The sequence below is a fragment of the Centroberyx gerrardi genome, chromosome 10 (assembly GCF_048128805.1).
Source record: "Centroberyx gerrardi isolate f3 chromosome 10, fCenGer3.hap1.cur.20231027, whole genome shotgun sequence".
Lineage (NCBI taxonomy): Eukaryota > Metazoa > Chordata > Actinopteri > Beryciformes > Berycidae > Centroberyx > Centroberyx gerrardi.
Genome location: NC_136006.1, coordinates 30,444,272 through 30,588,450, shown reverse-complemented (window position 1 = coordinate 30,588,450; position 144,179 = coordinate 30,444,272). Strand labels below are relative to the sequence as shown.

The following is a 144,179-nucleotide window of genomic DNA, read 5'->3' as shown; positions in this document are numbered from 1 at the left end:
GAAAAAAACACATACTCAGGACAGTGAAATAAAAGAGCAGAGCTCTGCCTCCGTTAAGGATGACCTCCCCTGACCACTGTGAGCCCTCGACACACAGTGTGTTGAACCTGAAAGGAAAATAAATGTGTCCCTCTAGTGCCGCCGGGGCGCCAACCCCGGCTTTCACATGAGAAAAAGCTCAGGAATGTCCAGGAAAAAAAAACGTTCCCTGTTACAACGGCACATCCTTCTCTCATTACACTCCAATAACATACCTTTGATTCGGGGCTATTTTTAGCCCCACTTCCTGCCCCGTCTGTGGGGCAGTGGAGTATGGAGTAGTCCCGTTCGGATCAGGAGGGAGTGCAGGACTTTTCACATGTCAAAACACCACTGAAGTTGACACTTAGTTCACAATGGAATAGAGCAGTTTGTGTGGGGTCTACATTCTAGAAAGCTTAAGATAAGATGAGATAGAAGAGTAATGATGATCCCTGTGGGGAAATTTGGTCATTGCATCAGCAAATGTGAAAACCCACATGTGAATTCAAAGCACATGTGCTTTTTGGACACATGTTGGTGTGAAATTAAGTCTTCACATGTGAAACAAATACTGACATATGTAATGGCAGGTGAAAATGTGCAACAACAAAAAAATAACACGTGGAAAAAAACACTGAATTGAAGTAAAAACTGTCACGTGACGTCAGAATACAGTGTGAGAAAATGTTTGTAGTTTTGTTTCACATGTGCAAAACCCACATGTGAAACAAAACCAACATGTGTCCAGAAAGCACATGTGCATGTGGGTTTTCACAAATGAACAATTTTTCTCACGTTGTATTCTGACGTCATGTGACAGATGTAAAACAAAAAAATTTTTTTTTCCACGTGAATTTATTTTTTCACATTTTCACCTGCCATTAGATATGTCAATATTCGTTTCACGTGTGAAAACTTAATTTCACATGACTTTTTTGTGAGTGAACGGTAATAGCATACATCAACAAACAATATATCAACAAAGAATATACTGTAGAATAGAAAGGTGAAGTCCAGTTTGTGGCCTGCAGAGCATTTCCCATGCCTTGCCCGCTGCACTGCTACACAAGGTGACATCAGAGACCATTGCCTGCACAAAAGGCTGTTAGCTTTGAGAGGGGAAGAGAGAAGGAGTATTTGCATGAAAGAGACTGCGAGGGACGAGAGACAAAAAGAGCGAGAGAGAGAAAGAGAGAGAGACAAGGAGAAAAGAAAGAGGGGCGAGGGAGAGCGAGAGGAGGGGAGTGTCTGTGTTTAAAACGGAATGGCTGAGTTATGTTCGTCTTGGCAGCGGCAGGCACGTCGGCTGGGCGCGAGGCGTCACGGCGCCACCTCAGGCTCTCAGCAGCGGCCGGGGCCTTCTCCCAGCACATGGCATTCATTTTGGGGGCTGCCGAGGAGCGAGATGGGGCTCCTTTTCCAAAGCCGAGCGGTGCCTGAGCAATTAGGGGGCTGCAATTACACAGGGTGGATCTCCTCTTGAAACATGCCAAGAGTAATGCAGTTGCTGCCAAGGATCTAATGGAAGTGACAGAGAGGAGAGCGGTAATGGCCGTCGTATACTTGATTTACACCAGGAAAGGCGCAGTGTTTTGCTGTTGTTTTTACACACAGCCCCGGCGCGTCCGCCAATCAGCTTCACAACAGAACACATCTGAGAGCCGTCCCCACGCTGATGATGAGGGATTGAATATGTGACTTAACCACATCCTCGGCTCGGCCAATCACCGAGCCCAGAAGAGTCCCCCTCCCAGCCGTTTTTCATGATGAAGGTATTTTCCATAAGTGGTAATAGAGTATGTGGCACCACTCTGTGAGGGAAGCGTTGCCTTGTTAACATTTCAGCAAGTTCCACTTTGGAAACCTGGACTACAGTGAAGGATAGCCAAGCATCACAGAGAATGGGAGTAAGGATCAGAAGAATAAATTAACAATGAACATTATTTAATTCAGTAATGCTAGCAAACCTGGCTCTGAGATCACACATGGAAACCTAAGGCCAACTGTCTCTATGCTTTAGTAGGGCTGGAGAGTGACTCAGTACATTACCTCAAGTACTGCGCCTATGTACATTTTTTATTATTTTGATTGTGCATTTCAACATTTTTTGTGAAATTGTTCACTTTTCCTTGTATTTTACTTGAATATTTCCATTTTGTGGGACTTGATACTTTTATTATTATTACTTTTATTGATACTTACTTTGCACTCCACTACAGTTTCCTGACTCGAGCTGTTACTCCACTTTGAAGAGGAACTGTACTTTTACTTTGGATACGTATACATTTAATAGCACATAATTCAATACTTGAGAAGAATGTTGAATAGAGAAGACTATTATGTACTTGTACTTTCTTAAAGTATTTGTACTTTACATGCCTACCACCACTGGCTTTAGCTTAATATGTCAAGCTAGTGTTTAAGGGGGCATCTTCATGTCTCAGTGGACTAAATGCATGACTTTTCATGACTTTTTGTCGAACATCATCCTCTCTTACTCCAATGGTTCTCAACGTGGGGTCCGGAGACCACCAGGGGTCCTTGAGGGGGTTCCACTGGGTCCCTAGCAAATTGATGAATTGTCAAACTTCATCATTACTTAATTTACAAGAAGTTAACACAATTAGAGAATGTAGAAGAATGACTGTTTTGATCATAGTTTCACTGTTATCTCTCTACCTACAATACAGATAGTCATGGAATTCTGGACAAAATCATATCTAACAATAAAAATATTTGGGTCCGAGAGACTAAATCTCAGGTCTGTGGTCCTAATGTGGACTAAATAAGGGTCCTTGATATGAAAAAGATTGAGAATCACTGTCTTACTCTACTATCTCTCCTGCCGCTCCTCGCTGCATACTGTCTAGTAAAACAGAAATGCCTTAGAAACACTCTTTAATAAAAGTTAGTGTTAGTGCAAAACCTTCAAACCCTTTAAGTTCAAGTCGGTATTTGTATTTATTTATTTATTTCTGTAAATATAAAACCAATTACCATAATAGCAATGCGAGATGCACTTTAACTTAGAGAGCACTTATGATTCCGCCCCCTCTCCCGCCAACTCAAATTGTATACGTCTTGGTCTTGGATGCTACATGTAATACTTTCAGCTTTCTTTTTTGAACTTTATACATTTTTTTGTGTGATATATGAGCAGCGATTATTGGATCCCTGAACTATGTAAACATGAGGGCAAAAAACGAGCAATGATTTAGACTTTAATTGATGTTGTGATTCATGGGATTGGCAAGGCTGATCATTTTCTTTTTCAATACATTCATAAAATGCTCTGCAGGAGACCTAATATGTTTTTTTCCTCCGTTCAGTCCTTCTAAGTAAATAACTGAGAGGAGTTCTGACTGGTAAGTCACAATAAAGCTTTGAAGACATGAATGTGTTCTTACAGAATGGGAAAAAGATTCCAGGAGTAAAATTACATCTTTAATACATCAAATACATCTTTTTTTTTCTTTGACTTTTTCTGAGAGCCAAAGAACAATCTTTTAACTCTGTCAATAATCATTGGGAGAGTGGCTGTGTCTGACAGGGCTGCAAGGTAGCTCTTGAGCAACTAAATGAAGTTATCAATACCCTCTGCACAATGATGTTGCTCTACCAGAACATCTTCTGTCCATCAACTCGACACCTTAAGGGAATACACCAGGTTTTTAGCTCACCGTGATGAGAACATAGACACCAAAATCATGTGCATGTGTCCCTGGTAGATCGCTGGCTCTGGTGCTCCATGCTAACACTTTAGCATACACTATGTTGAGTGATAGGCTCCATGCTAACACTTTAGCATACACTATGTTGAGTGATAGGCTCCATGCTAACACTTTACAATTTACAATTTCCCATTTGGCATACACTATGTTGAGTGATAGTAGACGCCATGCTAACACTTTAGCATACACTATGTTGAGTGATAGGCTCCATGCTAACACTTTAGCATACACTATGTTGAGTGATAGGCTCCATGCTAACACTTTACAATTTACAATTTCCCATTTGGCATACACTATGTTGAGTGATAGTAGACGCCATGCTAACACTTTAGCATACACTATGTTGAGTGATTGTAGCCTACTGGCATTAGCCAAAGTAAGAAGACTGACATTTTAGTAATGAAAAGTTGTTGGTGGTTTTTGTTTTTCAGCTGATGTAGCCAGGTTTATTTTTGGAACTATTTCAGGTGAACAACCACATATTCATCCACTACGCAATGATTTTTAGCTGTACACAGTCTCCCATCACCCACCATCTTCATTTCCTATGTAAACAGGGAAAGTAGTCCCTGCTAATATTTTGTGTAAATCTTACCAATCTCCTACACAAAACTATCATACTAAACAACATATCATTTAAGATAACTTACCATTTAGCTTTGGAGCCGCTATAAGTTCTCATTCTCTCACTTAGTGTCTACTATGACTGAATATGGTCTATCCTAAAGTATTAGCATGGAGCCTGGTATCACTCAACATAGTGTATGCTAAAGTGTTAGCATGGAGGCTACTATCACTCAACATAATGTATGCTAATAATAATAATAATAATAATAAACTTTATTTGTATAGCACCTTTCATACAAGAAATGCAGCTCAAAGTGCTTTACAACAGAGAAATTACATGCACCAAGTGCTTCACATAAAACTTGATAATGATAGTGAGAATAAGATAAATGTGATAAATGTGTGCATGCTAATGTGTTAGCATGCACCCTACAATTGCTCAACATGCCAAAATGTTAGCATGGAGCCTGCTAATACCCAACATAGTGTATGCTAAAGTGTTAGCATGGAGCATTGGAGACAACAATCTACCGGGGACACATGGATGATTTTGGTGTCTCTCTCGGCTAAATTGACACCGGACAATCTCCCAAAAAACTGGTGTATTCCTTAAAACTAACTTCCCATGGCATAACCGCATGGTCATGAGTATGCTGCTGAACTCCTGGTAATCATGGTTTAAATTTAGGTCACCTGACTGTGTGGAAGAATATTAATTTCACATAGCATTATTACTTATTAACCTAAATTCTTCCTTCCAGAGAGATATGTGCTCCATCAATACAAATTAATTATGAGCGATTTGATTCTGTTTGCTGGAAACATACTGTTAATATCTATTAGAGGTTTTGCGAGGACAATGTGTATTAGCACAGCAACCAGAGGTTAAAGGGATAGAGGGGGGATCTAATCGCCTTTGCCACAGTTACGTCTGAAACTAACTCAAATGGTTAAAAATGAAGTGTAAAGAAGCCCACACATGTTGACATTTTTGTCCGTGTAATCCCTGTGTTTTCATCCAGATTTTTGAAGCATAATCCCCATAAAAGCCACAGGGGCTTGAGAGAAAGGAGGGGTGAGGCAGCCTTCTTCTTGCGAGCACTTACAATGACAGATTAAAATGTGCAATAAAATAAACAGATCAGGGGGTTTGCGGGAGTTCACGGGAGTCTTGTTTTCTTGCTTTTTTTTTTGCCTGCATTCTCTAGTCTAGTCGCAGGAAGTCTGACACTAAATCGTCCGCCACACTGAAGCCGTCCAATCGCAGGCTGGAAACAGGTAATGACACGTTCAAAATAAGCCTGTGTTGTGCATTTTTTAAATGAGGAAAGCAATGATAAGTTATTTCTATGCTCACCCAAATTGATTTTCACGCTTCTGGAAATAGTTTCCATTTTCTGCACCATCTGCACCATCCTTCAGGTTGCAGTATGTGTCAATGATCTCATTTGATAATGTTTGATCTGCCAACGTTTAGGTGCATCAAAGGCCTTATTCTGAACACAGCAGCTCTCCAAAACAAACAGCCGAGAAGTGACGGCTCCCTGTGCACCGGCCACAGGTCTCGTCTGATGCAATTACAGACGCACCGTATGTAGAAGTTATCAATCAAGGGTGATCAAGCATCATAATCTAAATTGGATTATGAAAAATGCTTGTTTATCTGCTGATCTTATTTTAGTACAGAGGCCCCAGTGTGTCACGGCAGAAAGTGTGTAATCTTCTTTTGATGGCAAACAGCATGGGTGCGTGTGTGTGTGTTTGTGGATTGGTGTGTGATGGAGTCTCGCTCTGTGGAAACCTTTGACACGCACACAAGCACACTCTCTCTCTCACATGCACACATAGCCACAGTGTTTCTGGTGCTGGGACACACTGAGCACGTTGTTTGTGGAATTAACAGTGGGCCATAAATATGTCTTTGTGATAATCTCTCATTATAGAATAGGAAACAGAAATGCCAGTGATGAGCAGCCATACAGTTGAAAAAATGGTTGCCTATGGTCAAACATACATTCTATTTACCCATTAGATTAGATTAAGATATAATCCTATCATGGATATTTTCATATTGGTGTTATGATGGGCAATCACAAGTTAGCTTTCTTCTCATGCATCTATACTCTGGATCCAGGGTTTTACATTGCAGTCACAAGGAAATGACAATTCAAAATGATTCAATTCAGCCAGTGGGACACAACCATGGTGTCTTAGGAAAAGGAAACATGGTTTTCACCACTGTACCATGCTGCCACTCACTTTGAAAGTTGTGAAGTTGCAGGTTTTTCAAGATGGGAGGGGCGGAGGAGGCGGCATTAAGTTTTCCAGGAGGTAAAAGTAATGGGATTTTGATATAAAAATACAACCAAATAGACATTTTGTAAAAAAAAATTGGCATTTATTCCCTTACAAAAAAGTCTCATGTGAAAACACACATGGACACATGTTGATTTTATCATATGTGAACACGTGGATTTTTTCCATTTCCCATGTGCATTATCTCTTTACATGTGAAATGATGTGGGAAAACAAATCATTCACATGTGGAAAAAAACACTTCACCTATGAATAGAAATTTTACAAACATTAAGTACAAACTGTCACATGATGACAGAATACAACTTGAAAAAAAGTGTACACATGAAAACCATATCTCCCTCAACCTGTGTCCAAAAAGCCCATGTGCTTTGGGTTTTCACATGTGACTTTTTGGTAAGGGATTGTTAAATAGGTGTATATGGAGAATATACAGTATATGGAGAATTAGCTAACAATGTGAAAAAAGCCCTTTCATTGTCACTTTAAACAGAGTAAAGAATGTATTCTTTACACATGCTGTACTGAACACTAATGCGGGAAATAACCTGAATTACAGGACGACTGGGAAAGACGAGAATCCGACCGGTGATGTCCGAGCAAATGTAGAATACCTGTTGTATCATGGAGGGAAATCACATGTTGGCTTTGTCATCGTGATAGATAGTCCCACGGCGTAATGATATTACAGTAATCAGGATGTGAATGAGACGAGGCAAAACTTGACGTTGAGTGGAGGGGAGAGTGGGAGTGAGCGCAATGAAGATGGATGGAATTAGAAAGAGGTGGAAACAGAGAAAAGGAGGAAATGGAGTGTAACAGAAAGGTCCTGTACAGACAGCGCGACGCCGCCCGGCTCCTCCCAGACTGTATCAAACCGGGGGCCCGCACGCCACTCTTTACCGCGGGTGACACAGCACATGCATAAAGCACAGTCGCCTACCAGGAAATGCGGACGGTGATGCGATTAAGTGAAACAGCTAGGTACAGTGTATTGTTAATGGCTGCCAAATACTGCTCCCATCCCATGTTTGATGCTGCATGTAGAATCGGGAATGCTGTCTGCAAATAAGACAGAAAATCTCTTCTGTTGCTATTCAATTTAGCAATAATCAAATATAGGCTTTGCTGCTTGGCTCTGAGGAAAAAAACAGTATCTTTCATTGTTCGAACCTCAGCATTTTTAATGGGAACTAATAAACGCTCATCAATTTTATTCAGTGAAACCGTGGCCTGTACAGTTTGAGTGTGTTTAGTCCGATGAGTGGATAGATATCAGCTTGTCAAAGACTTCTTTTATTCCCCCCCCCTTCGGATGCCTGTCCGCACGCTGCCACTGGTAAAACAAATGCGGGCTCCTGCGGTAGAGCCCCATTGATCAAATACACAGCGAGACCACCAGTACTTAGTGCCTGGCCCGGCTTCCCCAAACACCCCTTGCATTTGTGTGTATCTAGTGGTCGGCTTGTTTTCACAGTCTGAGGAACAAGAGTTTCCAACGTGTTTACTTTCACCGTGAGCATCAACAGGCTTCGAGTGGGAAAAAGTTGCTTTGTTTCTGTCTGTCTCTCTGTCTGTCTACCTCTCTAAACCTTGGCCGCAACAGCTGACTATTCTTCCCGCCGGTCCTTAGTCCTCCTTTTGTGTGTTCTTCTTTCATTATCGCCCGGGGGAAAGCCGGCGATATTGCCTTTGCGGAGCTGGAGCAAATAATCTGGAATTAAAAAATGGATTCTTCAGGCCCTGATCCTTAGCAACAGGCCCATCACCATCTGTCCCGGCGACATGGGCGGCCTCCGTCACAGGCCGCGGCCGCGGGGCATGCTCTGTCACCTGTTCCCTTATTAAGTGTGTGCGTGTGTGTGTGTGTGTGTGTGTGTGTGTGAGGTAGAGCAGCATAGTGTCGTATGACAGGGGGGAACACAGGGGTCAAGAGTCATAACTTGCTTTGTCCTTCTGTTCGTCGCAAATGTGCTGCAACTCAGTCGTTTCAACACATACAGCTTTAATGTTCATACTTTCAGTGGTTAAATCTGACTTCAAACAGTCTTGACCTCTATTTTATTTCCTTTTCTCAGTCATTACATAATTCATTGTCACAGCAGGAGGGAGAAAGAGAGAGAGAGAAAGACAGAGAGAGAGAGAGAGAGAGAGAGAGAGAGAGGGGGAGAGCATGACATACTTAAGGCTATTCTCCGGTGTCCTGACAAAATGCAACATCTATATACATCTGGATAATTATAATAATAAATAATCTTATTTACTGAGCCTAGAAGTGTCCACAGGAGAATATAGTTCAAGGCCACGACTTCGTACCCAAGATATATATTATTGCCTCCTTTTGGTTAATCCGTACCCTCATTTTCATTATTTGTGTGCACAATTTATAATTTGTTCAAACAACAAGTTAATAAAAATATGTGGAAAGTATGTGTTTGATTTTAGTTCCTGCTGCACTTTTCAAACTGATTTCACTCACATGCTAGAATTAGTTGAATTTACTTTATTAGTTTAAATAGCCTTATATTTAAAAAAAATAAATAAGATATAGCTGAATGAAGCTTTTGATAAGGTATAATGGACTGATTTGCTGATAAAACTACACTTAAAAAAACCCTCAGAGGATGAGTTATCAAGGCGTTAATGATGCTGCCATGCAAGGTATTATTATTAGTAAAATATTATTAGAAACAACTGACATACTGAGAGCTGATGGGCTCTGCTATCATCAATGTGCAGAAGAACTTGGTGCTGTTGCTCTGGAGTAATAATCCACAACTTTTTCATATAAACAACCATTTTGCTACTCTCTATCGCCAATTGATACAGCAGTGATTTAGCCTATAGCCAGTTCATGAAAGCTTTGACATTTGCTGTTCTAAACAGTATACAAGAAGGTAAAATAAATATACGAAGCTGCAGTCTACACTGAGTGTCTTTATCATTACATTATGTTGAGTCAGTGCCTACATTGAATGCAAAACACCCAAGCAACGACTGCCTATCACCAAAGGTGTCGCCAAAATCAAGAAAGTATCCCTTTAACTTATTACATGCGCACATCTATTTGCACACAATTTTTTCTTTCCCTACTGCCGGGCTCCAGGTGAATATCTCAGAATGCTGTCTTGGGATTTAATCATTAACCACTCTTGGATAAGTCCTGCCATCACAGGGGAGCAGCTCAGAAGACAAGGCAGGCCTTCATCAAAGCAAATGGAGGCCATCTCAGACAGTATTTAGCCACAGGGAGCCCTCATCAGCCCCACAGGAGCCCACGTTCGCCATGGGCATTGACAGCTGCTAAATACCCCCCCTGTCCCGCCCCCATAACCCCACCTATATAAAACTATTACAGGGATTCTGAAATTAATCCCTCAGTGCGTCAGGCAAAAAAAAAGTCTGCGCCGTTATTGAATTCAAAGCCAAAGTGTCGGATTTTGCTTCAAATGCCAGAGATAAAGAGGTGTGCTTGTCAATTTTATTCATCAGATAATTATGAAAATGTATTATAACAAAAATCTAAAGAAAGAAGCTGCATAGCCAGACTGGCGTTCATATCTGGGTGGTCTTCATCATGAGAGTAAACAAGTTGTTTTATGATTCATTTTGCAGATCCTTGGAACAGGTCCTTACAATGAAATTAGCTCGGAAAAATAGAATATGCAGCACAATAGCAGCTTGTGTGTCCGGCTCATCTTATGTCCATGATTAAATCAATACTAACAAGCGCTGATTAAATTGATATGATCGGCTCCGCATTGGCGTGCCTCCTCCCCTCCTTCCGTCTCCAGTCTCTCCCACTGAGTGAAAGTCCCTCGCAAACTGGGATTTTCCGGCTCAAATTTTGTGGCATTCTGTGTCAAAACAAGCTATTGCATGAGATTTAATTTATTAATTTATTTTTATTTTTTTTATTATTTCATATTTTCAGTCATTGAATGAGCTGTCCCTGGTTTAATGTGAGGGTTACAGTATGAGAGAATTATAACTGAAGTGCATTAAAGTGCTTTAAAGTGCAAATTCAATTCCTGGAGTTGGAATTGGAATGTCACCCAGCTCTAAGGAAACAGAATTAGAATCGAATTAGAATGACGGGAAACAGAATTGAATTTCCATGAAATTCCACTTCTAAGAGAGTTTGTCTTGACATTATAAATCGAACTTTATGAATCAAATAAAAGACAGTTGAACAAACCAAATACATTCAATCATAATTTATGCATTCCGGTTACATGTTCTACATCAAATACCAGCTGAACGGTCCGTTTAACATTTTATAATATTCAGTATTGATAATATGTAACACTACGTGTAATCTCAGATATGTGGTAAGAAAAAATTTAAAATAAATTCAGGGGGCAGAACAATATTCCATTTTGTGTTTGATATCTTACATGGTTTGGCTGATATTAGCCAATTAATTTTTTAGCATGTGTGGCATATCGCAAAATTGGCCATAACTTGACTGTGTGTCCAATCTTCATAGAACTTGCTACATATGTTGAGTACAGATACAGAAACATGTCGGCAAAAGCATTTTAAAATTGACCAATAGAGGGGGCTACAACTGCCAAACGTGTTGAAAAGGTTGCATCTCTCACAGTTTGTCATATTGTCATGAAACTTGTATCTCATCTACAAATTTGCCTCTTGGGCAATCAAAGTATATCTGAGTAGATTTTCTGCTATTTTTTATTTTTTGGAACATACATTTTTAACGTCTCCTCCTACACCGTTTGACCACTATAATACCTCAGTAGCAAGCTCTTTAAAAGTTGTTTACAGATTTTTCATGTTCTTTCATTTTGCTGATATTAACTCTTAAAGTTTTGAGGATGCGTGGCCTGCAAGCTAAATTGTTATAACTTCATGATAGATTGTCCAATCGTTGTTAAAATATATATTAAAAAAGCCTGGATAACCATGTGTGCAAAGCCGTTTTCAGATGTACCTTTAGGGGGCGCCACAAATGCCAAGAAATGCATATCTCTGAATCGGGTTGACAAAATGTAATGAAATTTGGTATGCATCATCAGTGTATTAGACAAGAAAGATTTGCGCATGTGGACATTATGGCTTACAAGTCAAAGAGAATTTCACCTATGAGACTTGGTAATCATGTTTGAACCTCCATTTGGAACTTGCTTCCTTGTAATCCCCTGAAATGTTTTAAAAATGTTTTACCATTTGAAAAGCCACCGAGAGGAGAACGATAGAAAAAAAAAAAGATTTTGTTATTTTATTCCTTGGTATGAAATCAAGGGGAAGAAATCAAGGGGAAAACAAATTTTGTCACAGCACTGACAAACAGCAACCCGACTTCGATCAGCAAGTACAAAAGCTTTCATGAACTGGCTATAGGTTGAATCACTATTGTGTTGCATCAATCAGTGATAGAGAGTAGCAAAACGGACATTTATTTATATGAAAATGTTGCAGATTATTACCGAAGGTTTGACAATTGTCAACCTTCAGGGCTAAGGATCATGTGTGTGTGTTTATGTGTGTGTGTGTTAGGCCCTGTGGGGTTTTGTGCTCCATCTGAAAGCTTAGCAAACTCAATACACTTATTGAATGAGACACCTATCGGCTGAGTGGACACTGGTGTCTCTCTCTCTGGGATCTAATGAGCTGTGACCAAAGGGTCTTTTGGCTCCTTATCCACTTAAGTGAGGTGGGTAAATGAGTGCTTCATGACCTGCAGAAGACATCAGAAGGCCGCGAAGCCCTTGTGATGCACACAGAGGAGTGTGTAGCCGGGGGGAGCCGCATCAATCCGCAAATCCTGAACGAGACCCGAGGCCATAGATCAGGGAGACGACGCGGGAACGAGACAAGCCGGTCCCTTCAGTCCATTCTCCGAAAATATCGGGGGAATCAATCACCTGACAAAGTGGCAGCACTTCTAAAGCAGGAAACGCCGCACTCGGAGTCAGCGGGAGAACAATGTTCGCACAGAGCTCCTCGCGGTGAGAAACTCCAGCTCTACCGTGAGCTGACAAGCCCGGGTGTGTGGACATCGCTGATTACATTCCACCCCGCGCCACGATAAGGCATCGCTGCCCATTCACACGGAATATCTGGGGTCAAACGTGGCAAGGGAAGGTTAACCATCTTACTATGGCGAGCCGTCCTCCAAGGAGAGCTCTGTTCTACTCATTATTTATTGCTTAATTCATTCTTTTTTACCAGAGGCTGTCCAGAATTAGCAGAGCTATGCGTGTCTGTCATGTCCAGTCGCCAAAAACCAGACGCCATCTGAATAACAGATCCCTGGGGCGAAGCTGTGTTGGAGTCTTGGAGGAGACAAAAGGCCCGTCTGTTTATCGTGTCACCCCATTGATATTTTGGCCGGGGGGTCTCTTAGTAGTACTCCTCCCCATTAGCATATCAACTTGAATTTGGGGTTTTCGCGAATCCGTAAACAAAGTTGCCAACGTGACTGATCCACGCTCAAAAGCAGCAAGGGGCCATAATAATGCCACCACTGTACGAGGAGCATGGAACAACGTGGAATTGCGCATAGGAATTTATGACAAACCTCCATCCACAAAAGGCTTCTCTTTCAGAGATAGGAGGTCATGGCGTATTTTTAGAATTGTGTCCATCCATCCAGAGATAGACCCATTTTTGTCACTTTAGGTATGAATTCATCTGTCCAAATCCTCTCTAACATGCTTACATGGTACATAATTCAAAATGATCCATCCTAAATATAGAATATTTGTCAACTGTCTTTATTAACTCCAGTATGTCTTACAAAATCAGATTTTTGTATATAAAATATGATGACTACTATTAATACAACATCCACAATTACCACAACTACGTCTAAACTTGTGATTTACAACAATAACTGTTGTCCCATATATAAGAGGGACACTTCCCCCCACCATGTTGCGCAAAAATTAAAACCGCTCCATATTGATTTGCAAATAAAATCATATGTCATATGAGTGATCCTATGACTGCATCATTGTGTGGTGAATATATCTGCTGTGACTATCAGAGGACATTCAGAAGGACTGCATGCTAATTTGTGGTTCTGCTGAAACGCACTATATCCCCAAGGCTCAAAAGTGAGAACTTCTTTGTTATTGTTGTTATTGCCAGAAATTGTGTTCTCACTTTCCTAGAATTCAGTAAAAAAATAAAAAGATAACAACAATAATAATAAAGTATAATAATAATATCTAGATGATTATTATTAGTAGTGGTAATATGTTTTATCAAACTGATGTTCTGATGTTATTTTGAAATTAATGTAATTTTTGAAATATGTCAGTTTATTATTATTATTATTATTATTATTAGTAGTAGTAGTAGTAGGCCTATGTAATTTAAGTAATTATTTTCTTTTTTTCTTTTTTCTTTTTTTTCCTTCTTATTTTTAATTAGTTTCACTTTTTTTTAAACCTGAAAAACAGGTTAAACTTGCTGTGTGCTCCAGCTGGATGTCCTAGCAGTCCAGAACCAGAACCAGCAGAGAGCTCCAGCTTGTACAACAACATGTACTCTAGGTGACACAGGGCTGCCCCTCATGCACCGCCCCCGGTGCTAGCCTTGTGGCTGTGAATGCCCCCTCTCAGGGGATTGGTTAATGATTGCCCTTATCCACGGCCAGTGATGGAGCCCCAGGCATATCATTGGACAGAAAAAAAAGCAAGTGGCCAGGATGCCGTTGTCGGGGAGGGCAGCGTAGGGGTCTAAATGGCACAGAATTCCACCCCGAGCCCTGGACGCATGAAGCGCAACATTGTGCGTCCGCCACAATAGCCACACTGTCGACACGATCCTGTCTAATTCAATTAGCTCGGGAGATGGTGCATAAATTCCCCAAGAATTCCTCTGATGCGCAGGGGTTGCCCCCAATGCGGAGGGCCAGTGTGAGTGCGCCTGTGTTCCGAGGTTGCGGACTAACCTGTCGGACACAATGACGCGCCTATGAGAAGAATGGGCCTTTAACACTGGGGCCAGACCTGAACTTAATTCTGCAGGGGCCAAGGTTATGAGTCATACCGGACACATGAAGTGGCTGACTGAGCCGCTCCCCTGGGGTCGCAGAGCTGCATGACACGCAATGCTAAAGGTTGACATATTGGGTCATTTCGGTCCTTGACGGAACTTTAGTTTGCATGTATGTGGTGAGAATTTTTTGCACTTAAATACAGCAATTGCACACGTTGACTTATGCTGATTTGTCTTTACTCCTGCACCCATTTATAATAATTTTGTATCGAAAAACTTCTCCTTTTGTGTTATTTCTCACCTCGAACTAAAGCATACGCACTAACCAAAATGTAACGATAGGAGCAAATACCTTTTCACTGATCGTGGGGAGCGAAGAGTCAAAGATGCGAGGATACATCTGGGTCTAACCCTATATCATTTGCTCAGACAGCACTGTGTGCTCATGAAAAAAAAAAAAAAAGAAATACACTCTCTCCCACCCATTGTGGTTCTTGGGCTGTGACCAGAAATCCCAAGCGAGTTGCAAGTTGTGAGATACCAAGGGGTCTCTCTAAACTCCTGCCAACAACCCGGCACGCATCTTTCCCAGAGGCCAGGAAAAACACCATTTACATCAATGCAGAGGGATGGTGTAACTATTTGGCGATCTGGATGCCACCCTGTATGACTCATCCTATATGGGGGATTTTATTGGAAAAAATAAGCAGGACGTTTCCAAATAATGAGCGAGATTCCTCCACTTCGTGTCATAGTAGGCTTTTTGGGGAGAAAGTGGGAAGGCAAAAAAAAAAAAAAAAAAAAAAATTCCTCTGCTGAATAAAAGCGATGTCCTTTGGCACGTCTGCATAATTCTGCACACCATTTTGAATCAAAAGGATTACATTCACTGTGAAACTTGCATAACATGTTTTAATACTTTTTTTTACAATCTGGCAATATCTTTGTGTTGAGCGATGTTATATTGTGACAATACCAGACTGAGTCAAACAGTTCTACAACTGAAAAGTTTAATTCCTAAATGAGCCACCATTGAGAAACATCTGACAAAATGATTGCTGACATTATTTAAAACTTTAACAATATGTATACTGAATATTATCAAGTTATTAACTATCTTGAGTCTATTACTTAACATTGTTGTTATTTGTTATATATGTATATGTATGTATATGTGTGTATATGTGTATATGTATATATGTATATAATGCACTGAACATCAGGGAACATCAGGAACTCCCAAAATGTTTAAATAGCATTTATTTATTTAACCAATTATCAGTTATTCTTCATTCCTTAGCATGCATGTTCTGAAATGATTTAATTCCATGATGCACTGATTTTAATGCAGCAAAAACACCACCACCTCTTATTCAAATGTTTGAAATGCCTTTTCACGTGCGCTCCGAAGATCTGCGTTCGCCCGTCCTCAGTGCCGAGGCTGACTCATTTGGTTCTTGGCTGGGCTTCAGAGGAGTGGTGCGCTAAAACACACTGACCACATGGAGCATTTACAGTTGTGTCATCGAGCCCCGTACAATGATTCTCATGACATGCGGCTACAAGGGTGTGCCTGCATGGCTGCACTTTCAACATCCACATACTCCGGCTCCGAAGGTCTCTACGGTTTAAAAACACGGTCAAAAGTACACTGGAACTATACTTTCCATGAGGTGAATCCAGGTAAAAACCATTATCCCTTATAGATATCCCTCTACTAATCACAAAGAAGGAGATATAGATAGTTTTGAATGTGCATAATATACTGTACCTTAATACAGTGGTTCTCAACGTGGGGTGCGGGGACCACCAGGGGTCCTTGAGAGGGTTCCAGGGGGTCCAGAAAATTGATGAATTATTAAACTTCACCATTATTTCATTTACAAGAAGTGAACACAATTAGAGAATATAGAAGAATGATTATTTTGGTCATAGTTTCACTGTTATCTCTCTACCTACAATACAGACAGTCATGGAATTCTGGACAAAATCATATCTAACACTAAAAATACTCATTATTCCAACTGGCAAGTGTAAAGGTTATAAGGCATAAGTTAATGTGATAGGGTTTTCATATCACATAACTCCTCATTATAAACAAACGACACACAGTAATGGAGAAGGAGAAGACACTCTTAAAGGTCCCATAGTTCTCATGATTTTTTTGTTTTTTGTTTTTTTCTGGTCTGATTGGAAGGATTTGTCATTCTTTAGCGAGGGAGCCAATCAGGACCAAGTCCAGTTGTGATGCGTTTTCCATGGACTTTTAAATTTAACCACTCAAACAAAAATCTAATTTTAGCAATGCCTTCACTTCTCCAAACATCTTCGATCATACATGTATATAAACAGATGAAAACATTAATTCCTATTATATGAGTATATGGGACTTTTAAAGTTTGCAAACATCTTGAGGTTCCTCCTCTATCAGTCTTCATGCCTCATTGCATCTAAGAATTACCACACGCGTTGCTAACAAAGCATCACATTGCAAACAGCAATGATTCCCTGTTGGCTGCTTTGGAGGAAAAAAAAACACAGAGAGACACATTCATACAGTTGCATGAGGACACACAAAGAGATGCACACACACGCACACACACACACACACACACACACAGACTCTCACCCACACCAGAGCCAAATTTGCCCTTTTCCTATTTTATTCTGACAGGCTGGAGGTGAAGCGGCTCGTTGGCAGACGGTTAGCGTTAGCGCGGCTCTGACCCCGCTGTACTACCTGCCGGGGTCTGGGAACGCCGCCAGCTCTCTTCCCCTCTTTTCCTCCTTACTCTCCGCAGCGCTCGGGCCCATAAAGCTGTCAGTACGCATGTAGGCCGAGTCACCTTTGCCACGATTTAACTCAGCAAATTCCCCCCCTCCCCTCTCAAATACACACATGTGTGTATGCGAGAGATGTTTCCACGCCACAGTAACCTGTTTAATATGGGAGCGAGCCAGACATCTTAACCACGTTTCTCATCATCGGAGGATGAGCGTACTGCGTTATTCTAACCCAGTTGTTGACCCAAAACTAGGTGAATAAGGGGAATACTTCATGCATGTGTGTTGAATTCTTTTTAGGTTGTATGCTTTATTAAAAGGAAAATATAGCATCCATGAAATTGTCATCATAGACTATTCAGAAATTGCACCACTTTGATTTTAAGGCCACGTCTCGCATTTATGTGGCCATAGATTCTTGTGGAGAATTCAGTTGACAAGAAAATCCAAATTCTCAAGCATACATTATAACCATAATAATAATAGGAAATAGATGAGGAATGTTTATAATTCTGAAACTGATCCTCTAATAGATGCTGTTGAGAAAATCATACAAACAGTTTATGCCAATATCTTTTTTCTTTATAGGCTCTGATACAGCATGTGAGCATTTGAGACAATCATCACATTTGTGCCTGTAAGCATACAGAATGAGAGCATTATGTTATAATTCAGCAGCCATGATATAATTCATTTTACATTCTGATCACCTATTCCAAAATTGCACAACTTTATTTTAAAGGCCACATCAGGCATTTACTGTATTTGGCCGTATGAAGTTTGGAGTAGATTCTTGACAGCTGCGATTGAACAATTATTACAAAATTTCAGTTATAATAATCCATTTGATACTTTTTGGCATTGCTCACACACTTCCTTGTTTACTCTGCTGGCTGCCAGTTTTAAATAACTACATTTTGAACACAATCAATTGTCATGATGGCAAAAAATTGAAAAATAAGGCCCATATAGCTTCTTTTTGCAACTCTCTGAACCTGTCAAATGTGTGAAAAAAAATCCAATCCGAGCCGGTCCGGTCCAATGTTTGCTTTTCAGCGGGCGCAGACTACACTTATGTTTACACTTGGAGTTTGGATCGCTTCTTAAAGTTACCTTGCAAATCCCTCCCTGCAGAGAGGTGCTTACAGCGATATGTGACATCAGTGCAGAGGGGGGGGGGGATCCTCTGCCAACTGACGGTACAACTGCTGGGGAAACCTGAGAGGGGGAGAGATGAAGGCCTATAAGCCATCTCTCTGCCTGGGGAGGAGGAGGAGGAGGAGGAGGAGGAGGAGGAGTGAGCCCAGAATGAAACCAATCCCTCCACCAAATCCGTTCTTAAAAGACAGAGAGATAGAGGGGGACCACTGCTTTTCCTCCATTTACAGTTTACTTACAGGTTGATCCTGTTACTCACATCTTCTACTTGTACTAGAAACATTTTGCTTTTGTTGTAATGCTATTGCTCTTTTCAGGTTATTTAACTGCTACAAGACTGAAATTCTAATTTGGCTTGGGCAATGACAAAGTCTCATGTAATGTGATAGAAGTTTGAAACAGAATCCAAATATTTGAACATACATGATAGCCATTTCACTGCATAACAGCAAATAGATTAGGAATGTTTCCAAAATGGATCCTTTAATAGAATAAAATCATACCAATTGTTTCTAACAATTTATGTCAGTGTCTTATTCCTGTGTATGAATGTCTGGGAGAAACCATCACAATTGGGCCGGTGAACATATAGAACAGAACGAGAGTGTTGTGCTGAGCAGATATCACAGGGCAGGGCGGGTCGGACTGTCACTAATGCTGTTAGCAAAGCTATCAGCTGAGTCATATGGCTAATTGCTAACATCGGAAACTGTTTATTTCATTTGCATCCTGTATACTCCAGAGCCCGCGCCGTAACAACGCGAAATCCCTCATCCCCCTTTTTTTTCCTCCACAATTAGGGCTTCGCCTTGCGCCTGCGTCAGCACATCTAAAACGCTTTGCATCAGCAAGTAAAGGGACTGTATGGTATTGCAATTCACAGATGCATTTTGGAGGGGGTGGTGGGGGGGGGGCAATAATAGCATTTTTGTTTTTTAAGAAATATATTACTTTTTTGTGCCTGGGATATTCCGAGGGAAGGAAAAATGCTAAATTGGTTAAATTCAGTGGTGAATAATTGGATTGTTTAGCCATGCCCAGTGTTTAAATAAGTCATGATGATCTCCTAAGGGTCAGGGCCTAACTTCAGACAACACACAAATGTGCAAATATAAACAGTCTCTCCATATTGCCTCAATAGACAATTTCACCTCGGGAGGCTTCTCTTTCTCCGTCTTTTCACTCGAACAGAATATTAAGATTAACTCTGCTGCGATTATGAAGGGGGGGTGCATTTGATTACGCCGCAAACTTTAAATATTAAATTGTAAGCTTATTAAACCTTAAAAAGGGGGTCTTAAAACTTCAATTATGCTACCTCTGAAAGGGAGGGCGTAGTCGGTGAGGCTCACAATGGCTCATGTGGGGTTCTTAGCATTGTGTTTCCTTGGTTGTTGTCATTATAAAGGCAGAGCCTCGTCAAACTTCCTGGTTCTGATAAGGCACAAGGCGCTCCATTCAGCCTGAGTGAGGTCATCTCTCGGTGGTGAGTTGACTGTGTGGGGAAAAGGGTCATTTTGGTATAATCTGTGTTGTCATGGGTACTGCCATCACACACGGCGTCTATATTTATCTCACGCTGTCCCCCGCAAATTCCGTTCATTACCCGTTTCCTACTCAAACCTAAAACCGTACTTGAAAGGGCTGCGTGATTTTGAAATTTTCACAAGATCCCCCCGTATGATTCTGTAAGTGCGGCAGCAGCGAAGTAATTAGACAAGATTTGATTACAGGACCTGTGGTCGCGTTGGCTCGCATTTTCCAAGCACACTTGGAAATTATTTTTGGAGCGCCCCAGAAGTTTTGTGCCTCGGTAACATATAATCCGCCGGCTGCTGTGTGTGTGTATGTGTGTGTGTGTGTGTGTGTGTTTAACAACAGAAAATGAGTTTTTCAACAAAAGCCTACACATGTTTTAGTGGGCTGTATTATGATGTCTGCACTGTCTGACTGTCTTTTAATGTCTTCCTGCTGCTTCTACACATATCCACACCACTGAACCCTATGGCACTGGACTTACTTTTTTTCTTGTTTTCTACCGTTTACTCTAGTGAAGTTTGGTTCCAGAGTGGCAACATTAGATGTTGTGTTCTGAGGGAGCTGCGCTATAATTTGCAGGATTTGTGCAATATGTTTACAAGGGCCAGCTCACTGTCAGCCTCAGACTGCTCATAATGCCGTGCTCACAGTTATTGGTAAACCATTGATTAAGCAGTAAGCGCTGTATAAAGATGCTGTATGGCATTTGTAAGCATAGACAATGATATTAGGGAAATAGTATTTGGATATTTGGTCTTGTTGATATTGGATTAGATATTGGTGTGTGTGTGTGTGTGTGTGTGTTTGTCCAAATTTGGTGTTTCAGTTTTTGTAAAATAAAAGAAAGGAGCTTAGCCAAAACCATTTTTAAAGCTGCAATATGAAACTTTTTGGACATTAACAATAAATAAACAAGATGTATTATATAGCATCATATATGTATCTTTAAGGTATCATGTATTATGGTTGTGTAGGATGCTAACCAGTTTGCTAACAATATACATTACTGCAAGGCACATTGAAGGCACATTGCAGCTTCAAACAGGCTGGTGACTTATGATGCTCCCATTAAAACCATACCTGTCTGTCACTTTATCAATTACATTAAAGTCTAGCTTAGGGACCCCAAAAAATAAGTAGTGGCCTTGATGTCTATTTAGACTTTTAATACAGATTTACACAAATGACATCTGAGCATAGACCTACTTGGCATAGACCAGCAAAATTCACAAGAAGGCTAGAATTAGGACACCTTGTGGCAAAACCCCACTTGATAAACTTCCTCATTTCACAAAACCTCACCTGGAGAAGCATGACTGTAACTCTGACCGGTGAACTTGTGAAAGAGAATCTCACTTGTGAAACGGCATCCTGCCATTTTAAGGTACTGGGTTGAATAACCACACACACACACACACACACACACAAAATACCTCTGAAGAGCCAAAAACATGACTTCTTTGATGGTAAGGTACGCTCCTGGTTCCAAGCAGGTTATTGGAGAGCGAGCTAATCTTTAGTCAATAAAAACAAACTTTTTGTGTTGGTGGAGGGGTGAATTTGGCGACAGATGGTCGAGTCGAACTTCTAATTCAAGTGTCTTCAAAGGTTGCGTGTTCTGCCTCACCATATGTGGCATCGCCGACTACAGAGCCTCTAGATTTTGGAACAGGCCAAGAGGGCTGCTGCAACACGGCTGCACCACCTGCTGCTCTGATGTAGCTCTGTTTAAAAAGCTTCACAGGAACTCAAAGTGCGAGGCTGGTTTGTGTGTGTGTGTGTGTGTGTGTGTGTGTGTGTGTGTGTGTGTGTGTGTGGGTATCGCTGCTGTCGCATGAAAACCTCGTAACTCCATTGTTGGTGATTTTCATGTTTTATCTTCAATTAAAGTGGATAGAGAAAATTCTACCACCCACGGTCCTATGAAGCCCTTTCAAAACCCCCACTGGATAAACTCTAAAATACATGGTGGTCAAGCTGAAAACAAGGCTGCGTTTTGGAGATGTGAGGTTTTTATATGTATGTTGTGTTTTGAGTGTGTGTGTGTTCCCCATATGGATGTGTTTGACCCACCTGTTCCATGTGGCATTTCACAAAAGCCGGCAGGCAGGAGGCCGTCTCATCAGAATACCTTGGAAGGCACATGAAACACACATTTTGAACCCCCATTTTGATGCATTTTAACACAGCCACTCTCTGTCTGTAGACGGTTTGCATCACCACACACCACACTTAGATTTCTAAGCGCTGATCTGATCATCAGATCTGTCGTCAGTTCCATCCCACAGCCCTGAAACACATTTTTGGATGAATGAACATAATAAGCGAATGCTGTTTTTTGAAAAGCAACAAAGGTTTTTAAGAGGAAGCATTGTGACATATCGTCTGGTTGAGCTACTCAGTGCCTCTCTGTTGTGATGACCTTCATTACACTGTCCCAGCAACACATTTAGACTTTGAATAGATGTTGATATGATGGCCTGTACCTACGTTGGAAATACAGCTCAAAATGAAAGTTGAGATGGTGTCCGTATAGTCGTCCATAGCTGCTACCTGTATCATTTTGTGAAATCAGGACCTAAATGTCTTTCTGATAACAGTTTCCAAAGCTGTTTTAAAGCAATATTCCACTTAGTTTTAACATGGGGGTTATTTGGCACTTAACAACCATGAAAACCAGAATATAAACTAATCACCAAGATGAGATGCAGCTGGATGAGTTTGTAGTGTTTGGATTTTTACTTCCCATTCATTTGAATGAGGCCATGGAAATAGACTGAAAACTGACATTTAACATGTTAAATGTAAACAGATTCAACAACAGATCCTGCTTTTAAGACAATAAAGCTGTCTTGGGTCCTTCCTCATTTTACATTTCTATTCTTAGTTTACACTAAAATTAGTATTTAAAAATAAGAGTAGCCTAGATCTAGTCTCCCAAACAGGAACTATCTCTCCTACATGATATCCCTCCGCTATGTTCTCTTCTATCAATAAAAATGATATTTGGGTAAATTATGTTCTAAAACGTTGGACCCACAGTCAGTAAATCACAGCAGCAGGATCTGTTGTTGAATCTGTTCACCAACGTGTTAAATGTCAGTTTTCAGTCTATTTTCGTGGCCTCATTCAAATGAATGGGAAGTAAAAATCGGAATGTTACAAACTCATCCAGCTGCATCTGATCTTGGTGATTTGTTTATATTCTGGTTTTCATGGCGGTCAAGTGCCAAATAACCCCCATGTTGTGGAATATTGTTTTAATATGAATGCTTATTGTGCTATAATATCATACTGTGAAAATGCTGTGCTTGTTTGGGTTGTAAACCTAAGGGGTTGGACTTGACCTCCTCCTGCACGTCGTCAGTCTGGGTTATCATAAAAAACAAAAGGGCACACTTTAAACTTCTGGGAGTTATACTGACCTTACAGAACTGTCCCATCTTAAAAATAACTCAGCGGTTTTGTCCCATGCGGTTTCGAAATACAATATCTCCAAGCTAAATGCTTTGCGACCTCTGGGAATTGTGCAACAAAACGGCTGATTTCTCCACTCGGCGTTACCTTTCCCTCTTAAGAATGGTATGTCTATTTAATTATGGATTTCCAGGCTAACTCTCGATGCTGTCCCTCTTCAGTACACATTCCATAAAGAGCGCTTTGATGCAGAGGCGTAGTGGCATAAACAACATCCTGTTGGCTTGTTTATTTTTTCACTTCAATACTAAATTATTCCGCTTGACTATCCTCCAGAGATAGGAGTAAGATCCTAAGTTTCTCAGTCTTGCTCAGGAAACTAATTAGACTGCTGCACTTACTGTGTGCATTTTTCACAATTAAAATGCACAAGGAATAAGGTTTCCCCTCCACAAAGCGTAATATTCATGCAACGTCAGATACTGAAACAATACACCGTATTCCTGGTAAACTGCAGGATTTTGAATGGTCATTACTTGATTTGATTTGCAGAGGCGGACCTGCCTAAACCTTGAGAGGAGTGTGTGTGATATATTCTTGCTGTGTTTATTCCAACACTTTCCCCAGGGCTATCTGTTAGTTTAAGATTCTTTGTGTTCTTTCACCCACTCACTACCTAGAGTGGAGGCCTCGAGCGGGGCGGGGAGACCTACAAAATAGTTTTCTCCCTTTTGAAGATTAAAAGGAAGCGCCCCAGAAGAAGTGCAATACAAACACCTATGAAGCGAGGAATTTATGATGACTTGCTTCTTGTAGCCGCTTTAATCTTGCTAAAGAAAACAACACTAATAGTTTCCTTTTCCGACCACTTGGTGACTACGCAGCCTGGCTCGTAGCCTGATGTGGACTTTCCAGACACAAAGAGGGCTTGGCTCTCTGTCAGCGCTCCTCCTTCCATGTCAAGTTTTCACAACCATAATTGTTACTTAAAATATGTCCTCTATGAGTGAAGGAAAATCACTTTGTTATTATTGTCGCTCTCACTCGCTGCTCTCAGGGCCTTTTGCTTTAGTTTGTCTCAATCTGCTTTACCCTCATGTATATTCTTCATGTCAAACTGTTTTTCAATGCGAAAGAGCCTGCCTGGTCAGCACATTTAAAAGAGTGACAGTTCCTTCCACTGATATAAGTTGAATTTCCTCCTGCCTGCCAGACCCGCTGCCTCGCACACAAGAATTAAAAAACGGACTGAGCCCTCTTTCCTGTCGTCTCTGCGATCTGCTGCTGCACTTCCACTTTTGCTGAAAGTGTTTCTCCGTTGCCTGCGACGTGAACGAATTGTTTTGAATAAGCCTTCCTCGGGATTTCCTCCACTGCAATCTCGCTCTAATGTGCATTAGTCATAAACAGTGGCTGGCACCAGATACAGACGAGTCCCAGCCCACGCATATGATAGCACAGAAGACGTCTCATATCATCGCCGCCCGCCCTAGTCTGACTGGTGCCTTTTACAAATCAAACAGGCTATTCTATGACTGCACTTGCTGTGCATGACTTCATTAGTAACCTCCGTGGCTTTAGGGTGACGGTGTCTCCCGTGATGAGGGAAATAAAAGAAGGAATCGGTGGAACCTTTGCACAGACCCACATTCTGCACTAAATCCAGCAAAACACAGATCTCTCCAAGCATAACACATTTGGTCATCGCTTAAGGACGTTACCTTGCAGACACATTATATGCCATTTCAGAGCAGCAGGGGATTGTGAGTCAACAATATCTATTATAGCATGGAGAGAAAGTGTCAGGTAAGGGTTTGGCGTTTGAGGGCTTGAGCAGTTCTCACCACTGAGATGTTTGTCCAACAAGAAATATAAAGCCCGAAGTCTAAGTCCCTCTGGTTTTGAGTTGTGTCAGTGACCTGGCACCCAGCTACCCCCTACCTACTTTGTCTGCATTCTTGTTTTTGCCTGCCAACACAAACTCAACCAATCTCCCTCCAACACACTACCTACACCTCCCTCCCTGCTTGTACGCCTTCTGAGTTCAAGCTGGGGAAATGTCTCTTTTTTTTTTTTCTTTTCTTTTCTCGCTCACCATCCGACTGTTTTTTCTCTGTTTCTTTTTTAATTTTCTTTCCCTTAAGACACCATGCAGGAGTAATGTCTCCGCAGAATACTGAAGGAACAAAAACATATGACCGGCAACAGGATGACTGCAGTCCCTCCCACACAAGGCTTAAAAAAGGGATCCTGCCCATCTGACAGCATTTAGCAGAAGGGAGTGTACCTTTTCAAAAGAACACTTCCCAATAAGTTATAAGAATGCGAGAATGCTTTCAGCCTCTATAGTGGCTTGTTTTCAGAGTTGTCAATCTCAGCCCTCTCTTATTCTTTCATCCAAATGGCTGACAGGCTCAGGCTACGTAGGATGTTAGCCATTGTTTCAGAGCAGCCTACCGCCAATGCTAACAGACTCTGTTTTCATATGACCGTGTGGGTGGACATGTTTTATGTAGCTAGAACAGTACCATAGACATTTCATGAAACTTTCATGACCAAGAAAAAAGCTTTAACATTATATAACTTCAATGCTCTCCATGCCACGGCCGAGAGTCCTTTATCATTTGTATCAAATACCTCAACCACTGTCTATAAAAGGTATACTGTACATATCATGCTTCACTTGGCAAGGTACCGTAACGACCCAATTTCGCACGGTGAGCTTGATCTAGTTTAGTCCTCTTGGATGGTCGGAGGAGCAGAGACAGATATACCCCCAGATTGTTGCTGGGGAGCCTCCAAAAACAACAGGGGGACGCTGAACACGACCCTGCCAGGACGTCCTGACCCGACTCCCATTCCTGGGTAAACACAGAGAGGCTAAAAAACGTCCAGACGTCAGCCTGGAATATAAACAAAGCGCTTCTGCATGGCTGCTGAGAATAGGAAGTTTGGACCGGGTTCTTGAGTGTTATCGTCACATTGGGAGTACCGCATTTGAAGCGTGACACCGTGCTATGTGCCATCAATTAACATATAAGTAATTGCAAGGCAGGCAGCTCGCTCTGCGTCCGCAGACCTAAATACATGACACCATCTCCGACGGTGGACAATAAATGTATGGAGTCCTGCCGAGTGGTAAAACAATAACTATGACACTTTGACTGGAATTTCTATGAGGCCCCTGTGGAACGTTTGCTCTTTCAAGGTAAGTAATACGGATCAAGAAAAACAACCATAAAGGGAGTCCCCAGGCAGCCTTATTGCCTCCCACTCAAACCTCCCCCGTTACAGCACACGTTTACATTGGCTCCGACTCCACTGGCCTCAGAGTTAAGAAGGAACACCTGAACTGTGATAGCTGGTAATCTTACTCTCTGAACCCCTGCACCACCTACAGACCCCGACGAGCCCCGGTGATATCATGCGCTAACCGATGCTGTGTGGGTCTGAGTGTTTTTCCAGAGGGTTCGTCTTAGACGCGATGGTATTTATCCATGCCAAAGAGATTCCTAGTCACCTCAAAAACTGAGCACATACCTGCAGCAGCTGTTCCTCCTGAACACAAACTTGCGATATGAAAATGTGAATCCATATTCAGAGAAGTGGGTTATCTACCTGAAAGCACTGTTTGCTGGGAATTGCTTTGATTATGAAAATGAGTGTATGTAATTTGGGGATTAAGGACAAAATATAGGACTTGGGCCAGCATGGTAGCTTCTAAAAGGTGTAGGGTGCTTTAATAGGCATGGTTTTTGTCCACTCATGTCAAAGTCAATGCTTGTCACTCCTAACATAATGGTTTTGAAAGATCATCTAGGCAAATTGAGAAGTCCTTAGCATATGGCTAACATCACTGTCATGCTCGTCAAACTATTCACTGTCTACAGCCTGTCAGTAGGGCTTTGTTATCCTGGAAGATGTCACTCCTATAGAGAAAGCAATGCATTGTGGACTGATGCTGGTCACGAAGAACTGTTGTTTTTAAAGCTGCAACATTTATCATTTTAACATTAATAAATTATTACCACATTGATTATACTAATTGAGACATCAGTATAATTACTGTAAACAAACAAGACCATCACCAATAAGCCTCTACTGGCCTCTAAACTGCGTTTTACATGTCTGCATTTTACAAATCTGGAGGGAAATCTGCTGGATTGCTTTACAACACAAAGGGAGATTGCTTTAGAACACAAAACAGGAACTGAGAAACACAAAATGTTTAAAGGAATAGTTCACCCAAAAATGAAAATTCAGCCATTATCTACTGACCCTCATGCCAGCTGAAACACAGGTGAAGTTTGTTAGTCCATATAACACACAGGGAGGTTGCAGCACACAACTTTGTAGCAGTGTTCACCAAAAAACTGAAGTCTTTGGGGGCCGATCTTTAGAGAAAAGAGCATAAAAAGAACAAAAAATATCCATAAAATTACTCTATACAGCTCTGCAGCATAATCCAAGTCTCCTGAAGCCAATGATCACCACAGTGAGTGGAAAAGGCTGATATTTACACCATTATTTAGCGCAAATCTTCACTACAGTCAGTTGTTTTCGAAAAAAAAAAAAGGGTGCACATGCGCAGTCCGGGTGTGTTTTATGGACTAACAAACTTCACCTGGCTTCAACTAGCATGAGGGTGAGTAGATAATGACTGAATTTTCATTTTTGGGTGAACTATTCCTTTAATGATTGAGTAAAATTGACGTCTTGCTGTATTCTGATGCCAGGAGATGCACCCTCTGCCAGTCTAAATCAGATCGCTTTACTATGGTGTGGGTTCGTGTCAGTGTTCCCTCTATTTTCAACATACTCCGTACATCACTCCATGTCAGATAGTACGTGCTGTCCTGCAGGACTTAGGTGGCAATATGTCCCACAAGCCACATGGTAAGAGCTTTCAGCGCATGGAGACACTGAGCAGGAACAGGCTCTTTACTGCAGCCTTGTAAAATACTGCAAACTGCTGTTTTCAATTAGCGCTGCACTGAATGAGGGGGGCCTACCCTGAACACCTAAAACAGTCAAGGATTCGCAGTAATCCAGCAAGTCAAGCTTTAACAACTTCTTGACGGGTCATTTCTCAGACATTATGGGGAAGAAATAGATTTTACAGCCAGGGGTCAAGACCAAGAAGCTAACTAGAGGAGATATGGCTTTACCCCACACTTCACATGTTATTAGTATCAGATACGACTAACCAGTACCTGCAGGGTTGACAAAAGACCTCTTTTAAAATGTCATCAAAGACAAAAAACAGTTACGTTATAACCTTAATGCAATCATTCAAACTGGGTCTTAAAGATCCACAAGGAGTGGCAGTTTGAACACAGAGCTCATGACATGACATGCTGGAAAGGGGCTTGTGTCGGACTAAGTTTACGGATGGTGCGGAGGGCGGAGGCTGCCAGGAAGAAAGCCGTAAACATTTGGAGTTGTGACAGCGGTGTTGACATGAACAGGACCTGCTGAATCCTCCCAATCGCCCAGTCGGTTGATGACTACTCCAACTCAGTCTTCACTTTCATTCTGCCTCCCTCTCTTATTTTCTCAGTCTTTGTCTTTCCCTCTCCCTCTCTCTTCTCACTCCAGTTGCTCTGCACTAGTTTTTCTTTGTAAAGAGATGCAATGTCAAAAGTAGCACAAACACACTGGTGCATCTTGTGCATGATCTCACACCACCATCATGATTGCCCTTCTGATGGGTCCTATCTGTCTGTGAGTCTTGAGATGGCTGAAGAGGCTAATCCTGGATCCACAGACTTTATTGCAATGTGGCCATGGATGCTTAGTATTTGTGGTGGTAGGTGGATGGGCCTTCTTAATGGAAAGACTCTCCTTTCTTTGCTGCCGCTTGTCTTTTGCGGCCTGTTGGAGGTCTTGCACGCATGCACGCACGCACACACACAGACACACACATTCTTCTGCATGTGTGCAGTCATCTTTGGATTAGAGAGGCGGTATAAGACTACTCCTGCACTCCTCTCGTCTATCCCCCCACTCTCCTCCCACTCATCCTCCTCTCATCAAGGCTTCCTGCGAATCTACCTGACAGGCCTTTCACAGGTACAGCTAATCCCCCCCTTAGGCTGCACTTCATGGTTGCACCGAGCAGCTCACAGAAATGGAAAGTCAACCCTTTTTCTTTAGCTAAAAAAAGCCAACACCGTTTTTTGAAAAGGAGAAACCGACGGGCCAACTCAAATCCCTTCTCCCCTCAATGGTGATGAAAGGTCAAGGTGTGGACATAGATGCTGCAGTATCCAATTCCTGGCTCTGAAAAGGTGCCTTGTAAAACCTTTTCGTCTCCTGATTTGTTGTGGGCTTAGGGGAGAGAGCAGAACGTTTTCCCTTCATGTCTCAGGTAGGAGTATATATATTGGCGTCTTAACAGTGGCTTTGACATCTTCCAGGATTGGTGTATTTGTGCGGCAGGTTTAAGGCTTATAAATTCTCCTTTGGGATGTCGAGAAACGCACACGTGTGCTCATTCCTACATGCCTCACCTCCAATCTGGCGGGTCCTGTGAGAGGCCGGAGGGCGAGCCGCTTAGCTCTCTCCCTCACATTCCAACCTAGTCATTCACACTCCTGATAGGGCCCACTTTGTATGACTATCATGCCTAGCATTCACTTCCTCCTTGAGCAAGCCTGGCAGATAACACCCTTCACCTCCTTCCACACAAAGAAACACCACGCACACATGCGTGCACACACACGCACACTGTTGACAGGGCTGACAGTTCAGTGTACAGTAATCACAAGCCAGTCACATCCTCCTGGTTTCCTATTCAGGTATCACCCCACCACTTCCTCCCAATGATTAGCTCTCCATGTCCATTTCCTCTGCCGGGCCAAATAGGGTTCACATAGCGGATGGGGACTTGCTGGACGGGGCTGCAGTGGCAGCGGCAGTGATCTGGGAATCGGTTTGAGCAGGACAGTATATTCTCTGACGATCGGGGATGAGTAACTTAAAGAGGCAATGAGTGAGATTTTTACTGTCCCATAGCACAAAATGACCATAATACATCTGTGGGGGCGGAGGTAGGGTTGTTGATCAATCCCAATGACTTTCTTGGCCAGGTGCTGAGGTGCTTTCAAAACTCACTTTCCGGCTTGTACTGTTTTGGAACAAGAACTCCCCACCTATTGGAGTTTCAAGACACTCCCAATCACCCGCAACACATTGCAGCAATGAAGGCTTAAACGCCTTGTTCTCAAGCCAAAAAAGCAAATGCCAGCAGTATTATCATTCTAGTACTGCGCATGGTGAATATTGCCTCTCACTAGCTGTTTCTGTTGCATCTCTGCTGTCATTAGCTAGCTTATTCCTCTCTATTGTGAAAATGTGACTATTATTTTTGTCCATTACAGGCCACCGTAAGCTGTGAGACCAGAGACCTGTTGATGTTGTTGTCATTTCTACTGGTCGCCGATAGATAAAAATTACTTCATACACCTTTAAAGGAAAATGTCATTTAGAAGTCTCTGCACAGACATGCACACCATGTGAATCAACACATGGAACATGCATGCACACATGTACGCATTGAGGCACACACACACACCCCTGCCCACCCACACCCAGCCTCTTCTGTCAGAGTTGTCATGTCACCACAGGATCCCGTTCTCTTTATCTGAACTCCTGAGGGCATCAGAACAGCCACAAGGAAGTGCCAACGACCGCCCCGCGGGTAAATTTAGCTCTAACCTGACAGCCCATCACTCTAACTATGGAGCTGACGGGACTGCATCTCCCTGCCTTGTATGATTACAACGTCCGCGCTCTCATGGGCCAACTTTCGCCAACAGTTTAAGTCAGATATAACTGTTTCTTATCCATAATCATCCTGTTTCTTATACATAAATGTAACATCTGTATTTGTAGAAATCCATACTTTCTCCCCATGTTTCCCACCCATACAGTCTATTTAATGTGTTGATCACTAACATGTTTATATAACTCTCCCCACATAAACATATGTATGTATAAAGTTATTATTATAACTGCACAATTGTTTATATTCTATTTTATTGTTTATTTCATATTCTAGTTTTGTGCCTATATTTTCTTTTTCGCTGCTGTATCCTATTATGTTTGCTGCTGCAATGACCTAATTCTCCCACAGGGATCATTGGCAAATCAATGGCAAATTTCATTTTATCTTAATGTGAAAAAATGCACATGGCAAATTCTTGTAATAAAGAATGACTTAATAAAATGACTCAAAGTCATAAAGGTTCCTCTTGCCAGTTGTGTTATTGCTGCTTGGTTACCTAAGAGTTTGGAACAGTGGCAAGGTGACTTCGGTATGGGGTTTATGGGTCTTGTGCACTGCTAGACCGTTAATGGGATTTGGGGTTTAGACAGCCTATGGAAATTAATACCATTCCACACAATGGTGACAGTGCCTGAGTCAAAAGTCAAGACCCTCTGATCTTCTCCTTTGTATTTCAGGTGAAGTGATGGCGTAAAATGAGCAAGTGAGCAACAGTTACAAAAGCCTCACTCCCCTAATGTGTGTGTGTATGTGTGTGTGCGTGCAGGTTTTTTTTTCCCGTCAGCATGCTCGTTTTCTCTTTCTGTTCCTCTTATGGCGTTTCAGCCACAGACTTTAGCTCATAAATACAGTGTTTCCTTCAAAGTGAGGACCTACTGTATATTGGGGCATGACCACATTGTGGAATCAAGCTCTCCTTAGAGTAAATCCTTCCATATAAACTCTTTGCTCTGGTTTTCTGCATGATAGCAACAGATAATTTCATGTTTCGGTGTTTCGAGAGATTTTCCATAGGTGGCATTATGCCTACCTTGGGCTGAGAGCTTAGAGCTGGAAAATCATTTACTGAAGACTTTGTATTGGAGCAAGACTTGCTCTCCAAGCTTAATCCATTGCCATATCTTGTCCTATTCTTTCACATAGCGAAACATTTGCTGTGCAAACAAAGGGCTTCACTCCAATACACTATATACTGATTGTGCGTTCCCCCTAATATTGTACACAAGTGTGGAGGTGTGAAGAATTACAATTAGCCATGGAACTGTAATTGAGAAGCTTATTGGTATGCTTGTACTAAGTTACAAACTTTACCATTAAGTTGTGCTGAAAAAACAGTCTAGACCAGCCAACCTGGTTATGCTGGTGGCCAGCTTTCACCGGTCAGCCTCTGACTATAAATGCTGGTTTAGCAGGTGACCAGCATAGTATATACAGTAATTTGGGCAGTTTCTGCTGGTCTAATCTGGTCTACCAGAATCAGTGTTCTCTTTTACCACCTAAACCACCGTCAGACCAGCTCTGCCCAGCTAACACCAAAGGACCAGCAGTGCCCATCAAAAACCACTGTCAACCAGACTTAGCTGATTTAGGCTGTTTTTTTCAACAGGGACTTTGAATCACTTTAAATCCATTTCATTTCAGAGTAAGGCTCTCCATAAGCATTGATCAGAAACAATTCTAAATTGATCAATTGTGGTCACATTAGCAGCTGGTAAATCAACAGAGAAGAGTAACCTTAGACACTTTATTTTCTTAAATTATTTAGGCCTATTTTAATAAAAAAAACAAAAAACTAGTTTGAATTGTTCACTCTCTGTCCAATATTGTTATTTGTGAAAACATACCTTACTCTGAGTACATTTTACTTTACCTTTTACTTTTACTCAAGTAGAATTACACTAGGCATTTTACTTCTACTTCAGCAGGATATTTTGGTACTCTTTCCACCACTGGTTTGCAGTAGGCCCATTTCAAAAATACAGAGGATAACATCTGGTAGAATGTTGCTCTTTGGCAAGCAAAGGTCTTTAGTGAGACATTCTTACATATAATCTTTCCCATGTTTCTATAGACTGTGTTGAGCGTGATAAAAATAAGATTCTGAAATTCATGTCTTATTCAATCCATGATAAAAAACAAACTGAAAATGTCCTTCCCCTTTATTCAATAACGCTACTACACTGGTGTTTCTTTTGCTTCTAGCTACCCAACTAGCATTAGCATGGTTAGCGAACTAGCTACGCAACAACCAGGCTAACACAAACCAATAATACTCTATCTGGATGTTAACTAAGCTGCTATCGGGGATAAATTTGATGAATGTTTTCAGTTAGTTTACTTAATGTTTCCTCCACATGCATGTACAGGTTTGATGTTAATGCTTTTGGACAGTTTTTGATGCAATGCTTATGGAGAGAGAGTGATTTAAAATGTAGTGTCAGTCAGAACATACTTAAAAGTATTACTGACTTAAAAGAAAATACTCAAAAAACTACACAAAAAAACGAATTATTTACAATAATGAGAGTAAATGCAATTGGCTTCTTCCATCCTCGGCTGCCTGCCTCAGCGACTATATGCTCTCGGGTGTCAGGGTGTCTGTGCATGCGAGTTGTGTGTGTGTGTGACACCACCTGGCCGTGATCAAAGGGTTTACCGGTGATCAAACAGGAACAGGTGTGTGTTGGCTTTGTAAACATGCACGGATAAACCTAACCTGACAAGACAGGTGCGGCAGTTTATGTTTCGTGCCCCGGACCTGGCGAGCACGTGACTCCGCCGGCGATCTCCCATCACGCGCTCAGCCGTTAATAATGGCGGTAATGGCTGTATAGGTACACTAATCTCCGATGGTAACATTTGGCTTACCTTAATCTGTCTTTTGGACTCGGGCTGGGTGGGTGGGTGGCAGTATTAGAAGGGAGGCGGGAAATGGGACTCTGCGGTGGGAGGGTTTAAAGGGGAATTACACTAATCAGTTCAAGGCCCCTCACATACATTCTAAAACTTCCCATTAGGCTTAGAGCACCACGGCGTGCCAGGCTGCTCCCTGGGGGCTTCACATCTGGCTGTCAATTAATGCCTGAACCCCAGCAGCTCTGCCTTTCAAATGCAAGGTAGGAGCTGGAACAAAACACAAAAAAAAGAGAGAGAGAGAGAGAAGGGGAGGAGGCTGCTCGCGAGTGGGATGGGTCTCTGGGAGAAGGGAGGGGAGGGGGGGTTGGCATCGGCAACCAGGGGTTTAATAGAGGGGAGGGGAGGGGGCAGGGGGGGCATGGCCTAAACCCACCCCCCCAAATCTGTGGGGATTTTTTCGACACATGAGGGCAGCGTGGAAACATCCAAAACAGAGGAGGGAGCAGACGGGGGGGGGGGGGTGCTGCGATGGAGAAATCCTACATTTGTGCTTCCACACTTGCTGTGACAATGATAATGCCTGTTCATATCACATTATAAGATAATCATAGATAATCATAAAAAGTGAAAAAGTGTATGCATAAAATAAGGATGTAACATTTTACATTTTATGGCATTTCATTAAGCGAGTAGAATAAGAGAACATTCTAAAGGTTAAAAAGGGGGGAAACTAAGAGTGTGATCAAGTGCATATAGAGGGGAGGAGGTGAGGCAGAGGCAGCCTGATAAGATAATTTTTTAGTCTATGCTGAAGATGCAGAGTGACTCTGCAGGCCTGCCAGACGGTGGGAGGATTGTGTTCCCACCAGGGGATTGATAAGGACGGACCCCCTTGACAAGATGTGACACTGGACAAGTTGACACATCTCCACTCAGCTCCCGTGCTACTTCAATTTGTGAGTGAAATGCCAGGTTGACTGAGACATATTGATAGACTGGGTCAAAGGTTATAGTATAAAGCATATCTGTGCGCTCCGAAATGCTTCAATTTGCAATGACAGTCAGATCTGTATTGGTGTTTTTCAAAAGATCCCAATGACCCTCAAAAGATGGATGGATATTGTTAATCAAACTGTTATAAAAAATATTAGGGATAGGACGATATGTTTACCTCACGATACGATTTGATACGCGATATGGGATTCACGATGCGATACAACCACGATGCAATGTAAAAAATAAAAGTTCAATGACATCAAAGTATGACTGGTGCAGAATTATGTTTATTTCTGAGCCGCAAATCTTTCTAGCGATGGCATTGGGTTGCTAGAATGTAAACAACAATTTAAAAATGTTATTACAAAGTGCAAATAATATAATTTCCTTGGGATTCATTTTTCTGCCCCACAATATGTATTGTCACATTCTTGTATCGCGATATATTGAATTTCAATATATTGTCACATCCCTAAAAAATATTAAAGTGCCTAATCTCCTTCTTCAGCTTAAGGCCTACTGAATACTCCCTGCCTTCCCCCCACTAATGGCAACCTAGATATATAAAATCATCAGAAAGTTTCATCTGCCCTTCTTCCAAGGCTCTTTCCAAGCCCTATCTCAGCTTGAGCCAGGCAAATATTTTAGAGAATAGACAGAGGCCACAGCTAAGAGAGACAGAGTCGTCCAATTCAGATCTCATCCCTATATTCACAAAGGACATGAGGTTACCACCCTAGACACAGTCAGAAATGAGACGAATGTCCTATTACACAGCATCTCTGGGGTCTCATGAGGTAGGGACAGGGCCATAAAACACATCTCAGCTGTGCGGACCTCGAGAAAGCGCATTCCCATGCTGCAAAGACCCAAAGTGCGTCTCTCTTGTTCTTCGTCTTTTTCCCTTTGCTGTGGTGATTTGTCTCCCAGTGGCACAGAAAGATGACAACCCATGTTTGAAACATGCTCGTCATCAGTAATTGCCACGGCATTCCATCCCCTTTAAAATATAAAAGGAGGCCAGTAACAGGAGGCGCCAGGGTCCACGGCCCAGGCAGAGCTTGGCAGGAGATCAAACCCAACTTTGCTGTGACACTGGTAGGGACAGAAGCACCTATTTGTTTGGACAGAGCTTAATGAACAGGGCAGGGGAGAGATGGGCGGGGGAGGCAGAACGGATAACAAAAAGGCCGGGCTTATCTGACCCCTTGGGATTGTGATTACCTCAACAGAAAAACCTCGCTGGGCACAATTTTCACTTAGCAGAACAGTACAGTGCAAGCTGCTGTACATTGTTATCATTAAAGTTGCTTAGGAACCTGCCTTGTTAAAATGTCCCCCCTGAGTTCACTGTGTCATACTGTCTAAAATGGATAGTTGCTGTCCTCACGGTGTGTTCACACATTGGAAATTGCTGGAAAATACTCAATAAACGCTCACCTTTGACCGCATACCGGTTCATCTAAATATTGATGCGCCGACCGAAAATCACTGCTCCGTCCCATCATGTGTCGCTTAGCAACTGCTTTGTTTAGCTACTGTTCAAGAACTACAGTATATAGCTCTGTGGAGGAATTCCATGCAATCATTACTATTTAATTACTGTGGATTAAAATTGAACATTGAGCATTCTTCATTTTCTAATGTGTGTTTTAAAAACAATAATTCCCTCAACGCTGTGCTTTACAGTGATTTTAGAGGCAGTTTTTGGGCAGTTTAGGGTACGAATCGGGAAGTGAAACTATGTGGTGACCGCCCCCAAACAGACACACACACACACACACACACACACACACACACAGATCTGGCCTCAATGAGCAGATCTGGCCGAAAAGGTCAAAAGGTTGCCAAGCCTTTCACTGCAGCGTGGTCACGCCTTTAGCCGTGTTGGCAGCCAGGTAAAAGAGCTCAACCCCCCCCCCCCCCCAATTCATTTCCAAGGCTTGATATTAATCTGCCCCCAACGCCCCCCCACCCCCACCCCATCCACCTCCACACACCGCCTCCCCGCCCCTTTGCCCCTCTCTTTTTCCAGGATTAGTCAATGTCGCTACACACCAACACCACTCCCCCCCCCCCCCCCCCCCCCCCCCCCCCCCACCCCCCATCACCCCGTCCCGCCCCTCTCTTTTCAACTTGCACCGGTATTACACAGATAGATGGGCAGAGATTACTGATGTGTTTATGTTGACAGCAGACACTGGATTAGGTCATTCAAGAGGGGGAGGGGGAGGGGTTGTGGGGGTGGAGGAGGGAGGGGAGGGGGAGTCCAGCATGTCCGTCTGATGAACGCACATAAATACATGTCACGATCCGTTGAAAAAGCGGAGATATTTATATGATGAACACAGAGGATCCCGTCTCTAAACGTGTCATCGTTTGAAGAGTTTCATTCCAAAATAAAAAAATGTGACACCTACTCTTGACAAAATGACTACTGGCATTAAAGGTAAAACTCACTACTGAATATACAAATATATATATACAGTATATATAGTGTTTTGGAATGAAACGCTTCATTAACAGCTTTAGCAAGTATCATCATTTCTTATCATTTTATGCAATCAATCATTTTGTTAGAGCGCTGTTTTGGTGGATATACTGTATATCATTGTATTGCTGTATAAGTGCACCAGAGGAGGCCAATGGGGAGCTTTCATTAGCTCTAAACAGGGTAAAATCCTGCTTGGGTGAAATGGGACTGAAGTCAGATGTGTTGATTTGGTTGTAATCGTTTTACCTTGTGGGCCAGATGACACAGCAGACCTGGGGATGTCCATGGTGAGTCAACACTAGCGCTGCTGCTTGACATTACCCAGAGCCCAGGGAGAAATTATTTGCAGCCTCTCATGAACTTCGCTGTTTCTCAACACGGCAACACTTTCCAGATCCCTCTTTCACCTATTAATGTCACTGACATCCATTTGTTTCTAATCTACCCACTCAACTGCGTCCCCTCCCATGTTGCAATGAGAACTCTTGAGCAACACGAGCTCTCTCTCTCTCTCTCTCTCTCTCTCTCGCTCTGTATGTGTGTGTGTGTGTGTGTGTGTCACATGGTCAGGGTATGACAAACCTTTGCAGGTTTATGGTGACTCGCTCTCTCACTTCCCCTTTTTTGTTTTCCACGAAATTTACCTTGTGGTGGTGTCCAGGAAAAGGGTAAAAAAAAAGAAAAAAGAATGCACTTCTATTCACCCAAAGTCTCATAGAACACATTTTGACACATTTTTACACTCCTGAAATATTTCTTTTATGTAGGCTAGTCCTTTTCACACTGATTCACACTCTTTATTTTGTCATAATTAGTATAGGGATTTATGATTCCAGCTATCTGTGGGGCCTGGGCATGACTGAAGTCTATAGGCTAGACTACACTGTATTTACTATTGGTGCAGATAATGAAGAGCAGTTCTCAGCATGAGGATGAGACAGAGTTAAAGAGCGTTGTTTATTTGATAACAGTTAAGCAGAACTGTCACTTGAGGGGAAGAAGGAGGATTAGCTTCCCTTTTCATCTTTTCTGCGGCGAGGAAAAGTGTAAATTGTGCGACTGGAACGGCTACTGATCCTATATGGTTCATAGTTATCATATACTAAGAGTGTGTTAGGAGAGCAATAGGTTTAAAAAAAAAAAAAAAAAAATCTGAATTCACTACTGTCTTGTCATTTTCTCTGAGAGGATTGGGCCTGCTGAGCCACTTTCAGCTGATCTCTTAATAATATTTGCACATAAATTCACTCAGATATTAAAGTGTGAAATCTCTTTCAGGAAAAATGAACAAAAAAGGGAGAATTGATTCCATATAGCAGACACCTGAAAACAAATTCATCCTGTTAATGGTATCAGCAAAGGCTGCCTAATTATTTATTACTGTGTATTAATATTATTATTATTATTAGTAGTAGTAGTAATAGTAGTAGTAGTAGTAGTAGTAGTATTGTTATTGTTGTTGTTATTAATGTTGTTGTGTGTAAGAATAATATAATATGTAATTGTTTGTAGTAATAATAATAATAATAGTAATAATAATGATAACAATAATGCATTTTACACTTAATAGGTTACACTATTAAACTGTTGTCGTGCAGAATTAACTGATAAACCTGCTGCTGACACCATGGCATAGAGGGGTTTCTTTATGATTATTATTATTATAAGTATTAGGTATTAGCCTCAAGTTCATCCACTGGTGAGCAGGCTGCCTCATCAATGCAGAAAATAAATACTTAAAGACGGGGGGGGGGGGGGGGGGGGGGGGGGGTAAGTTTGCCCCCGCCACATGGGTGGATCCTCACCCCGCGCCACATTGATGCAAACCCCGGTGTCATGATGAGAGACGGTGGCAAAAATATATATATATATATACTGAACGATAAATCGAAAAACGAAATCAGCGTGATCCAGCAGCCCTACCTACCGCGGACGCTTCCACGCTTCTGCCTCTGCACAGTCCCTCAGTGTGTTATAGAAATATCTCCGCATGCCCCTCCTTTTCGTTTCGTACATTTAAAAAAAAAAAAAAAAAAAACCTTCAATGCGGAATGAAAAAGGAATGAAAGAAAAAAAGACTACAGCTTATAGACCGGAGGCTCCATCACCGTGCCGTTACCGGACAGGGGGAGGGTTCACCTGCACAGGTAATCTACCTGTGTGATCCAATCAGCTTGTTCGGCGCTCCGTTTGTACTTTCTCTTTATCTGCACGGCACATTACGCACGAGCAGCCCTTTACGCACTGCAGTAAGCAGGATCCGGGGCTGCTATAATAAAACCCCAAATCCTCCACTTTTGCATAATACACCGACCAAAAACACTCGCCCCCTCGCCTCAAAATTTAGGATGAAGTGAATTTATTTGGGGGGGGAAAGAAGCAGCCAAATTGACAATGATCTCCCAAAACCGAAGGACACTCCTCAATTATCCCTCCATGTGAAGATAGGTGGCGCGTGTTAGAAGGTCTCTCGCCTCTATATTGCAGGCAAGAAAGAGAGGAAAAAGTGTCATTATAGAGGGAGGCGTAACACGTCAGTGCGTCCCCAGGTCTGTTTTCGTGAAGTGGCTTAAAAAACGAGATCAGTCCCAACCTGGCCACCAGGAATAACGGTCCCCCCCTTCGTCCAAGCTATTTTTTCCCAAGGCACATTATTCCCGTTTTTTTTTTTTTCTTTAGGGGGGTGGGGGGGAGAAATCCACGGCGCACCACTTTTTCTTATGCCATTTCTTGCCGCCGCTGACTCCTAACCAGCTGTTTTGGAAGGAGCACACTGACACTCGGGTAGGTGAATTTTCTGCTGATTTTTTCCCCCCTCCCCTGTAAGTTTTTATTTGACAGCTCGAGAGGAGGGGTGATGCAACGCGCGCGCGTATCTAGCCTACCTGTGCGCTCCGGACTTACCTGCGCAGCCAGGTGAGAGAGAGAGAGGTGCGCGCCGCTTCCAGGTGATTGTTGCGCGCTTAACGGTCCTCTCCGCGTCTCCGAGGGGCTCCCCCCCCCCCCCCCCACGGACTCTTCTAATTCTATTTGACGTTATTATTCCTTCCCGTTTTCTTTGAAGGTGGCGGATACACAAACGGGCGGGGGTTGATGCGTTTCTCGTCCATGTATATTCCCCTTCTTCTTTTTTTTGTCCTTTTTAAATCCGCGCTCACTGCTAAATCAACAACGGTTCTAAAAAGCGACATTTCGATATGGGGTCATGTAGTGCGTATTAGGCGTTTTGGGCAATAACCAAAGTGTGTGTGTGTGTGAGTGTGTGTGTCCTGTCTGTGCATATGCCAAAAACAGGACAGGGGAAAAAAAATATGCAGTGATGCAGACAAATGTTTCGTAGTTTATGACTAAAATCCTCTCTCTGTACTGCGTGCAGCTTCGATTTGCCTCACTTCTACGAGCAAATGATATTCCATTATATCACGAACATATCCATAATATTGTGTAAATGTCTTCTGTGTTTGTTTTCCCCTGTAATGGCTCGCCACCACTCTTAATAGGCTGCAAACTGGAGTGACACGGCGCCTTTCTTGACATATGGTCTTTATATTTCATGTGAAAAGACGGGGAGAAATATGATATACATGGCAACAATAAGAAAGTTGAATATTTACCCCGCATGTAAAGATTACACAACTGTGCTGGTAGGCCTGCTTTCACGACAGCTTACATAATGCAAAGCATATTCAGCATTGGGTCCGTTAAGATTTTTTTTTTCACCAATATGTTTTATGGAGATAAATCTGATAATAATTCAATTCGATATTGCCTCACTTTGCCACCAAACTAAGCAGAAGCGATGAGGCCACCGGTGAGGAAAACGTCGCCTGGCCTAAAACACTGAAACCTGGAACATTCTCAGGTGTGTTTTCTTATATTTTAGCGTTAAAACGATTTGCGTCTTAGTTCGTTCCATTCCCCCTAGATGCCATCAAACACGTCAAGCTGGCACAAGTGTATTCCATGCAGACATTATGATCCATAACATCAAAATACATCAACAAGTCTTAAAGTTTATTTCCAACAAAGTTGATTTGAACTTTGCAGCCTCCATCAGGGCAAAAATACTTTTCTGGGTGTAGTTGTGAGTTGTCGGATGTGAGTGAGTGTGTGCGTGTGTGAGAGTGTGTGTGTGTGTGTGTGTGTGTGTGTGTGTGTGCGTCTGCCTGTCTGTCCGCCCTCCTCCGCCTCCTCCTCCTCCTCCTCCTCTCTGACGCCCCGTCCGACCAGAGACGCGCACATCAAGAGATCAGGCGACGGTGCGTTGCGGTGCGCACGGTGCTCTCCAAAAAAAAAAAAAAAAAAAAAAAAAAACACACCAAAAAAAAAAAGAAAACTCTGGAGACTCAAACCCCCAGATGGACTTTTTTTTTTTTTACTTCCAGAGCCTTGTAGTCTCAACTCCAACTCCAGCCCGTTAGAGGGGTTTTGATGCCGTTGTGCTCACGCGGGGATCTATTCTTTTTTTCCCAGTCACCCTGACCCAACATTTTGTCTGCCGGTTATTAGACAGGAGGGAGAGAGCGCGAGGCTGAAGGAGCGGAACCCATGCGGACAGCCATCTGACCCGCTCTTATCAATGAAGCAGGAGATCATGGCGGAGGGTCCGCGCTGCAAGAGGCGAAAACAAGCCAACCCACGGCGAAAGAACGGTAAGGGATAACAACTTGAAAACTTTTTCACAGGGCGAGGGCCAAGTCGAAGCGGTGTGTGTGTCTCTGCTTCTCTCTCTGCTGTGGCCCAAGTTTTGTCACCATGTTATTTGCGGGACGCTCCGCTCTAGCGACACAGAGACAAGAGACAGAAAGAGGCACCAAAGTTCACTTTTTGAAGGGTTTATAAAGTTAAAAGCCACTTCTTTTCACGAGATAGAGGCAAAGTGGAGGGTGTAAAAGTGGAAAGCGATGGATGTGTCAGTGCATGGGGGAAAGGGACAGTGAGGAGGTTCGAATAGCGGTTCAGTGCCATTATGGGGCCAAGCAGGAAAACCGTTATCCGAGCCGGAGCGCTTCTTCTTCTTCTTCTCCTCTTAGCTGAAAAAGGGCTGATAAGTTGAAAAACCTGTGGATTTACTTTTGGCTTGTTTTTGTTTTTTTTGGTAGTTTGCGATTAGTGTGTGTTTTTACTGTTAGGCTTACTCTCATCCGGGGTGCTTTTTTTTATTTTTTTTTATTAAACACACAATTAAGCCATAGATCAGCCTCCTTGATGCAGCCGATTTCGCTTATTTATCATTATTCCGTCACTTTTAGTGCAAGTGAGCGATTCGTTTTTGCGGGTCATTTGTTGTTTTGCTGTGATGCGGCGCTGCACAATAGACTGAGCAGCGGAACGCACAACACTTTGGCAGTATACTGACTCACTGTAACATGCATTTGTAATAGGGCAGCATTTTTTTTTTTTTTTGCATAATGGTTTGGCTCAAATTGTTGCATTTAAAAAAAAGATATGCAACTTGTGATAGTGGTTTTGGTTTTGTAATCATCCCTTTGACTCCTGATGGTTTCACTCATATTAATGCAAAGTTAGATTGCAATTCTCTACGGGGTTTTTTTTGTGTGTGAAATCCCTCCAACTCTTTATCCCTCAATTATTAGATGCTGTTCTTTATCAGTTTTTGTTTGCTCACCCGCGTGTTTTTCTCTGATGCCCTTAAGGTAACAAAGGCGTGAAGCAAAGTAGCAGCCCTCACATATTATATTTATTTATTAATTAATTTTTGTACAACTGCACCGGGTCAGTGATGGCGGAGAGAACGATGAACCCAACGGTTTGTTTGATTTAACACACACACACATTTATTGCTGCCTAAAATCAAATTCAGCCCAGGCCCTATTTGCCCGAGCAGCCTTTCAGCAAAGTTGCTTCAACAAAAGTATTGTTTTTGCTGCCTGTGTTGAAGCATCATCCACTCCCCACTGTTGACAACGGGATCGTTTCCTATGTGTGCCTGTTCCTGGGGGCTGCTGTTGGCCTAATAACGCAAATCACATGTATTTATTATTATCAGCATTACCTCGAAATATAGAGCGGCAAACACACCCCACACAGAAATGTTTTATTCTTGAGTTAATGAAGTAAAATAAAACGTTGACATTAAAAATAATTTGAACCAATATGTTCTGCAGAGAAAAAAGATTAGGGCCACGTCTCGAACCGAGCGACTTATTTTCGTGGTGATTTGATGAAACTGAAATTTAAGGCGTTTTAATTGTCAGACTTGCACTTCTTTTCTCTCGCTGCTATTTCACTGCAGTCTAGGCAAAAGGCCTTGGAGCTTTATTTTTTCTTGGATTTTTTTCTCTTTTTTTATACATTTTATAGCTTTTGATGCAGATGATATTAAGACATTTCCTTATTTCTTTTGCCATTCTGTATTTATTTCCTCTATATTCTCCTTGCTGTGGATGCCAGCTCCATCTTCTCTCCCAACTCCCAACACTTTCAGGGGGTCTCTGGGGAGGTCACATTAGGCCTTGTGGTAACTGGATCTGCACAGCCTGTATGGTCCCACCATCACCCCCCCCCCCCCCCCCTCCCCCCACCTCTGGGTGCTAAGCGTCACATCCAGCTGTGCGGGTGCAGCTGTCAAAAGCAAGTTTCTGCAAAAATGTTCTTATATTTTACTTGACTTGGTGATTCGTGTCGAGGCGTGCGTTCAGAGTTTTGCACCTTTAACTGCTATAGACATCATATTGGGGAACAGACAGGTTGCTGTGTTGTGACAATTACTGTTAGTGCTGCGAAACTCTCGGCCGACTCCTTCATTCCGTAACACCTCTCAAAACTTTTGCTGTCGTCCCAGGAGCGCAATGCATTTTTATGGAAAGTTGCTGCACTGATGGAGAGCCGGGCTACACGAATGTCTCAAGACAATGGCGTTTCATTGGCGCGTCTCATTGCCATGCCTCTACCCTCAGCAGTGTCAGGGTGCCCGCTGTACCATTCATGCCACATTTCTCACAACCGTGCCATTGTCCGCAGATAGCCCACCTTTTCTACTGGCTTTGCTTGTTTACTTGTTGGTGCTTCTCTCTCTCTCTCTCTTCTTGCTTCAATCTGTCGGCTGCAAAAATTTTTGACACGGCTCTAGGCGCTCACCGTGAACCGGCTTCACCCGTGCGCGTGCGTGTGTGCGTGGCGCAGGCACACACACACACACACACACACACACACACTTTTTGTTGCTCTCTGGCACGGCCATGTCGGCCCTTGGTATGATTACCACTCTTGCTTCACATCAGTTGCTGACCTGAATGCCTTTCATATCTGCTCCTCCGCCATGTTTTACACACCCACTCCTCCACCTCTACCTCCCCTCCCTCCCCTCTCCTCCCCGTACCCCCCCACCCCCCACCCCCCACCCCCACCACCACCACCACCACCACCCTCCCTTCAGTAAACACCTCCCCGAGGGCAGAACAAAGAAAAGGAGCTCCTCTCCTCATTCTTAATCACAATTCAGGCCTTTCACCGCCGCCAGGCCGCTCTCGCATTCAGCATCCCAAAGCCCGAGATGAAAAGAGCTCAGAAAAATGGAAAGCAGACCGAGAGAGAGAGAAAGAGAGAGAGAGAGAGAAAGAGAAAGTGAGTGAGGGAGGGAGGGAGGGAGGGAGGGAGGGAGCAAAGAAAGAGAGCGATTACAGAGAAGAGGGACGTAAGGTGGTGGTGGGTCGCCGGCGACATAACTTAGGTGTCTGTGGTTGTTTGTCAGGCCTTCCCTCGCTTACGTTGCCCTATATTCCCCCCCTCCCTCCCTCCTCCCCCCCTGTGCCCAAGGGCTGGGCTTTGCTGATGGATAGATAGGGTTACGGGATGCCATTCCTGGACTATTCACAGCTGAATAGCAGGACAGACAGATGAGCGGCAGAGGGAAAGAGAGACAGATAAAGAGAGAGAGAGAGATGGGACAGATAACGAAAGAGGGAGATCCTGACTTATTAGAGGCAGGGTGACGAGCCGGTTGGCAGCGGGGAGGCGAGGGCGGCCACGGGAGAGTGTATGTATCCGCAGTGTCGGAAACAGTACGCGGAAATTATGGCACCCCGCGTCTGAATTTCCTCACTTTTAAGAAGGGAAGAAAAATTCACGGTTCCTCGCGGTCGAAGGAACAAGTGCAGCCAAACGAGCGATACGGAGCAATTAGATCTGAATGTCCTAAAAACTGATTTCCCATAACTTATTTGGTTGTTGCTTTCTCCTTATCAGCATCATTTAGTATGCTCTATTGTCATAATTTCATTTTTTTTTTACAAGTACTGTTTACGTTATATGGAGTATGCAGATTATCCAGACCAGAATCCAAACTCAGTTAACCTTGTTTATTTGCAGCAATAGAGATTACCACCTTCTTAGGTTGACATAGATCTTTATGAGGCAAATTCATAATATACATCATAATAAATAGTATTAAAATAATGTTAAAGTTTAGTAAAGATAGTGTCTTTTAAAGGGGGGAAAAGGAGAAAGTGTTGCCGTTCTGAAAATATAATATATTTTTGTTTTTATTGGTGGTTGTTGACTTATGATACCGGATGTCAAAGTTTGCCCACACATATTTAACATTACACACACACACACACACACACACACACACACACAGACAGAGAAGTGGGGTGAGACAGAAAGTGAGAGTGGGAGAGAGGCGAGCGGCGTAGAGTGTGAGGGGGGGAAAAAAACAGATGATGAAGAATAGAGATGTGGAGAGGCAGGGAGAGAAGAGCGAGGCAGGGAGTGAGTAAAGAGAGAGAGAGAGAGAGAGAGAGAGAGAGAGAGAGAGGGGAAGGGAGGGATGCGAGGCAACAGATTGTTTTATGGGTCTAAAAGAAATCTTGCGAGTGCCTGAGACTTTTCAGATTCCATTTTAATAAGCGTGGCAGAGTCGGGAGCAGGTGCCATTTGTTTTTGTTTTCCCTTCGTGATCGGCTGCTCTAGTCACATCGGCTGTTCTGCACACACACACGCACACGCACACACACACACACACACCGCTGCTTCGAAAAACTGCTTCCTCCAGAGTGCTAATGGTTTTAAATGTAAAAGCCAGGAACTGTAAATCCGAGCTCCCATACAGCCCTGTGATGTATTCAGCCAGAGGGCCCACAGACCCCGGGGCCCCTGGCTGCACTGTCTAGCCAGACACCCAGCATTGTGTTGCAGCTCCCCTCTTTTACTCCTCCTTCTTAATAGGTCAAGAATCACACATGCACATCCACACACACACAGTCAGACGGAGAGAAAGAAGGGGGGAAAAGGGGGCAAAAGAGGAGAGAGAGGGAGAGAGAAGGGGGGGGGGGGGGGCTGGTAGATGCTGCAACTTGAAAATGCACCATGTGATATGAATTCCTAATTTTCGCTGCCTTCCCCACCCCCAGAACTGTGTTTTTTTTTGTTAAGAAAAGGAGATTATCTTCATTCACCTTCACCCCCCCCCCCCCCCCACACACACACACCCCCTCCATAGACCCCCACCACCTCCCCCCCTCCTTCCCCTTGCCTTTGCCAGCCCAAGCTGTGCAGGATTTAGGCAGATTTACTTCACCAAACACCTTTGGACATTGGGGAGGAGACGGGCCCGCTTTGGGAAGAAGGGGGCCTTTGTTCGGAGAGGTGCGGGAGAGATAATGCTTCACCAGGCAGGCACATTATATTAACCACAGTGCCGGTGGCCCGGGCAGGGCAGTCTAGTTAAGTCTCTATGCACTAGACCCCCCTTCCCGCCCCCCTCCACCCCAACGCAAACACATACACACACACATACACACAGACACAAGAAGAGGAGACAAGAGGGCCAAGAGCAGGGTTTGTGTTTTCCGGATCCACTTTTTTTTTCCCCCACCTGGCGCCCACACTGACTGTCCTCACCCTCGCATGTAGGCTGCCATACAGTTATACAGTCATCCTCCCAGCTATACAGGCCGCACTCTAGTCCATCAGGGCAGAGTTAGGACCTGATCAATAAGTATTAGTTTCACCGCAGCTCCTGTTTTTTTTTCTCTCTCACGCCATTCCACTTATGAAACGACTTGCTTGTGTCCTATTTGTCCCATAAAGCTATAGATTTGTTGAGGAGTGCCCCCCCCCCCCCCCCACCTCCCAGCCTCCCACCACCCCCCCGACCCCTTTAAGCCCTTGTGCACTAAGCCATAACAACCCCGCCTCCCCACCACCACCACCTCTCTCCCTGCTGCCTGCTCTGCCTCCACTACCACTATACGGCTTTATTCCTGCCTGCCTGTTCTTCCTAACATCTGTCACTGCTGAGGGGGACAGGAGAGAGAGAAACGCTACCGGGGGGGTAGTTACTCTCGCGTCACCGCTGACTAATAGGAGCGGGCCCGTGTACACATTAGCATGTCTGCCCACCCATCCACCCCGACCCCGCCGCGCTCACTCCGCCTATTCTCCTCTCTACTGTACGCCTTTTGAGACGAGGCTGCAGATGCTGAAATGTCTTCACTCTCTCTCTCTGTCCCTCTCTCTCACTCTCTCTCTCTCTCTCTCTCTCGGGCCCAGACAAAGCTCATCACTGTGCCGCAAAGACAAAAGTCCTTAGAAGAGAGAAGCCGCTTTGACAGCTTCTCGAAACACCTACGCCTCCCATGCCGCTCCGGACTGGAATGGTATAGAGAGACAAAGCGTCGGTGCAGTGCAGCTCCTAGGGGCAGGAGCTGACAAAACTTTGAGGGACACGAGTCAGTCCGCCAGCGCGTCACATTGCGCCCGTTATTTGTGTTCCTGTCTGTGTTTGCGCGTTTCAAGGTGACTGACATGCGTGTATTGTATTTTTTTCCCTCCTCCCCTCCATGTAGCCATGTGCAAATTTTCTTCATGAGTGAGTACAGAGTACCCCCGTGACATTTTGTGGCGCCACATCGCCTTTAGCCTAAACAGCTAGGATTTACCAAGGTCAATAATGAGGTATGTCACTGGAGGCAACAGAAACAACAGTCCCACTGATACTGAATGGGAATAAGGTTCAGTGCAACTATCAGGGACAGGCGCAGGGGGGATGGGCCTGGTAAAACAACTATCCGACAGCCTTGCTGACAGCGTCACTGTACAAACAGGCTGGGGAGTTTTGTCCGATCGGCTGCAGCAGCTCTTTAAAAGTTCTATAGTGCTCAGAGATTTCACTGTTTGTGCCTCGAATAGTGCAAATACATATTGTTTAATGTCAATTTGCACCATTGCAAGTGGATACTTTGTGGCGTTTAATCAATACAGACAGGCAGAGAAAGGCCATAAGGTGGTCAAAGGGAAATAGACCCATATTTTGACTGAACATGTTTGAGCCAGACAACAACATTCGCACACACACACGTATGCACCCATCCCTCGCATGGATATGTTCGTTTGATTGGTGTTGCACCTCCGGCAAGGTCACAGACACATGGAACAATCAATAACGGATGGGTGGATTAAGGTGTCATGACATCTGTGGGTCCAGACCTCTCGCGTACGGCTGAATGCCTCACCCGGAGTGCACTGTTCGCCAGCGCCCATGTCACATCTACAGGTCCAGACGTAAGCGCTCGGACCATTCGCGGTCACTGTCTCCGGACGGGTCACAAACGCCAAGTGAATCCCTATGGGAAAGGCATCCAGCTCGCCTTTATGTTCTTGTTCATGGCGATCGAGATCAACTATCTGATTTACTAGCAATAGGAAGGGGATTGATTTTGTAGATGAGGGTGCCGCTCCTGGTTAGCACTCCAGAGTGATAGCTATGTGCTCAGGGTTAGTGTTAGGTTTGGGTTTAGGGTTAGGTAAGTGACTTGGGTTAGGGTTAGGTTAGGGTTTGTGACTTGAGTTGTTTTCCCAACAGTCATTCAACGGTACATTTCCTGGCAAGAGGGCATTTTTTAGGTCTTTTTTATGTGGTCTCCATCTTTGGTGCCAAGCTTTCATTGCTGTAATGTTTTTTCATTTTCGTCTCCATATTTGATGCTAATCGGACATTGCGTCATTTTTGCACCGCACTTCAGCAAGCAGTGCGGGCGGTGCTGTGACGTCTTTTTCCTTGGATTTCCTGTTGATGACGTTTGAGCGTCTGTAGGTGGTTATTCATACGAAAGTGTCGCAGATGACTGCATCATTATGTGATGACACACCGTGATGAAATGTATGTCTTGAATACCCGCGATCGTCCACATCTGTGTAGTTGTAGTTGGGTTGAGCAGCTGTACAGCTGTAGTGGGTCCTGAGTTTGATGACAGCACCGTTCCCGGCGCTGTCTTTTAAATGTCACCCAGACGCCTCCCCAGGTAAGGAAATGGGTGAGGGGATTAGTCACAGTGACAGCCCCCCCCCCCCCCCCCCCCCGCACCCCCCCTGGCCCCATCCTCTCCTCTCTATAGCCTTCATCTCTCTTCACTCGCTTTCTCTTTCTGCCTCTCCTGCTCTCTTCTCTCTCCCTCTCTCTTTTGGGCATGGCACAATGCATTTTACATTGCCAAAGCATGAGGAAGACAATTGCATATATATACACATATACTGTATATTGTCCTTAGGTTTTGGCAAGCTGTTATGAATTTTTGCTGCTATTGTACCCCATTTTGGCATTTCACCAAGGACGTATGGTAATTTTTGGGGTTGTGGCCTTGCTCTCAAATTCTTGATACATTTGGGTAATCTTTCAGAACAAATTTTCTGTTAAATTATCAAATTTGGGGCATGAGGTGAGGAAATGTAATTCCGCCCCCCCCCCCCCCCCCCCCATGTCACTCTTACTTTCTCCCTCACTGTCTCTTTCTATATTCCTCCATCTCTCACGATGTCTCTCTCTCCCTCCTCTCGCCTCTCCCCTGCTTCCGTCTCCTGGGTTCGGAGTTTCACGTCCTTTGTTCGCGGGAGGAGCTTTTCTTCTCCATCAGCCAACACCGATTCACTGTCCTCCCCTGTTTCAGCCTGTGTAATACTCCTAAGGCTAGATCAGCAGGGTTCCAAGGCAGGGATGAAAGGACACAACTTCCTGGTCACAGATCTAGCAATTAAAGTAATGAGGATGTTCAGCGCTCATGGAAGCCAGGCCTGAGCGCACCGCTTGCCGACTACTGGGCCCGACCCTGGGAGCCGCACAACCCCAGGCGAGGCTGCTGCCTGCTCCTTATCAGAGGGGGATGTCCTGTTCCCACATTCCTAGCTAAATGATCCCCTTCCCCGTGTTGGTCCTACCACTCAGGGGTATAGGAACTGACATTCCTGTCAAAGCTGCCCCATGGAGTTTTATTTGAAGGAAATGTGAGCACTTTTTCACCTCGATCACGGTGAGAGCGCAGTATGCCGCTGGACTGCGCCTGCAGAGATGCTCGGGAATTGCGGACCGGTGGGGTTTTTTGCCCAAGTGACACTTGCACGTGAATTAGGAGACCTACTTGGGTCAAGTGTTTTGACTCACCATGTCGCTTTTTAATTATAGTATTTGCGGGGTGACTCGATTGCGTGTAGTCGGCATTGCCATGTGCGTGCCACCCATCCAGATGGTATGTCTTTACGTAGCCTCTGAACACATCAAATCACAGGGCATCTTAATGTAGCGTTCGGAGGTTTTTTTGACAGGAGGTTGCACTCCTAATGACTTACAGTGACTCTCATTTCACCATAAAGGAGTGCTCCTTCGCAATTAGAGCTAATGAAAAATTCATGTGTGGCACCTTCTCAGCCGTCCCCACAAATGAGCGAGCCACGCTTAATGCACCCCCTGTTTGTATTAGGGTGGCAGCCTGGCATGTTGGCAATTAGTGCTTACCCTGACAAGCCACCATAGTGTGGGGCTGGGATGCAAGAGGGAGGCGGGGGGAGGGGGGGGGGGGGTATATTTGGTAGGGGAGAACGTTGCTGGTTGTTACACATGAACATCTCCTCCCCTTTAAGAGTCGTTTCTTTGCTGAACAAAATAAAGAGAGAGAGGAACTGTATCCCCAAAAGAAGGCTGGAAATGGTTCTTGGGCTAAACGGGACTCTTTTGTGTTGGAATCTGAAAATACAAACAAGGCTTTTTAACTTTATTGCCTTAGGTGTCTCTTTCTATCAATCTCAACATATGTCAAAGAGCTGGAACAATATTTTAAATATTTTGGAAGGTGTTTTTCTCTTTCCTCTCTTTTCCAAAAGCAAAGTTGTGATCATGAAGCATCTGCTCTAACACAGTCTGGTCAGTGATTAAGAAAAACACAAAGGCCCATGTGCATAAAGCATGTCACCCTCCTGATTGGCATCACTCTGTCCTCCTGGTCCGTCCCACAATGCAACACACACCCTGTATTTCTGGTTGAGTCGTCTTGTTCTGAGCAGAACAGGAAACGCTAGTTGCGTGTTGCAGGGGGAGATAGGCTGGGCGGACTGAATGATGTCAATCTCAAAGGCTGATTGGCTTTGTGGGCATGGTCCACCGCATCAACCACACACTTCAATTTCTTTCTCTCTTCCTTTTCTTTTTCATTCTCTCTCATTGCTCTTGCTCGCTTTCTCTCTCTGTCTCGCACACACAGACACACACACACACACACACACACACACTCACACAGGTTTGCATATGACAGCCAGGGCTTGATGGGGTTACAGCTGTCGATGGTCTTTATTGAGCTAAACCGGCGTGACGGCGGAGTTTTGTTATGCCGGGAACAAAGGAAAGGAGGGATGCTGGGATGACATTGTCTGTGTGGATAGAAGTGTTGTCATCGCTGGGCTTAAAGCAGCCAAGCTCTTCTCTGCACTAATGGCGGTGATATTCATAACACCAGAGAGGATTTGGTCGTTCTTTGACCTTCCTGTACATTAGTGAAGTATGTTTTGATAGGTTGTCAACTTCTTCACTGACTGTCCCAAGTTCAACGTTGGTTTTAAAAAAAACAAACGTAAGCCTAGTTTTGGTTCACTTTGAAGTGTTTGCTGTTGGTTGGAGATCATTTCAAGGCTCATCAGCTAAAAAAAAAACCCACTCCTTTTTTTTGTACAGAGCTATCAACCTTGAAATTTCTTCTCACAAAGTGACACGTCACAGGCCCTCCTTTTGGGAAAATCCCATATGCATTTCAATGATTTTTTTTTTCTTCTTCGTCTTTCTCTTGATTTCCCCTTCAGTTCCCACGCGATGGGCCTTAATCAGTTGTGCACCTTAAGCGGAGGGGGCCTGTGAGAAGTCTCGTGCATCGCCTACGAGTCGGCCCCAAACGTGTTTGCTGTGGGATTACCAGAGCGGGGGGGGGGGGGGGGGGTGGGGGGGGGGGTGGGGGGGGGGGGGGGTCGGGGGGCTGGGGGGGGGCTGGGTGGCTGTGCAAAGGTAGCCATGGGAAGGACCCCCTGTCGGCCAGGAATGCCGGTCAGGTCATGGAAGGGGAGCGGGGGTGCTGAGGGAACACTCTTGGGATGGGGCAGGTGCCTTTGTGAGCCCTGTCAGCCATCAAAGCAGAGGCAGAGCTGAAAAGGTTAGTAGAGGCGAGTAAACCCCCCCCCCCACCCCCACCCCCCCCACCCCCCAACCCCATACCCCACTCCCACCCCTTGGCTTCATCTTGGCTTGAAATGTGGGTGCAGGACTTGACAGCCATTTCATTCTCCCATACTCCTCCTTTTTGTACACAGCCATTTATTACTCCTAAACGGACAAGGGATGTAGGGGGAGACAAGTTTCCCCCCAAAAAAGCTGTGATACCTGATCTTGTTTTGGCCAAACGTATTGAATTGAGTTTGCAGTGGCTAAGTACTGTTTTCAATGTGACTAACACCTTCTAAAAGGCCTATTGTGCTGCTATTGTGAGAGCCGTCCTCAAAAGGCAATGATACCTTTATGAGCTTGTTAATAGTATCTGCTTGCGGCAATAGAATGCTTATGCACTGTAATGGGCTGTAAAGTTGAAAGTGGAGGGATTTCACTGTCGGTGATGGTTTAAATTCAGACAGCTGATGGATAATTGAACTGCATTAACATGGCACATAAACCGGAGTCAGACCCAGAGAATGAGGGGTGCTGGGAGAAACAAAAGAAAAGGAAAAGAAAAAAAAAAAAATTATAATATTGTTACCTCACAGTGATATAAATCTCAGCTCAACCTGTCCTTGCAAAGCATAAAGCGGCGAGCCTTTACAGTTCGGTGACAAATTGTTGTGCGTTTCTTAATGCTTCTTGGCCCTTGGTGGGACCGTCCCCTGCACCTCGTGTTTGGGTGGGTGGGTGGGTGGGGGGGTGGGGGGCAGCTCCGTGGGGAGGGTGTACAGGTTGCGTCATGGGACCCGAGGTGTCCCCTTTTGTGCGGCCCGTCAAACGTGGTTAACATGCGGCCATTTATCTCCCAAACCCCCTGGGTGCACAATGGTCTGGGTGAGCAGGGGCCGACAGTGGAGTGAGGAGAGAGGAGGGAGGAGGTGGGGGGGTGAATCGAGGGCTTAGTTGTGGTGCTGCTCCTATTCTCCCCCTCTTCTCTCTCTCTCTTTCTCTTTTCTCTCACTCTCTCTTTTCTCTCTCCATCTCGTTGTCTCTGACCCTGTCTCCTCCTTCCATCCCGTCCCTCCGCCTCCTCCTCCTCCTCCTCCTCCTCCTCCTCCTCCTCCCTCCTCCTCCCTCCTGTTCCTCCTCTCTTGGCTGCACACAACCCCTCTGTCATTGTTTGGTTTCATTATTTTCCCCCGGGGCACTCCTCAGTGTGCGGTTCAGGCGCTATCTGACAAGGTGCTTCAGAATGTCGGGAGCCCCTGCCAGACAGATTGGACCTTGTGAATGTGTTGTAGTTGAGCAGGCCCAGGAGCAGTGGGGTGAAAACAATGAGGTGGATTGTTGGTTCCCACTGCCACCGCCTCCCCCCCCCCTCTCTCTCTCTCCCTCTCTCTCTCTCTGCCCGCTCTATATCCTGTAAAGTGCAGTAACAGTAACAGTTATACCTGACAATAAAGCTAGACTTTTACAAGCGGCTGATCCTATTGTTAGCATGTGCAAAAAAAAAAAGAAAAAAAAAGGAATTCAATGTGTAAGGAAGCGGCGGTGCGAGAAGTGCCTTGAAATGAGTGAGGGAGAATTAGAGCCCCGGCAATTGGTTCTGTTTGTGAGAGGACAATACTAGTTGAATTACACACTTTCCATGAATGTGCATCAGTCATTCCAAATCTGCTGCACACTGTTCGGAAGGCCCCTCTGTTTTATAATGTAACATTTTTGAATATATTGCATTGTGCAAGGCTAAGACACAGAGCACACATAGAGGTTTACGGTGTTTTCCGGTGGTTATAATGTGGAAGATAAAACCCCTGCTTTGATATCGCCCGCTCCAAATAAGCCCCTCAGCCTGCGAGCACCTGCCAACAGGGAGGTATGCATTCATCTCATCCCTAACAGGATTATACTGCTCTGTAATTGATTCATTTGCAGTGAGGGGAGGTGACAGTGCTTTGGAAATGAGAGTTTAGGTAACAGGCGCCCCAGAATTCAGCCGACTCCATGTGTCAATTTTATTACATCAGTCCAGATGAACTTGAAAGGCCGCCTTTGTGCTCACTCGTTGGCTGTTTGTGCCTCGCTCAAAGGGACTGGATTCAATAGGGGTCATTGATGTGTGTGTGTGTTTTTTTCTTTTCTTTTCTTCTCTTACCGGTTTGCGGGATAGTGCACTTTATGTATCTGCGTCCGTGTTTATTACGGGGACAGAGCCGGAGTGCCGTGTTTTGACATCCCCCCCCCCTTCCCCGGTTATCTCGGTGTAAACAGGTGAATCGTTTGAAATAGCTCAATGCCATTCGGAGCAATTGATCTGACACAGAGTATGCATACAGGATTTAACGTCTAGATGAGCTTTACAGATGAATTGAGCTGCAAGGGTGATGTGACAGGAAACATGACAAACGGGGCCAATCGATGGCTCGCTCTCATGATGCCACGATGCAGTCAGTCAGCAATCATTCCTGTACCAAACATAGATGCTGAATGAATACACCAGGTTTTTGGCCCATTTAGCTGTTAAACACCAAAATCATCCATGTGTCCCCGGAAGATTGCTGTGCTAGCATGAGCCTATATCACTCAACATATGCTAAAGTGTTAGCATGGAGAATACTGTCACTCAACATAGTGTATGCTGAAGTGTTAGCATGAAACCAACTATAACTCAACGTAGTGTAAGCTAAAGTGTTAGCATGAAACCTACTATCACTCAACGTAGTGTAAGCTAAAGTGTTAGCATGAAACCTACTATCACTCAACGTAGTGTATGCTAAAGTGTTAGCATGAAACCTACTATCACTCAACGTAGTGTATGCTAAAGTGTTAGCATGAAACCTACTATCACTCAACGTAGTGTATGCTAAAGTGTTAGCATGAAACCTACTATCACTCAACATAGTGTATGCTAAAGTGCTAGCATGGAGCCTACTATCACTCAATACATGGATGATTTTGGTGTCTGTGTCCTTATCATTTAACAGGTAAGCTAACCAACAAAACAATCTCCCAAACACTTGGTGTATTCGTTTAAGTTGAGATGGAGTCTCTTTAGGCTACATTTATCTCACATGTCATCTATCTTCATGGCGGGTAGAGGTGGGCGGGTGGGGGAGTATTGAAAAGAAGTGTGTGTGTGTGTGTGTGTGTTGCGGTTAAGAGTAAATGTCTGAATAGAACTATAGAGAGTGGGGTCCCCCCCCCTCCAGTCCCCATGTAAACCAGTTCACCTGAAAGTAATGGTCCCACCAGGCCAGACCCCCGTCCCTCCTCCAGGCATCTAATGAGCCTGGGAAAAGAAGCCCCCCGGTACAGAACTAGGTGACCCACTGGACAGGGCCTGCCCCGGGGTGGGGGTGAGGGGGTGGAGGGGGTGGAGGGGGGGAGGGGCAGTGGGGGGGGGGGCTCCATGTCTCAGGAGCCTCCTTTGTCTGCGCGTCTGGCACATAAGCAAAAAAATAAAATGTGAAGATGGTGATATATGGCTTTGCTTAATGCATCTCGGAGTTAGGGAGGAAAAAGGGAGGAGGGGATGGGCGGGTGCGCGTCTGGAGAGTGAGTTTCAGAGGGAAAAATATACCAAAGGTTAGCACTCCTTTATTTGGGTGGAACTGAAGTTGATGAAATAAAAGAAACTGATAGGTCCTGTCCCATTTCTGTGTCATGTGTATGGATTGACGCCGGTGCAATCCTCTTTGGGCTGGAAATCTAGGTTAAATGCAAATTGATCCAAGCGATACCAGACAATAATTACCATCTAACTTATGTATACGTGCACCAGACCAGAAGAGAATTCATTAAGACCTGGATGTGTCTGCACTGTAAACCCCCCACTCGCCATTCAAATCAATTGACAACAGTAATTATTTTAGCCTGGGCTTTACAACAACAACACAAACAAAGGGCATTATCCAAAAGGCCCGGGGATGGTTCCACCTTAAACTAACTGTCCCCGCAGACTCAGATATGGGAAATGCCGAGAACAATATGCGGCGGGTCGAATAACAATAGCGGTGGCATTATGAGACTTCCTTGAAATAATTCGCATTCAACATAAACTGCGCTTTCCGGATGTGTACGCTGAGTCGCATCAATCTGATTATGACATATTACAGAAAAAAATGGTAGCAGAAAACAGCATATTCATCACTTTTGAGAAACGTCCTAGTTGATCCAACTGTCTTTGTAATAATTACACAACACTAATTATACTTTTTCTCCCACTCTCTTTTTCCGGTGCGGCGCTGCCTTGGTGACACCATAACCAAAAAGCAGGTAAGCAACAACTGACAAAAAGAAAGATACACACACACACACACACACACACACACACACAGTGGCACCATGCTGTATTTGCCTATTTCGATAGCCTTTGTAGTGTTTCACAGTGATCGGTGTCCTTGAGACATGTTCACTTTGCTGATTGTAAGTAATTTGCTGACACTTTGTGTCTTGGGGTTTTGCTGACCTTGTCACCGCGGTGTTGGTTCTTCTTCCATTTCTGAGAACACACACTAAAAAAAGAACCATGTCGCTGCCGCCTTCCCGTACCTCTTCATTTATTTCCCACTCTTCTCTCTTTCCCCTTTCCAAAAATTGTTTTTGCAAGTTGCTTCGTACGCTTTAGGAGTGAAAAACGTACTTATCTTTTTGACTACAGGTGGATTTTGCCCACCTCATGTTTGAGTCAGGCAAAATTACCAGATTTGCAATGTCGATTATGAAGTCTGATGAAAAAAATGTCAGGTGGCCTGGAAACAAAATTTCATGAAAACAATATTTTGATCATCTTTGAAGGGGAGAATTAATATTTAACCAGTCTAATAAAGTCTCCTGCCCTAGCAAGCGCTTTCAAGCAGAGCAACAATATATCCCTCCACCTGAGGGAATGCAAAGACTCCACTATCTCTCCTCTCCCTGCTTACTTTAATGGTCTTTGGGGCTTCCAGACATTAATACCAGACTAGACACACTAGTCTCCCCAAAAACACATTTCTGGTCTCGCTCTCCCTCTCCCTCTCTCTCTCTCATTATTACTTGGGAAAGGAAAATTAAGTATTAGTCCCAATAAACACACCGAGATGTGTTTTTGGAGTGTGGTGCGGTATATGCGCTCCAGATTAGAACCGCAACTTTGAGTTTTTTAATGATGCCTCCTTCCTGCGGGAGTTTGATAATGACTCGACGCCCTTCAACATAAAACAGAATTAATTCTAAATGATCATATATAGCTTTGTTTGTACAGTGGAGAGTCACATTGATGGTGATCAAATGAATGAAGTGAGCCTTGGTGGAGATGTACAACATTCCACTCTGACTCCTCACCTAGGATAATTTAGAGGCAAATGTATAACTTCTGAAAAACTTCTGTGAATTTAACATTGAATTTAAGGATTCGGGCCCCTTCAAAGCACTGTTGCATTCACAGGTCAAGAGTGGCTTTCTGTGCTTCGCACTGTGCGAGCACACAGTTCAGTACATAGTGTAAATAATGTGTCATTCTCAGTCACTGTGACAGTTACACACCTTTGCCTCAAGATCCGTCATGACTGGCTATTTTGGAGCCGCGCTGATGAGCTGATAAAAGGGAAGCAGGCGGTGACAGAAAGAGACACAGTGTTCAGCTGCAGCTCAGCGCTATCAGCGAATGAAAGCCGTTCATCTCTATGAGGGTTTTTAAATAATAGATAACTCTTCACTCAACTTTTTTTCATATAAATAAATGTCAGATTTGCGACTCTCTATTGCTGATTGATACCATACAATTGTGATTCAACCTATAGCCAGTGCATGAAATCTTTTACATTTGCACCTATGATGGGATCCTTCAATAGCAGTTTGTTTGGAATAAATATAAGATAGTAGAAGAAATATAAGAAGTTACAGTCTACATTGAGAGTCTTTATTATTACATTATGTTAGGTCAGTGCCTAAAAATAAAGGTGCTGAATATGGTTCATTTCTGCACTCCTTTGCTTAGAGACTTGCATTGTGTTCTTGTTTATCTGGCCTTGTATAGCCTCATTTGCAATTGCACAATATATACTATGGATGGGGTTTGCTTATATTCAACATTTATGCCATCGCCCACCATCCAATAACTAAGAATTAAGAGCGTTGAGGTTCTTGAAAGGTTCTTTGTGGAACCAGAAATGGTTCTTCTATGGCATCACTCCGAAGAACCAGAATTTGTCTTTGAGTGCGAAACACCCAAGCATCGCCCGCTCGTCACCAAAGGTGTCGCCGAAATCCCGAAAAACAGGAATCTCGCGGATTCTCACGCCGAGTCCCCGTGGGGAATCGGAAAGGAATTGAAGGCAGCTGACAGTTAAACTGACTCGGGGTCAGTGTGTTTGTGAGCGTGCATGATACAACTGCCGCGCCGGCCTCTCAGAGCCCTCTTCGCATTGTTTCTCGATGACACGTAAAGTGTCGCCGGCGACAATGCCCTCTTCGGCGGCGGCGTTGTCCCTACTAATTTCGATCCGCGGGTGAGAGGAGGGTCCGCTCTCTCACACTCAGGATCAAAAGGAAGGAGTCTTGAGAAAATTGTAGCGTTGAGAAAAGGGAGTCTGATGATATTCAACAATTAGGCGGGTTTGCTTAATGGCTAATTGGGTGAGGGACTCTGGATGGAGGGAGAGTGGGGGAAAGAAAGAGTCCCTCCTCGCACTTCTTTTTCGAGTGCACCTAGAGTGTGGCTGGAGAGGGAACACTAAAGGCTCGCTATTAAAGGATTAAAAATGTCCCAGTGGCATGAGCCCCCCCCCCCCCCACCCCCACCCCCCTGGTCCGGAGCTCCTCTGCTGACTGCAGCGGGGCCGGTTTTGGTTTTCAAAGTGTTTACCCCCCCACCCACCCACCCTCCACACCCCCCTCCACCCCCCAAGTCCTCCCTCTTTCTCAGTCAGTGAGCGATACATCTTTGAATGGCAGCGAACGCGGGAGGGGACTGTTAGATGTAATCTGCTCGTAATAGAACGGTTTATTGGCCTATTTACCCCTGCTTGTCACTCACGCCTGCCTTTTGCGCACACACACACACAGACACACACACACACACACACTGCACACATTATCCCACACTAGGGTTCAACTGATAGGGGCTTTTGAAGGCCAATACTGATACCGATATTTTTGTATTGAAGCTGCCGACAACCAATATTATCTCTTTAATATGTTTTAATTTTTCTATCTAATCCTCTGAAACAGCTAAAAGTCACTGTTGAGCACTAAAACTCTCCATTGAAACTAATGAAACTAATGAAATTCTTTTAGGGTTAGCAGCTCCTTAAGGCGGAGTGACTTGAACTACATTACTGCCTTTAAATGAAGAATTAATTTACAACAAACATAATAAAATATGCACAGAAAAAAAATGCTATTGCAGGTTTTATTGAACAGTTAAATGAAAACAAAAAAATGTTTTTCTGTAGCTGTGATCAGGGAGGAACCTCCATCATATCAGAGGTGGACGACATATTTAATAAAAGCCCAATATCGGCCCCGTATATCAGTCTAACCCTACCCCACTCACTCACACACACACACACACACACACACACACACACATACACACCCCACCCAAATAGTTCTGTGACCCCATGGTAACATTCCTACCAGTTCTCTAGAAGGAGGAGACCGTGTGCAGAGACGGGGGTGTGAAGTTCGCCTCGGCTAAAGGAGGAACCATGGCTGCATGAGTCAGGAATGGGCGACAGCGTGCTTCTATTTCAGTCGCACCTATGTGCAGCAGCCTGCCCGGGCCCATCTGTCTGGCATCTGCTTCTAATCAACTGGCCACTTCCCTGGGCTTTTAACAGCCAAACTCCAACTCCAAACTCACACACACACACACACACACACACACACACACAGACACACACACACACACACCTACCACAGCTGTAACAACACCTGGGACCCCCGCAGAGGTGGCAAACGCAGATTAAGGCCATGCGGGCCGGAGGAGTGTGGAGAACGCGAAGCATGCGCCTCCGACTGGAGATACGGGGGGGTTGGGGGGTGGGGGGGGGGGGGTGGATGTTGTCGTGATATCAGCTTTATCTCCATGACACTCTCCCAGACTTCAAGGGCAGCAGATCGCACCGCTGTGATCAAAGCGCACTTTGTTTTTACGGGACCGCTTGTCTCCGAGGGGTCAGTCACAAGAAAAGCGTTTGAATGGACATTAATGGGATGAAATAGATAAGGAAAACAGGCATTGAACATTAAAGATGTTTCCACTTGAAAGGCCCTTCTAAAAAGCATGCTATAGCTAATACAGTTACAGCATCTAGCAGTAGTCCCATCGAACGGGTTTGAGACTTAATACTAAAGTAGTTCACGACCCCCTTTTTCTTCTGGCGGAGAATGAATGTAGACAACAGAGTTAGCCCAGGCCTCCGGTGGGAGAGGGCATTATAGGGGCCGGTATTGTTTGCGGTCCCCCTGCCAACTGTGCACGGAACAAAAGGACCAGCGTTTATGACCAGGCCCTGCTGTGTTGAAGGAAGCCCTGGCCGACCCCCCCCCTCTTTCCTCAGGATAGACCTGTCCTCCTTAGGCCTGCTATCGGGACACAGAGGACAGAATGATAGGTGTACATTGTATTTTTTTATTCCTTTTTTTTGGGGGGGGGGGGGGGGGGGAGAGGGAGTAATGTAGTGCATTTATGCCACTTTATAAAAGTCATTTTCAAGAAGTGATATTTAAGCTCTCACATGTTAATTTAGATTTTAAGGTTGAAGTATTTCATTTCCAAAAATGCTATATAATCCTTTTTGGGAAGTTCTGAATTTCACCATGCAATTCTAAAATCGAGGGGATCTAGTCTGCAAAAGTATTATTGTTTTGTCACTTTTAATCCTTTAAAAAGTACCATAATTTGTTTTAATCATGCACCATCAATCATTTTGCAAGAGGAGGTGTCCGTTTTTTTGTCAACACAATGTGTGTCATGTCTGCTGCAGTTTGTTAATAGTTGATTTCACATTCATAAATATGAATGATTTTGGATGTGGCCGTTCCAACAGGTTACACACGTGAACGCTTCCAAGTCGGCCGTCCCGTTTCCCTTCTGATACGACACGAACGTGGCATGAATCGCCAGGTCGTCTCCCAATAATCGCACCTTCGCCGGCCCTCCCTCTGATGTTATCCAAAGAGAAAGGCAGCAGTCAGTCACGTAACACAAGGAGCCTTTCCCTTCCCGAGTGTGTGAACAATTTCCCCTGAATGCTTGAGAGGCTTTCCAAAGTGGACAAGCGCTGTGAGGGACAGGTGACTCGTCCTGGGTGTCACCTCGATCTCATCTGGGTGTTGACGCGCGTCAAAGTCACGCGGGGAGGAGGGAAAAATAGAGCAGGCAAGGTAACATCCTCGCTCGTAATGTATCGCATGCATATTTCATGTTACATGTCAGTCTGGTTAAAGCCACAAATGGCTAATTTATCCGTGAATGTGTGCTAAGTGCCTTTAAGGTGCCTTGATGGGTTTTTTTTACCAATGGGTTTTTTTCCGTCCTTGTCATTCAGATGTTAAGGGGCGTCGCGCCGTACATCGATGGTGGAATATGCGGTCGAACTCAAAATGGCTGAAGTCATTTTACTATAAGGACGGTCCCTTGGGTATGAGAATGGATTATTAGGTGAAATACAGTATGCAGTTTGGTAATTCTGAATTGCAGCCTCAGGCGTAAAAGAATGAGCAAATAAAAACCAATCGAGCTTCTTTCTTTTTCTATCTGAATTCAAAATGAAGTCGAATGTGGAGTTGCTACCACGTTGGGCCCAAACCAGACTATTGTCTTCGCGAGGAAGGGATGTGGTCCTTTTTCAGTCAACATAATTCAGCCTCATTGTACGACAGAATAATGCCTTCTGATTTACACACACACATCCACCAGCGCTTGAGTCAGATGCTCTAAGCCACCCATGTCCTTCGCTGGACGCCTGACCGCATTCTTACAGCTTGTCCTTGAAACGATCTCCACCTGGATTCTGTCGGCCCCGGTCCAAATACAATAAGCGCATAAAATACCAGAGTTAAAAAGAATTATTCCCCCCCCCCCCCCCAAGGGTCCTGTAGCTCTCCGCTGTGCACCTCGCTGACAGGAAAAGTTGCGAGCCAGGAGAAGGAAATGCTCGAAAATGCAAAAGAACCCAAAAAAAAGAGCATGAGCTGTTACATTCCACACCTGTGACACGCTGCAGCGGCTCCGCTAAGGTCACTCCGGCCCTTCTCCTCCGCAAGCCTTTTTTTTACAGCGGGAGCGAGCGGTTCACGGCCGTAAAAACATAGAGATCTACTTTCTGGCACCGGGCTGCCACCGAACGGAAGTGTTTCCGCTCGGGCCTTAATCGCAAAGTTGTTGGCGAAGCTCAGCCGTGGCGGGCCTTGTGGAAATACGGCAGATTACCGGGAATTGACAATTTCCTGCCTCTTGATTTTATGATTTAAAGTGATTTTTGCGGCTTTTCGGGTTATCTCCCTGGCTCTCTCTCTCTCTCGCTCGCCCCGGCGCGGTGTTTTTGTCCTTGGCCCGCTTCAGACGCGGGGGGGCAACTGCCCTCGGGCGGAAGTGGATACCTCATAGAGGAGAGGTACAATGGTGACCACATCGCGGTAACAGTGGGCTCATTGTGCCTCGGCCACACAGCCCTTCAACATCCTCTCTCTCTCTCCCACCTCTCCGCCCCCCCCCCCCCCCCGCCCCCCCCCCCTCCTCTCCTCCCTCTGACTCTCCCTGTCCCCCCTAGCTCTTATTGTCAGTGGGGCGATGCACCAGTACTCCTCTCCTATTCAGCTTGTTAGGACAGCAGCGGCATGACAATCAGAGGGCATTACACCAGGGAGTTAGGAACAGCCGCCGACAGAACATGGCGGAACGTTTCACTTAACCACAGGTCTCCGTCGTCAGATGTTTTTTTTCCGAAGCGCCGATTTGCTTATCAAACTGTGTCAAAACCTGATTTGGACGGTCAAAAGCTATCAGGCTAATCAAAGGCGTTCGGAGGCGGGGATGAGAGGGTTGAGAGAGAGAGAGAGAGAGAGAGGAGAGGGGCCTTGGATAGCGAGTGGTAGAGGAGAGAGGAGGGGGACCAAATGACTATTCATAAGTCATTTATTTGATTTTTTTATCCCCCCAGCCTGCCGATCCACTTGACTGGAAAGTTCTGCCCTGGGGACTGAACGCTTGTCAGTTCCCTTCACCTCAACGGGGGCTACCGCCATCGACGGTGTGGAATGGGAACAAGGGGAGGGAGGGCAGAGGGGGGGGGGGTGGTGGTGATGGCGGTGGGGGCAAATTACCCACACACGGGGGCCCGGGGGTCGGTGGCAGTAAGGGGTCGTTTTTCCCAGGTCACACGGAGGATGCGCACATCTGTCACTCCAAAGGTGGCACCGCGGGGCAGAGAGCGCTGACCCAGTCTGACCCATTAGAATTGACAGGGGCGCGTACCTCGTTTCCCCCCACCCCCGCCCCCACCCCCCGCGCGCGTCCTTCATCCCCGCTGAACAATTATTCCCTCGCCGCAGCTGAGGATGTTCCGAGTACGCCGGCAGTCTGTCTGACTCTGACTCACTGATACTACAGCGGCGAGGGAGGTGGTTGTTTGTGTTTTTTTTTTTTTTATGCTGACAACCTGAAAGTAGATAGCGGTGTTGATATTACAGCGCAAGGCCCATTTTTATTTATTTTTTTGCACTCCCAGGTCCGTCCAGGAGTGTTTAAAGCCCTTATCAGCTTGTAATCTGCTGTGGCTACTCACCTTATCTAGAGTCAACACCATCAGGTCCTCATTAAGACCTTTTCACGGCCACTTGGCACCGGCGATGTAGTCGGAAATAAACTACATGACCTCCAGCATAAGACAAGAAAACACCAGTATGAGCAAAAAAAATTCAGAAAAGGATTCATTTATGCTTTTTTTTCTTCAAAAGACACAATCCTTATATAACTTAAGTATGATATTTAAGTAAAAAAAAAAAAAAAAAATGAAAGTTTCGGAGGGTTTAGCATCCGCTGCATCCCTGCTTGATATTTGGTAATAGCTATGACAAAAAAGAAAAATGTATACACGTGTGTCTATGTGTGCATGCATGTGAATGAAACATAAAGTCTCTATCATGTTTGAAAAGTCACTTGAAATGCACTTTTCCGAGAGTGTTACCTTTGCTTGGCAGTCATGTTTGTCAGTTTAAGGTTTTTGGTCAACATGGTCTTGTGAGTCAATGTCAAACCGACTTCATCAGCGAAAACAGCGAGTTTCACTACTGCAAATTATGTTCCAGGAAGTGCCACAGCAACACTGCCTAAAGAAGAATTAGTCTGGCCGAGTTGTGCTGATGTGAAGCAATACCTAGTCAAATGGTGTGTGTGTGTCTTTCTTTGTGTGTGTATGTGTGTGTGTCGGCACATACGTGTTTTGGAGCGATAGAGCATCCGTGTGTCCTGATGAAGTTTAAGCCGTCAGTAGTAATTAGAGCCGGGGCTCGCTCGTTAAGCTTGGGGAGTGGCCAATCTAGAATATTCATGAGGCTGGGCGCATGTATTATCTTTGTCATGATTCATCCAGGGATAATTGCAAATTCTGTCATACACGTAATCTGCTACCACCCCCACCTCAAATCCCCCGTCGCTCCTGACTGTCTCTTATCTTTCACCTTCTCATAAGACACGCTCATTATTACAAAGAAACAACATGTGCTGTTACGGGCGCCGTTATTAGGCCGCATTGTGAAGGCCCTCCGCCGCTAGTTTGTGCTTTACTTGTCGAACAAGCATCTGAGGGCCTAGCGGTTATTTGCTGCTCATTTGCAGTAAGTGGGGAAAAAAAGTTCTAGATGATTCCAGAAAAAAAATCTTTTCAGCACCCCCCCCCTTCCTGCCCCTCTTTTGTTCTACCCACATCGTGAAAGGTGAAAAGGGATAAGGGGGAAAAAATCAAATACAGTTCTCTGGGGTCCATAATCAGCACTCAAGCTCAAAAAAACCTTCCATATCTCCCCCTGGTTCTGCTGCCAAAAAGCTGTAGAGCGCTCGCTAAATGGAGCTGAATGAAACTCAACTCACCTGAGGGAGATGTATGGCAGCCAAGGTTCACAGTATAAGACCGTCTACAAACACGATCGGGTTTCACGTCGTTTAGGCCGCCCTGCCGATGATTACGGCCCAAGCGGGACGGGTAAAGCGGGACGGCTAGAAGCCGAGGGAGGCTCCGGCGAGGATGGAGACAATTAAAGAGGTGTAAAATGGACGGAGGTGGGGAAGGAAGGCGGCCACTTAGCTTCGTCTGGCGGATGCCACTCGGAGGATAAAAGTTAGATGAATTTTTCTTAAGGAGGGGGAGTTAAAACACCTGCGATCATGAATTATTCCTTACACCTTATGAAAGACTCGGGCTAAGTCAAAACGAAAGACTCGAGTTCTTCCTCTGCGCGGAGTGAGTTCTCTCGTTTTTTTTTTTTACAGCGCTGCTTATCGGCGGGAAAGAAGGTATTCAGCGGAGGGATTTAATAATGAGAACCTTTCCTTTTCCTTTTGTAAAGAGGAGCGCAACAATCCGAGCCCCTGTCCCACCTGGGAAGATGAATAATTCAGCCATTTTGGAAGTAGGCCTCCCCGTCCCTCCAGAGAGGCTGGTGGGCTGTAAAGCCTGAAACTGCCTCATCATTGCCAAAAGTGTAAGCGCATGTATCCATTATTCAGCTCAGCCGGAGTTAAGTCTGACTTCTCTTAGGCAACCTAGATTTCGAGTGGGGGGGGTGGGGGGGTGGGGGGGTAGCCTCTGTCTGCCCCCACCCTGCCACGGCGGTTGATGATTAATTGAATGGTTACACAGGAAGATGAAGTTTGATGGGCTTCAAAATGCATGTAGAACACGTTCCAAAAGTTCAAAAGAGACGGGTTTTTTTCGTTTTTTTTTACCTTTGCTGTGGTGTGCTCAATTCCTTATTTATATATGACTTGTTCTCTCTCCCTTTCCTTCTCTTTCTCAGTCACACACACTCTCTCTCTCTTACACACACACCGAGACTTTCGTTCCCACTCAGGTTTTTCTCACTAAAACACAAGCTCGCACACCGCTCAGGCATGAAAACACACAGTGTAGTTCTTGGCAGCGCGGTCGAAAATCCCTCGCGTACGGCAGAAATAGCTTTAGGGTTGACTAATTGTGTTTTGCAACAAAAAGACAAGGAAAGAAAGAGCGCTTCACACCTCTGACCTTCCCTTTGGCTCCTTCACTCCGACACACACACACACACACACACACACCACCCACTCACACACTCACCGTGTCCGTTTGGTATCTATCTCTAAGAGGCTTATCAGAGAAAAGCAGCAGTGTTTTATGTAATCAACGACACACCGTTGCCGAAATGTAACCGAGCCTCTTGAGGTGAGAGGGGCTGGGTTGCTTTAACTGTCACACAGCGTTACTGATAGGAACTTTCTAAAGTAGCTTTCCCAGCATGCTTTTTGTGCCTTGACCTTTACTCATCTCCAACCGTCCAATTCCATTAACAGAATTCTGCTGTTAGCTCTTATCATAATGCAAACACGGCGATGCGACAGCCGCACATTTTGCCGTTTCGCGAGGTTTTTCTTCAACGCCGTGACTCCCGATGAAGTTGTTTGCCGTCCTCCGATGCGTTAGACACCGCCCTGACACAGGGGGCGGTGGCAGGGGGCATAGGGTGCAGAGGATGGGGTGGGGGTGGCGGTGGGCAGGGGTGACACAGTTAACGCTCTCTTTTTAAAACAGCCTGCAGAGCTCAAGGTGCCAAAACCTGATTAAGCTCCTCTCTTGTGTGTTTTTTGGTGTGACTCGGCTCTCACCCATGTGACACGTTCAAAGAGGAACTCCGGGTTTTTTTTTTTCGTCTTTTTTTCTCTTCCCTTACCGTCACACCTTATACACTGCAGGACTGATAAGAACACACACACACACACACGTACACACATAAGCTGTGTGTTGCCATCCGACCCGGCTTGCAAATGTAATTTTACGTAAACTTTTTGGTTTTTGTGCAATATTCTATGGCACCAACTCACGGACATGAAACCACAACAGAGACTTTTCTGCGTGTTAGAAACAACATGTATGATATTGTGCTGCACCATAACGGTCATTTCAAGTTTAAGCCCACTTTTGAACTGTTGGCTCATGCCAAGCCTAGATCATTATTTATTCAACAAACTTCCTTCGCTAGTTATCACGTCATTTTATTACCGACAAAAAAACATTTTCCACTTCAAATGAGCGTAAAAACTTTTTTGGGATTGGAAACCCAGCTACAGAGGTTAGAAAACCACGGCAGGGTATAATATAGATATATATACTGTATATATTTTTATATTATATATATACACTGCAAAAAATCTCCATCTTAACAAGTCATTCAGTCTAATATTTTCTTAAAATAAGTGAAAAAATCTGCCAGTGAGGTGAGATCATTTCAGTTGTTTCTGATGCAAATCAACTGATACAATTCAACTTTCTAGAAAATCCCTGAAACAAGTGAAACTGCATTGGGAAACAAGTGAAATGACCTCACCATAGTGGCAGATATTTTCTCTTGTTTTAAGAAAATGTGTATTTTTAGGACTCAATAATGGACTAAATGACTTGTTAAGATGGAGATTCTAGTGTAGTAGGTTGTACATGCGAAGAAGTTCCCAGCCGCGGGTCAAAAGCGCACGTCTCTCCTCGCCTCTCTTGGCTCTCTCTTTGTTTCTCCTCGACTCTTTTGTGTTTTCACACACCTTTCCCTGAGAGGGAACCGCTTGTTGGCAGGCGCTTGACTGTAACAGGCCGAGGACCACCGGTGCAGGCCAATTTCTTTAAGCCCTGGCGAGGTGTCCTGTTACTCAAAGGGTCTCTCTCTCTCTCTCTCTCTCTCTCTCTCTCTCTCTCTCTCCCTCTCTCGCTCCCTCAGAGATGGGGGGGGGGGGGGGGAGCCACCTACGAGATAAAGCATGCCGTGGTCTCACTTTTTTTTTAATGGGGGGAGACATTTTTCTTGGCGTGTTTGAAGTGGAGAACCCCTGAACCTTCTTCCCCTCTCTCTCTCTCTCTCTCTCTCTCTCTCTCTCCCTCTCCCTAGACCGACCGTTCACAGGCCGTTTTGGTGGGGCTTTTTTAGGCAAAGACAGCTCATTGGCTGCAGACCGGAGCCTCCACGCCCCCCTCCACCTCCCCCCCCTTCCCTCCTTCCCTCCCCATCCCATCCCTCCCCCGCCCTGCTAGGGGTGAATTACAGAGCGACTCTCCTTTTTTGTTTTCAAAATGGTCGACCACATGGGGGGAAAAGGCTGGGTATGGTGACCGTAATTATACAGAAGCCTGCCAACAGGTTGGTGATGGAAACTCTCTCTCTCTCTCTCTCTCTCTCTCTCTCTCTCTCTCTCTCTCTCTCTCTCCACACTCAAAAGTCCTGCCCCTCCAGCGATTTAGGGATTTTTCTCCATTCTTAGATTCTCCGTCTGCATAGTTAAGAAATGATTAGGTTGCTCTTGCCAGGATATCTCCAAGAGCTCGGTTTCTAGTAGGGTTGGACCGATGCGTATCGGTTTGCTGATACACGGGGCCGATATTGGTCTTTTTTTATTAAATATTGCATATCAGCCAGTCAGTGTCGTCCACCTCTGATATGATGCTACAGAAGAACAGTCTGGAAAACTGTTTCTTTGCACATTTTACTGATTCATTTCATTCCAAATTCTTCATTTAAAGGCAGTTATCTATCCCAGAGTTTCCCTACCACTGAATAGGTGTTTGTGTGGGTCGGTCACCCTGCCTTAAAGAGCTGCTCACCCTTAAAGAATTTCATTAGTCTGGGTTTCAATGGAGAGTTTTAGTGTCCCATGATGGACTAAATGCTGTTTCAGAGGCTTTTCCACCCTGACAAAAACACTGGGTAAAAAACACTGAATACTTGTCATTTTGGGGCCATAAAATTGCTCAAATTTAAACCAACTTCAATTCAGAAACATCATTATCGGCCTTCAGAAACCCATTTCGGTCGAAGCCTAGTTTCTAGGAGAGCTCCGCTGTTTACCACTTGCAGAGAAAACCCCCCACCCACCCCCCACCCTTGTCAATATTAACTTTTCCCTCTGTGTCTTTCCTCTGGTTGGACCGGTTCATCACATGGGATCCCCCCGTCGCTGCTACTTGGGGGACTCGATTTTTCCCTATTGACGAATTCCCCCCCTCGCTACATACGCACAACGCTGTCTAACAGTCGGTGGGTAACAGGGTCGGGGAGGATCTGACGGTCTTCCTCCTCAGAAAGATAATTTGATCCGGGACGGGTCTCCCCCTGAGGAGCGCTGCGAGTGGGGAAGGAGAGTCTTTTTCGGCGAGCTCCCAGAGGAAGCGGCGGGGAACAATAGCCTCTCAAATATTTACTGCCGCTCAGCTCATAATCGTCCATCCTGGAGTTGTGTTTATGACTTGTAGGCAGTGTGCAGTGTGTGTGATCCTCTGTGCGTGTGTGTGTGTGTGTGTGTGTGTACTGTACAGGACAGGACTGTGTAGCTAAACCCGAGCCTAGTTTAAGTGGCATAAGCTGGATCCTAATTATCCACTTGTGCTAATTCTCACCTTTCCGTACTTCAGGTGTCTTAACGGGACCTAGGCGCGCGCACACACACACACACAAACACACACACACACACACATACACACACTAACCCCCCTACCAAACCACCTCCAACCCCCCCCACCCCCCTCCCAAACCCCCAGGTTAAAACAAGAGCAAGCAGAGAGCAGCCAAATCCCTTTGGTCATGGATATGAGCTCTTCCCTGTGTTTTACAGCAGATATCCTACTCAGGTTGGAGTGGTAACAGTGTATCAGCATGGGGGCCCATTGGATCCAGATCATTCCAGGGTTCAAGGGTCATCCAGCCCTCAGGGGCCGATGGGAGCAGGGACCAACGGGGTTAGAGGACAGAAGGAGAGCCTGCCTCTCTTGTTCGGTACCTGGTAGGGATGCTATTCAGGCCACTGCGGGGAATAGTCCGTGTGTGTGTGTGTGTGTGTGTGTGTGTGTGTGTGTGTGTGCGTGTGTGTGGGTGGAGAAGAACAGATGTGTTTTACACTCTCATTACCATGTGAAAGAGGTGGTGAAATTCAGGGGTCTTAAACTGTGGTGTGGTGTGTTGCTTATCGCGATGGATGGAGCTCGTATCAGGAGGGTCTACACATGTACACACACACACACACACACAAACAGCCATTCACACACAACACGCATGAAACTATGGACTCATTAATACACGCGCGCGCGCACACACTCATGCACACACACATACAAACTGACCCTTTTCAAAGCCTCCCGCCTACACTGCCAGCTGGTGACTGGCAGGGTATTACTGTAGTTACCACAGACCAGACCACAGATGCCCCTCCATCCCTACTACTATCTCTTCCTTTCTCTCTCTCTCTCTCTCTAACAACCCCCCCCCCCACACACACACACACACACACCCCCCCACCCCCCCTTTGCTCTCATACTCCCATAATACTGTGTTTTTACTGTGTTCTTTACATGACTGGCACTGAAAAAAAAAAAAAAAAGCCCCCAAAAGGAGTTCGGGAGCAATTCTTAATTACAATTCAGGTTTGGCTCCGCTCGTCATAAAGGGGAAAAGAAGAAGAGAGCTTACAGTAATCTGTACCAGCAGCGCCGTATGTTATTGTAGCGTCCTAATTAATCTTACAGGAAGGAGTATATGGCAATATCAGATGGAGGCAGCGCCGCGGATAGATTTATTAATGCCCCTAATCAGCTTCAGCTAAATTAATTTCGCACTGATTGCTTGTATTCATCCGAATTTGCATACGTTTAGCCCAGGTGATTTATTTTTTTGCTCCCTTTTCCTCTCTCTTGCACAAACACACTGGCGTGGAGAGGGTGGAAACAAAGCTCTCCCACTGCAGCGGTGGTAATTGATGGCGGTGGGGAGGAAGAGGGCTGAACAGCGGGCTCAGCGGTGGAGGAGGCAGTTGTCGGCGGGCTTCCCCGCGAGTTAAAAGAGCCTGAGATAATCCACTGATCAACACGGTAGGCAGGTGGCATCCTGGTGGCAGAGGGATTCAGAGTGGCGGGCTGAGGGAGGAGAGAAAGACCCGGTAGAAATCTGTCTTCACGAGCTAAATGCGCGAATGCGACTGGAAATGTGTCCTTTTTTGTTTTTAAGGTGATTCTCAAGGTTTTCTTTATTGGATCGTACATAAGGGAGTTACTTAGAGAGAGTATAGGCGCCTAGCAAACAATTTAGATTTTTGGATGTTGAATAGACTGCACCGACGTTGAAATTTTGCGTCAAAATCAAAGTTGAGACAACACTCATAATCATCCATAGCTGCTACCTGCATGGTTTTGTGAAATCAGGACCTAAATATCTTTATGAAATCAGTTCAAAACAGTTTCCAAAGCTGTTTTAAAATGAATTTTCTCCTGCCGTAATGTCACATTGTTAAAATTTTGCGCACATTTGGGTTGGTGTGGAACTAGATGTGCCATAATATCATACTGTTTAAATTTTGTGCACATTTGGGTTGATGTTGAACTAGATGTGTGTGTTTTTTGGATCATTCTCATGGCCCTTTTGCTTTATCATATAGTACACGATGGAGTTTTTCAATAGATGTGTTAGGAGAGTGTTACACAGATTGGAGGAAAAAGACAAAACACACTGACAGACAGTGAACACAGCCGCTACACTGTATCATATCTAATAAAGACGACAACAAAACAAAAAAACACATGCCTCCCAGTCGAACCTAACCTCATCTCCAACATTCTGGATCTGTTGAAACCGCACAACACTTTCAATATTAATGAGCGCTTGAGATTTATACTCGTGCAAACGAGCCTCGATTCCACCCAGAGCCGGAGTATTAAGTGGGCTCCTGTTCCCCGCCTCGCCGCGCTGACAGTTTTGACATCCAGTCAGATGGAGCAGGAACACCACTCCTAGCCTGAATATTGCATGAGCAACCTGTCTTCCTGATGGTGAAACATGCTTTAAAATCCTTCCTAATGGCTCGTTTTGTGGCCATCTGCACCCACTCGCTCACAAAGGTGAAAATCACATTTGGCTTCTCCACTTGGGACCAGAACAAGAAGCCACAAGCTCTATCTTCACACGCGCGCACACACACACACACACACACGCTCTCACACGCACCAGTCCAGGCTGCTGCTCCGACAGCCTGTACTCTAAAAACGCTCGATCGTTTATCCTATTGGGTTTGATTCTCCCTGAAATCAATGTGAAATATGCAGTACCTCCGACCAAAAATAGCATTAGCGTAAAATCTATGGCTAACCTGCAGCCAAGAGCAAAATCCATTTAGTTAAGTGAATTCAGGTCGACATCGCAGAGCAAATGAAAAGCCTACATTGATCCATGCAGTTGTTTTTGCAGTTTATTATATCAGAGAATAGGGGCGGAGGAAGAGCTCAAAATCGCATCAACATAAAAGATTTTTGCCCCGCAAAAGGATGCCAGTTTGTCGTTAAGGAAGTTTGTACTGATTTGTGAAGAAGCAGAGGTGTGTGTGCTTGTGACTGTGTGTGCTTTGTAACAGTTTTAACAGTGAGTGACCGTCAGGCCACAATCACACAGGAGGCAGCTTGCTGCCGAGCATCTGCTCGCAGATTTGCATATTAATTGACCCGTATTAACTCCGAACAGAAAAAAATCAATCTAGTTTATGACTCTACACAATTATCAATCTCAATCCTCCTCCTTTTCCCCCGTGGAAATGCGGCCTTTCATTCCAACCTGTTCTAAAAATAATCAACAGATGAAATTTAGTGTATTTCACATTTATATGGCTGTTTTTAATATGGTTTTAAGGATTTTTTAAGCTAGTTTGTTAAATGACTTTGTCTTTGATTGTAAATACAAGGGCAGGAATCAGGTTTTTTGTTGAGTTTTCAAGTGAAGGCTTCACAGTGCGGTTTCCATCTTTAGCCTATTTCTGTCTTATGTGTATCCAGGGAGGCCTACTTGGCTCTTAGTGTGTGCTCCCTTGCTTATGTGCCTGCACGCTCGCATGTGTGTGTGTGTGCGTTTGAAGGAGCGTGTGTGGGTGTATAGTGATTGAGCGCACGTATGTGTGTGTGTGTGTGTTTTGTGTGTGAGGGGGGCCAGTGGGGGCCCTGAACATTTGTTGAGAGGAGTAACATGTGCGCAGGCAGGGCACAGATGGTGGCTTCGTATCGGGATGGAGAGAAGGGGGGAAAGGTGGGCTGTCTGGGCGCTTGACTAAAACTCTGAGATCTCTCTCTCTCTCTCTCTCTCTCTCTCTCTCTCTCTCTCTTTTTTTTTCTCTCTCCTTTTTTTCCCAGCCTGTTGCGCGGGGGCCCCCATAGATAAATGGGAGTTTAATTCAATTAGGAGGCCGGCCACTGTTGCCGCCTCACGGCAGGGCCTGGTCGGTGGAAACACCCCACTCTTCCTGCCTGGCACACCCCGGACATGGGTGAATAGATGCTGGGGATGAAAACATGTGCGCATACAAACACACACACACACACACACACACACACACGTGCAGGCACACACACACAGGGCACACACACATGCGCTCGCTTATGGCTATGCTCCCTATTAGTAGGCCTCGAAAAAAGTGATCAAAACAGTCAAGGGGAAAATATAGCTTTGATTCGGATGAAATCACAGCACTTTGAATATGCTTCAAAAGAACTGAACCAGTGTATTTGCTGGCTGCTCCGCTCTACCTGCCTGTGTGTGATTCTCCTTTTGATGAATGCCTGAATCACTTCCAGCTCGTAGCCACTAGGCAGCGACCTCATTTCCACAGCAGCGTCTGCCTTACCTACTCGCCCCCCCCCCCCCCCCCCCCCCCTCCCCCTCCAGTTGTTCGCTCAGGTGATCTGCAACGCTCACAGGCGAGTGAGAGAGAAAAGAGAGAGAGAGAGAGAGAGAGAGAAAAAAAAGAGAGAGAGGCAGCTTTTCCTCCCGTAGCTCCCACCTCATCTCTCATTACCTAGCAGCGGCTGGGGAAGGACGTGGACGCGGCGAAAAATCACCTGGAGCCTCGAGACCTGGATCTGGCTGCCTTTGCTCGCTCTATTATCACATCAAAACGCTCTCCTGTGTGTGCGTGCCTGTGCCTGTGCGTGTGTGTGTGTGTGTGTGTGCATGTCTCAATATGGATCTGAAGCCGGGCTTTTCCCCCACAAAGAGATGTAGGAGAACAGAGACTGGACTGGATAACCACTCATAGCACAGGAGCAAGGCTGATTTTCTCTCCTGGATTGAGGGACTGTTTGGAATGGAGGAGCGCACAGGAGGGAGGGGGCGGTCTACATACTGGACCGGGCTGCTTTCGCCTTATTTGGAGCGCATATGATATGTGTCAGGTATAGTATGCACCTGTTTGCGGGGCATTTAGAGGCACAATGGATCAGGCGCTGAAATCTGTCTTTTTGCTAAAAGGTCATGCAGCTGCATAATCTAGTCTAGTTTGGTGTGTTTTTTCTGTTTAGGATTAAAGAGTTCAGATTCATGCTGATTTGATCCTTCTTGATGCCTCGATTTGCACTGAAGCTCCACCCTTCTATACCTCCACTATTGATTTTGCTCCAATGCAGTGTGGAGGGTTGGGAACGGGGGAAAGCCATTGGTAGCTGCTCGTTGACCCTCGCGTTCAACCTCACCCAGCGAATATTTTCACACTGAATAGATGTTGATGCGAAAGTTTTGTGAAATCAGGAGCTAAATATCTTTCTGACATCATTACAAAACAGCTCCCAAAGCCGTTTTAATAGGAATTTTACCATGCTATATATAATGTCATATTGTACGAATTTTTTGCTTGGGTTGATGTTGAACCTGTAAACCTAAAGGGTCAGATGTTGGATTTGGCCGCCTCGTGCATGCCGCCACCCGTCAAAGTCTTGCAGGGCATCCTTTAGAGCGAGAGAGAGTGAGAGAAAGAGAGAGAGAAAGAGAGAGAGAGAGACTCCGGAGGTGCCTTCAATGAGGAAGGTTTCCTCTCTCCTAGCTTTTACACCACCTGCACTCGGGGGCTCCGAAGCGCACACATAGCTCCCACTGTTTCGCGCTGATCGATGTAACATACCTTCTCACGCTGGGCCACCTGCCCGGAACTCGGAGCTATACGGGGGGGCTTGGAGGCATAAAATCAAACCCCCCCCACCCTCCACCCTCCCCCCCCCCCCTCCGAAACAGCTGGAGGCATTTGTTTGCATAAAAGAGGCCATTCTTCTTCCAGCAGTATCTGACCGGAGTAAAAATGTAGCAACAGAGGAGATGACGAAACCCGGTTCAGCAAGGGAGGGTCAAGATTAATGTCTCTTTGTGGAACGCCTTAGTGGAGGGGGGGAAGGAAGGGAGGGAGGGGGAAGAGAAGAAGGGAGACACGGAGAAGGGAGAAAGAGAGAGGGAGAGAGAGAAAGAGGGAGAGCGTGGTGGTGGGGGTAACGCCGTGCGATGTGTTGCCGCTGCTTTGTCCCCGGCGCTGTGAATGAGCACAAAGGATCGATCGGCGGAGAGGTGACGGGCTGAGACAATGGACCTCTGGGAGATTAGCAGGTCGGAACGGCGGCGCTCAGCCACACAATGGAGGTGCGGCAAGACGGGAGCCGAGGGGTAGCGCTCCATCAAATATGTCACCGGGAACAAAGCTGCGCACCCCCCGGGGGCTCGGGCCAGAGAAGTTTCTATGCTCTTGTTTTAACGTTGGAACTCGGGAGAAAAGTCAGTTTTAAATGTGAAAAAATCAGTGGTACAGGTGGTGTAGATGGGGATAACAAACTTGAGGGAGAAAGCTATCCCCTTTTCAGGCAGCGCATCAACAGCCTCCTGCGCTCGCTGCCCCCAATGACATCTGCCACACTGCCAGACCCATGTGACCCGGGAGGCAAACACTGGGATGAATTGCTTTTGTTTGGGGAGGTCACTGGCTTTTCTCTGTCCGCCTCCTGCCCACCACAGCACAGATACAAAACAGTCCCACACAGGCCAAGTCTCTCAGCAGCATACATAAAGAACCAAACAAACCTTTCCCTAAACATTTGTCAAATAATTGTCTTTTCAGTGTTTTTTTCTGAATGGAAGATGTTTAGCGGTAGGGTTAGTTAGTTGTGTGAGGTTTTTGCACATGTAAGTGAAAGTGAATGAGAGGAACTTTTTTTTTTTTTTTTTTGTGAAAGTGTAAATGATCCAAACTGGTTTTTATCTCGCTGATGTTTCTTTTTAAATTTCAATTTTCAATCAGACATGACAGGTCACACTTATGTTGCCAAAGCTCAGACAAAAAACAATAATCGCAAGTAAACAAAATGACGACAACAAACTGTAAGAGCAACTGTAAACAAACGCAGATCAAACTGATTATGTAACGTAAAACAGAGAGATTCACATTCATTCTGCTTCCACTGGCTTTTTTAAAAATTTCTCTTCACTCCCCCCCCCCCCCCCCCCTCCGTGTTAGAACAGGGTCAGAAATTCTTTCAGTGAAAAGGTAAAACCACTATTGTTGTGGGTCCGGGGCGGGGGGGGGGGGGGGGAGACTGTGAGAGCGGGGGTTAAGACATTGAGTGAGATCATATTATATCCCGACGTATACCTAGACCACACAACGAGCATTCACGTCTCACTTTTCAGCTCTTTCTTTTCGGCCTCTCTTTCTCTTTCTCTTTTTTTTTTTTTTTTTGATCCGAGAGGGCATTACCCTGTCTGAACTCCCCCTAAATCCTTGTGGTCACACCTCTTATTAAAGAGGGTTTTGTCCCACGCCCTCCACCCCCCTTCCCTGCTCTTGGTATTCAGCCCAGGTCAGCAGATTTCGGCCCAGCCCACCGTGGCTCCCCTTTTTAATTTGCACCTGTTGCGCAGTTGTCCGGGAGGCAAGTGCCGAACCATACAGTCAGACAAAGATCATATTATGAACAGATATGCACAGCCTAATCTCCATGTACCCAAAGGGGAAGAGTGAAAAAAAAAAAAAAAAAAAAAAAACAGAGAAGCTTGTATTTTGTATTCTTTTCCCTGGGAACCTGTGAAGGAATGGTATGCCGTTAGGATGTAAAGGTTTTTTTACGGTTTGGAAACTGGCAAGGGGAAGCAAATAATATCCCCGCGAAACAAGCAATTGACGAGAAAATGCATCACTTTAGCCACTTCCCACTCACTCCTGGAGTTGGCAGTTGCCTCTAGAGATAAGGCGCATGAGAGCTTGTCGAAATATTGCTTTATTAGGCATACACAGAACTCAAAATGAACCTGAAAATTGCGCTCTCTCTCTCTCTTTTTTTTCCGCCCTCGGGGCCCTCTTTCGCTGCGTCGAGTTCCCATGATGTCATGGCTTTTTTACTTTCCTCCTTTTTTCGCTGTTATTCCATCACCCTCCCCTCTCTTTCTTCTTTCAGCATATTCCTGTTTTTTTTTTCTCATGCACCTTTATCAGAGGTGCGCCAAAGCGAGGCATTTTTTTTTTTCACGGTTTCACCGCTGCGTGCCCCGCCGGATTCAGGCCGGAGTCTAAATCAAGTTTATGTTATCAAGTTCAGAGATGTAATATTTACAAGCCTTCCATTTCGGCTCGGTCCCCCGGGTGTCTGGGCCCTGAATAAAAAAAGCCTTCCCAACCTCTCGACCAAGGAATGTGACTTTCGCCTCCTCTACTTTGGGCCATGCCACTAGAGTTATGGGCGGATGTTGTTTTTGAAACCTAACAGCCCGGCTTTGTTTGTGTCTTCGCAGTGCTCAACTATGAGAATGTGGTGGAGACGGGCTCGGAGACGGACGAGGATGACAGGCCGCTGGTCTCGGAGGAGAACGGGCTGGCGAACGGGGAGGAGGAGGCGGGCAGCCCGGCCGGCGTGCCCGCCCTGGAGACCTCGCCCAGGGTCGGCCACGCCCTGCTGTCCTACCGGGGTCAGGAGGGGTCGGAGGGCAGGGACGGTCGGCAGAACCACCACGCCTGGCATCTGGGGGTCGACACACACGGACACCTCAACGGCACTGGTGAGTGTTTATAAGTCTGTACTTGTATTACACATTTGTGTGTAAATCAGGGATGGGACGATATATATATATATTATCTCACGATACGATACGCGATACGATGCGTGATATGGGGTTGACGATTCAATACAGAAATAAATCAAATTTCAAAGTCTGACTGTAGAATTATGTTTATTTCTGAGCCACAAATCTTTCTTGGGATGCCATTGGCTCGCTAGAATGTAAACAACAATTTAAAAATGTCATTACAAAGTGCAAATAATATAATTTCAATGGAGAGCTTGTGAAATTCTGATGGTCAAGCCGTCTCATTTGTGATTACTACAGCAGAATAAAATGGAGCTAATATTACCATTAATTTTTCTGACCCACGATACATATTGTCATAGTCTTGTATTACGATATATTGAATTTCAATATATCGCCCCATCTCTAGTGTAAATCTCTATATATATTTGTGTGTATGTATTTGTGATGGATGTATAAAATAGGTCACATCTTGGGAAAATATCTCAGTTATTCGAGATACCAAAGTTCCCTTGCGTGTGGTGAGGTGTTGAGCCTCACATTATCGTATTATCTTCTTAACCCATATCCCCTGATTGCATTGACCCAGAGCAAACAGCATCTACTGATGTCACGCTGATTACTCCACTCATAACACATGCATGTCTGATGGTAGCTGTTGTTGTCTGAGCTTGTTTTCTTATCATATCGCTTGTGAAACGTGTCCCATAAACAAAATGTCCTATATACTGTATGTGCTGTAGAAAGGCAATCATCAGTTTACACTCACACGCACTGCTGTTAAACCACCAACCTTCTTCTCACACATACCCATCGCTCTACCAGTGTTCACACCCTGTCACCTCTGACATTTTCTCATCTTCTCTTTTTTTGTTGAATGCCAGTACACTGTGCTTTAATTTTGGAGGAAAGAAATAGATCCCAAAATACAATGTATAGCCTCAGTGGAGCAGAATATATCCAGATAATTCATTTTAATAGATGGAGCTATACTATACTAACTAACATCTTAGCTCCTAATTTGAACAGACCTACCAGTGATGAAGGAGTAGCCCATGTTCCAACCTGTCAGCCTGCACTTGCTCTTCAGACTCCCTCTTACACGTATCTGCATCGGATGACAGGACAACCAGTGTCACCCGGGCCGCAAAGACAAATACTTTTAATTAGGAGCCGAACGGGATCGTTAAGGGGGAGCCAGGCCCTTGCAGGACTCATTAACAGCCCTAAATGAAATTTGGAGCTTTATGATGGCCATTTACATGCATAATAGGCCTACCATTCTAGGGGTTGCTTGACAGATACAGAGTGCGGCGAGAAGTCATGCGAGACACCCGGTTTAAAAAACGGACCAGCGTCGCCTATCCGTCTCCGCTAATGACCTGGCGGGGGCCGCCGAATGGGGAAATACTGCCGAGTTTTGAAAATTGAACGCAGTCCAAAGCGCAAATGTAAATGAAAAGAGCGTTAATGTAGGGGAGCGCAGAGAGAGAGAGAGAGAGTTATCATTATCGCGATCATAGGAAAGCTGTAAAAGAAATCAACGCCACATTAGCACATCTGCTACAGTTAGTTTGCTAAACCAGCGATTTAGTATCAGATCTTTAACGGGATTTGAAGTATTGGGAGCGCTGAATCTACTGAGCCCATTATTCCCATCATCAACACTGAGGGAAAATATGAAACCTGCACTGCCCAGATGGCAACTTTGACTACAGTCACTGCTATTTGCCAGTACAAACAACACCTCTGGGTTACTTGCAAAGAAGCTCACCACTCGGTCGAGACCTGTTACTAATTCATTGAAACTGCATGAATCAAAGCCCTGTCGAGCCGGAGCACTTCAGCCTCAGTATCATTTCTTCACATCGCATGTGGAAGCAGAGGTGGGGACGCGAAGGTAGCGCCAAAAAGGAGAAGCGGAGCTCAGAGTGTGGCGGGGTTGACTCACATCGAGAACGCATAAAAGGTTGAAACGGAGGAACCACAAACAGAAGTGAAATGCTCATTATGCCGTCACCTCCATCTTGTCTCTCGAGGAAAAAAAAAAAGAGAAAAGAACAGGCTGCAAACACAATGAGCCTCCATTTTATGTACACACACACACGGTCTAAGGACGGCGACTGAAAATAGAATGACACTTGAGTACAGTGTCTAGGTCCTGCAACAGTGGTACAGGGTGGGACTCGCATGCTTTTGTCCTCTCCTTCCCTTTTTTGCGCTGAGACACCAGCCCACAAAAGCCCCATGTTGGAGAATGGCACTAATTGTAAAATGTCTGGCAATGATTCTCCTCCCAGTGCTTTCCATCAAGAGAAAACCACATGGCTCTCTCATTTGTGCGAGCTGTTTAGTACCACCATTTCATTTTATCTGTGCAGTGTGGAGGGAAAACTCTGGTTTGGTAATAGCAGTAGAAGAAGAGTTTGAGTTTTCACTAGAATCAGACAGAAAAGCTGGAATATATGAGAGGATATGTGACTTCTATTGTTTTCATCCAGTTCATCCCCATCCTACGATCATCTTCTCCTATTCCTTGCTTTATGCTTGTATGCGGCTTTATTTGACTTGTACTTTTTGAAAATATTATGGTAGTTTTAATGGAACAAATTGATATAGAAGCTTTTTTAAATGTTGAGGAAATTTCAAATTGCTAGAAAATCTATTTCAATCTCATATCATTATCTTAACATTATCAGCAGATACTCATATCCTGTGCTGACTTATAGAGCTTTCAGTGCTTTCTTCCTTCCTTTCCTTTCTTTCTTTCTTTCTTTCTTTCTGTATTTTCTGTATTACTCAATGTAATAACGCTCATCTTTTCAGTTTTGTTTTTTTTCTGAAATCTCACTGAATACTTGTATACTATGTGGTTGCTAAACACATTTTGTGAACAACATATATTACATGTAAGGAACGCACTATACTGTACCACCAAGCACACACACTTTCTTCCAGAAAATACACTCTGTCTAGTGTAACTGTGAAACATGACAGCCTCAGCTGCTCTTTTGCTATTTGCGACACTAATTTGTTGATACTGTCCCGCAGTGTAATCGCTGGATCACGCATCAATATATTTAGGATAATCGGCTTCATCTTGTGACTTGATTGACTCATACAAGGACTATTAAAAAAAGAAATAAAGCGGCAGAGAGAAGTTCCTGTTTGAGGACTCTTTGCTTTTGAGGAAGGAAGTTTTAAAAAGTTAAGTGACCTGGCCCACACAGGAGAGGAGGGGTGTGGGGGGTGGAGGATTCGAGCAGGGCCCCCCTTCACCCCCCCCCCCACACACACACTCCCTCCTTCTCTGTTGTGGGGGGGGGGTGGCGGCGGTAGCGGGGGGTTGTATATCCCTCCTTTGAAGGGGGAAGCTTATGATACTTGTGACTCCTGTTGAGGAATCACATGAGAAGGCCCAGGAGGAACAAACACAATAGGCACAGTATATAGTACACCCCCACTGGCCTGCCTATCCCTCATTATCTGGAAAATACCTTCACATTATGAGCCGTGGTGAATGGAAAGAGGTGCTTGTTAGCTGTCAGGGCGGCCCGGCACACGGAGCATTCCGACTGACTTAGCCTGGAGCGCCGGGGCGCTGTCGTCATACTTCACATTTATCGCAAAACTGCGTTAGGCAGTCGGAGTGTCGATTAAATGCCTCTCTCTCTTCTCCTCCGCAGATGAAAGGAAGGATGAATACGAACCCTTGGGGCCGGAGGGGTCTCTCCATGCTGTGGGAAATGGTACAGGTGAGCCCCGCTGCGCGAAAGAACCCCACCCCACCCCCACCCCGCCGCCGCCAGCATAAAATCACCCAGCAGCAGCGTGAAATAGAGAGGGCGTGATTATTCGCCGAGCTAGTGATGCGAGGCGTTCAGGTGATTTACCTAATAGGAACGCACTCCCACAGAGGCGGGAGAGATGCTGCATGGTGCATCAAAGCGAGAGGGGAAAGAAAACATTTGTAAGTGCAGCCGCAAATAACATTTTGCTGCAAAATTGAGTTTTGACCCAAATCGTATTTGTTCGGTTCATGTTCTTTTTAAATTGGTTACGAGACAATAAATTGTCCGTTTCGCCCGTGCGGCGACTCGCAATTTTTTGGCGCAGTTGAGCCTTTTAGCAGCAAAAACCTCCCTTGACTTGAGGGACCTTCTATATAGAAGCATGGAAAAGCCAACAGCAAAATACAATATGAGGAAAACTAAACATAAACTAAAACATATGTTAGATATGTTTTAGTGTGAAACATATTCAGCAGTCCCAATAAATGCAGTTGATAGATCATATGCTCTTATACATTTTTGTTAACTCTAATCACATTTTCTGTTTGAACAATGTTGAGAAAAATTTCAAGCAAGCTCAGCGAGCCCTGAGAATCTAATTTGGCCTTAACCGAATTACCATGTACACTAAACATCTAAGTGAAACGTTAAAAAGCTTTTTTCCACCGTCCAAGATGGCTCACTTAACAGTGCGCATCACTTAATAGTGAAATTATCTGTTATCTATCATCTTATTTTTCATCGTGGAGACCATTACACGCTATCATTAACGCTAACTTAAATGTATACTCCCCCTCTAAGTAGTGCCCTAATGATTTCCTCTGCGATCCTCACCACAATTACAGCAGCCTGTTTTCCTCTGGACCATGTTAACATCTTTCAATACAAGCGGGGGGAGGGGGGGGGGACCACTGCTTATCAGCTTCTTTATTGTGTATTCCTCTGTTCAGTCAAGGGACTCGAAGGTGTCTCGGAGCTGGACGAGTACTTCTTGAAACGTAAGCTGGAGGACGGCGACGGCCACCCGGCCACCATCGCCGAGTACTTGCAGCGCGGCGACACGGCCATCATTTACCCGGAGGCCCCGGAGGAGGTGACGCGGCTGGGCACGCCCGAGGCCGTCGGCCAGGACGAGAATGAGAACGGTGAGAGTCCAAGGAAGGAGAACAAGTCGTAAAATGTAGGCAAAGATATGTACAAAGGTGGAATTGTAGACCTGGGACGGACTCTTTAGCAAGTCGATTCTTATTTTACAGTTTTTTGACAGCCAAATGGCTCAAATTCAACATGATAAAATGACTTATTACACTTGGTCCACTAACAAAAATAAATATGGTTTGGATTATTTATTCCCAGCAAACATTTAGACGTTGAATAGATGTTGAAACGTTGAGGAAGTTGAGGAGATGTCCGTCTCCCATCATTTTGTGAAATCAGGACCTAAATATCTTTCTGATATCAGTTCAAAACAGTTTCCGAAACTGTTTCATTTTTATTTTCATTTCATTTTATTTATGTGACTCAGGACCATGATCACATGGTATGGAGCACCATATGATCTTCAATATATCAATATCTTCAATATATTTGCATATGATGAAAATTTTGTGCTCTATTGGGTTGATGTTTAAGTTGACCTCCTCCTGCACGTCGCCGTCCGTCAAATGCTTACTAGCTTCTTCCGAATAACTCAAATCCAGGAAATAGACTGCTGCGCTGTATGGCTTACATGCTGTAGTTTCAGCTCTTGTGTGTTTCTCTCTGTAAGCCTCAGAGGAAGACGTGACCCTAAGGTTCAGGGGGTCGCAGTTAAACACATTACGCTTTCTTCCTGTTCCACTCCAGACCGAGCTCTTTGGCCATTAGACTCCATTCACTGACCTCTGACCTCTCCTCTTCTTCTTCCCCTGCGCAGACCTGCCACCCGGCACCCCGGACGATTTTGCCCAGCTCCTGACCTGCCCGTACTGCGACCGGGGCTACAAGCGCCTCACGTCGCTGAAGGAGCACATCAAGTACCGCCACGAGAAGAACGAGGAGAGCTTCCCCTGCCCACTGTGCTCGGAGACCTTCACCCATCGCACGCAGCTGGAGCGCCACATGGCCACACACAAGCCAGGGAGGGACCAGGTAAGACATGGGACCATTTTCCCGTTTTTTTTTCGTTCTTCCCTCTTAATCCGCCCCTCTTTTCTTCCTCTACTTCTTCATTTCAGATCTGTGCTTTTCTTCCATTTGAAAAAGTGCCATTTTCCACACTGCCCCCTTAATTTGTTTTTTTTCCCTTCTCCTGTTAATTTTTTCTAATTAGACTTGCTTTAATGGTTTCCTCATGGTGACTCAGTGCACTTCTGTGGAATCATATTCTCTTGAGTGAATGATTAGCTTCATTTCCTGCTGCCGTCGTTTTTTTTTTTCCCCGTTTAAAAACAAGTTTAGTTTTCATTTCTTGTTCTTTTAAAAAATCAGACCCTGCACTGCTTGTTAGCAGCTGCATTTTGTTGTGCTCCCCCAAGCTTCCGCCTACAGTGAGGCATGCGTGGGATGTGCAAGCATATTGACTTCCCCGGGCCATCTGACTTTTTACATCAGCTGTTGCTGGAACTGGAACTGGAACAGATTTGATTAGAAATTAGCACTAATAAAGATAGTGCTAGATATAGGCCATTTCCTATTATTTCAAGCATTGCTTTCTCTCTGGTGGAAATGTCTCACATCGGCGATTTTGTACAGAGTCTCAATATGGTGGAGGGAGTTGAATAAAAAGCTAGTTTTTACGCGGCCCAAATGTACTGCACATGCCTCTTTCCTGCCCCTTTGCGATCCAAAATTCATATTAGACCATGTAAATAAGCAGTGAATCATTCAATTTTCCAATTATGCTGTGATTATAATGAGATTTCCTGAGTTAAGCCTGTCAGCTTCGGACCTCAAATTCGCCTGAGCTCACCGTAACAGAAGCAGTGACTTCCCTCTAACCCCCTCCCCTTACCTGACCCCCCTCCCTCCCCCCCCCACCTCCCCTCCCCTTATGACTGCCTTAAACAGGAGCAGATGGTCTTTTCCCCAGTGATTTGGAGTATCATAATCCCCAAATGACTTTAAGTGCTTGTTTATTTGTGTACTTCCTCTTAGTTAAATGGTTAAAGGAAGACTAAGGAGAGGTCATGTGACTCCAGAGTGGATGTAAACTGAGAGCTACAGAGCTAATGTGTGGAAAGACATACTTTTTATATTTATCATATAGGCTTATGTGGTAGAAGGAAATTAATCTATCAAAATTGCTCCCTCCATAGATTTTAGATGGAACATTTTATACCGAATCTATATTCCTTAAGTCACATGCAGATCACACATTCATCATATACAAAGAAGGGATTGCTGATATTTTTTTAATTTGCCTTTCAACATGCTCCCACTCTTTTCGCATAAACTTTTCATTTGCTCGGGGGCCGGCATCTCCCTTTTCAGTGTTCCTGTTTGTTTATCTCGACGTATTTGAATTTAAAATGCAGGAAACGCACCTACACTAAACTGTTACCTTTGAACAAAGTCAGCCCACACTGTTTTTAGAATGTGATAAATTGGTCGCTCACCAGTTAGATTACAGAATTTACGATGTTAAATCAAAGCTCACGAAGCCGTGTGAAGAGCTTTTGTTGGTATCAGTACTGGTTTAGAAAATACTATTAAAGCAAAATTAAAATGAATCATTATTTTTGTTTCACAGTCACTACCTCGTAATCTCCCTCCCCGTCTTCTAAGCAACTCCTACTCTTCCTCGATGGGGTAGCACTGATATGAAAACTATTATTTTATCTCCACAGCCCCAGCTGCTGAATGAGGGTGCTGGCAACCGCAAGTTCAAATGCAATGAGTGTGGAAAAGCCTTCAAATACAAGCATCACCTGAAGGAACATCTCCGCATTCACAGCGGTAGGTATTCCCAAGTCGGGTTCTGCCCCCATTACAGAATGTTTTCAAATGACTGTAGATAACTTTCTTTCATGTCATGAAGAGTAAAATTGATAATGTTCCTTTTCGGCTTCTGCGAATGACTCATTCCATTTTAGAATAGGTCGCTAGACCTGTTTCATAACTGAGTAATTCAGCCATATGGATGAGATCAAAGCCCAGCAAGCTGAGAGCTGAATGAAAATCAAGTAGAAATAAAAATGGTTCACACATTATAATTGACTTTTTTGCTCACTTGTAATCTCTTTAGATACAATTCACTATAAATGATTTTATACTTGTTCTTTTTAACTATATTTTCTCTTTCAGGAATAACTCTAATCCTTTATAGTTACATGATTGATTCATATTTACATATTTAGGTCAAATAATTCTGCTATAATTCTGTAATGTTGTTGCTAAAATACTGATAGTATAGTGATATTAAAAAAATTATATATTTCATTTATATTTCAATGACAAAATCTCAAACAAAAAAATATTCATGCTTAATGTTATCTTGCAGGTGAGAAGCCATATGAGTGCTCCAACTGTAAGAAGCGATTCTCCCACTCTGGGTCCTACAGCTCTCACATCAGCAGCAAGAAATGCATCGGCCTGATTGCTGTCAATGGACGGGTACGCAATGGAAACAATGCCAAGCCTGGCTCCTCCCCTAACTCCACCACCTCCTCCCCTGGCAGCCCTGCTCTGGCCCAGCTCCGTCACAAACTGGAGAATGGGCGGCCGCTAGGCCCACAAGACCAACAGGGTCAGCTTGACATCAAAGCAGAGCCTATGGACTTCAATGACTACCGGCTACTGATAGCTTCTCAGCACGGATTTGGGGGACCAGGAGCCTACATGAATGGAGCCGGCCGTGGTGGAAGCCCCCTGGGAATCCATAGCTCCTCCCAGAGCCCCCTGCAGCACCTGGGAGGCATGGGGCTAGATCTCCCCTTGCTGGGCTATACAGGGTCTCTTGGGAACAACCTGAGTGAAGTGCAGAAGGTCCTCCAGATAGTGGACAACACAGTGTGCAGGCAGAAGATGGATGGGAACCCGGAGGAGATCTCCAAGCTCAGGGCCTACATGAAGGAGCTGGGAGCCCAGATGGAGGAGCAGAAGCTGGCTCTCTCCTCTCCGCGGGCCAGCTTTCCATTAGTAGGCCATGGCAGCCCCACCAAGAGTATTATCGACTACACGCTGGAGAAAGTCAATGAAGCCAAGAGCCTGATTGATGACTCCAAGAGGCAAATGGACATCAAGAAGGAGAAGTCAAACCACTCCATGGATCTCAGTGAGGAGAAGTCCCACGAGAGTCAGGCCCAGTTCCTGCCATTCTCCTGTCAGTATTGCAAGGACACCTTCCCTGGGCCCATCCCACTGCATCAACATGAGCGCTACCTGTGTAAAATGAACGAGGAGATCAAAGCAGTCCTGCAGCCCACTGAGAGTGTTCCTCCCAGCCGCAGGGGGGTAATGCCATCAGAGCAGCAAGCTGCGCTGCTGTCAGAGAGGGGCGCCACCAGCCCCGTTAACCCCTTTAAGGACCATGTGTCAGTGCTCAAGGCCTACTTCGCCATGAACACTGAGCCCAACTCAGAGGAACTTCTGAAGATTTCGATTGCTGTGGGCCTTCCTCAAGAATTTGTGAAGGAATGGTTCGCGCAGTGGAAGAGCCAAAACAACCATGGAAGCAATCTGAGGAAAAGGTCACCCCCACCTGACCGTGGTGGCCCCGAGGTCAACCACAGCCTGAACCGGTCACCATTGTCTTTGGCACAGCAGCAAATGTCACTCTCTGCCATGGATTTACATGGAGGCTCCACTAATGGTGATGCCTCCCACAGACTTTCAAAGGCCCACCAGTTTACAGCCAACAGGCAGACCGGGGACAAACCACTAGACACCTTGGACCACTTGAGGAGCAGCACTCCATCACCCCTCAACCTCTCCTCTACTTCTTCAAAAAACTCTCAGAGTAGCTCTTACACTCCAAACAGCCTAGCTTCTGAGGATGCCCATGGAGATATACCATTGGATCTGTCCCTGCCAAAACACATGGCACACAAGGGCATCTCCATGGGAGAAAAGCGGCACAAACCCAATGGTTTCATTGTCGAACGCAACGGCGATGCATCAGTGAGAGAACAGGGGACTGGGCCCCTGGATTTGGTCAACATCAAGAAGGAGTTCCTTGGCTCCGACAGCAACACTGGAGGGAACACTGGCCATCACCTAGAGAAGAGTACCAGTCCCATCTTTGGGATCAATCCCTTTGCTGGTCCCATGTACACATCCCTGCCACCTCACGGAGCCTTCCCTCCACCCACCTTCATGTCTCCAGCCCAGGCCAGCATCCCAGGCCTCAGGCCCTACCCAGGGCTGGACCCAATGAGCTTCCTGCCTCACATGGCCTATACTTATGCTACTGGGGCAGCCACATTTGCTGAAATGCAGCAGAGGAGAAAATACCAACGGAAACCAGGTTTCCAGGTAAGCTAGCAAACTAAGTGATTTTAAAACCATTCAGGATTATTTAGTTTAGTGTAATTACATCGATCCAAATTATGTTAGATGTTTGAAAAGTAATATGTTCCATCAAAATAATATTCTTTTTCAGTTCGTGTTCAGGTTTTTTCCTCATTGATTCTCTAAGGATTATTATTTGGTCGCATTGATAATTCAATTACATATGTTTACACGGGAGCTGTCTATCTTGTAAATACAATCCCCACAAAACACAGCATTTAGAACGCCCCATATGTTGCCCTTTTTAAGTGTCTCCTGGCTGAAAGGGACTTACCCAGGTTGGGCCCACTAAGCTCTGTCCAGACTTGGGATAATGGTCGGACCAGAAGGTGTCTCTTCATGTCGAGGTGACAGGTGCGGATTACCAAAAGCATTGAAAAATCTGCTTGTCTCTCACAGGGGGAGCTACTGGACGGCACCGCAGACTATCTGTCAGGCCTGGAGGACCTGACAGACAGCGATTCGCTCCTCTCCAGGAAGAAGATTAAGAAGACTGAAAGTGGTATGTACGCGTGTGACTTGTGCGACAAAACATTCCAGAAGACCAGTTCCCTCCTAAGACACAAATATGAGCACACAGGTATATAACATTTGGACACTTCTTTTTTACCCCACCCCCTATGCTTTTGTGCCCTCTCCCCCCCTCATATTTTATGTCTTAAAACTCTACTTTTTGTTTCATTCTTTCCCTTTTTCTTTTTTCTTTTTGTCACATAGCTCCCCACTTGTAGTTCTTACATTTTTTTTATTTTATTTCTCTCTTCCTTTACTCTTTTTTTGTTCTCTGTATTCCAAACCATGGCCTTTAACATGTTCCTTTCTTTTCAACAGGGGGTAGGGATCTTTTAATACGTAAAGGATTACATAAACATTCAGTGGCCCAAATATAAACATTTTCTATGGCATTCCATTCATACTGTATCGTGTGTGTGTGTGTGTGTGTGTGTGTGTGTGTGTGTGTGAAGGGGAGGGGGGTCAAAGAGAGAGAGAGAGAGAGAGAGAGAGAGAGAGAGAAAGCTTGTCTGCATGTCTGTTGCAGTGTCTGTGTGTTTGTGCATGTTTTGAGTGTCACTGGGGAACAGGGCAGATCAAAAACAAATATCAATTTTCTTCAAAGGTACAGAGATAGCTGTGGTCCATTTCTCAATTCAAAAGGGGTATGACATAAATAGACCAGTAGCCATTTCACAGGTAAACTATCCTCTAGCCTTTAGTCTACTTGCGCGTGCACTGTAAGAAAAAATAAAGTGCACCATACCCAGCAAGCATTTGACAGATGGCGACATGTAGGAGGTGGCCAAGTTCAACCCCTTTGGTTTACATGACGTGCAGGTACGTCAACCCAAACAAGCACAAAATCTTCACAATATGATATTATGGCATGGTAAAAATTCATATTAAAACAGCTTTGGAAACTGTTTTGAACTGACAGAAAGATATTTAGGTCCCAATTTCACAAAATCATGCAGGTAGCAGCTATGGACGACTTTCAACTTTCAGTATATCATATATTTACATAATTTTTGGTGTTTTTTGTGTTGTATCATCTAAATGGCTGCTGGCTACTTTCAGCCATGCAGATATACTTACACCACTGACCTCTTGCTCACTCATTCTGACTTATTTATCAGAATGCCAGGTCCCCAGGAGACTTGCCTGTGTGGCATTTCTTTTTTAAAAAGAGAAGATGTGACCTATTCTACCTCTCTTTCACTAAGTTGCATCATCCCTCGCTCATATCCCCCTGTCACTCAGTGCAGGAATGCTCGATGAGGAATCCGCCGTCTCGTTTATTTTTGCCCCACCATGGGGGTGTGTGTGTGTGTGGGGGGGGGACACTTTAAGTATGCCAACTATGGAAGATGTTACAGGCATTCCAGGGCTATTTGTGGCTAAGATTTGCCTGCATGTGTGTGAGTTTGTGTGCCTGCGAATGCGGGGAGGTGCGCATGTGTGTATGCACATACTGCTGCGTGGTTGTCTGCATGTGTGTGACTATTGGCATTCGCAGGATGGAAGGCGTTTGTGCATGTGTGCGTGGGATGTGCGCTTTGGACGGCTGTCAGTATACAGGCCTATTGGTTTGGCATAAGAGACCCATCCTGTTAGATAGAAGTCAGATGGAATAAATTTCCGGTAGTGAGTGAGTAGTAGTAAATCCAGGAGGCAGTGTGTGTGCTTGCAACTGTGCACTGTGCGTGTGTGTGTATCCGTTTGTATGTAGGCTACGTGTGTATGTGTGTTGTGTTCGTCTATGCTTGAGTGTGAGTACATGAGGAAGGGGGCTGGTGTTACGGGTGTGAAGTTCCTCCCACAAATACACCCCGCCATACTGTCATGCGAAGGATGCCTAATCCTAGTCAGTTTTTAATCTGGTCTATGATGTCATGAAAACACACTCTTGTCAGCCAGGCCAGGTTTCACCTTGCCCGGTGCTCCAGGCATCTGATCTGTCCGGCTTAACTTGCCGCGGTCACAGACGGACCACATAAAGTAATGAGGCTTCTTATTTCCCGGCACCTTCCTCCTAAGCAGCGGCTGAAATTAGCTCCGAGATTTTCATGAGATGGCAAGCTCGGGTCTTTAAGAGTGGACTTTGCCTTACATGTATTCAAATTCAATGTGGTTCAAAGTGGCATTTTTACAATGTTGTTGTGTTTTTATGCTTGTCATGTTCCTTTTACTGTTATGGGAGGGTACAGTCTTCCTTCCATAATGTGATATCAATACATAGCAAACATTAAGTCTTATTATGTCCTTAGTCATCCTTAGCTGCATAGGTTTGTTAACATTTTCAGTTTCCAAAGCTGTTTTATTATGAATTTTTACCTTGTCATAATATCATATTGTGAAAATGCTGTGCTTGTTTGGGTTGATGATGAACCCGCATGTCATGTAAACCTAAGGGTTTGCACACCAAATGCTTGCTGGGTGTCTAAGCACTCAACATGCACTTAACATATAAATGAATATGTCCGACCACCTTGATGATATTGCATGTACTCTGAAATGTTATGTGCAGCATCTTGCTTTGTATTTGTGTTGCGTCTCCAGTGGAGAGAACCCATAGTAACACCTCCTCTCCCCTGTTTCTCGTGTCTCCCCAGGCAAGCGGCCGCACCAGTGCCAGATCTGCAAGAAGGCCTTCAAACACAAGCACCATCTCATCGAGCACTCGCGCCTGCACTCCGGCGAGAAGCCCTACCAGTGCGACAAGTGCGGCAAGCGCTTCTCGCACTCGGGCTCCTACTCGCAGCACATGAACCACCGCTACTCCTACTGCAAGCGGGAGGCCGAGGAGCGGGAGGCGGCGGAGCGGGAGGCCCGGGACAAGGGCGCCCTGGAGCCCACTGAGCTGCTGATGAGGCGGGCCTACCTGCAGGGCCTGGGGCCCCTGGGCTACTCCGACCCCGAGGACCAGCAGGAGGACGGAGGCGGCACCATCCTGCGGGACGGCACGGAGGGGGGCGTGCGAGGACGGGAGCGGGAAGTGGACGAGGCGTACGAGGAGGTGACAGACAGACAGGAGGCAAGTTTCAGGGAAGGAGAGGAGGAGGAAGAGGACGAGGGCGACAGCAGGAGCCTGGGTACGCAGATGGACTCGACGAGGGATGAAGACGAGGGCAAGGATACGACGCATTCGATGGATGAGAGTTCAAGAGAAGGGAAAACAGACGGCAAGTCGGACCAGGAGGAAGCGGACTGATTCCGAGCGGCGCGGTTGAGGGAAGAAGAAAAAAAAAAAAAAGCTTTCAGCAAATATTTGTCACGTCGGTTTGTTTCTTTTTCCTTTTTCCTTTTTTTTATCTCTCCAGCAAACACGAAACGTGCTGTGTTTCAGAAAAGACAAAGGCGGAGGCTCGATCTTAGGAGGAGCTCTGTGTTCTTTTTTTTTTTCTGAAGATTGTAAAGATGGACTCGAGATGCAATGTGGTGACTGCCAACATCAGAGTCGTGATAACAAGCTGGGTGGGATTGTTTAAAAATCCACATTATGCAAAAAAAAAAAAAAAAAGAGAAGTAATAATGATTATCATTATAATTAAAAATGAAATGAAGCTGTTTTTAATGTACAGTATTATAAAGGCCTAAAAGCTGTGTGGTGCTATAATGTTCTTAACCTTTCTGTGTCTCATTGTGTTCATACCCCCAAACCAGGAAATTGCACTCTGCCCCCCTTAATCACTACAAAAAGACTTTTGAAAAGAAAAAAAAAGAGAGAGAGAAAAAAAAAAAAAAAGCCTATGGATATTTATACCGAGCTTGAAGACTCGGTAGCAGTCCGTCAGTGTTGTATTTTGTCTGCCACTTACTGTGATGTCCTTGGTTTTTACCCTCTTTTTTGCAAGGCAAACTAACCACACAATTTTGGGCCTCACAATTTCTTTATGTGACGGAACTTTAAACCTGTGTGATTTTTAATATGTCGATGTGAGTCTTAAAACGTGGACCGGAGAGAGCGAGCGAGCGAGCGGAGGTGGGGGGTGGGGGGTGGGGGTTGGGGGGGGATAACGGAATATGAAGGGCTCCGTAGAAGAAGAGCAGAGAGCCTCGGTGTGTTTTTATTTTCTCAAGAGAAAGCCTTATATGCAAACCTTTTCACCTGTGCGTTTCTGCAAGTGCCATCCTTGTACAGTGTAAATCAGAGTTGACCTGTGTTATCTTTGCTCTGGCTTCAGTATTAAATGAATATTTCACCTTGTTTTTTGAAGTACCTATGTCAGTATTAGCATAGATAGACGGCAGTTAGTTTACATATGTTTGTGCAATTTTCTGTATTTTTCCATGACCTTTTGTCAGTATTACTTTTTTGTTTTTTTGTTTTGTTTTTTTTTTCTTTGTTGATTTTTCCAACATAAAATTTCATTTTGTTATTTTAAAATTACCATTTTATTTATGACTCATTTTATATTTCCTAATTTTATTTATTTCATACTGTAGTGTACAGTATTATAGTTCCTCAAGAAATAGATATATTTTAGTAAAAAGGATTCTGTCATTGACTATTGGAGCAAAATATGAATAGAGAGCGTCTATGGTATTTGGAAATTTTGAATTTTTTTGTTTTTATTTCCTTTCAACTACTGGAAATTCTAAATTTGGGGAACTTTTGATACGATATTGTGAAAACACTGTATTTTTGAGAGTAAAAAAAAAAAAAAATCCACTTTATTCATCCCGCTGAAGAGGTGAAGAGGGACTGTTGATGATGAAATTCCTGAAATGTCTGAAGTATTATTGAATTTTTAATTTCTCTTGGAAATGACCATGCTCGAATAAATGTAGCCAAATTAAATTTTAATAAAGCTGTGTTATTCTTCTTGTACTTCTTCTTCTTCTTCTACCTCTGTTTCATGAACGGGTCGAACAATCATAGATGTCCGGCGATCACGCCCCGCCGCTGTTTTTAGCTTTCCTCATGTTACTGTCAGATTGCTCTTCAGTAAGATCATCACTGAGTTTGCACACATCTAAATAGACATTCCTGTTTCATTAGCATTGAGGCCTATCCACATAGACGAGTTCCATATCTGGCTTTTGTATAAGTCATAACACAAGTACTCTTAGAGGAAAGGATGCTTTTTAATATACCGGTGGTTCTCAACGTCGGATCCGGGGACCTTGAGGGGGATTCCAGGGGGTCCATTGTTAAACTTCACCATCATTTCATTTACAAGAAGTTGATTAGAGAATGAAGAATGACTGTTTTGATCATAGTTTCACTGTTATCTATCTTCCTACAATACAGATAGTCAATTCTGGACAAAATCATATCTAACAATAAAAATATTCTCAGATTCGGCTCAGAGAGGCAAAATGTCATCAAATGGGGGTCCGAATGTGGCCCTAATGTGGACTAAACTAGGGCTCCTTAATATGAAAAAGGTTGAGAACCACTGGACTATATGGCAGTGTGCAGCAGGCTGGAATGTATTGTTCTTGCTGCAGCAGTCAACAGTTGAGGCTTTACAACCGAAACTGTCACACTCACTCTAGGTATTTTCCAGGAGACTATGCCCTGGTTAAAAGAAAACCACATTTTTTTATTTCTGCTGATTGACATTGACACTGCAACAGAGCTACATATGACTCTTACAGGGAGCCCATTTTTTACAAGCTCGTAAGCTCCATGGTTAAATCAGGGAAAGTCTAATTAAAACAATACCTCCTCGCTTTAATAGGCCTACTGTGTAATCTCCCATCTCACTCTAGATGCCATTAATAACTTTCTTTACACTTATGTAATTGTTTGTGCTCAACTTTTACCTTCTGATGTGGAATTGGACTTTATGTGCCAGATTTCTTGGAGCCAGTGTGATAGACTTTATAGAATTACTTAAGGCTCTTTGAAGTTTAAAAAAAACATTGGCTGGAGCTAAAACTGCCACAAGCAAGCAGACAGCCAAACTGGCCATGAACTGTTTGCACAGGCTCTCCGAAGAATTATCCATGACCTTACTAATTTAACTCGCTTAATGAATGCAAATAAAAGCAGGTGAAGAGTTTGCAGTGCTACACACACACACACACACACACACACACACACACACAATGTTGCACATACCTCTTGTGAATTAGGGCTATTTTTATTCGACTTCAGTTATTTCAAACATGAAGAGTGAGCACAGTCATACAGTTAGGCCTGATCTAATAAAAGGAAAATCACTATGATATATACATCATATAATATTCCTATAGGCCTAGTGTATCTGGATACTCAGTGGTGAGTTTACAGTGACCTTATTGTATTTTTTTTAATCTCCTATGCAATCACTATAATATCCCTTATATTATATATACTTTACAGTTTTTCTGTCATATTTGTATAGCGTCTTATTCATAATTTATTGAAGGAATACTGTGGTTCTTTTTTGTAAGGGCTTACCAGAAGGGTAAGAAATGTGAAAAAGAAAAAATAAATAAATAAAATATTGTTTAGATAATAATAGTTTAAATCTGCTTAAACGTTAAAAGACAACAACAAACATAATAATAACAACAACAACAATTATTATTATTATTCTAATAATAATAATATTCAGTGTTAATCAATAGAGTATGGAGTCGTTGGGAGCTTCATAACTGATGAATAAATACAGTCCCATAGTTTTTATTCACACAGGAGGACAAGAACATAGAAGGCGAGGACGCAGCGTGAGGGGCGGTCCCAAAAGTGACGCCACGACGCAGGGCGTGACGTCGCGAGCGCCCTTTCCTACCGGACACATGCAGGAAGAGGTGAGTGTGCTGTTCTGCAATTCATCTTCCATGTGACCGAAGACAACACGTTGTTGCAGCTCGCCTCGCCGCGTTCAGCTCGATATTCCACGCTGTAAACATCGAGGCGGTTGCTTCGACCTTCTGGGAAAATGTCTAGGGTAGTGAGCGGGGGAGTTTGCTGTTAGCTACGCGGTTACAAGTCGAAAAAATCGGGGTTGCAAGTCAGAGAACAGCCTCCTTTAGCCGCTGAGTTGGCCCGGTGTTCTATTTAAAACAGTTAAACTAATACCAAGAAGCTGTATTACTGAGAGTGTGCTACTCTGGCGTCACTAAAGGCGGTTATAGCGTCCTTTGTACAGCATAGACTATCATATGTAACGAATAGGCCACTTACTATACTCTATATTGGCCCGAGTGGCAAGCATTCATATACATATACATCATAACAAGGCGGTAGTGGGCAGGTTTTGATTCTGGATTTGCCTTAAATCATTTGTGCTAACACACAGGATTCCACCTTGCCACAACTCCTCAAACTGACTGAGGAATGAGCTTAGAGTAGAGATAGAAAATAATGCACTTACAGTAGGAAAGTAGTAGAAAATGTCTTGAACTGTTTGCACACAGACACTTGTAAGTTCACATGAATGCTAAGCAGTCCAGTCCAGGCCCAGTCAGAAAATGATTCTTTTCTATTTTCCAGGCACCAGGTGAAAGCTATGCTCCCTTACTGATTTCACCTATTTAAATCCACTTAGGTTATAGCAGGGGATATTAGAAATGAATGGGAGGAGATGGAGTAAATGTAACAAAGTATTTTCAAGCCAATATGAGGAAGGCGGTCCTCATGTTTGCCGCCCTCCATTTATATTGTATAGATTCTACTGAATTTCTGAAAGGAGGTCTACAGTACGCACCCTGCGAAAAGCTCCAAATGTCTTGAGCACTGTTGGACCGTTTCATTTGCCAGACTATTGTACACATCACAGCCCCGCTCTCCCCATCCACGCACGGAGAGATTAGCACATGTCCATGCGTCTGTAATTATAGCTGGAGTCTCTTTCAGTGGATCCTTAAATGATTAGCTTCCACATAAAGCCCGTGCTTGTGAAGTACAAGGGCACGACTCCCTCAATTAAAAGAAGGAAAGTCACTTCTCACTCATTTCACCGCTTTGAAACCTTAATCCGTGGAAAATGTGAGCTTCCTCCCCTTTTCTAATATGAGATCAAAGGAGTTATGAATAGCATTACACGTTCCTTGCCACGATGTGCGAAGCTGCTTAAATTTGCATTGTCAAAGTGAAAGGGCCTTCCATGAGAACACTGAATTAAAAGGTTTTTAGGACACAATATTAGTCAGTGTTTTTTTTTTTTTTCCCCCTCCGTTTGAGCTCTGATCCTCGTGTAATCATGCCAGTCTTGCAGCAGTCTTGATTTTGAGGAATATCTCTAATTCATTGCAGCAATGCGGAGAATAAAGAAAGAAAGAAAAAAAAAAGCCCTCAGATGTCCAAAGGTATTTTTAGACACATTAGGTATGTAACCTATTTCAGATGGGCCCTGCTGCTCCCAAGATGTTTCAATCATAAATAATTGATTCCTTTCAAGTTTCTCAGCACTCGTGACTTTTTATCGAAGGGGATAATGACATGTTTTATCAGCCTATTTTCCCTAAAATGATTCAGTTCCACCTGTGAATTTGTCTCCAGGCATTTTACATTCTTGATGTATCAATCTCTCCCTAACCAGACAGGAGCAATAACCCTTTGATATCTAGGCCTCATAAAATTATAATTAACACACAGATTTGCAATTAATTTTTATATATCCTGTTTGTATGCTGTTGGCACAGTCAAGGAACGCTATTCCTTTTAAAAAAAAGATTATTGTTTGGCATTTTTGCCTTTATTAGATAGTAGTGAAGAGAGTAGGGACGGGACGATATGCTTATGTCATGATACGGTTCAATACACGATACAGTGTAAGAAATAAAAGTTCAATGACAACAAAGTATAACTGCAGAATGATGTTTATTTATGAGCCACAGATCTTTCTAGCGATGCCATTGGCTTGCTAGAATGTAAACAACAATTTAAAAATGTCATTACAAAGTGCAAATAATATAATTTGGATGGAGAGCTTGTGAAATTGTGATGGTGAAGCGTCTCATTTGTGATTACTACAGCAGAATAAAATGGAGCTAATATCGTGATTCATTTTTCTGACCCACAATACGTATTGTCGCATTTTTGTATCGCGATATATTGAATTTTGATTTAGCGTTCCATCCCTAGAAGAGAGACAGGAAAGATTGGGGAGAGGGAGGGAGGTTGACATGTGACGAAGGTCCCAGGCCGGACACCAACCCAGGATGCCCCAATGAACACTATCTATAATCAACTTCATAGATAATTATAGGAAAGTTTCTGGATAGCTGTTGGTGTGTGCTGAACTTTGGTTTGCCGGTATTGGAGGAAATCACACAGGTTCCCCTCCGATCTCGTTTTAAGCAGGACTAAGCCCTCCAAGAGAACATATCAGAAGCAGCCTCCTCCCTGTCAGGCCCCATCCAAGATGATGACCCCCTCCCTCCCACGACACACACACACACACACCCTGGTAGAAGCATGCGTGCACGCAATCCCTGAATGGCTTTAGGGACCGAAAGGGAGGTGTCGGAGTCTGGCACGCACGCTTCAGCGATCTGTGCTTGTTGGCCGTCACCGAAATCCTATCCGGGCCTGCGCCTTGCTCTGGCCCAGGGGCGCAGCGGGGGGTAGAGCGTCTGGCGATGACTGTAAAGTAATAATCGGTGACATTTTCATTTATTTAAATGTCCGTTTTGCCAGTAGTGATTCAATCTATAGCCAGTTTATGAATGCTTTTCCATTGGCTGTTCTAACAGTGGCAGGTGGGTGTTTCCTGGGAAAAATCCCCAAGTGATGCGTTTTATGTTTCGTCCGGAAAAAAAAAACAGAAGAAGAACTGGGTAGTTAGCATGAGCAGCGATAGCCACCATGGCTGAACAGGCAAAGAAAAGAGCGCCACCTACACAAACTTATCAAACATCAACAGAAAATCCAAGCTCCGCCCACACAGTTTGATTGACAGGTGATCTCTGGGAAGTGCAGTGCAGAAACACCACAGCGATGAGGGTTTAGCACCAAAGATGAAGACAAACATTTTTAAAAAAATCTTGCGATTACCACTTTAATCACGATCGGTCCTCACTGTGATGTCTTTGTGCATTTTAGTAAGGAAATGCTGGCTGCCTCCCCTCATGTTATCTGGGCCTATGTAAATGTGGCATTACTGCATGAAATCCCACTACACCTCGGGATATGTGTAATGCGCAACCCTGTGTGTGTGTGTAGAGCAGTTACACCAAAGTATCTTGAAACATTTTTTCTTATCATTAACATTCTTCCCTTCTCTCCATTATGTCAAGTGATTGAGTTGTTTGATGATGAAAATAGTCCTGAAATAGAACAATCTTATTGGTTGACCAGGCCAGCAGAAGTGTGTGTTAACAGTGATGAGATGATATTAGAAGTACATAGTAGCAAATTTGCTGAGCCCACAACTTCAAGACAGCATTACCATCAGCCGCAGCAGAAGAAAAAATTTCCAATATTTGTGACGAAAAATAAAATGTTCCAATAACATATTATTTCGTCTTGTTTCCAGACTAAAATGGAGAGTCAGTTCAATGACTAAGCCTATCTGAACCTCCTCAGCCTGGTTGTGAGATGACTCGTCGGTGCACGCAGTGGCGTTTCAGCTGTTATTAATTCCTTAGTGGTACGACGAAGTGGGGATTCCCTGTCACACCAGTGTGTGTGTGGGGGGAGATCGATGACATTAACCCTTTGTTTCACATCTTGTCGTCTTGGCGTGGAAAAGGTATCGACAGCCTTCCATGTTTGAAGCAGTGGGCGAAAGGTATAGGTGAGGCGAGGTTGCCCGTCAAAGGTCCGTCTGCAGCTGCGAAGCGGTAAGACTGGAATCCCCCGAGCTGACGGGGGTTAAGACTTTCGGTGATTAGTGGGGACTCTTTAATGATGTGTGTGGTGTTAGCCTGGTTGAACTGTTCCATGGCTGAGCTGAATGCGATTTTCAACTTTTGCAGCAACCTTCCTGTTGTCAGAATGGTCACAGAAGCAGCTGAATGCCGGTGATGTCAGTAAATCTAGGCCTCATCGCTTTCTCGTTTTCCACATTAGGTTTTGATTGTGTACCATTCAATGTTTGTTGTCAATGTTTCTATTTTGCTACAATAGGCAATAATAGACTACTATTTTCAATACATTAACCTATGCTTAACCTAGGGTTGAAAAGCCGTCACCCAATTGAACCCTGCTATATTTGTCATCCACTAACAGTCAGCCGGCAATGTTTCGCCATGTCGAGAGAAGGATTGCACAGCTCATTTCATACTTGAGATATGACTTGCATTTAAGAGCTGGAGGGACCAAGATATTGACTGATTGAAAAGTCTGTGGGCGAATGCTGAGTGCTGCGAATACATTACTCCCCATTGTGGGCAGCTAAATGGAAGAATAAGATGGAGAACAACGTGCGATGTAGACGCGGACTGGAAATCATGGGGAGGGAATTCACTGGAAGAGAGATTGCTCCAGAAAGCCCCGCGCCTCGTGTGTGTTCGCGCTGCAAGGCCACGACTCCTTTCTCTCCGTTCCCTCAACCTCGCTTACTCTGCCTTTTCCACTTTGACAGGAACACTGAAGTGTGTAACAACATACAGCATACACAAATAGACCTTATGATGGCATTTCTGGACACAAAATATCTTCCTATAAGGACAAATTGCTACAGATTTTGAACTGTAGATAGAGGGATATGATTACTTTTTTATTATTCTTTTGTCCCGCAGACAATTGCAGCACAAATCCAAGCGAATTTTCTGACTATCATTCTAAGCAGTGATTTTGTCCATTTACCTATCAATTTATCGTCTATTCTTCTTTCAGAATTCGCCTTCCATGAGCAGCGTGCTGCTGGTCGAGGCGTTTTACGGCGGATCCCACAAACAGCTCATTGACCTTCTGAAAGAGAGAGTGGAAGGCTGCGTAGCCTACACCCTTCCGGCAAAAAAATGGCACTGGAGGGCAAGGACCGCCGCCCTGCACTTCATGCAGGCCATCCCAGCCAGTTCCTCATACAGGTACTACTGATCTGGTCCACAGTAGGCTTTGACAGATCTGGATTTTTGAAAGCAGATACAGCAGACAGTTTTGCATTGAAGCTGTATTCAGTGTTTCCCCCTAAATTGTATTCTTCTCAAGGAGGAAAAGCCTCGTAAACAGCATTTAGATCATCGTGGGATATTAAAATTCTTCACTGAAAGCCATAGCAATGATTTTTTTTAGTATGGGAAATGTATTTGGTAATTTCCAGGTCTGGAAAAATATGAAGCAAAATATAACATTTCCTACAGTCACAGAGCCACAGTTACTTCACATGTTTTGTTGTGAAGAATAATCTTCAGCTATAGTGTGATATGGCCTAGTTGCCATTTTGTGAGCTTGGAATTATAAGGTTCTACCTGGGTGGAGTCCAGTTCTGAGATATCGAGCATCAAAGATTTGACATACCAGCTGGCAAAACTGTGATGTGCTTTGTGTCTTTTTAAATATTTCACCCCAAAAGGTAAAAAAAAAATTGAAATAATACTACATAAGCATAAAGATTCAAAGATCAGGAATATGTGCTTAAAAAAAAAGTCAGATAGAACCTTATAATTCCAAGCTCACGATTCGTCATTATCAAGCTACTGTCAGGAAGCATAATTTTCAACACAGTTCAAAATCAATAATCCAGCTAAGAAATTGAAGTTTGGAAAAAGTCTGGAATTTTAAACTGACAAAAAAAAAGTAGGAACCCTGAATGTGTTAGCAGCTCCTTAGGCAGGTTTCAGTGCAGGTTTTACAGACTGACACCCCCGAAGCTGTTGAGTAAAATCAAACGGCAAAATTACTATTGCAGCTGACATGTTGTCACAGTCCAAGCTGCTGTGTGTCTCCGCCATATTGTGAATGTTTAGGTTTACACCAGAAGTGAGAAGGGAATTCTCATTCTTGGTCTGTACAGCGGAATTGGGTGAATACAAAATATATCTTTCTAAAATGCTGAAATCTGACAAACCGTTATGTCTCCGACTTCTACAAAATCGATCATTCATAGACAGAGATTGCTGAAAGGCCCGCAGTCTCTCGCTCACTCCATGTCCGTGTAGTATTGTGTTTTTTTCTGACATCAGAGGGGAAGGACCTACGCTCGGCTGACTCATTCTCAGATTGTGTTTTAAAAGGGCTTTGTGCAAAACAATAATTCACTGTTTCACTGCGCAAGGACCTTATCTTCCCTCTCAGTTTTGAAGAAGTCTTTAGTCCTGAAGCGCTCAGAGCGTAGGCCTCCAGAGAGCTGGGACACATTAGGTGATCTAATATGTAGGCACAATAGAAACTCCCGAGTGGCTCACTAGATCTCTGCTGCGTACTGTGATCAAACAGTCATCTCAGAAATGAGACCAGATATACTGAAACTTAATGTACCCACTCCCAAATTATTCTCTTTTTATTCTTTTTGTTGACTATGTGTGACATTTTTATTATATAATGTGTGACCGTTGGACATTTCCAAGGGGAGTTATCATTTACAGTCTAGGTGTTTTGTGTTCATTATATCTCCATATCATTGTGGGGTAATAGGAATTATTTCTTAGCACTTTGACATGCTAAATAATGCTGAATATTTTTTTTTTTAAGTTATTTATGGGTTATAGATAGCTTTTCATAGGTAAACTAGCCCATTTACAAGAACTTCGTAATGGAAATCAACTTAGTAATGTGGCTCGTATCTACCCACATGTACACACACACACACACACACACACACACACACACACACAAATGTTGTGTAACCTACTTGTCTGATTTGAATCCCGCTTTGTCATCTCTGAAACAGCAGCGCATCGAGCTGAGAGAGAGAGACAGTGGGCGAGGATCAGTATCATGTACAGTAGAGTGGAATTCCAACTCGAAAAGGTCAGAGTTCAGCAGTCAGGGTGAGGAGACAGGTAGAGGAGTCAAATCAGTAGTGAGTGGAGTGAAGAATGCTGCTGAATGATGCTGTGGCCCGTGGAACGCAACGCCATGACATAGGAGTGCAACGTAATACAGTGGCGAAATACGGATATATGATTAGAATGTAATCATGTGAATAAAAAGAAGTTTCTGCATTCGCCTGTTGCTTTTTTCCCCCCCATAACATCTCGTCTTTGATAATTTACGAATCGCTGGCACCACTTTCAATGCCATTTTTTATCTTCTCTTCCGTCTGTGTTATAGAAAGTAAGAACTTGGCACGTTTCAAATCTGGAAAACAATTAGTACATTTAATTATGAGAGAGGTTAAAGCGAATGTTCTGTCACTCCGTCTCCCGCTATGGATTCCTTTAAGTAAGTGCTGCAGGTTTGAACGTCTAATTCTTAACTACACAGGATGTCCCTTTGGACTATTCTTGGCAGGGAGAAAGGTAAAAATAGAGAATTCTCATCTGGTTTGAGTCAAGAGCGCCGCATTACCGAGGAGTTTAGAGGGTGAGGGTGATTTCTGTTACATGTAGTCCTGCAGGCCTCTTTTAGGTTTGATCGAAGGCCCGAGCGGGGCCAGGAAATTGGGCTAATCCCAGGTCTGAAAGGCACGCAGGGGGACGTGATCTTAGCGATGGCTCGTGGACCAGCCACATCAAAGCGGCTCGCTCGTGGGTTTCAAAAAAAAAAAAAGAAGAAAAAAAGTGGGACTGGCTGAGTGATGAAGGGCTGAGCCAAGGTTTGAAGTGGAGGATAGGGGATGGGGTCACTTAGGGAGATGCAGAGCTTCAAAGGCTCTTCTCTTGAGCACACAACAGTAAGAGTGTGGCACGGTGGAGCCAGAGATGTGTGATGCGACTGCAGAGAGGAGGACAGGGCCGCTGTGGGTAATGTCACATCATCTGACAGGGTGTCAAGGAGATGGGCAAGGTTGTATGGAGCGCCCACGGGGAAAGAACTAGTCCTGTTGGTCCAAATAATGGTCTAAATAATAACCGTGTGTTTTATATGCTGGGACGACTGAGAGGTTGGGCCAATGAACATCAGGCCTAGCTGATTGAACAGGAATACAGGAATAGACGGACACCGTTAGGCTTCATTATCCTGACACAATTTTGCTAAGTAAGGGAATTATTGTATTTAATGTTGGCAAGGCATTTCTGTACTGGAAAACTAACTTTTTCATCCGCTGAATTCAACATCTGGTGAATTTCAAAAACCATGTGTGACCGCTGTTCTCTTACCATTCAGTTTGTTTTTTAGAATTGAAAAGGACCTCCAAATGATGCTTTGTTACTTACCAAAGGGGTGATAATTCAAAGAATTCCCAAGTGTAAAGAGATTTCAGGTGATGTAACCTGGCTGTCTCAACAGAATTGAATAGACATGGTTAATCTCTGTGCTGTTTTGAACTGGGAACCGATCATTTTATCACTGATACTTCTGATTGATTCTGGCCAGCTATCTACAGTAACAGCCTAGTTGTAAACACAGCTGATTTGCGCACTAGCTAAGGTACGTAGAAGCTAGTGTAAGCAGTGTCTATGAGTCATATGTTAACATTAACATTGGTTGCTTAGCTAAATTAGCCTGCTAGCTAGTTGGCTACCTAGCTAGAGACTAGGCCTAAAGACAAGACAGGTTACTGTGTCACAGTAACCTACATTTGAAAACAAATCCACCTCATTAGACTGTTCAGTTTTACTGAGAATGTTACTGAATGGATCTACAGCCACACCACAACAAGCTTTTTCAGGCATTTCTCTTTTTCTAGCCTGGTTGTTATAGATTTAGACAATATATTTAGACGTTATTAGCTAACAGCCATTTCTCCAATGGACCTCGATGATGCAGCTATGGCTTCTGGGAGATTGGTGACAAGTGCAAAGCCTCTATTGCCAGCTTTGCCAGTATTTGGATGGTGTCTGTCGTTAATTTTCCTACCATTAAAGCCGCATTTCTTACTCTGCTCCCCATGCAGGGTCCTGTTTACCAGCTCTGTTCTTAACCTGTGTGAGCTGGTGGCCCTGCGCCCTGACCTGGCCAGCCTGAAGAAGATCCTCTATTTCCATGAGAACCAGCTGGTCTATCCTGTCCGCAAGGACCAGGAGAGAGACTTCCAGTACGGCTACAACCAGGTCCTCTCGTGGTAAAGATGGGTCCAAAAGTGGGGGCATAAATAGTGAAAGTAGGCTGTTTAGTTTTGGATATATCCATTATAATAATGTAAGTATGCCTTAAGCTGTATTAAGCTAAAAAAAAAAAAAAAGATGTCAAAGCAGAGCTGTCCCAAGTAACAATGAGGAGCAATAAGCAATAAAAATTAAGCATACGCATAATTACCCTATTTGTTTGTACACAGAGAAAAGAAACACTACTCAACTGTAATAGTTTGTCTTAATGAGCATGTCAGGGCACACATGATTGGTTAATTACCGTGGCCCTACATGATGCTCTCTGGGTAATTGAAGTCACTCTTGTCGAGCGACGGCATTGTCATTAATCAGGGGGCTAACAGTAAAGAGAGGCACTCTAAAAGAAAACTGATTGTTGTTGATCTGCATAGGGCAACATGTCAATAACTCAGCTCTGCACAACCCACTCCATCTACTTTAATGTCATTAAGCCAGTCAAATATGGCAGCATTAAATAATATGCTACTCAAAGCGAATGGATCATTAAGAGACGTTTGATTGGATTGAAGCCAGATTGCTTTGCTAATTTGAATTATAATGCAGCCTGCCTTTATAATGAAAGAGAATGGGTCCCATTTAAAGCCACTGATGAACAGTGCAGCGCCGAATAACTCTTAGTAAGACACCAGAGTCTGCCAAATGAAGGGTGCTGCAGCGGTAGCACTCTCAGCACACCCTGTTCCTCATCCCCCCTCTCCTGCCCTCCCATGCAGCTTGGTGGCAGATGTGGTGGTGTTCAACTCCTCTTTCAACATGGAGTCCTTCCTGTCCTCCGTCGCCTCCTTCATGAAGAGGATGCCCGACCACCGGCCCAAAGACCTGGACGAGCTCATCCGCCCAAAGTGTCTGGTCCTCTACTTCCCCCTCCAATTCCCCGATGTCACAAGGTCAGTGTCATCATCCCTGGCTTCAGTCATTTGCCTTCGAGGGATAACCGGGCCACTGATTAAAGAAAGCGCGAGGTTGGTTGCTTAATCCGGCCCCGAGAGCTGATAGTTCGGGAGGCATGGTTAATGGCAATCTGCAGAGTTGTGTTAGAAGTGTAGATTAGAACGGACACAGTTTTAATAACATGTTTCCATGGGACCCATCACTGTCCTCCTGTTGTGTGTATACAGTAACACCGATATAGTTGATTAATGGGGAAATCTGTAAACTTGGCATGAGATGGTCAGAGGCTGATGGCTAAATGAAGAAGACTGCTCTCCTTCATCTGAAGAGCTAATTTAATTTAAGCACCATCACGGTCAGCGGTGACTCTACATTTTGTCATTTACTCTCTCCCTAGTATTTGATTACTCAAATCATATGGGAATATATTGCTTATCTGATAATACCGTTTGATTAAGTGTTGCCCTTCACTTCAGTTACTTCTTCTAATACGTATCTAAATAGAATTACACGCACATAGGAGTTGCAAAACAACTGTCATTGTGGATCGATTGGATCCAGGTCCGTCTTTATAAACTGTTGTCTCGGATCGGTGAAGAGGGGTGGTACTTTTTTATTGCTCTGTTCCAAAACAATGCGCTGCGAAACAGTCCGCCGTGCTGCAGCGAGGCTCTGTTTCCCATTAGAGTCCAAATTAACAGCAGCCACATCTTCACATGAAAGCAACAACATGACACAGTTGGGATTAGAATATTAGCATTGAAACGCTAAAGATTTTCATGCTAATTCTGATCGAGATTATTGGTAAAACCGGTGAGTGCAGCTTACCATCAGTGTCCCTATTTAGATATGGTTTTGCCATATCATGGTATAGGATTTGAAAGAAAAACCACAATACCCACTTTTTGACTGCACGGCATTTATTCAATGAAATTCATAAACACATGAAGCAATTTTTCAGCAATTTCGGCCGCTTTCTTTCATGCCTTGCCATTCTCAGGGGTGACCGAATACAGAGGGAAAGATGAAAGGAGTCTCAGCAGCTCACCCAAGTGCACATATTGTTCCGAGCATACTCTTGTGGCGTATTATAGCTAATTATTTAGGCCTAGTCCCCCCAAGGAGTTGCCTGTCCATGAAACTTGTGTGCCAGAGTGTTTGTGTGACCCTGCCTGCAGTAATTGTGTCACACAGGCTTTATTTTATGGCCTTCCCTAGTAGAGGGGAGTGAGTGTGTTACATGAAGCGAGTCAACTCTGATATGCACTGGATGCCCCCCCCCCCTTCCCCTCAACACTGACATGTTTAAGCTTTCAGCACCATGAGCGTGACTTTGAGTACTTCGAGACTTAAGAATGTAGAGGGAAATTCGGAATTCTACGTTTTCAGTGTGACGCACATATTAAGTATTTTCCCTTCTTATTAATAAGTTGAAAGTAACAACACTTAGGACTGTATGTGCTTCTAATTCCGCACGAGTATGTTTGTGTGGACCGCTACATGTTTTCATGTGTATTCGCCTGGGTAAGAAATACTGAAAGTGAGCTGCCATGGATGACGCAGGCCTCTTGCCCAGAGTGTTTTTCAGCTCATTTTCAGATGGTAATTTGCCTGATCCAAAGCAAACTCACAGAGTGTAAGTAAGCGATTATATGCATGGCCGACAATCCCTCAACATGCCTGCGGTCCTTTTCCAAACACAGTTAGTCCAGCTCTTTGAAAATATAAAACGCTCAGAGAAACAAATGGGGAGGGGGGGGGGGGGGGGAATACCAGATGATTTTTCTGCATAGGTATTTATATGTCGCCTGCTCTCTGTAACGTCTTCCTGATCCGAGCGTTCAAATCAAGGTGGGATTGGGGCAGAAATGCTGCCAGCCCAAATGAACAAAACTAAAAAAAAAAAAAAAAAAGCTTCTTTTTGGGAAGTCTGGGCTTTCTGAATGCAGCGAGGCGCTCTTTGTGGTCGGTGTGTTTGTGGTATCCATCTATCAATCGGCTTTTGAGGGGTGGACTTTTGTAATTTAATAGCGATTGACCTGAGCCAGCAGAAACCTGCGGTGGGAGACAAAGCCATCACATTTATCATGGGCGAGCAGCAGGACATTGACTTTCTTTGAGTATTGTCAATCTGCTGGTATGGTATAGAGGGTGGGGAACGCAGAGGGTAATCAAATCAATGCGGACCACCACGTGATCAGCAGGTGCCGAATTCTGGCAAGCTCGGGACCCCACTGCCTTTTCACATTCACCCCCGGTTCCTCCGTCGCCTTTGTGCAGTTGTCAGGCAACGTGTGTTTCTTTTGCCTCAGGAGGTGAACACAGTCAGGTGTTGAAAGTAGAGGTTGATTAGATTAATCTTGATTAGGGTTTTGTTGCTTCACTCTCCCACAAAAATATTTGCCTTAAAGAGCTTTGATGATGATGATGGATCTGAATCTGCTGGGGTTTTTATGGCAGGAAAGCCCTGCATTGTTGAGGCCGAAGACAAAGGGAGTCCTCCTATGTGTTGCAAGTGCTGTGTTCCTGAATTGAAAGGATATATAAATGCAGGTCTCAGCTCCAAACTTAAAAGAGTTGCACTTCTGTTTTTTTTTTGAGACCTCCTCTTTGATGGCCGGTTTTCATTAAATCTCTTAACTCGCTGCAGATAACTGAAGCTACTTTTAAGTTGATTAGGAAAAGGTTCTTTCTTTGGCTACTTTTAAAAGCCATTGATGTGGCTCCTCGCGAAGCAGTCAGTCAGCTCAGGTCTCAATGTGATTGACTCCTGGAACGAGGCTGCCTGGAGCAGATGGCAGGATATCCTGTTTGAAACGTTCCTTTGAGAAGTTCAAATGCAACTGGACGTCTTTCCAACAAGATGAAGATGGTAAACTAGAGAACAAATCAAGATGTTTCTTGCCCACAGAGCCCATGAAATTTGCTGGTATCATATTATAGATTTATATCAATAAATATAAGTGTTGCTAGATGAGGACACATAACTAAGAAGGAAACATTTTAATGTATATCTCTGACAGCAGAGAAGGGTGTTGCATTGCTTTCTGGCTCATTTTTAAAGAGCGAGTGTGGAATCGTCTACTGTAAGATAAATAGTGAGGAAAAGCCCACCCCTGAAGTGCTCAAGGTTTTCCAGATTATGGACCGGACATCTGAAGGCATTTCTTGCCACGTGTGCTCAGTTGCCCCAAAGACTGTGAACTAATTGGAAACATTAAAGCAATGGGGCAGAAGAATTTGATACACAAAGCTGTGTCCATGCTTGTGGGGAAAATACCGTTTTTTAAATAGTTATAATTTGTTTCAGGTTTTGTTGTTTTTTGTTTTTTCAGGTGGATTTTGAGCTACACTCTTTTAATCAGCTATTTCATACATAATGACGTGGTTATTTCTTTTCGATTTTTACCAGTTTGATAATTCACGCATAACGCGACTTCTTAAGGAATTTCCCAATGTCCCTTTTCTGTGGTCTAAGATGGATATCACACACTGGCTGCATTTAAACTGAAAGACATCCCTGATATTTATCCTCTTGTTTATAATCTGAAGCAATATATGGCATATTCTTACCTCTTAATCTGTTGTGTACAGCATTTTACATTCTAATCTGGACAATGACACCGGTTTAACCTGAGCAGACAGCGGACTCGCCTCCCCTAACCTTTTTGCGGGGGGGGGGGGTTAAATTTCCTGTCACCATTTGGCACCCTGAGCCTCTCATCCTCAGAAGGCCTGACACTCATCTCGAAAATCTCCCTCTTTGATTACTTCCAAGTGACCAGTGGACGGCCTGCGAGGCTGCGGGCTTGATGAGGACGGGGGAAGCCTGCTCTCCTAATCACACCACCCAAGTCTTAAGCTCATCGGAGACATGATGAAAACAGCTGTTGGCCACCTTTTTTTTTTTCTTTTTCGCTCACTTGACGTCACACCTCCAGCCTGTAATCCCTCAGCGGCCGCGTCCAATATCATCTGTCGCGTCCGCTGGAATCTGTAGGTTACGGGATTGTATGGAACAAACACGCTATAGGGGCTCACTGGAAGGACTGTTGCCTGTCTACGTTGAAACTTGAGGTACGGCGGTGCCTCGGCTTTCAGTCGCTCGTGTGCCAGGAACAACCACAATTGGGTCCATATGGCACTTTGAAGTTCAGGGAACTAACTGTGATGAATAGGAATGAATTAAGGATCAAACTCCGCATTGGTGATTTGTCCTTAATACCAAACTTCAGCTAACACACACTGGCGTCTATTCAGTGATGACATAATCAAGAAAAACGAGTGTTTTCAAAACACGGCTACGCAACTGAATAATCCCATCAGTGGTGAGGTTTCGTTTGTTCAAGCCAAATATGAGTAGAATCGGGGCTGCGGGACTTGGGTCCAGTCTCAAGACCACTTTTCTAACAATTTGGTCTCAGTTTTCCACCTACTTTGACTTGGACTTGTCTTGATCTCGCACACTATTGGTTGTTGACCTTTTCCCACCTATATACAGATTGAAAAAATGGGTAATTTTATCGATGTTTGATTCATTTTATCCCCAGCACTGCAAACAATTTAAAGGATTTTACCTCTACAAACCTGTGTACTAAGTCCAAATCCTATGGAATCCTATAGATCTGTTCATGCTTTAGAAACTCCTTAATTAATATTTTTACATTATGAAAGACTGTTTATTGCCTGTTTTAGTCGTGGTCTTGAATAGAACTCGATTTGCTCTGGTCTTGGTCTCAATTTGGTCTCGAACTCAACTTGACCTGGTCTTGGAATCGACTTGGACTCGACTAAGGTGGTTTTAACTACAGACCTGAGTAGAATTTTAAAAGAAATCAACAATTTCTTCCTCACCTTCAACACAGGTACTGAGTATTAGGTATTGACTGCCATTAAGAATACATTTTTATAACTGCCCACAGTTTACTCAAATGCAGGCTGAATTTACAAGTAAGCAGTTCTGACCCTAATAATGACTGGAATGGTACAGACAGCAGAGGGTGATTTAATGCTAAATTCCATGTAGGTATGTAAGTCCCACATCTCTGACCTGAGGTGGCTTTGAGTTCCCTCCACTATTTTCCTCCTCCTCATTGTTTTAAATGTTTATGAAAGGCCTCAAATGAGATTCATCCCTCATTCAGATGCAGAAGGAAAATGACAAGCATGTAACCATGGCTGGTTCGCAGTGAATGACATCATGGGATACATGGGGGGCTTTAATTGGAACAGAATGACTTCTGAGGCTGGTCTCTGGAGATCGATGGTGCCGCGTGTGTACAACGAATGCGCTACATTTATTCAGTGTTCCAAGCAAATAAAATAATAATCTTTTGCCCAAACATGCTCACATAATCTGTGGTTCCCTGAGAATTTTTCTGGCAGCGGAGGGCCAACAGTAATTTTGGTTCTGGGACCCAAGTTTTTGCTTGGTTTCTGTCCCAGAATCAGTCCCAGTACCTGTTGCAATTCAAAATGGTTATTTGGATATTATTTCTTGCCATATGGGCAACTGCAGTGTAGTCATAATGCATTTGTTTGATGTGGTTAAGCAAGAGCGGCAGATGAATATCTATTGTCTGACATTTTTGTGAAAGTGTGGCCAAATTTCTAACAGTGGTGGGCTGCTGCTGCTGCTGAACGGATATACAGAAATATATCTCATATTGTGTTGAAAGTCAAGGCCATTGAGTATCAGCTGCTTTATTTTACTTGCAGTGCATTGTGGGTTTTCCTATATATCATCTTATTTTTGCAACAAACTAAATCCCCCACATGCACGGCACTTGGGGATTTACATGTCCCAGCTCAACCTGGAGAGAAAATATTGAAAAAGGCAGGTTATATTTGGTGTATTTTCAGGGTATTACAGATCCACGCTGCACAGCAGATGCCTGGGCTTCTCTGGCCTGAGAATAATCTGCTCGGTCCTGATGTCACATTTTGCCAGCCATATGCATATTACATAATTTCATCTTATCCCCCCCCCCCCCACCCCCCCATAACCACTACAAAAAAGAAGACAATTTCGTTCACTTTGAGCACTCTCGAGCATTCGCCTTCTCCCGACGAGACCGAAGGCAAAGAGTGTCCCGACTCCCCTTTCCGTCTTAATCTGCGTCTAAGTCAGAACACTCCTCGGGAATTCCCCCGTAGGCCGTCTGACCACGGCCTCTGTCGGCCACGCCACAACGAGTGGACCGGAGTCCCTGCTAGAAGTGCTGCCGAGTCAACTCGGAGAGCGGACCGCGATCACTTCTGACTAAAGGGTCAGCTCATAATGACTGTAATGTAGATCTTAATGTGCTTTAATGACCTGCTCAGTCCGCGCCACCGAGACCTTCCACCGGACTGACTGGCCCTCGTCAAGGAAGCACCATCAGCGGTGTTAAATGGCGGCGATTTTGAGCTTTATGCTGATGAGATTGTTTTGAAGTGATGCCCCTGGGACAGTAACCTCAATGCTTAAAACCTTTGGATGCTTCCCTTTACTCTGACCTAACAAAAGCCAGGGCAATTTCCCCCCCGAGGGCTGAAGAGCAGGGATCCTCTACTAGACCACCTTAGCAGTGGCTGAACCTCGCTGTCACGAACATTGCTTTTGTTCAGCCACTTACTTCTATTCAGTGCTGACCTGATATTATGCCTGTTACTGTTAGCTCGCACAAGAAGAAGGAACCTCTATTAGTTTTAGATGAATCCATATTTTAGGATTTTTTAGGAATTAATACAATGTTTATATGGGATGTGGGTAAAATTATGTCTGACCCTTTTTTCGAGTAGCATATATTTTAATTTTGAGTAGCATAAAGCAAGCCTAACCCAATTATTCAGTGACTTGTGCACTGCTTCTGTGTTGTGTGAGTGCAGAGCATAAAGGCTGCCATGCTCTTGCACGATTGCAGGCTCGCCGTGGCTTAAGATCCATGCCGTTTTTCATTATCCGGTGGGAGAGACACTTGTGATTATTGCCAATAAAGGAAATTAGATCAAATGATTTTTGACTTTGACTCTCCCCTTCATCCTTTCACATTTAATCAAATGCGCAGAGGTAAAGTCATCACAGAAATTGCTGTTGATTTATAAATAAGCTAATTGGTGGCATTCTTTCTAAGTACCCCCCCCCCCCCCCCCCCTCTCTCTCTCTCTCTCTCTCTCTCTCTCAGTCTCTCTGTCAGTAGACACAACCACAGTTTTATTGCCCCTAGTCAAAACCTCTTCATCCAATTTCTAAAATGGCTTATCGAATAAAATTTTCCCAGGGGCCTGCGAGGCAGCACCATTGGTCATACCTAACCACAAGCGCCTCCTTGTCATCTGAATAGGCCCGTACCAGAGAGATGAATCCACGTCCATATCTGTTATGCAATATATCCATCTGCCCACTCTCTCCTACTTTGGCACTTTTATCAATGGCTTGTCAAGGTAATGTCTTGCTACTTAGTTTCTGAAACGCTACTCCAAATTGCCTCCATAGATCCTAATAATGTAAGTGTTCGCCAGAGACGGACAGTGCGTAACATTTGTCCTCCAGCTCAGCCTTATGTTTCCATGCATTCTTTATGCTAATTTTTGTACACCTAAGGCAGTATTATCGCCTATTTTACAGTAGTCATTCTGTCTCCGTGAGAGGGCCGTATTAGATCAAGGAGATAAGTGCTTTAGGTACTGGAGATGAATAAGGAAGCAGGCATTAAGCCATTTTACCCTAAGAAGTACCCTGCGCACATAAATACTGTATGTGTTTGAACTGGTTTTGGATATCTTAACTCTTAAGGTGTACTTGGTTTATGTTGCCTGACAGCCTCGGGGGGTGGGGAAATTACCAAGGAAGAGAAGCAAGGGAAGGAAAACACAATCAAAGCATCTTCAAGATATATGGTTAACTCTTAAATACCTTGTTTTTTCAGGTCAGTTATGCAGGGGATATGATATCTATACCAGTTTTGGATGCATTTTAATGTATAAAATATGTCTCTGCCCATCAGTTTGCTTGATTTTGGATGACCTCCGGAGATAGACTGGCTATACACATTATACAACAACATACGGTTGCAGTGTTCAATCTGCCAGCAGAGATTTGTCAAGCTGTGATGTCATTCTAACCACAGGCGACTTTTGTATTTTTATTAGCATACACCATTGGTAAAATTTCTCATGTTTGACTTTCACATGGAAAGCTTCAACATTTTGTTGCATATTTTCAACCCACAGTTACTGGACTTTTCATAACAACAATGTGTAACATCAGTATAAACCATTCTTTTCTGACAAAAGCTAAGCTTTTTGACAACAATGCTCTCCTCCTGGACCTCAGCACCGCTTCAAGAAGTGCCCGGATCCTCTATATGCCTCTCTGGAGCATGCCAAACAGTACTCCCGCCCTCATAAATTCACCCAAGCCACGAAGGCTTGCCCCGGTGCCAGCACTTCCAATGTGTTTCCCATTCCTCATTCAATGACATCAGCATCTTTCCATGCTTGTTCTCCTCATGCGGCTCGATCCCTCCAAGGAAAGCAAGCAAGCCGTCACACGGGCAGGGAGGGTTTCAGTAGCATTGGAAGATCCTTTGTTTGTTTGCAGTTGAGACTCTGTTGTTCTGTGACGCAAATCACTTGCAAGGAGGACACAATGCCGAGCAGAAAGGAGGTTTTTGTGGCTACAGAGATTAGTTGTGAAATAGTGTTTACACTGTGTGCAAACACTGCAATTGATTATTATATTTGCCGCATGCTTCTTTCCAGGCTTCTCCCCAAACACAAGCTCCTCCGCAGGGATGCAAGAGTGTCTCGTGTTGATGACATCAGTGCGCTGCAGGGCCAGCGGCGGCTCTGTCTAGATGGCCCACAGGCTCCACGGTAAGATACTGACTTGTGGAATGAAGTGGTGAACACCATCCAGTGACCTTGGCCTTGTCTGTCATTTTAGGAACTTGCCACTGGCTATAAAAATGATAGAAGTAACTTGACATTTTGTGTCTGTGAGTAACATCACTATAAGATCTATCTAAGTTAAAGCAAAAATCCCCCCTCTTATACTCTTACATATTTTGTGATGTAATTTAGTTTTATGGTATACTCATTTTCATCTTCATTTTCATTTTCATCTTCAACACGCCTCATCTAATTCTACTTCAGTTATTGATCTCCTACGTTTCCCAAAATGCCTTTCGACAATAGCTAAATAGGTTGAGAACATTGAGGCTGGATTTTTTCCTTTAATGTCTTATAGAATATTTTATTCTTTATTGCTTTATGTGAAAGTGACCAGCAAAAATAACACAGATGCCATACCAATGAACATACACTGTTCTGTACATGTGTATCTTACCATAGCTAATTTTCAACAGCAGTCTCTATCTCATGAGTCATTTTAATGACACTAACAGGCCCGAGGAGGAAAGTTCACAGGGCAAAGACGAGGCAGCTCCTAGCTGCGGAGTGCCGTGCCTCAACCCAGACGCAGGGGGGGGCACACCGGACCAGGAGGAAGATCCACGGCGATCCCCCGCTAACCCCGAGGAAGACAGAGGAGCTGACGGGAAGAAGGACGCGACGGTGGAGGGGATTGGAGGAGCAGAGGGCCAGGTTAAACCTCTACACATTGTCTGGCCCCACAGGTGGTAAGTTATGCCTCGCCATGTCAGAAGTCAATGTATTGCTTGTTTTATGCTCTGTTTCTGTCTTCATATTCTATTTGCTAAATCCAGAGGTCGGGACTCGAGTCACAATTTGAATTGCTTGAGACTTGATGCATGAAGAGAAGACTTGAGACTTGACTTGATGCATGAAGAGAAGACTTGAGACTTGACTTGACTTGGGTTCTGGTGACTCGGGGCTTGACTCTGACTTGTACTTTGATGACTTGAAAAGGTTTCTAAAGTCTTGACTTGAGATCTTGTGTTTGTGTAAATGATTTAGATTGAAAGTGATGAGATTTGTTTCAGCAGACGACTGAATTTAAATTCTGTTTTCTGAATTTGTATGGAATGATTGAATTTAAGATGATTATAGAAATAAAACTCATGATGCTCTTACTAAGTTGCATTGAAAAGTCCTAGATATTTTGTTTTCTTTAAGATATTAAATTGATGCTGGTATCTTGATTTGTTCTGACTTGACTTGGTGTTCTACATTTAGACTTGAGACTTGACATTAATGACATGGACTTGACTTGGACTTGTCTTGGTAATCTACATTTAGACTTGGGACTTGTTCCTCAAGACTTGGGACTGACTTGGGACTCGAGCAGAGTTGACTAATTCCCCCAGGAGGGTCAATGAAGTTTTATCTTATCTTAACATATACATATGCACACACACACACACACACAGAGGTTGCTCTCTAATCTAAGGTACCTTGTAGTTCAATGCCGGTGAGGGCGCGGGGGTTTTGATCTTTGATCCCACTTGTCTCCAGTAGATATCAGGTGACGTAGAATCGATTTTGGCCTCAAAATCTTTTAGCCCAAACTGAGCCTGAAAAAGGAGGGGGGGGGGTGTCACCCTGCCTTAAAGAGCTAACCCTGATAGAATTTAATTCAGTCTGGATTTCAAGAGAGTTTCAGTGTCCCATTATGGTCTAAATGCTGTTTCAGAGGCTTTTCCACCCTGACAAGAATACAATTCCGGGGGAAACATTGACACACATGGAAGCATGATTAAAGATCTTCTGTTATGGAGATCTTCCGGTAGCATATAAAAACACCTGTCAGAATTTACAAGGCTGGGAAACACGTCAGCTTGATGTTTTGCCTTCTCTTGGCATGGCATGGCATGGCATGGCATAAATTAGAATAAAGTGATCACTCAAAACATAATCCAGTGCTCTCTATGGACCTTCATTGACCTGAGAGTACCATGCACAATGGCGCCTGTATGTTCCAGCCCTGCCGTGGGTTTATTTGTATTGGATTGTTAGACTAGCTGCTTGACAACAAACCAATGGCACGGTAAATTCCTAGCACACGTAGTATTTGTGTAACATTGTCAAAAACTGAAGCGACTATCTCCAAATTGTCGGTTGTATTTTGAGCTTGAATGAAGCTGAAGAATGCTAGGTTTTAATGGACTTATTTTCCTTCATACGGAAAGTCTGCATGAATATTTATATTCATGTGTTGTTTGTACAGCGTTACAGGCTCTCACAATTAACTCGCGGAACAGTAAAGGAGAGTGATACATTACAGGCTCGGGCGGGCGTGCTCCGCAAAAACAGAAACGATCGTTAAAATCCTTTTAGTTTATGCCCCTTTTTGGCACACCTTTCTCCTCCTTTCTGCACCATCTACCTTGGAGAGAAAAGACAACAGGCTTTCTGGGGAGTCGCATTTTTCCCCTCTGAGTCCTCGGCTGCAGGTCTCAGTCTCCCTACCGAAAAAACACGTCTGCAAATCAGATTAACAGCCGTAAAGACCACCATCGGCGCGGTTCCTCCGCTCGCGCCGCTATTGACCATTGTCAGCGGTATCCGTTGCCGTTCTCCCGCCCTCTGTTTGCGCGGCTATCTGTTTTTCACCTTCTCTTATATCAGTAACAAAAGCACCCGGCATGTAATCTCCTCTAAACTGAGCAAAACACAGATGGATTATTGCTCCCAACATCCAAGCTTCATAAACGTTGGCTTTATTCTGGGCTAAATTAGGATTTACAGAGAGAGAGAGAGAGACGGTGAGAGAGAGATGCCCCGTTAATCTCCCCGATTGAAGCTCCTCTCAGTTTGTTCCATTTCGTCCCCCCTCATATTTTCCCTCCCGCCCCGTACTTTTTTTTGTACTCATGGTCGGTTTGCAGATTGTTAATCTGTGTGTGGCCTGGATCCTCAGATTACGGGACCGTCTTATTGCAGGCACTGCTTTCCAGGGGAGGGCCGGGTGGAGGATGGAGGATGGAAGGGGAGGGACGGGGATCAAGCGAGGCCCAACAGCGGACAGCTGTTTACAGGTGAAGATGGCTTCGTGCCACTGTGGCGCTAAACGGTGGTGGTGGGGGGGGGGGGGGGGGGGGGGGGGGGCGGGAGTAGGGAGGTTAAATCTCTCTCTCTCCACTAGAGCTTTAGCTCTTAGGGCTCAGGAACACTAAGGTTGATCAGGATCAGCTTTTACCTCAAGAGGATTGCCGTCCTGGTCATACTCTGATTGGAAAAAAAAAAAAAAGAGAGACAAAGAAAGCAATCACGTTGACGCACCACTGGGACAGAAAACAGCAGGCGGTGAAGGAATATCAGGAACCGCTCAAGGTGTTCTTGTAAAGTAGGATATTGTTAGTGTTACATGTACGCTTCTGGCCTTGTAAGGAGTATTGTCGGATATCATGTCATGTGTCATGTGGTCCACTGCCAATATGATGGAGCTTCCTCCCTGACACAAAGCTCACAGCTACATAAAAACAGTGTGGAAAGCCTACAATGAAATTTTATTTTATTTCTTTGCACATTTTATATATTCATTTAACTGTTCAATCGTATTTTTGTAAATTAATTGTTCATTTAAAGGCAGTAATGTACCCCAGAATTTCTCTACCATTGAATAGGTGTAGACACCCTGACTTAAAGAGCTGCTAACCCTAAAAGAACTTCATTAGTCTGGGTTTCAATGTTTTAGTGTCACATGATGGTCTAAATGCAGTTTCCAGAGACTTCCACAGGAGACTTCCACAATGACAAGAATCAAGTTCTGGGGGAAACACCGAACGCTTGTATGTTTTTTGACACGAAAATGGTCACATTTAAAGATACTGAATATCACCACAAACTATTGGCTGCTGGCAGCTTCAATACAAGTATATTGATATTGGCCTTCAAAAACCTGTATCAGTTGAACCTTAAGCGTCAGCTATGTATGATGTGTCAATGTATTTTTGTTAATCTGGCCAGTCAAAAATCATTACCAGTATGTCTGGCCCTTGTCTTGGGCTTTCCCCCTGGCTTGGCCTTGTACTCTAGTTAGCCAGACAATGTCCTCAGTAAGACAGGAGCAGAAAATGAAAGTTACACAAGGGACATGAGCTGTCTTAGTCATCTCTGTAATTGTTGTTTGGGCTAGTTTAATTTATTTTTGTCTTTAGATTTTGTCACGGTTTTTCCATCCAGACATATTGCGTGGCGGGGTGGGAAGGCCTTTGAAACAGCATTTAGACAATGTGACATTAACAATATCTGTTGAAACTAATATTAATGAAATTGATGTTGTAGAGTGGTGACCCACTCTGACAATTCAATGACAAACTGCAATGACAAACAATGATAAACTGATTTTTTTTTCAATTCCCTTCACTGAACACGGAACTGAACCCGCTGCTCTTTTCCCATGAGCAGAATTCCATAAGTCGCCATTGAGTTTTCCGAGTTACAGGAAAACTAGTCCACTGCTTGAACCATAAGTATTCTCCATTTAATTCACTGCATAGCCCACATTTACCACTTTGAAAGCCGCACTTGTACCGCATCTCGGGAGTTTCGTGCTCTGCAGCTCCCACATGGTTGCTTTTTAAGACATGTGAAATGTGCCTTTCTCTAAAGTGTTCTAATGTAAAGTGCATGCGTTCCTCCTCTCTACTGTACTCGAGTCGACTGTCACAATCTCTCCCCAACAAGCCATTCTTTGTCTTTCAAGTGTCCCCTTAATTAGGGCTTCAGTCGTTTGGTTTTCTGGTGATCGGGCTCATTTCACATTGTGCATTGGAGTAAATAGTATTTGAATTTTAAAATGCACCTCTTGGGTGCTACATAAAGGGGAATATTTAATCACTGATCTCTAAATGAGAGGATCTTATTTTCTTTTGGGTTGGTATGTTATGCATATTAATGAGGTTTCTCTGGTATCCACGGAAGATAGCTACTTTTTTCCACTTGATCATTTTTTTTTTTTTTCATTTCTCACTCGGCTTCATCTGCATTCATCTTTGAGGTCACCAGGGTGATGAAGCACCACAAAGGGATGGAAAGAGCACAGGGGGTTAGGCTAGAAGTGATCGAACGCAGGAGGCAAAGGATGCGAACAGCAATCGTGTCATATTGTATTTGCGAAGGTGGTACCAGAATTTGACGTTCATGCCTGGACCCAGCAGCACCTAGCCAGATGCTGTGGGTTTGCTTTGGGTTAGGGTTCAAAAAGATTGGTTAAATCTGGTTTTTATTTAAAACTCCAGCCGTCTTATCAGCCTAAATCACAAAGTGGGGCTGCAAGAGAAGAGCGTCCCATCCACACTCATTGAAACCCCGTAGATTCCCTGAATTTGCCCAAATTAAATGAGTGTTGGGTATGTACACTGGTGGGAAATCTTCTCCACACACAGGAAGTGACGAAGAGTGCAATCCAAAAGTGTCTCCTAAACATCAGTGAGCGAGCGCTCTGTCCAGAGAAAGCTGGACCCAACAACATCAGATCTTTTGCCTCTCTCCTCTCTGCAGTTTACTGACGTCACCTTACAGAATTTCTGGGCATTGAAGTTAACACAGAAGTGGGCAAGTGCAAATGTCTTCGAAAACAACAGCTGTAGTGCAGATTTGCGCTAAATTATGGTGTAAATATAGGTATTTTCCACTCACTGTGCGACCATTTGGCTTCAGAAGACTTGGATTATGCTGCACAAGCTGTATAGAGTAATTTTATGTTCATTTTTGCCCTTTTTGGAGCTCTGAAGAGCCGGTCCCCACTGACTTCAGTTGTTTTGGAGAAGGCTGCTAGGGAGTTGCAACCTCCCTGTGTGTTATATGGACAAAGAAACTTCACCTGTGTTTCAGCTGGCATGAGAGTAGATAATGACAGAATTTTCATTTTTGGGTGAACCTTTTCTTTAAAGCATTATTTCTGGCTTAGGCACTCAAAAAAAAGCCATTACCACTTGGGCTTACTTCAGGTTTGAGTACAGGCTTTTTCAGGCTTTTTTTGGGCTAAAAGATTTCGAGGCCCAAGTCATTTCTACGTCACCTGATATCTACTGCATCTACTGCATCTACTGCACCAGCACTGAACTACGAGCTACCTTAGATTAGAGAGCAACCTCTATTTGCCTTAGCGGCAGATTAGTGGGGCATCGGCAGTGGGGATGATTATGTGAAGATGATGCCACATAGCTTTTGTTTGTCACTCACATACTAATCAGTGGGCTGACAGCTCAGACTTGGTTGACTGTCGCTGGGGGTTAACGGTCCTCATTAAAAGATCTAGGTCATCAGTAGGGAGCCAGGCCTCATACAACTGTACAGGGAGGTGTGTGTGTGTGTGTGTGTGTGTGTGTGTGTGAGGGGTCGCTCAGGAAGCTCTTCCTGACAGTCATATCCCACACGTTAATTAACACTCATTTTCCTTCGGAGGGGGGATGGGAGCAGTCCGTTATCACCGTTTCATTCACTCATTGTCCTCCCCTGTATCAGTATTGGGGGAATAGGGATTCATGCCTCGCATAAGGAGTTAAAAAGGCTAGGAAATAAGGGAATTAGCTTCTTATCCACAGGGGAAGCCAGTGAATATGAGCGGTGGAAATGAGAATAAATAAGCTTCTCTCTAATACCTCACCTAAGGAAATCCCACTGAGGTAGCGCAAGAAGGGCTCTTTGTCAGTTCTTCTGCCTTGCAGAGACCGTCTGACCTTCACAGTTTGACTTTCTTTTTGCTGAAAATATGAAGACGTTTTCTTTTTTTTACAATAAGATTTAACGAGGGGAGGATTGAATAATAGGCTAACCTATGGCACGGAATAATGCCGCAACATGTGATGTCTAATTGTTTTGTCAGACCACCAACAACATGGGACAAGAGGGCGAGGATGAAGGGTGAGCTAAGGACAGGAGAGACAGGAGAAAATGAAGCTTAAGTGAATTTAGGGGAATATAAAATGCGCTGCTGTCTGATTTCAATGATAGAACCTTTTTGCAAGGCAATGTCCCTTTCCTCAGCCCTGGGGCATCATGGATTACTGAATTGTTCACCATCAAGACCTCAACTGTCCCTAGAGCATGGTTAAAAAAAATAAAAAATCTCTACTTGTCTAAGGCAGAACCCATCCAATTACTGCAGCAGGCAAACCGCAGCCCATCTGACTAGCCTCAACACCAAAGCTTTAACTCATATCATACTGTGTAATAGTCAGTGACAGTATACTAGCAGGTGACAAATCAAACATTCAAAGCGCATTTGCATCACAGGACTTATTTCCGCAGCAACTTAGGAAAAGGTGCTAGTGGATGCAAGCTGTCAATGGCGGGCGAGCGGCGCTCCCCTTTAGCTCGCTGTACGCTAACGTGATCTCACCCATCGAGATTAGCACGGAGATGAGTGACAGGCCACTAGCACAGCGTGACATCTGCTCCGCAGCTGAGCGCGGCACCTGTGTGTTAACTAGCAGCTCAACCTCCCAGGCAAACCTTCGCATCAAGGATGAACGAGTCGGCGAGCGGAGCAGAACAGAACAGGGATCTCTGTCAGCTTGTTAAGTCCCCCACCTGGCGCACCGCAACCGCACATATCACAGTCAATTGCCCTCTGGGGAGCGCTATGATCTCTCTCACAGCTTGTACAACCTGAGCCGTCTGTCGTGTACGTGCGGACGCGTGTGTGTGTGTATGTGTGTGCGCAAGTGAATAAATCAGAGAGGTGAGTCGGACCGGGAGTGTAAGCCTGCGGGCTCTTGGCTCTTGGCTCTGTCCTGTTTCTGTATTAATGTGCGTTTGTGTACAAGAGGCATCAAACGAGGCTGGATTCTGTTTGTGTTGGGGGTTCAAGGGAACACGACAAAAACCCTGAGCTGCTCTTCAGGACCCTGTTGAAGCTGAAAGAGAGAGACCTGGACTTTCAACTGTCGGTCCTGGGGGAGACCTTCGTCGACGTGCCAGGTACACACACACACACACACATACACACTTGGAGGGTCTTTCTCAATCTGTGTTCTTCTGCACTCCATGACCGGTTTGACATATCTAACGTCTGTGATTCCAAAACTAAACAATGAGACACTACACCAGGTGATTTCACTGATTAGCACACCTTCAACCAGACAGGAGGAACTAATCAGTGAAATCACCTGATGCAGTCATTAGTTTAGGAATGAAAACCTGCATACTCTCGGCACTCCATGGCACATGGTTGCTTATCCCTAGAGTACTACAAAGTCTGGAGTTTGTAGTACTCTATAGTGTAGCAGTTTATAATATAGTATAATATAGTCTACAGTGTAGTCTATAGTATCTAAAACTGTAAAGATGTTCTTCAGTCCATCTTAAAATGTAAAGATGTTCTCTGTTCTTCAGTCCATCTCAGACTGTAAAGGTGTTGTCTAGTCTTAAGTCCATCTAAAACTGTTCTTGTTTTCTTGAGAAGATGGACTTACAGTTTACAGGGTTGCAAGTTTCAAGATAACACCCATTTGGTTGCTGAACTTGAGCTTTTAGAAAGAGAGAAAACTTTGCTGACTTTTTACTCACCTTTAAGAAGTTGTGCCGTTGATGTTACGGTTTATTGAAAGTTGTTGCACCCAAGGCGGATGTAAATATTCGGGCTTTAAATGTTATTGGTTATTAGATTAGATTAAGGGTTAAGGTCATCCCACGGGCCAATGCATTTAGCCCTCGGGACACTTTTTAATTGATAAAATACACTCTCCATTTGCAGCTGATGATGCTATAATGACTTTGGGACACTCAAATGTATTTACAGCGTAGTGTTAAGTTAATTAATACACACTCCCTGCCATGGCTGGAAGCAAAGACTGAGTTACAGGAAACACACTCTCTTATATTGGGATGTAAACTTTTATAGTAGCATAAACAGATGGAAAGGCCGACCGTAAATTTTGTCTCATATTCAGTAATTACGTTTATGATTGCTCGGAAGGCAATCACATTAGGACAATTTTAATCTACTTTGATTTTCTTAATAGGGTCACTGTATTGATTATTTTCACCCCTTACCTGTTTTTCCTTCTTATTATGGTGTCTCCGTCCATATATCATAACCTCAAAGATTATCTTTCAGGCTTTTGCAGCCCTATTTGTAAATTAGATGAAAATGTCGCTTCGTCTCAGATTTCACAAATTCAGCCCATTCACTCGCTCATTGACTCCAGACAACTTCCTGAGCTCATCACTTTTTTAGCGAGGACACAGCAGCACGGAACTCATTAGGAATTCAAAATGTCACGGCAGATGGCTTCCCAATGACATGCGTTGGGTTGTATTGTTTCATTTCTTTAATTCTGCATTAAGTGGAATTCTCTCAAATGGAAATCTAATTGGCCGTACTGCCGGACCTCGGTAATAAAGAGCTCCTGAAACGAGACACCGGTTATAGTGGCTCTGACAAAGTACATCAGTCTTTTGGCATTTGACTCAATCAACCGCGGGCATATCGAATCACGTCATTTGATGGCAATCATAAAAGCAACAATGATAGCTATTGTCAGCTGTAGACACCGGTATGTCTGTCTCACCTCTCTCCTGGTCCAGAAGTCTTTGCCGAGGCCAGAGGGCCGCTGGACGCCCATATTCTGCACTGGGGCTTCCTGCCCAGTAAGGACGACTACCTCAGAGTGCTGTGCCAAGCAGACGTGGTCATCTCCACCGCCAAACACGAGTTCTTTGGCGTGGCCATGTGAGTTCACTTCTCTTGCTTTGCTTGTTGCTGCTATTTAAAGGTGCTGCATGTATCATTTGAACAACAATAAATCATTAACACATTCATTTTCAGAAAGTAGTATAATTACCTACCATTGCTGAGAAGATTGGCAGCTTCTACCAGCCTCTAGACTGCATTTTACATTGTGTGCTTCTGTGTCAGAGCAATGAGGTTTATGTGAAATGTGGTCTTAATTTTGACCAATTTTAGATAGAGGCTACCCATAGTCTCTACCATGGTCTCATTTGTTTACAGTAATTATACCAATGTATCATAATTGATTTGACAATTATATATTCATATTTAAAATGATACACGTAGTTCTTTTTTTTGGGTTTTCACATTGTAATAGTCCTTTTAAAGTGCGACTCCACGGTCTCTACTGTCTAGGCGATTACAATAACTACCAAGCTAGGGTCGTAAACTCTTTCCTCTTTGCTGTAATTTGGCTAAAAACAACCCGCCCTGAACCAACAAAACTAATTTCTTCTCTTTGGGTCGGACTTAATCAAAATTGCCTTCACAACAGAAATTATTTGCAATTTTTTGGATCTGCACCAGAGTCCACATGGCATATTCACATCTGTCAGAAAAAAGCAAAAAGTTAATAAAGTCCGCTCCAAATATACACTGCCCATCAAAGGTTTGGACACATCTCATTGAATGTACTATGTTTTTATCTGATCTTAAAGCCATTTTGATCTAAAGGCTTATGCTTAAATGCTTGAAATTAGTTTCTTAGACAAATATAAATAGTGAAGTTGATCCTATGTATGAATTTCTTTCCAAAGCCTTTGCCTTTGCATCAAGGCAAAGGGCGGCTACTTTAAAGAATCTAAAATATAACTTATACTAACACTTTTTTGGTCACTGCATAATTCAATTTGTGTTATTTCATAGTTTTGATGTCTTTACCAATATTCTAAAATAGTAAAAATAAAGAAAAATGTGGTGTGTCAAAAATGTTGATGGGCAGTGTAGGTGTGAAAACCACCTAAGAGGGATATTGGCTAAATATGGAGTTTTGTTATATGTTTATGTCTATATGCAATAAAATACATTGATTACATACACATTTGTATGCAACATGTGTATGTAAGGAATCCACACATGCACATCCACACACACCTTAGACTGGACACCCTCGCTATGATTGAAATAGGGGAGGGCAGGGGTTTTCATCTCAAGGGGCCACAGTCTAAAAGCGGGTGAGGTGTAACCGCTATTGATCAGACAAGCATGCCTCGAAACCCTAACTTCAGTCACCTGTGCTCCGCATTTGAAGGGTTTCATCAGAACATGGCCTGCGTCAAGGTATAGCAGCGAGGCAGGCTGGCCTCTGTAGAGGAAAAGTTATGATCTTATCAAACAGATCTCAGACCATTCCTTGCCCGTAGCCAGTCTGCAGAGTTAGATCTCACTCCAGCCTCACATAGGAGCTTATGTTTCGCTGTCGGGGAACCACTGACATTCATTTTCTGCGGTGTACAGTTGAGGCAGCGGGCAAAAGGGAAGGGAAAAGTTGAAGACCGGCTTACTTAATGAAAGCAAAACAGCAGCATTAGCGAGTACCTTTTGCAGCAAATGGCAAGCAACAAACAGTGGCACAAGCTCGGTGTGCGGTTATGTATCCAAGCATGACTAATCCGAGTGTAATATGCTTTCGGTGAGCTCACTTCCTACTTTACATAACAGTTTGAGCTTTAGCGTCCAACGTGAAGTCTGAGTTGCAAAGGCAGCAGAGTCTGCGTTCGGAGAGACAAAGGGTCACGTGCGTCGCGTGCGATGTTCACCAATAAAATAAGATTTGTCTAATAAGGGAAGAAAACAAGAGTCGGAAGAAAACACGGCAGAATCTCACATCTGCGTGATAATGAAGTCATGTGCTAATTATGGCGGTGAAAAAGACTGTCCTTCTGAGTTTGAGGAAGAGCCATCCCTCTGGGCCTTCCACAATGATGTTTCTACTTCCTTTGATCCAAAACCAGGGGGAACTGAGACACACAGCCCACCCACTATGCTCTATTGATAGTCAACTCTGGTGGTTGTGGTGATGTGTGTGTGTGTGTGTTTTGTGCACAAAGCACTCGCGCACATGTACGGTGTCTGTGTGTTTTTCGAAGCTGTAGACATGCACACAGAAATTTACACATTGACAGGATCAATATCAGCATGGGGTTTCCCTTGAGACTCAGGTGGAGGGGAGTATTGAACGTCTCAAAGTGGCTTCTTTCTTCTCCTGCTCTACATCTCCTCCAGAAGAAAATGGCTAAATGTTACTTATCATTTGAAACACTTAAGAGCGCCGCCGAAGTAGCCGCATGATAGCCGCGCTCCTCACTCCCAAGTGTAAACAATAAAAGCCCTCGAGAGCAGCTTCAGCAAAACGGGCTGTCCAGTCATACGGCCCAGACCGAGGTGTCACCAATGCGTTTCATCCTCATTATTGTTGAATTTGGCCTAATCTGATTAATTATGGGTAGGCAATGTGAGCAGACGCCTATTCATGCCCTGCAGTGATGAAGTAATTTAGCCCAGCAAAATTAGCAGCTAATTATATTTGAGATGAAAAGCCTGATAACCATTTGCACGCTTACACATTACGCCACTGGAACGGAACTGACCTTAATAATCGCTTTCATAGATTCTCGCCGTCGTTGACCAGGGGGGCTGCGGTCTTTGCCGTACCTCGCAATGATCTTGATTTGCATTGCTTTTGAACTATGTCCATTTACAGAGCGCAGAGTACTTTCATTTATTGCTCAAAGGTAGAGGGCAGTCTAGCCGTCCAGGGAACTGTTGTGTCTCCTGGTGGGGTGTGGCTTGAATTATTTTGTTATCAGCGGGTGTTAGGACAGGGTGCAGGGTGCCAGCACATGTCCTTTGTCCATCAAATAAATTCTATGAAATTGCAGTCCTGGAACCCGAATCTAGTGTTTAAATATGCATGTTTCCAGCATGAGAAATGATGGACTAAAGTGATGGCAAGGAGTGAGATTGAAAAGCCATCAAATATTAATGTACATTCTACAAAATATTTAAATAGGCGGGCAACTACGGTGGTCAGCAGGGTTCAAATGAGTTGAATCACTCTGGAGCAGGGGAGGAGCGCATGCTGAACTTCCTCATTGTTATCAACTTACAGCATATAAAATGAATGAATAAGTTATTAGGATTTTGTGATGGTATTTTTTGAACAATTCTGTGTTTCGGTGGGGATCGAAGGCTCACTAAATGAGCTGCTTTTCTTCCCGTGTTTTTGAGAACAGGATGCTATAGCGCCACGTCGCTGAGAAATGTCCTGCCGACGCTTTTCTTTTCTCTGAATTCACCCCGGCTAGTCTGTACGGAACTTCATTTAGTCTGAAATGTTCATGAAAAGAAACCAATGTCAACAGCGACACAATGGCGCCCATCTTGACAAGGCCATTCAGCGCAGGCAATTATCAGCATTGGATAATGTTTCCAGTTTGCAATTTTAGGGACAGGGCAAGCAACCTCAGTGCGTCTTTGCCGATTCTGGGCATTTTCTGCAAATGGATTTATAACTTGAGGCCAAAGTATTCCACGATGGCTGCTGTGTCTGTGTATTACTTCTATTTTCTTCTTCTAATATCATGTAGGTTAGAAGCCGTCCATTGTGGCTGCTATCCACTTTGTCCCAAGTCTTTGGTGTATCCGGAAATATTCCCAGGTAATGCCAATTATTTCTTGATGTGCAGGCAAATACACGATCCGCCCGTGCAAGTTATTTAAATTTGCAAGGATTCCCTGCCTTTAAAGGTGATATATTCCTGTTAAGATTCGAGAGGGAAAGTCTACCAATGGATTCCCTTTGTAAATGAGCCGAGAAGTTTTACAGTCACCCAGCTCCGAGAAGAAGAAAAAGATATTGGCCTAATTTACCTGATTCTTAAGTCCATAGCCATCTCTTCCTTCAATTAGATTTGCATAAATAATGTGAATCTTTAAAAAGAATACTGGTTCAATTATGTAAAACCTGTCCCAGTTCAGTGTAATATGTATTTTTAATTATAAAAGTGAGCAGTATCTATTTTTGTGCTTTGAGGTTTTGTTTCATTAAAGATGTGTGTGCGCGGGCGCGTGCATGCATGCACGTCTTTTTTTTCTTCCTTACTTCCTTACAGCTGAGTATCTGTACTCTACACCTGACCAGCTGTGTAAAAGACTGCAGGGACTCTGCAGGAGGCCAGATGTAGCCAGGAGACACAACATAAAGGTAACTAACTGTGACATGACAAGAGCACAATGAACACATGGGGCTCTATTTTCATGAATCGAGGCACAAAGACAGGCGATGGCGCAAGTTCATTGCGCTGTGCTCATTTGGGCGTGAGCAACAGATTTTTGGTAATTTTGCGACCAGAGGCGGAGGCGCAGCAGCGGCACAGTTGTGAAAGGTGTTGGATTAGGAGGAATAAATTCACCAGGTGTGGTGGGGGCTGGCGTCAGTCCTAGCCAATCAAATCAACACCTCTCATCCCCTTTAAAAGCAGTGCCTTCCCTGCCATGGCGTACTGAGAGTTTGGTAATAGAGAGGGGAGTCCATACAGTGCCAATGGGGTGCTGTAACATACAGCACCCCTTTCTGGAGATATTGAAATCCCTGTCACCATGTTTTCCATTGTTTTCAACTTTGTAGTACAATAGAATGTATTTCCATTATTTTGTCAGTGGCCTGTAGTTTGTTTTACTTAAGTGATTAAAAAGGTTGTATTCAGTTAGACATATTTGGCTACATTTACATGCGTACGGTAATGCCTATTGCCAATACTGCAGTAAGGCAATAGTCTGTTTAAGCCGTTTACATGATTGTTCTATTTACATGACTAGTTGTTTAGATTATACAGAGAGAATTCTGATTTCTCTAAAGGTGCAGATATCCTCTAACAAGCTTAGCGAGCCGAGCCTCCAATCCATTAATTTAGAAGAGATGACCACGAGATGTTAGCGCAGAGATGGAAACAAAGGCAATGAACCGGAAAAGGAAATTAAGACACTTTTCCACAAGGCAACATAACTAATCACGTGAGATTTTAAACCAATAGGAGGCGGTCATGCGGTGCGGGCTGGTGTGTGAAGAGTTCGACTAGTCCGGCCAGCAAGCCTGTTCACACCGCCGAGTCTGCAGCCAACGCAGCGCCTCGTTTTTTCCACAAACGTGTCCTTTTGTCCGTTGCAAACTGCTCAAACTCATTTCTGCAGCGCAATATACCGTGGCCTTTTCCTCCCTGACTGGCTTCCTCATCTCTGTGCTCTAGGTCGACACCGCCGCCTATTCCTGGGCGGCCCTGAAGGAGGGTTTCGAGAGCCTCCTGGCAGCCCGAGCGGACCACCGTCCCTGACAGGCCCCCGGCTGGAGGGAGGCGGCCTCGAAAGTGGGCACACTTACTTCACTCCATTAGCGGCAGAGCGAGATGGATTTAGAGGGTTGACGGAAAGTCTGCCAGGGGAGTTTCTGGGGCCCGTCGTCATGCCTGACACAGCGCCACGGCCCGCAAACCTGTGGTGGCTTCCCAGACAGAGCGTCTCAGGCACCTCTCCTGCTCCAAATCAAAGCCAGTCTCCTGTTCTGGAGACATTGTGTCGGGACCTGTAAACGTCCCCATCTTCACATGCTAGAAGTACAGTCTCTTTTATGTGCGTGTGGTTTGAGGGAGACGGAGGAGGGAAGGGGGGGGTTACGTGTAAAAGCTTTCATGTTTCCCATAGGCGGTGCCACCTCATATATCCGGTTGTATCCATTTTTATCCTTTGTACTGGAAGACGTAAGGCTGGAATTCGGTGTTGTGTTTTTTTTCCCCCCTTTTCACCGCACCGACAGAGCGGCAGCCAAGTTGTGGCTTGACGTGCTATTCTGCGCCTCTCCACCTGGGTTGCCAGGTTTGGGCCAGAGTCCCTGGAATGCGTTTGCTCGAAGTGCCTAAACAGACCTTAAAACCTACTGGGGCTGCTGGTCAGCTGGTATCGAGTGGTTGTCATAAAACTTATAACATTTTTGTCCATTTTATCATTCTCATACATTTGCTACACATGACATCTGGTAACTGTATTCTCGCATCGATGTTTCTGAGATTATAAATCACAAACCTTGACAAATAAACTTGTTACACAGAATCGTCATTTCCATTCTCTTTGAAGGAATTGGTGGAAATGGTAAAGTTCATGCACTATAACATATTGTACACACTGGGATGATCAGTGTATTTTTAGCTGGAGGAAGCCTTTGATGTGTGATGAGGAGGCTTCCTGTCCTGTCCACAATTCAATTGCTAAAAGGAACGTTCTTCCAACATCTAAATAATCGATTTGCTAGAGAAGACAACCTTACATTGGCATTCGGATATGAACATGTCCAGAGGGGCAAGTTTGAAAGGTGTAGAGGTTAACAATGTGATTCTGAGCAAACCTTAGAAGTGTGCTAGATCTGGATAATTTTCCATATTTGCTATCCTCCCTTTTCTAAGCAGGCGCCCTGAAGTGTTGCTCGCAGCGACCTGAATCCACTGCCTCCTCACGTCTCCATGATCTTTTATGGCGTAAACGCAGGCCAAGAAAACAGCCTCAGAAGAACACGGGGTTTATATGGAGAGAATCCTGACGAAAGCCGGAGTTTGTGTTTGAATTAGAGGCTTCTATTATGCACATGTTTGTAGGGCTAGACTGGGTACTGGAGGGGTGCCCATCTTGGTTATTAATGGACTTTGAGGTAACACGGGCCTCAGGGTGTAGCATCAAACTGTCCACCCACACTACTGAGTGCGACACACGGCTCTAGCCCGGGGCGTACTTACCCACAGCCCCCATCCCAATGCATTTTACATTCTCACAGATGATATAAAAGGAAGAGGGGGTGGATGCAGGGGAGCTTTGGGGAGCCTCCTCCCTTGGCCCCCCACCTTTAGCTTCCATACAAAGCACGGGGTTTTGTATGCCGCTAATGGGTGAGTAGGAGTTTAGTGTACACAGGGGGCCCCAGCATGGTGGCTGGAGTTACTACTGACATAATTCATATTGTGTTATCAGGTTGTGTGGCAATCCAAAGATTAGAATGGAAACAGTTGCCTCATTCGGTGTCTGGAATCTTTTCCCATCTAGATCACCTGCAGATTCAATGAACCGTTCAAGTATGTCCGTTAGTAGGTGTTGTTGCATGCACTCATACACCTTAGGTCAGTGGTTCTCAACGTGGGGTCCGGGGACCACCAGGGGTCCTTGGGGGGGTTCCGGGGGGGCCCCAGCAAATTGATGAATTGTTAAACTTCACTATTATTTAATTTACAAGAAGTAAACACAATTAGAGAATGTAGAAGAATGACTATTTTGATCATAGTTTCACTGTTATCTCTCTACCTACAATACAGATAGTCATGGGATTCTGTTCAAAATCATGTCTAACAATAAAAATATTCTCAGATTTGGGTCCGAGAGACAAAATCTCATCAAATGGGGGTCTGTGGCCCTAATGTGGACTAAATTAGGGGTCCTTGAAAAAGGTTGAGAGTCACTGCCTCCATGTCCGCTTGCACTGGATCAAATGTACAAACTGATTCAAATGGCAGATGCATGTGAAGTTAATGTCACTGCCCACAGGTTTACACCACCAAACTTTCTCACCTGCATGTAAATTGAAAGGATGTGGTGAGATGTGGACTGATGTAGAGGAGTTTTGGAATTGTGGATTAGGAGCCAGCTTTCTCGCAAGATAGCGTTTGGCTAACTTCGTTAAGATTCCAACGCTCTGCTGCGCTGCCTCCTTGGCCGCAGTGCGCTCTCGACGCTCTCTGACACAACAGTGCTCTAAAACAACAAAGGATGCAGTTCGGGTGCCAGAGTACGCTCTGCACCTCGGAGTGCCAATTGACGAACGTTTTGCACCAATGGGTGGTTATGAAAAAGAAAAATAAATAAATAAAGACATCTGAACAGAAAGTTGTCAACTATCCAGATGGTTCATTGTCACTCGGCGTTCTGTCTTATTGTGGCTGGGTGCGGTTTGTTGCCACGTTTTTGTTTATGTCGATTCCAGAAAGAACTTAAAAAGTGTGTCATCTGCTCATTGTCTTACCCGTCTTCTCATGTTCATTCCTTATCGAGAGAAGAAACAGAACGCATTGTGCGACCGTCAGTGCGACAGATTAAACAGGCACTAAACACGGCACATCACGGCGATTTACCACTAACGCGCGTTCTATCTGTACGAGGGGGGGAATGGCACGCCGCAGTTTAAACGCTCTGAACACTTTCGCCCCGTGGTGATTCTCTTCCACCTGGTAGGCATGAGGAAGGAGCGGCGGCATTAATGCGATTCCTCTCGCGCCGAGCAAAGTGTGTCAGAGCCACTCTGCGCGGCGGAGAGCCACAAAGAACACACAGTGTGTGTTGACAGTACCAGGGCACTATGTAAATCAAGTCTCCAATACATGCACATACTGTTAGTGTAAATATGTTCTGTCTCATTAGCCGCAAGAGATGGTCAAGCAGGTCTGTAAAGCAATTCTATGCTTTTCTTTCTCCAAATTCAGGTAATTTAGATAAATGTTTGAGGGAAGAAACATAGTCAAATTTGGCATGATTTAAATAAATTATGAGGGCAATATGCTGAAAAAGATAATCATCTCACATTTGTTGGGCATTTCTTGAAGCATGAAAAAGTAACAATACACTTATGAAAATGAATCGGCAAGCGGCATTGATTGGACATTTTGAATCACGACACAAGCGAGGGTCTAATGCAGTTACATCACGGCATGTTTCGTGACAACTTTTAGATTATTCGCATTAATCTTGCGATGATGCCTCTAGTCGGGCATCGCTCTTCCAGCAATCTATGTATGGATTCATTGAGCTTTCCCACTGGTCAAATAGTGAGCACTGCACCTGATGACTTGACTTGACTTTATTAATTCATGCAAAACAGCGCAGATTTTGACCAAAAAAACACTAAAATTGTAAATCCCAAACATAAAAAGAGCACGTAAAACAAGACAAAGTACCAAAAAAAAAGAGTCCGCTTTCTGGGAATACTTTCACTGTAAAATAAATTCAGTCTTGACTACATCATGGGCAGAGCTGATCACAGTGTGGGGTAAGGAAATTGGTTGCAGGTACTGTAGAAATTGCTTTACAATACCAACCTGTTAGTGTCACTGTTATAGGTTTGATAATGAGAGAAAGCGCTGTGAGCTCTGTGGGGGGTTTAACAGCCGATCTACAGCCCAACGTAAACAGAAGGCGTTTACCCCCGAAATAGAAATTAACACATATGGCCAAAATGATCTGTACCGGGGCCAATATGAGGCCTGCAGATGCTGCCCTCCCACAGACGATATACAGCACACGTCGCCGATTTGGACGCGACCGTTGTCTAAGTGGGTCATACTGTACCACATTTGCCCCGTGCCAGATCTACGGTAAAGCTGACGAAACACGTCCGCAATAAACTCCAGAGGAAATTCATGAGTTCCCCTATCTATTTTAGCAATAGCCGGACGCAGAGAGAACCAGCTGTGTGAAGTGAAGCAATAATTACATCGAAAAACAGATAAAAACACCACGCAGATACGCAGATTGCGAGGGCGCTCAAGTGGACAAACGTCTATCTGAAGCCCATGATCGCTCTAGCCTTACTGGCTGTGGCCATAGGACACCTAGAACAGAGCCGGGGTCACGACCCAGTGACGCCGTAAACCTCCATAACAATGCAGTCAGTCTCCTAGTTGTTAGAATGCCACACCACTCATAAAGGTTTTATAGCAAAGTCTATAAAACAGTGAATGCATTAAACCCTTTCATTGGCCTGTTAATACATGTTGCTTTGAACAGTTGGTGTCATGTGTACTGCCTGTGTAGCCTATGTGCTATTTGTGCTGTGTGTGTGTGTGTGTGTGTGTTTCATATTTGATACCTCAGGGCTGCAGGATTGTTTACTCTAAACTTGTCACTCAACGGCACTTTCCCCCCCGTTTAACTCGGGCACACTCCCACTGAAAATCCCCACTGAGGTTTTTTATCTTGGAAGCTGTGACTTTAGGTTGTTTGCCCCACCCTTTTTATTTTGTTAATTTGCCGTGCAGTTGTTCTTGGCGCCTCCTAGACGCTGATAAGGGCACACACACGCTGCTATCTGTGTTTTAACATTTGCTTACTGTATTCTTTCCAGGGGCTACATTTTTAGGAAGCTTTTAGGCGGTTCAGCCCCTAGTGCAAAGTAAAACCAAGACCAAGAGAAGCGATGGAGCGTGATTGCTCTGCCTGTTTCGGTGTTACATTTCGAGCCTGTTGTCATTCCTTATTCCTCTCCTCACGCGTACGGCCGAGTGAGGATAATTCTCCACCCGTAATTAAAGCCTCTTTTTTTTTTCTCGCCAGGGGTCAAATAAAGGCAAAGCGGTCCATTCCTTAATGTGTAGGTTGCTAGATGAGTGCATCATTGTTGCTGGAGGTTCTGAATGACTAGATTGTGGCCTTGAGCCGTGGCTTGTTCGCTCGTCTTAGCCTCACAAAGAAACACACTTCCATAAACCCACAAACTATGGCCGAATCATTTCTCGTCTCATGTCAAAGGCTAATGCAATTTCTAAGGAGGGAAAAAAAAAGCTCCAATAATAAATAAATAAAAATGATCCAGCTGCAGCTGGTTTGTTCCACTTGATGATATTGTGAATACTGAAATGAGAATTCCCTTTTAGCAAACAAACTTCCATTTCAGACAACAGGAGAGCTACACAGAGAGCGTACGAGAGAAAGAGAAATTTTGAAAAGTAAGAAAAAATGTTGGTTTGGGGCCTTTTGAAACTGGTGGATTATCAACAAAGAACAGCAACATTAATTTCACGCATCAGGAGCGAGGCTGGTTCCATCCTCTTGGCTCTGCGGCTGTCTGATTGTAGGCTGAAACAACACCTCCAGCATGGAACGACAAACTCAAAGAATGACAAAAACAAAGACACTGGTCTGGGAAATTTGTTTATGCAAATATACATGTGAGCATGCGGATATGGATAAGGAAGAGTAGTGTTTTGCTGCTGACATCTGATACATTGGTCTGAGAGAACCTGTTGTGCGGCTGTGACAAGCCGGCAGAGGCTGAATGAGGGAGGCCTGATCGTCTGTCAGACACTGTGGCTTTATTAGCATTCTCAAGGTTTTTTGACGAATCTCAATGTCAAACCCGGTGTCACACTATTCCATCAGCCGCTGTAGCCGCTGCCAATGAGCAAACCATAGGCAGGGGCACACTGTAGTCTGCAGTGCTTTTTAATACTGGGGACTTGTGAACCATACAAGTTATTATTTCACCCCCCCACCTCCCAACCCCCCATTGAATTAGGCTAATGACAAACACAATTTCTCATTGCATACACCAATCCCATATTTCTAATAACTAACTTGCCCCATGCACGTTGCAAGGGGGCAAGTTTTTTAACATATGATTTGAGAAGTACCAACATAACAAATAAGTCATCAAATACCAAAAACAGTGTTATGCAAGTAAATAAAGACACGTTTTGATGTGGAAATTTTCATTTTCCCCCATTTTGTACACGGAGTAGCACAAATAATAAAAAAAAAAACCTTAACCGCTTGTGATAAAGAAAAAGATGAGCATCAAAGGAGCCGGCTGTCACCCGGTATCTCGGGGTTATTTAAAAATGCAACACTTGAAAGATACATTTTTAAATAAAGGGCCAGCCTCAATTTTCCATGAGGCTTCAGAAGACGACGCCCCTCCCACGAGACGGAGCATTAAAGGTGCCATAATTAGACGAGCGAGCCCCGCCGATTCCACATTAGCCTTTTTTTTTTTTTACCGTTGCCATATGGGCCATTACGCTATCCTCTGCGCCGGTGTTCTCGATAGGACAAAGGGAGAAAGCGAGGCGAATGAAAGACGGGAGTTGTCCTCAAGTGACACAGTCATATGCTATCAATATGCTGCCATATTCCACTGGAGCTCAGGCTGCGTTTTAATGGGCCCGCTGGTTAGAACGTGGCATGCCTCAGTACGGGGACACTGTACTGCTATGCTTTCATTTCTGCTTCTTTTTTTTTTTTCTCCTTCTTCTTTTTTAACTAAGGCAGGCAGGCGTCCATTACCATGAATCCCTCTTCCAGAGAAGAACAAAGAGAGGGCTCTCCAAAAACAGAGTGGTCGACAGTTATTATATGAAATAGCTGCTCTGAGAGAGGCTTGGCTCCCCGACCCAAAACAAACCAAGCTGCACTCCCGTACTGGACTGACTCTGGACTGGTTCGGTGCGGAGGGCTTCCAAGCCGATGCCGGTTGTGTCATCTCCTCTGCTATCTCTCTCTTATTATTACACGGCCGCTTAACGGCAGCGCTGCGGAGAATACTGCGTATCGCCTGACATCTTACAACAAGGCATCATGCATAATACATGCGCTTTCGTGTTCGTGTTGTAAACTACTTTGGCTTTCTCTCCTCTTTCCACACCTCTCGCCCCCACCAGGAAAAAAAGCATGGGAAAAGACACACCAGGCGCGTAGTGCCGTTAACTCTCCAATCCAACTTCTCCCTTTCTTGTGTCAGTCTCGGAGAGTGAAATGTGGCGCTGAAAGCTTTGGTGGCCTGCCGGCCTCGTTTGGTCTTCGAAAGTGTCTGCGTTTGCCAGGAGGGAGGTCACCCGAAGCTGGAGCTCATTCTCCCCCTTTTCTTCTCCGCGGAGATTTAGCGAAACACACGACCACAAAGCTAGTTTAAGTATGTCACTCTCCCATCGTTCCCAGTCCCCGCTGCCAAAGCATGAGACATCTGATTTAGGGAATAATAAAATACAGAAAAATGGCTTTCCCATAATTACAGACTCTCTTATCTCGGCACGAGAGAGAGAGAGAGAGCAGGGGTGAGAGAGAGAGAAGGAGAGAGAGGGAGAAGAAAAGAACAAATTCCATACAGACAGAGTCTTTGCATTGGCTTTTAAAATGGATATAAAAAGAAACTGCTGTTTGGGAATATGAAAGCGCCCGGCTGATTCGAAACTGATGTGAACACTGTCATACCGTACCACACAGCTACAATTGTATTTCAGTAGGGATTATTTGTACACTCAATCCATATGCTGACTGAGCAAGGTTTCTGACAGTATTTACACAAATCACATTTGCTCCTCGACAATGCCTGGTTGAGTATCAGATTTTTCGACTCGACTTGGAACGGTTCGAGTTGCGTGTGTCGGAGGAAGCGAGCTCCCGCCGAAAGCTGAATCACCCCGAGTGGCTCGACGCCGGACCGATTATCCTCCCAAACAATAACAGATCATTCAGCTGCGCATCGGAGCCCTGTTTCATCGAGTTTTTATCAAGATCGTGTTTCAGCAGTAAACCTTCTGTGTGCCATTCACAGTGTTTTATCTCTAAAGTGGATTGTCACCCCCCCCCAAAAAAAGCAACGGCTGTTGAACGATTCTCCTTTTTTTTTTATATCTTCCTTCCTTTGGACAACAGCAAATAACACCCCCCCCCCCCCTCTTCCCCCCAACAGTTCCCTTTGAGTTCTTTGCGGCCCTTCTTCACACACACTGAACCTGGTCTTCTTCAGTGTGACTCCTGCTCTGCCTTTCAAGACCAAAAATAGCTCTCCGAACAAAAGAAAAAACCTTTGCTCACGGAGGAGAAATTCAATGAACACATTCACAGCACTTTTCATGTGGTCGAGGCGCTCTGGTGGGAAGAGGGAAGAGGGAAGAGGGAAGAGGGAAGGGGGGGGGGGGGGGGGCAGCTGTGCTGATACGAGTGATGGAGAACACCTGTGTGCGTGCGTGTGTGTGTGACCATACCCTAACCTGTGCTGACCAGCAGAGGGGGCTTTTCACTCCATCTCTTCTATATGTTACCTTCAAGTTAGTGATGAGCAAAGTACCGCAAAACATCCAATAGTGGTCAGGGCCTGGCAATATTTCAGGAAAAGTCCACTATAGCGTGAATGAGTAAGAATTGGGTCATGGGCATGACTCAAGATTGAAAGATGTTTGTCAATAAGTACATTTCTTTTAAATTCATGAAAAAAATGCTTATATTACTTGATATTCTCGTCTTGTGCTGCAAAAGACAGCTAACCTAAGGCCAATAGCAATTCTATTTTTAAAAAGACATTTGATTATGAGTTAAGGTCAAATGCTTAATTTTAATTCTACATGTTTTATACTGTTGTGTCCATGCACATGTTTCACTCACACTTTTGTTTGAAATCAAGCTTGTCCTTAGCCTTTTGATATGTAAGAATCATTGTTTACTGTACAAATGTGACTCATCTTATTGATATTTCTACTTGTCTTTCATGCTGTGGCCCATGACAAAGTGCTCCTAATTTTAGATTTTATTGTATCCTGGTTTTAATCTTTAAACTGTTTTGGATGTATATTGTGTTTTAGTGGGACCCCACCCAGGAAGAGTAGCTGACACCCTTGTGCACAGCTAATGGGGATCCTTATCAATAAACAACAACAGTAAAATAAGTGAACAGAGGTATGAGAAGAAAGAGTGCTATAACATTAGTTTAAAAAAAGTAAAGTAAGAACATCCTTCCTATCAGCAGTTATGTTAAGTTGATATGCAAGTGTAAGTATAATAACATAAAGACAGTAACAGCAACAACAAGATGTGTGTGTGCGTGTGTATTGGGGGATACACAGGATATTGCAGTCTACAGCGGAAAACAGGGAGTGACTCTACAGTTGTAACTGAGGTGGGAAGATCATTCCATCTGGCCAGCTCATGTATTTCATTTACAACAGTTTGCTTGCTCATCATTAGTCTATGCCAGTGATTCTCAACCTTTTTCATATCAAGGACCCCTAATTTAGTCCACATTAGGGCCACAGACCCCCATTTGATGAGATTTGGACCCAAATATGAGAATATTTGTATTGTTAGATAGGATTTTGTCCAGAATTCCATGATAGTCTTTCTTCATTCTCTAACTGTGTTAACTTCATGTAAATGAAATAATGCTGAAGTTTAACAATTTTTTGCTGGGGACCCCCTTGAACCCCCTCAAGCCACCCCTGGTGGTCCCTGGACCCCACGTTGAGAACCAGTGCTCTATGCCATGGCTGTACTCGCAGTGTACAATGCTCCTTAGGCAGGCCAGTTGATGTTCCCTCACACCGCTTCATTTAATGTGAGCCCCTATATTGCCTATATCGAGATAAATGCATGTATATCGCTCTCTCTCTGCAGAGGCATTAGAAGAGTAGAGCGCAGGAAAAGAGGGGTGACACATCTGAAATGTTGCTCCTCACATCTAGATGAAGCAGGCCTGTTTTAATTGCGTCCAGCGTTTGAGTAGCAGGCGTGGGTAATAGGAGCTGACAGACAGTATGATAGCAGTCCTGTGATCACCATTAGACTACAAAGAGTCTGGCGCTCTACCCTCCCTCCCATTTACACCCTGATTGACTGTTTTATTTCAGGAACAGCTCCATTAGTCAGCCTTCCATGAGGGCTCGTCCGTCATCGGAAATTATTGAAAGTAATCATCTTGTCCTACGCTGTATGCGGATATGCGTGTGAGATTTGGTCGAAGCACAAAAATTCAAGCATGGCCCAACATAAGACTGAGTAGATTGAGACTGAGTGTAACCCAACCCAATTCTGGTCCCGAATGGAGGGGCGATGGGAGACATTTTGGGGGGTTCAAGCGCCCCGGGAGGACATGCAAGAAAATACAAAACACAGGAGGTTTAGCTAGTGGAGACTGTTTTGTAGGCATGCAATGGTGAAATGGCAGGCAGGATGTATTAGTGGTTAAGTCCCGCATCCGGAGGGTCTTGGTTCGATCCGCAATGTGGACAAAAGATACGAATGCACATATTGGAATAATGCTCCCCAATAGTGAATTAATTAACTTTCACATCAAGGTTTTGCCCCGTTGGGTCTTTATCAGGTTTGTTCAAGTGGTCGAGTGACTTTGTTGCTTGTTTATGTCCCGCCCTCTGGCAGTGCATCTTGCCCAGCAGATGCATTGCCAGAGCCATGCAATTCTCCTATCTTCAGCCTTGGTGATTTTAATAGCTGCAGGCTCTCCAAAACAAAGTACAAAATACCAGTAATACATCAAATGTGATCAAACTGTAGGAAACAAGATGCTGAAGAACATGAAAACGTGAAAAACACATACAAAGCACTCAGAAAAACACCTTTAAAGGGTGCTATTGGGCGGTAATATCCTGAGCACTGCAACCATTAGCTCATTTCACCCTGTGATTGGTGCCCATTATGCTGGATTATTCTGCATGAGCTGTTTGGAGAAATCTTATGGTCATTTTTGCCCTTTTTGGAACTCTAAAGAACCAGGACCCGGACACTTCTGTTGTTTTGGAGAAGGCTGATTTGGAGCTGCACTAGCTAACTTGCTCTGTGTTGTGTGGACATACAAACGTCACTGGTGTTTCAGCTGACATGAGAGTAGATAATGACTGAATTTTTATTTTGGGGTGGACTGTTCCTTTAATGTGAAAAAAGTTTTATATTGCAGCTTTAACCACTACCTGTTGCTACACTCTGGCTGGCCCTGCACACCAACCAGATGAAGATAATTTCCCCTTCAGATGAATAAAGCATATCCAAAAAAAAAGTGAGTATCAAGACATCCGCTCAGTCCCATTACATGTGTACTAATGACAGCTGTATCACTAAAGGCAATTAAGAACCAAGTTGTAACATCCACAAGTACAGTACATACACAATCCCTCTTCCTAAAGTAGGTCTGTTGTCAAGGTTTTATTTTATTTGGTCATGTTTTTTTATGATGCCATATAGACTACTTAACCAGCCAGGCTGGCACAGTGCTGGGAGCTTTTCACTTTAAGTTTAAGGTTTATAAATTATGACGTTGACATAAAATTCTTCATACATGCATTTCTAAGATCAAATTTTATGGAGACCCTTGAGATGGAGATATAAACCATGATTAGCTGTCCTCAATCTTGGATAAGCTAAAAGGAGATCTGGAAAATGTCACATTTGACACAATGGAGCCAATTTTTTTCCAGTATCAGAAAGAACTAGACAAATCTGGTTCTGGTAGACATTTATACATGTGTATATTGACAAGTAGACCAAGTAGCCTAATGTCTGTGTGTTCCCTATGAGGTTGTCGAGCACTGCCCACTTGTATGTATTAGAAATCCTGAATTAAAAGTCTATCCCCTGGGGGGTTTATAAGAAAAAAACATGCTTTCTTGCATGAATTGCATTAAAGCCTTGATTGCCTATATACCTGAATACATATATCCAAAATGTCTTATATACTTCCTAAATTACTTTTCATTCTCCTTTTAAAATATTGATAATCATGGCTAGAACTCATAATAAGTGGAGATCCTGGTGACTTCAGTATCTAGGCTACCACACCTTTGGGCTATGATGTTTAGCCAAGATATAGAGGCTTTGTAGTTGCATCACAAATCTCCCAGCAACCACCTGGCACCATCATGGACGTCCATAGCGGCCGTAAGCGGAAGTCGTCATAGATTAGCATATCTGCTATTTGGTGTGTAGTCCAAAATCTCTGGAAAATATGAATGGACTTTCCAAAAAATGCCAAAAATTAAGGGCTTGATCAGATACCCACGAGATATCTACGTTTTGTTCCAAGGATTAAAATACATCCACTAATATCACCTTTGTGAATTTTGATCTTTTAGTTAGTTTATTTTTTTTTTTAACTTGCTGCCTACCTCTTCACTTGTCATTGTGGGATATGTAACCTTCAGCGGGAGAAAGATCAGGCAAAGTGAGACTGGTAACCGGCGACACTTCTCAGCAGGTACGTTTAGTTTAGCTATTAACATTTATCCTTCCATTTGTCCTTTGCAGGCCTCCATAGTGCAGTGGCTTTGCTGCATGTTATATACAAATGTGTTGCAGTTTCTATCGCCCTCTAGTGGTCAGAAAATTCTGCTATTGCAGCTTTAACTCACGTCTTGTCCTGACTGTGTTGTACATTCAAATTATTAATATTCTCATATTGTTGCATTGAGTAGGCTAGTGTTTATAGTTGTTCATATATAGTAATAGTTGCCTTGTCCTCGTTAGTTGTTAGTTCTGCAATTGTCGTGTTTTCCAGTTGTTGCTAGCTACAGACTAACAACTGTAGTAGTCCCCTTTCCCAAACAATTAGCATTTTGCTAGCAAAGATCAATATAAAAAGTAATTGAAGGACAAAAATTCACAAAGGTGATGTTAGCTGATATATTTTATTTCATGGAACATCTGAAAAATATTATATTTTTTTATTAAATAGTGAAAAGTGGAGAGAGACAGGAAAGACTGGAAGAGAAAAGCCAGTGTTAGTTAGCTGCTAGCTAACAAGCTGACATCTAAACACAAAATCAGTCAGATGTATCTGTGATGAAATGATCAGCTCCCCATAAAAACAGCACAGAAATTAACCATGTCTATTCAGTTCTTTTGAGACAGGCAAGTTGAACGTATCGAAAGGCAATCAACTGTTCACAGCCACAGTTGCCCAAGAGCTGTGAACCTTGAACATGGCCGGCAGATGGTGTGTTATGTCCAGTGTTGCCAACTCTTTTTCAAGGAATGTAGTGGTTGGCTGCCCAAAAACTCGCTAGAAGTCGCCAGATGACATCATCCGCTAATTTGCATGTTAATATATTTGCTGCACTTCCTGCTTTTACGAAGGGAGGGGGAGTTACGCTCTGTATTTGAAGCGCTGTG

At 44.1% G+C, this 144,179-nt stretch overlaps 2 protein-coding genes across 3 annotated transcripts; both read left to right on the top strand.

Annotated features, from left to right (window-relative positions):
* Positions 1–40,182: 40,182 nt before the first annotated feature.
* zeb2a (zinc finger E-box binding homeobox 2a) lies at positions 40,183–94,745 on the top strand. 2 transcript variants are annotated; one of them, XM_071914579.2, is made up of 10 exons: positions 40,183–40,423; positions 42,149–42,291; positions 78,849–79,112; positions 82,826–82,894; positions 83,881–84,075; positions 84,846–85,060; positions 86,758–86,866; positions 87,411–89,383; positions 89,819–89,999; positions 92,527–94,745. In XM_071914579.2, exons 2-10 carry the CDS (start codon positions 42,219–42,221, stop codon positions 93,123–93,125), a joined length of 3,678 nt encoding a protein of 1,225 aa, XP_071770680.1. In that variant the 5' UTR covers positions 40,183–40,423; positions 42,149–42,218; the 3' UTR covers positions 93,126–94,745. The 2 variants fall into 2 exon arrangements, with proteins under 2 accessions (XP_071770680.1, XP_071770681.1); XM_071914580.2 differs by lacking the exon at positions 40,183–40,423 and having other exon boundaries at positions 41,663–42,291; positions 89,819–89,921.
* Positions 94,746–101,637: 6,892 nt separating this feature from the next.
* Positions 101,638–131,558, top strand: gtdc1 (glycosyltransferase-like domain containing 1). The gene is made up of 10 exons (XM_071914590.2): positions 101,638–101,827; positions 105,739–105,906; positions 106,666–106,839; positions 115,589–115,702; positions 116,233–116,466; positions 123,567–123,676; positions 125,285–125,429; positions 129,077–129,147; positions 129,602–129,693; positions 130,736–131,558. The coding sequence occupies exons 1-10, from the start codon at positions 101,646–101,648 to the stop codon at positions 130,817–130,819; spliced, it is 1,374 nt and encodes a 457-aa protein (XP_071770691.2). The 5' UTR covers positions 101,638–101,645; the 3' UTR covers positions 130,820–131,558.
* The last annotated feature ends 12,621 nt before the right edge of the window (positions 131,559–144,179 follow it).

Bases quoted from the DNA above. Each gene is read 5' to 3' on its own strand.
- zeb2a (XM_071914579.2), top strand. From the start codon at position 42,219: ATGAAGCAGGAGATCATGGCGGAGGGTCCGCGCTGCAAGAGGCGAAAA. The intron at 82,895-83,880 runs GTGAGCCCCGCT...TCCTCTGTTCAG, and splicing joins TGCTGTGGGAAATGGTACAG to TCAAGGGACTCGAAGGTGTC. The intron at 89,384-89,818 runs GTAAGCTAGCAA...TGTCTCTCACAG, and splicing joins AACGGAAACCAGGTTTCCAG to GGGGAGCTACTGGACGGCAC.
- gtdc1 (XM_071914590.2), top strand. From the start codon at position 101,646: ATGAGCAGCGTGCTGCTGGTCGAGGCGTTTTACGGCGGATCCCACAAA. The intron at 115,703-116,232 runs GTAAGATACTGA...TGACACTAACAG, and splicing joins GATGGCCCACAGGCTCCACG to GCCCGAGGAGGAAAGTTCAC. The intron at 125,430-129,076 runs GTGAGTTCACTT...AATATCATGTAG, and splicing joins GAGTTCTTTGGCGTGGCCAT to GTTAGAAGCCGTCCATTGTG.